General features: G+C 43.1%; 3 protein-coding genes across 6 annotated transcripts in view; all 3 read left to right on the forward strand.

Annotated features, from left to right (window-relative positions):
- The first annotated feature begins 5,781 nt into the window (after nt 1–5,781).
- Nucleotides 5,782–61,650, forward strand: CPEB4 (cytoplasmic polyadenylation element binding protein 4). Of its 4 annotated transcripts, XM_019741467.2 has the most exons (10): nt 5,782–7,108; nt 23,082–23,163; nt 41,421–41,471; nt 48,893–48,916; nt 50,653–50,826; nt 55,400–55,489; nt 55,860–55,978; nt 56,496–56,610; nt 57,762–57,943; nt 60,414–61,650. In XM_019741467.2, the coding sequence occupies exons 1-10, from the start codon at nt 5,984–5,986 to the stop codon at nt 60,639–60,641; spliced, it is 2,190 nt and encodes a 729-aa protein (XP_019597026.2). In that variant the 5' UTR covers nt 5,782–5,983; the 3' UTR covers nt 60,642–61,650. The 4 variants fall into 4 exon arrangements, with proteins under 4 accessions (XP_019597026.2, XP_019597035.2, XP_019597044.2 ...); XM_019741476.2 differs by lacking the exon at nt 48,893–48,916; XM_019741485.2 differs by lacking the exon at nt 41,421–41,471.
- Nucleotides 61,651–79,186: 17,536 nt separating this feature from the next.
- Nucleotides 79,187–92,702, forward strand: LG10H5orf47 (linkage group 10 C5orf47 homolog). The gene is given in 6 exon segments (XM_074313906.1): nt 79,187–79,527; nt 79,529–79,598; nt 86,146–86,231; nt 87,875–87,974; nt 89,444–89,482; nt 92,311–92,702. Coding segments are annotated over 5 exon segments (531 nt in total). The 5' UTR covers nt 79,187–79,272; the 3' UTR covers nt 89,464–89,482; nt 92,311–92,702.
- A 9,753-nt stretch (nt 92,703–102,455) lies between these two features.
- The window catches only part of NSG2 (neuronal vesicle trafficking associated 2), a 44,317-nt gene continuing 2,593 nt past the window's right edge, over nt 102,456–144,179 (forward strand). Inside the window, exons 1-4 of the mRNA XM_019741508.2 lie at nt 102,456–102,638; nt 103,528–103,681; nt 116,906–116,989; nt 143,057–143,167. Coding sequence (XP_019597067.1) covers nt 103,550–103,681; nt 116,906–116,989; nt 143,057–143,167 — 327 coding nt within the window. The 5' untranslated portion in view covers nt 102,456–102,638; nt 103,528–103,549. The remainder of the gene's footprint in view (nt 102,639–103,527; nt 103,682–116,905; nt 116,990–143,056; nt 143,168–144,179) is intronic.

Raw genomic sequence — 144,179 nt, forward strand, 5'->3', positions numbered from 1 at the left:
GTGTACTGTTGGGAAAAGGCTGACGATGTATGCTTCAAGGGCAGTGGTGGAGGACAGTATAGCTGGAGTGGGGCAGAGTTCACGCTGTGTGATTATGGGGTGAGATTTATATCACCTGCCAAGCTTTAAGACAGGCTAGTGAAGGAGATATTAGGGCTCTGCTTCCTGGGAGGCTCTGGGTTTGGGGTGTGGTTGACCTCAAAACCCAGCGGGGGCTGGGCAGTAGCCAGCAGGGTCCATGCATTCACCAACCTACAAGTTCTCTGAAGGTGTGTCAGCCCTTGCGAGATAGGGAAGGACATTTTTCTTTTTTTCCCTTTTGAAAAATCCGATAGTACCTTAATATTGGGGCAGAGATTGCTTTCTCTGTAACCCAAAAGCTTCCCAGTGAGCATGCTTCATGGGAGGGGCTCTCTTCTGCCTGCAGTGTTCAAGCCAGCACTCATCTGCAACTGTAGATGGGTTTGGAGATCCTAAATGGAGCTGCTGAATTGTTGTCATGGTTACCTGGGACAGTTTCTGAGGCCAGAATGTTTTCAAAGAGGGCAGCCCTGAGCTGGGTAAGATTTCTGAGTAGGCAACTGAGCCAAGAGAATTGCTTTCCTCTTCCTTCTCCCATGCTTCTAGTCCCTAACCAGAAGCCTGACAGCTACACTTGTCAGCCTAGCTTCAGCCCAGCCAAACCTACTGCTCATGCTTGGTACAGCCTTAAAAGATCAGGCTGACCTAGCAGCACCCTGACTATAGCTTAGGGGTGTCTCCTCCCTCTACAAACCAATACAGGTTCCTGGATTCACTCATGCCTGCAGCTGCTTCCAGGCAAAAGACATCCGTGAAGTAGTTCTCTGCACTTAATATATTAATAAGGAGCTGACACTTAAAAAAATCTCCTATGAGCCCAGCTCTTCTCATGTATCTCAGGTAATTTACCAACCTAGCGCGGGAGGAAATATCATTCACATTTTACCTATGAGGAAGCAGAGACTTGTAGAGGTGATGCCTGGGGCTGCACAACAGGAAGTGGCAGAGCTGGGATTCAAATTCAGGCTGGTAGATTCTAAAGGTAGTCCTCTTTCCTCCAACTTATCGCTGCCATTTTAGCCATTGAGAGTTGGTAGCTCCAAAAGGCTCTCAACTACCTACGGGGCCATGAACACTCATTTGTTCATTTAATAAACATGTCCTCACTCTGTTCAATGCCAGACCTTCTGCTGGCTACTGGAGACACAAAGATAAATCAGATACAACTTTTGCGCTCTAGAAACTAGCACTGACAACCAGCAGTAATTAAAAGAGAGTAATCTACAAGATGCTAGAGAGAGGGGCAGTCAGGGAAACCAATCTGGGACGAAGTGCCCAATCCCCCATACCCACCTCCCCTTTTCTTCTTGGGTAATAAAATATCAGCTTTTAACTGAGTACTTGAACGTGAAATAAAGACCATACTCCCAACCTCTTTGCCATTAGGTGTGGCCGCATGGCCAAGTTCTGGCCAATGGGAGGACAATGAAAGAGATGTGGACGTCAGCTGAAAACTTCTCAGAGAAGAGTTATGTCCTCCTCTGTCTTTTCCTCCTGCTTTCCATCTAGAACGCAGACGTGAGGGTTGGAGCTTGATCAGCTATCTTAGATCAAAAGGTAGAAGTTACATTCTGTGGTGGGAAAAAGAGGAGATAGAAGGAGCCTGGTTTCTGATGACGTTTGAAAGTAGCCTACCAGCCCTACTCGTATATTGACTCTCCCAACCTTCTTTTATGAGAGAAAGGAACTTTTTTTAGCTTCTTATTCTGGCTTTTCTGTGCTCTTTATTATTATCAGAAAATCTCTTGTATCGTATAACTTTATTCGAAAAGACTGTGAGAAAGCGAAATCAGGATTCTTGGGGGCAGGGCCTGGGAATCTGCATTTGTTGGGCTCCTGTGGGGACTAATGCACACGGAAGTCTGAGGTTGGATGCTTATGAATCAACTCTTACAGGTTTCCTTTAGTAATATATATACTCCAAGAATAAGGAGCAGGCAATTTGGACATGTAAAGAAAGGACCATCTTTAGTGTTGTTTGTTTTAATATAATGACTTTCTTTGAACATTTATTGCTTAAGGGTTAGTACTGAAATGACACTCTGGCCGAAAGGAAATTCAGACAAACTGGACCAGTGCCTGTGAGTTGGTGGCTATGTTGGGGCCACAGGTTTGGTCTCTGACTCCCAGCTCTCTGGCCTCTGGACCCTGCAGCTTCCCTGCAAGCTCTGAAAAGTTATTCTTTTTCCAGCATCGCAGGTGACAATCCTCCGGCCTAGCCACAGGGTGTGAGATGGCAGCTGTTTGGCAGCATGGCCAGGGTTTTGATACAGGGAAGTGAAGTGTGTCCAATCAAAACAGCAAGGGGTCATCTAGGACAGCAGCCCGTCCACGTAGGTGGCTGGCAGCACAAAAGAATCCAAGTCACACCCCGTGACACATGTCACAGGAAGGCCAACCCCCGTGTCAGCTCACCTGAATCTTTGCCAGGATACAGCGATTTCAAGTGAAGCATATTTGTGCCCTGGACCTTTCCAAAGCATTTATTTGGTAACACTGCATTGGAGGAACTGGCTTCACCACTCCCCACCACAGTGGCTTGTTAACTATGGACTTTATGTTAATGATAATATCTTAAATGGGAAAGGAGGTGGAAAACAGTGTTTAAAATGCACAGGGCTTGCGTGGGGTATGAAACAACTAACAAAAAGAGAAAATGTAACCCGGCAATTAACTGTTAAAAAAAACAATGGTGCTTTCTAAGTAAACACGCACACTTTCCAATACTGAAACAGAGGTGGGGTTTCATAAAACCTGCTTTCGGGACTTGGTTTTGTTTCTGTCTAGCTTGCCTTTTGGTAGTGAGCTTCTAGGCACTCTTGGAAAAGAGGGTATTCCAAAAGTAATTCTGCTCTTTTCCCCTATCTTCACAGAACCTGCCTTTGAATATCATTATTCTATTTCTTTAGTTTCAGTAAAATATATATTCCACAGCTTCATTAGAATGTTTATTAGTGCTGCTGGGCAAAGTCACTGCTGCGTGTTAATCTTAAAGATCTTTGACCTCTCTCTCTCTCTCTGTCCCTGCCCCCCCCAATCCTTCCATAGTCACTTCTGGCTCTACTGATGTTTTCCATTTCCTACTAAAGGAAAACACTTATTCAACGTCTTTAGAGCTTGAGCTGAGAGCAAGGCATTAACTATCCTAGACCTGATGGTGGTCATAGTGGGGTACAGAGATGAGCAAGACATGCCCTTGAGCAGCAAATAACCCAAATGATGAAAATTTGAGGTGTGAGCTCCAAACCAAGTGGCGGAAGGAATGAAATAATTCGGATTTGGAAAGGGAACTGTCATTCAGGAAAAACTTCAGTGAGGTAGGTTTGTTCATCCATTTCCTCAGCACTCATTCATTGATGCCTCCTACTTGCAAAGTCCCCTCCTCCAAGAGCCCACAGTTGAGCACAGGTCCTGCAGACATACACAACCATTACAATATATTGTGACAAACAAGCATGAGATGTACACAGGGCCATGGGTGCCCCTAAGAGAGAATTCAGAAGACAGCGTTAGTAGCTTCTGAACTGATTCCTAAAACTAACAGTTTTCCAAGTGGAGAGGAGAGGAAAGGGAGGTAAAAATGCACTGAGAGTATGTTTGAAGCAGCTTGGTGTGGGCCCTTTGGAGGGAGATGGGTGTTACGATACACTACGCACAGGGTGGAAACACGTGAACCCAGACTAAGGCGACGTAATAAGCAGCCATAGACGAGATCTAAGCAGGCGAGGACCACAATAAGATTTTCGTTTTGGAAATGTCCTTCTGGTACAGTGTGTATTGGGGACTAGACCAGGATAGAGATGAGGGCTCAGCCATGGGCGCCTGGCAGCTGTATGTTTGTGCCTTGGAAGCCGCACCAGATCGGAGCCTAAACCAAGCTGGGGGAGTAGGGGCTGGTGGAATGGAAGGTGAAGGGAGAGTCCCGCGCGAGGTCTACACTCAGGACAAGAACATACGCAGTTCTAAGCACTGCCCAGCTGCTGGGAAGACCCACCTCCCCTTCCAGAGCCCTCTAGGGCGGAGCTCGGCCGAAAGCACGTGACGCCTAGGGACCCACCTTTACTGTGGGCAGTCGTCCGCTTCATCCGCGGTTTCTCGGGTCGCCACTCCGTTACCCAACACCTAGACTCTTTTCCTTAGTGCTCGCGGAGTCCGTTCTCTATCGTGAGTCCCCATACGCTCCTCCTGCAAAGCCTAGTTTAGGGAGATAAACAGCCAAGGAGGCCTCTGCCCATACTAAAGATGGCGACGTGCCTCGCTCACGCTGGGTGGGGGAGCGGGTTCCAGGCGCCTGGCCTCACTGGGCGAGGCGCAGACGGAAGGGGCGTCTCTCGAGATAAGTTTTCGACCTTCCTAGGAGGGGACCTGAGCGGGGGGGCGTGGCCCAGCCTAAATACTAACAGCTGATTGGTCTTTCGTCAGGCGGGCGGGGTGTCCGCGATACCCCACCCCTCCCTCTTCGAACCGGAAGTATCTCTCGGTCTTTCCAGCTGGTTGTCATTTCACTCGGCTAGGTCCTGAGGAGAAGGACTCAGCCGCGGCTGCGGGACCCGGGCACCGGGAGGAGGCGGCGGCGGCGGCGGCGGCGACAGCGGCGACAGCAGAGGAGGAAGAGGAGGGAGAAGGAGAAAAGAAGAAGAGCCAGGCGGAGTTCGCCACAACAACAGCGGGGACTGTGGGACTAGGGGAAAGCGACGGCGGCGACGACGACGACGGCCCAGCAACCGTGAGGAGAAACAAAAGCCTTCTAAATTATAGTTTTTTAAAAACAAAATCTTGGGGAAAAAAGAGAGAGAGCGAACAGGGGGGAGGCCCTTCTCTTTCAGGATAACTACACTAGTGGGTGTTTCCTTTTTCCCCTCTTTTTCCCCCTCTGCGGAGAATCGAACTGAGAACTGAACCAACCGCCCCTGGGTCCCATGAGGGAAAAAAACCCCGGAGCCGCAGAGAGGGGAAGAGGCCGTAACCGCTGGACCTTCCAGGTCGCCCCCTTGGTCCCCGCGCCCCCAGGCCGCCGGCTCGCCCTCGTCGAGTCTCTCTAATCCCTCCTGGTCGCGACCCCCCTCAGAGGGAGACACGAGTGTTCCCAACCCATTTCATGGGGGAGAGGAGGCCGGGGGGAGCCCGAGAACAGCGACCGCGGCAAGATCTGCACCCAGAGCCTCAGGAGAAGCCCCAGAGGCCAAAACTGCGCCCCGGGAAGGAGCAGAAACAGGACCAGGCACAGCAGAGACCTCCCTGCCATCATCCTCCCATTAGTCAACGCTGATTTCCCCCCCGCAACCAGGAATTCACCGCCCACCCCAGATAACCTAATATAATCTATATATATAAATATATAATATATAATGTTCTTAAATTATTCCTGATTTTTTTTTTTAACCAAGCTGCCAAGAAGAGAACGTGTTCTCCCCTTAGCCCTATTCTAATTTTTATGTGAGTGAATCTAAACTGCTGAGGAAGACCATATGTGATTGTTAAATTATATATATATACATCTATATATATTTTTACTTCGCGCAATGCTTATTCTTCTACATCCATAGAGAAGCTGTGTTTTTGTCCTTCATGTACATTTTCTTTTGGAAAAAGAAAGCGCCTATTTTACTAACCAAAGACTTGATTTTTACCCTCTTTGTTTTTATTCCCTCCTAGAAATAAGCCCGGTTGGATTCATGTTCATGTTTTAAGAGATTTTTTTTTTTTTTCAGTTATTTTTTTCTTTCTTTCGGAGACCAGAATTCCAAATCAAAACTATTTAAAGTGATAAGCTGCGATCTTTGAGCTAGCTATACATAAGACATTTCAAACAAACAACTTAAATTTGGGGTAGAGGATACAAAGGCGTGAGACATCAAGTTGTCGTTTTTTATTGTTAAGATTCTGCTCGTAAAAATAATAAATGGGGGATTACGGGTTTGGAGTGCTAGTGCAAAGCAATACTGGGAATAAATCTGCTTTTCCAGTCCGATTCCATCCACATGTGCAGCCTCCACACCATCACCAAAATGCCACCCCCAGCCCTGCTGCTTTTATAAATAATAACACAGCTGCCAATGGCAGCAGTGCCGGGTCAGCTTGGCTCTTCCCTGCCCCAGCTACCCACAACATTCAGGATGAGATCTTGGGGTCAGAAAAAGCAAAAAGTCAGCAACAGGAACAGCAAGACCCTTTGGAAAAGCAGCAGCTCTCCCCCAGTCCAGGTCAGGAAGCTGGAATACTGCCTGAAACTGAGAAGGCAAAATCGGAAGAAAACCAAGGGGACAATTCTTCAGAAAATGGCAATGGGAAGGAGAAAATCAGAATCGAATCGCCAGTGTTGACAGGGTTTGATTATCAAGAAGCCACTGGGCTAGGTACTTCCACCCAACCCTTGACATCCAGTGCGTCATCTCTTACTGGTTTCAGTAACTGGTCAGCAGCGATCGCACCTTCTTCCTCTACAATCATCAACGAAGATGCCAGTTTCTTTCACCAGGGAGGGGTCCCGGCTGCTTCGGCTAATAACGGTGCTCTGTTGTTTCAAAATTTTCCCCATCATGTCAGCCCTGGCTTCGGAGGCAGCTTCTCCCCTCAAATCGGGCCTCTCTCACAGCACCACCCTCATCACCCTCATTTCCAGCATCATCACAGCCAGCATCAGCAGCAAAGGAGGTCTCCTGCCAGTCCCCACCCCCCACCTTTCACACATAGAAATGCTGCTTTTAACCAGCTGCCTCATTTGGCGAATAATCTGAACAAACCTCCTTCTCCTTGGAGCAGCTACCAGAGTCCCTCTCCTACACCCTCTTCTTCCTGGAGCCCTGGAGGTGGCGGATATGGTGGCTGGGGAGGTTCCCAAGGCCGGGATCACCGCAGAGGGCTAAATGGAGGAATAACACCCCTGAACTCCATCTCGCCTTTGAAGAAAAATTTTGCAAGCAATCATATTCAGCTGCAGAAGTACGCTCGCCCCAGCTCTGCCTTTGCTCCCAAACCCTGGATGGAAGATAGCTTGAACAGGGCTGACAACATTTTTCCTTTTCCGGTAAGATTATGTTCCACTAATAGATTGAGACGAATAAGGAAATGGTATGGTGTAATATCTATTTAACTAAGAGAGTTGGAATTGTCTATGTTCATATCAGAGCTCTTCTTAGAATTTAAGTTAATCACCAGACGTTATTCTGGCAGGAGAAGAGTGTAATTTGAAATAAAATATTCATCTGTTTCTTTGGCAAATTTCTAATTGTAATCTTCCCCTAGATAACTGTATAAACTGGCATAATTATGAGTACCAGGTAGCTAGTGATGTCATAATTATTAACTGTAGTACCTTTCTAGCCTGACAAGAGAATCGGTTGGTGTTTCCCTATTTATTTAGCTGAGAGTGAATAATATATAGAAGTAAATACCTTTCATTGTGGAAACTGATGAGCATTTTCTGCCCATATGCAGTAACTCTAACCAAAGAAATGGTACTGAGTCACTGAAAACCAACTCTTGGATTATAGTTTTCTCACTGGTTATGTTTAAACCTGGAACCTCTCTGAACCCTGGGTCTGAACAGTCTGAATTCATCAATTTCCTCTTAAACGTCTTGCAAATTCTGGCCTGCCCTGTGTCAGTAAGGACTGCTAAAGAAATGATCTAAATGTTGTCTTCATCCCCATTTCTTTTTGAATACTATGAAACTGTAGATCTCAGAGTGACTCTTTTATGATGTCTTTCACCCATTTGTTTATTTTCCAGTGTTAGCACTAGGGGTGTAGATAATTAAACCATGCCTAAAAATAGATCCAGGCGAAAATCACTTGTCTTTCTTGCCACTGGTGTATTCTTATTCTGCAAGTCACATTGTTTGATGTTTTTGAATTAATCAGCTGCCAGTCTAGTGGATAGATGCAAGATAAAGGGAAATTTCATAGTTAATTGGACTACAGATGCCCTACTAAATTTGTATACTTTTGGGGTATGATCATTTATATGTGTTTAGGAAATTTATGTGGATTAGTAAGCTAACATTGAATCAGTCCTCACAACAACCCCACCAGGTAAGTTCTGTTATCATCCCATTTTACAGAGGAGAACAATTGAGTATCAGAAAGCTATAATAACTTGTCCAAGAGCTACACAGCTGATAAGAGTAAACTCTAGGTTGAAAAAAACGAGGATTAAAAATATATCTGTATACATACATGTGTATACCTACACATGTGCTTTATTTTAGAGTTCTTTCTGCAAGGGCTAAAACAGATTATAAATAGTTGCAATGTCCCCAAATGTGATGTCAGCACAAGCAGAATTATCTGTTTTAATTAATGGTTTACTTACTGGTAGGGGAAGTTTGCCAAGAAAACACTGTGTCATTCCAAGGAATTTAATATCCTTCATCTAAGGATTCAGGTGCAATTTTTAGATGTATCTTAAAATGTTTGGTTAAATTAAGTTTTGGATCATACATACATATACATATATATATATGTATGTATGTATATATATATATGTATGTATGATATATATATATATGTATGTATGATATATATATAAAGGGATTTTACTCAAACTGAAGAGAGCAATTATTGTGTTTTATTGGTCAGGTAAAAGGATGTTTAAAACACTGACAATCCCATGAAATCTGTTTTTAAGAAGTACTTTTGATATTCCTTTGAACATAAATTTAAGGGAAATTTAATGCAAAGATGGTTTTTATGAGTTATTCTATATTGCTAATTTTAAAAATCTACAATGGCATTTTATACATTTTAACTAGATTAAGATTGGCTGAGAATTGAATACACTATTCTTTTTTATTTTCCTACTATACATTGATGGAATAAATTTATGTGACCTCATGGTTTATTCTTCCATTCTCAGTTACTTTTGCTAAAGGTTTGCTTTGGGAAAAATAAAAAATTCAGAAGATGAATAAACTATACATGTATGCACATGATTAATATTTTTATGGGGGCTAATGGATGTATTTAACCTGTGATATCTTTTCAATCAGATGGTTTCTTTAGAGATTAAGCTAGTTTATGACATAATAATAAAATAGACTAAAATTGATAGTAAAAGATGTTGTTAGAAACTAACTCTTCCCTTAGAATTGTTGTCTATTTTGCTAGGGATGGAAAACAGGATGAGTCAGTACACCTGGCTCACATATGGTCGGATTAGATTGGAAAGTGAGTGGTTGGTTTCTGCTCACTGTCCCCACCATTTCTTGGGGGGGTTGTGGGGGGGAGAGAGAGAGAGAGAGAGAGAGAGAGAGAGAGGAGAGATTGAGCGCTAGCATTAGGGTGATTTGAAAGTCAATAAAAATAAATGATTTGAAAAAATCTTTATGATGAGAAATTCCTAATTGGGTTTTGAAAATGTCATAAGAACTTAGTAAACTGCTGTGGTGCCTACTTAAATGAACGTAATTGTGTGTGTGTTTTAACAATTATTCTTTTAAATTAATTTTTTGGCACAAAAATTAAATAGTTCTGAGCTGATATGACTTGGTTAAATTTGATATGAAAAAAACCTAAACGAACATTCATTTGCCTGGGAGCCGGGAGAGCTGTCTGTGGTCTTGGCCCTGTCAGTATTACATTGGGGTAGGGAGTGGGGGGCTCAGTTTCTTCATAAAATGTAGGGGGTGACCTAGGTGATTCCTAAATTCCTTTTGATCCTAAAGCAAGCCACTGTGAAATTTAAACTACTATCACAGTCCACTCTTTCTTTTTTTCTTTTTAAAAACACTGCTATCTTATTTAAATGTATTACCTTGAGCACTGTTCATTTTAGGGAGGTGTATAGATATTAGTAATTCAATTTCAATTGCTATTAAAAAAAAATTCCTTAGTTATAAGAGATCTTGAAATTTACCACAGAAATTATAGGCTAGAGCTTACATAGCGACATTATAATATTAGTATCCAATCAAAGGGTAACATGGTATTGTTATATTAAAAGGAAACAATTTACCTGAAATATAACTAATACTGGGCAATGTTTATTTTAATTTGAAGTGAATCAGAATGCTTTTTACATTTGTTGAATGCAGGTGTGGGTACATACAGTGAATTAAAATGAGTGCTAACATTTTTAATTAGTTTTTTTTTTTTTTTTAGCAATCTTACCATTTTTTATTAATATTATGGAGCAGGAGCAAAGATTTCAAATATGTGAATAATCCTCTAAATAACTGATACAACAAGCCATTCATTATAGTTTGGATTTTTTTGTATTAAAATTTGTTTCTAAGTTATTTTGGTTAAGCTTGAAGTTTTCATTATGTGAATTCAGATAACAAGCCTAAAATTCAGTTTTCAGATACAAGTAAACTAATACATATTTAATGATAGCTAACATGCTTACGATATTCTAAGTGTTTTACATGTATATACTCATTTAATTCATTCAACTGTCATATAAGGTAGAAATTATTGTTATTATCATTATTATTATTAACAGATAAAATTTGGTTCTTAACCACTAATATGGCAGTGCCGCTTCACAAAGACATAATATAGATGAGAGGGATGGAGGGAACGCCTCCCAGAAGCATGTAAGATGAGAGGAAACATCTTACAGTGAATAACATACCTGATGATCAAAAGCTGATTATAGATAACATTTTATAGAAATGTTACCATGGAAAGTGGGAAATAATACAATATATTTATTTGTCAACATTGAAATGTTAAACTTAGTATTCAAGTCAATATTTTTTTGTTTTTAGCACATACTATATATCAGGCACTGAGCTAGTGCTTTCACATGTTCTCTCACTTCCTATGTGGGATTTCGCAGCCCTCTGAGGTTTAGTTTTATTGTCCCAATTTCAAAATGAAGAAACAAGGTCCACATTCATGTGACTAAAGGCATGATTTGACCTTTACATTAAGGAGGGAAGGGAGAAATCCGCCCCATCCTGACAAGCACATCCTGGAATCCTGATGTCCAAACCAAATAATACATTGGAGGCACCGGCCAGTAATTACATTGGACTATAGCACTTCTCTGGAGGGGTGCTTCCGTCTTCTGTCCTTACAGGAAAGTAAAGAAGACTAGTGTGGTATATATTCTGGTACTCTCCTGTCTTCAGCTCGGTTATGCTCACACCTCATTTAGCCAAGAACCAGGAAGTAGGCAGGAAAAGAAAGGGGCAAAAATCTGTCACAAAGATGATACTGAAATTTGGTTGATAGGGACACATTTTAGGACCTAGAGATCATGTGCTCTTACTTTAGACACAGTCACCATGGATTTGTTAAGTTGTCTTAACCAGGCAAATAATTCACGTCACTTCAGTAACTCTCCTTGTGTTGTCAGTTTATTGAGCCTTCAAATTATACGTCATATTTGAAAACAAAGTTTACTGCATTGCTTCAGTTCTGAAAGTCATGGTGAATTATTAAATTGCCTAAAGTACAACCTTATTACATTTTTTGTTTTTTAATATAGTCCCAAGAGGGATCTTTGCATAAGAAACATTGTCTTTGACTTTGTATTTATTTATATTAGAAGAGGGGAAACTAATTTTTTAACTGGAGAGTATGGGTTGGATGGTTCTGGCTCCAGCAGAATTTAAATACTGGAAGAACTTTGGGAAAAGCCAACCAGAAACAATTTTATGCCTTTTTGTAGAAAGCCTTTTAACTAGGTCTCATTGCTTTTCTCATGGAGTAGAATTTGGGTGGGGTAGAGTTTTTTGATTATTTTTGTTGTTGTTGTCTTCAGAGAAGCCGTGGAATATGATCAACACATTGTTCTGACATCTCTCAGGAAAAATCTGTTTATTGCAAGTCTAGTGAATGTGGTTGTTGCTAGTTGCAACTAGAAAGATGCTATTTACTTAGTTTATGAGTTTATGCTTTTGAGAACAATCCTTGTTGGTGTTCATGAGAAAGGGATGGAAAAGTAGTCTTAAAGTTAACATAAGCCTAGTTTGAATTTTACAGTATAAATTTATTTTTCTTATGACTTTTCTCTGTCTTGTTATAAAGAAAATAAGCTTGAAGATCCATTATCACATTTTTCAGCACTCTTTTGTACCTTGGTTTTGGTTCCCATCACAGACAAGATAATGTGTGTAATGTGTTTCTCTTAAAGTCAGGGAGGGAGCCCATAGCTTGAGCATTCATTTTAAGTTTTCCTGACAAAACTCATTTTATATTTAATTGTTCAAAGAAATTTGCTCTTGCAGAAATTAAGGTATATTTTATAGCAATATATAATTAAGGTATAATTAAGGTATGTTTTATAGCAATGTATAGTTTTTAACTTCAAATTTAGTGTAGATTCTCATCACATTTTAAGTTCTTGAAACAGAAGGAGTTCCACTTTCAGGTTTTCAGAAAATTCTTAGTAGATAGAAAGATAAATGTGTAGATCCTATTTTTAATCTGTTTCTGAAGATGAAACTTGAATAATTACTGAGAAAAGCTATTTTGTGTGTCCAAAAATGTAGTAGAGTGCAGCACAGACTCTGGATCCAGACTTAAGTTTGACTCTGAACTGTAATTAACTGTGTGACCTTGAGCAAATTGCTTAAATTCAGGAAGACTGTACTTCATCAAGATAATAATACCTAACAGTGAAGGATATTGTGAGGGACCTTAAGTATGTGGCCATATTAGGCAGCTTAAATTTTTTGTTTAATTTAAAATATGGATTTCTAATATTGAGTAAAATTATGAAACTGTGGTTTCATAATTACAAATATAGCTTGGGCATCTGTGAAAGGCTGGAACGGGTCCTTAGTATTGCTTGTCTTATTATATACGCTTTATTCCTCAGAGGACTTCGTTTGAGTAATCTAGATGCAACACAAGATAGATAAAACATTTAGCACAATTGTTAATTTTCTTGAAAAGAAATTTTATAGTTGTATGTATACCTAAACTTTCATTAGTATTGGTAGCCTGTATCTTCAGTATTTGAAAGATTTTGCTTACAATTGTTATTATAAGAAATGTAGAACGTGTGTGTGTGTGTGTGTGTGTGTGTGTGTGTGTCTATATTTTAATGGAGAATTTGTGATTTTTTTTTTGCTAAGAGGTAGAAAAAGGTACCATAGATTTGAATTGGGTATATATTAGCTTTTATGCTGGAATTGAGTTTTGTTTTTCATATTTTAATTAATTTAGCTCATATTCATTGAGCACCTGCTCTGTTAGTCTAGTCACAGGACTAGATAGCTCATAAAAATTGTTTTGATTTGGTTTATTTAATGTATTTCTGATCGGTGCTATCATCTTTGGACAATACCGAACATGTATTTTTTTTCTCATTACAAACAAATTAGCAACTAGCCCAAATATTTCATTTTATTTTAATCCATGAGCTATTTAAGGCAAACTAACAGATTCAAATTTAGGTATAACAAAAACAATGTGTAAATGGCATTTCTAAATATTTTATTAATGGTCACATTTATAAGTACACAGTTATACAAGCTTCCTTGTACACAGACGTTCTCGTTTTAAGTTTGGTGACAAAATGGTATCACAAAAGGCAAGCTTTAAATTATGGATAGCAGAATGCAGGTCCCATTATATGTCAAAGAAAAACTGCATCAGCCATTTACAGGTCCCCTGCCATGTTTACAAACTGAATTATTCAAGTTCAAAGCCTTAAGCTGTACAAGTACTTTTCCTATTGTATAGTAATTAGATTGAACAATTTCAATTTGATGAATATTTACCAGATATATCCCAATCATTATTATATCATAGGTCTAAACTAAGTTAGTTAATCCCTCAGTATTATACATTTCAGAGCCATATTTATATTTAAATATTATGTAACATACTTTTAATAATAGTTCTTCTAGTTGTTTTTGAGGAATGTATCTACTGCTAGTCAGTAAAATAGCTATCATCTTACTCTCTGTAGAACCTTAAAAAAAATAAAACGAAACCAAAAACCCTCAAAACAAAACTCAGGATAAGAACATTGCTATTCAGAAAAAAAATCTCCTAATTATACAATGGAAGTCAGATCTGGGCTCCAAATATGGCTCTTGCCACTTACTAGTTATGTGACCTAGGGAGCAAACTATTCAACTTTTCTGATCCTTCATTTTGTCACCTCTTTCGTCTGGTCTTTTTGAGGATGAAATGAAATATGTCTAGTATTTATCTTCCAAAAGATTCTGTTCTTATAAGAAAGCAAGTCACAAATAGAAGTATTCAAAATCTTGCAAATAGCACCACTTCTCCAAATGTGACAAACATTGTATATCTGGCGTGTAGTAATTGAGCTTGATTTTAAAGAACAATTTTATAAACTGAACTACTATTTTTTTTAAATAAAGTCACTGTAGTTAAATAATAGTGGAAATCAGCTTAGATGATGCTCTCATTTTCTTGAACACTGCTGAAAAATTTAGTGACCAACTGTTTTGGTATTTTTTCCCTCTTTTGGTAAGGTTCCCCCCACGTATTTAAAATTTCTTATTATGGAAAAATTTAAATATATTCAGTAGTAGATAGTACATATTCAGCAGACCCCGATGTACCTGTCACCAGGTTTCACCTGGAGTAGCTCTTGGACGATCCTCTTCTATATTCCTAACCCTCTCTCCCCTTTTCATGTTATTTTGAAGCAGTTTCCAGGTATTGTATCATTTCATCTATGGTTTAGTGTGTGTCTCTAAAAGATAAGGAGCCTTTTTTCCCCCTTAAAAACATGAAAATGTTTATTCTAGTTGTTTTTAGAAGAAAGATAGTAACTGAAGCAAGCCCCACATTTCTGTTGCACCCGCTCAGCCTGTTTCACCACTCAGGCTGGTGCTAGTCTGGAAGGAAACCACTGTTGGCCTTGTGTCCTCCCTCCTGGGCCGAGAAAGATGCTGGGGTCACGTGGCCATAAAAAAAAAAAAAAAAGAATAGAAAGGAAAAAAGAGAGAGATCTAGCAAAAGCACCAAAACATCAGCCCGTGACCCAAATCTGGGAGGAGATTGGCCAGTTTTCCTCTCCCAGTCTCAGCCTTCCCCCAGGTTCGGTCTTCTGTGGACTTGTGGGAAGGATCCTTGAAAGGAGATGGAACAGGACAAGACAGAGCATTTTGGTTTTATTTTTGTTTGTCTGTTTTTGTTTTTAAGAGGAATGTAGAGGTTTGGGGTCTTTTGCAGGCCTTTGGACTGCATCAAACTTTTTCATCTCTTTCTTTCAACCACAGATGTTCGATGCTTTCTTTCAGTGGCTCATGGCTGGGAGTTCATGGCCAAGGGGAGCATGTTCCTTCTCCTCATGAAGTGTGCCGTCCGGTGACCTCTTGCTTGGTGCCTGAGTATTGAAATGCCTTCTGCTCAGGAGACTCGGGAGAATTAAGGATTGGGGAGCGGGGTGGGGGGGGGAGCTGTGAGGGCTAAGGAAGCCTGGCGCTGGGCACAGGCTGCTTTTTGACAATTCCTGTCAAGGCTAAAGAGAAGAGATGTCATGGGTGACAGGACACAAGCCTCAGTTTAGGAACAGAGTGTGTGTGCATTTGGGTGACCATTCTGACACAAATGGCCAGAGGGTGCTCATTCCATCATTCCTTAGGGATGAACATGCGTAGTGTTTACCTACTTTATTTAATGACCTTTGCCCTGGATAGCTTATTAGGTACAAGAAATCATATACGGGTATTTTTGGGTTTATAGGTTTCGGTTCGTTTTGATGATCTATTAAAATGGGAAATATCACAGCACAGCCAAATTATTCAGATATAAACAACACCTAATTTAAAATGTTGGTTTCAGGTTCTTATACATCGCACCAGAGAGAAGGGGCAGATGGAATGTTTATTGAAAAGGTCTGCTAATAGCCAGGCGTCGTGCACAGGTTGTCACGTACCTTATCTCATTTCTCCTCACCACAGTTTTTAAATGGGGTGTTATCCTCTTTTTGCTGATGAAACCACGGTTCAGAGACGCTGCAGTGTCAAGATCGCTTGTCTAGTAAGTGGTGATTTAAATGCAGGTCTTGGAATCGATTTTAATTACTTGTCTGCTGGGCAAGGTGAGAATAACCAAATGGTCAACAAGAAGAAGGAGTCTATCGATCCAGGAACCGAGTCATCAAGTCTAGAACATGCCGGTTCGTGTTTTCAGTACAGTTAAGTGGTGACAAGAAATGTTTGCCACTTTAAGGATTTCTAATGCTCAAAACAAGTGAGGTTTATTTAGTGAAGGTGGAATGAAAGAAACTTTTCTCCAAGGCCTTCTGGAGAGAGCTGATGCGTCACTTCACCAGGGAGGTAATGGAGCTACTGATATAATCAGGGTGATACACCAGAGACATTCATTCATTCCGCTATAGTTTATTGTTCTATCAGGGAGCGCTTGGTAGTCTAAGATCTGTAAGACCCCTTGCCTTCATTATAAAATAGTCATCATGAGAAAGCACTGACCGAAGAGGGAACCTGCTGGGAAAGATGAGAAGCTACCAAATGTGCAGATACTTACCTCTTTGACTTCGTCCTCTGACAGTTCTCTGAATTCAGGCCCTGTGTACAATGAAAGATCCCATGCCTTGCAGGTGGTAATAGATTGACATGTGTAGGTCATGACAAGGTTCATTGAAATGGACCACTTTTCTGAGCTTCTGCTCTCAAGTCAGACTTCTCCACTTACTGTGACTTTGAGGGCAATTATTAATATTAACTTCTCATCACTTCATCTGCCTAAAATGGGGATGATAATAGTTCCCACTCCACATGATGGTTTTGAGGAACTAATTTATGTAAATGATACATGATTCATGTGAGACACACAACACAGAGCCAGGAGGAACATGTTAGCCACTTGCATATTGACGGTGATGATGATGGACTTACTGTGGGCTACACGTACGCCACAGTGTGTGACCATGGAGATGAGTGGCGTTTGTAGTCCAGTGGGGACACCGCTGTAAGAAGGCTTGTTACTGTCATGTGGGATGTCAGCGTGCTAGGGGGACACGGGGAAAGGGACTTGTGCCTGCACCAGGACGTGTGGGTCATCGGGAAGTGAGATCTTCCAAGTTGACTTACGTAGTCAACTTTTGATGGCCGTGGACTTAAATATTTAATCCAAGAAGAATATTTACACCTTGGAAAATCTTGGATTAAAACTCCCATAGTTACCTTTGATTAACTATGAGCTTTACTGTCATATATAACTTCTTGTTTATTTTGGCACATATTTGACACACTGGCATACACTTTACTTTCAAAACAAAATGTTTTCCTTTCCTTTCTTCACCGGGAAAATTTAAGCCAGAAAGAGAAACTTCCATAGGCTGATACAGGTCCACAGTGGTCTGACAAGTGGCAATCAGAGCAATGTCTGTCTTTATAGGAAGGGAATGGATAAAGGGAGGAGCTGAAGTTTGGCTTTGCTTCTTAATGTGGTTACATTCAATTAATTACATTTTGTGATTTAGTCCCAGTCTAGTAATGCTTAAACATATGAACTCAAGTATAAAAGGAAAGAAGCAATAATGTAGTGGTCAGGGGGGTTGATTGGTTGAAATTGAACTTGATTGTAATTTTTTTCCAAGTTACAACCTTAAAGCTTGGAACAGACGGCTTTGTTTCAGGTTTTGAGAACAAAGCCCTTCTCTTTATAAGGAAACCTTAAAACGGTTCGTGTAGAATATTCAAGCTGGGCTGTAGCATGACTGGCCAACCAGGATATAAGCCACACATCACAGCCCCAAGCACCTAATGAAGTTGACCTGTTGAATGGAACGGCTCCATTCAGTGATCCTCCAAGTGTGGTTCTTGGCTTAACTTGCAAATTTGTTGGACCTATGAATCCTTGGACCCTGCCCAGAGCTACTGAAAGAGAAGCTTTGGGGGTGGACCCAGTAATCCATGTTTTGGCAAGACCTCCTGAGGGCGCTGATGTCGTCTCAAGTATGAGAAACACTGGCTTAGATTATCCATCTGAATGTTAACAAAAAAAAAAAAACCCAAACCAAAAACCACGAATGATGATTTCGATTTGTGGCCTAATTGCAACCTAGTTCTTTCTGATCGTAATAGACCAAGAGGTTCATGCTTCTTGTGGCTGCTTCTGGAGTGTTATGAAAAGCCACGTCATGTCATCAGTTATATGCTGACGTAGGTCTCTCTGTATTGCCGTGACAGTCAGGACTGTTCAGGTGTGGAATAAAAGGATGGGTCCTGCTCTTGGAAATACTAATTTGTTCTTTCAGGAAGTTATTTTTTATGAACTTTGATGTTCATAGTAACTTCTATGATTTTTCCTTTAGAAATTGTCCTGTGAAGTAGAGATGACAGAAACTGAAACCAATTAGTTAATGACATGCAACTCAATATATTAAATATAACAATTAAAATTACAAAATAAAATGAGGTCTAAGCATTGTAATCGAGTTTGCTTTGCTGAGCGTTGGATATAATTGTTCAAGTTTCATTCATGATTAAGCTCACATGTTCTAGAGTCAGAAGGCCTGGTTCCTCCTTCAGATTCTTCCATCTCCACTTATCTGCTATTGATAAAGCTATTTATCACTCTGAGCTTCAGTTTGTTCATCTGTGAAATGGGATAATAACTGAACATCCCTAATTGTATAGGATTTTGTGAGTAATCAGTAAGATTAGACATGTAAAGCATTAGAGCTAGGTAAATGTTAGCTGCTGGTTTTATTATTACTATTACTGTTACTACCACTTCTACTCCTGCAGTTGGCAGTAGATAACCTAAAGATAACATTTGTGATAGGTCACTCATTTGTGCACCACATCTATCTGTCATCTCAACAGAGAAAAGGAAAATAAGGCTTCTCTTTCTCTTATATTTTAGTATCTCTGATATCATCCTATATTACTCTTATACATACATTTTGTTCTTTCTTTCATTTATTGAGTGACATTTGAGTGCGTACTGTTTTCTGGGCCCTAGTGAGCACATTCCTGCCCCTTGGACTCTTACAGCAGAGTGTTTCATTTATTCAAATGTGTGTCGTAATTAGTGTGGTCCTTTGACTGCCATGACCGTGACCCTACCCAGGGAAGCATCGCCGGATTTGGAGTGAAACTTGGGCTTGAATCCTGACTGAGCCACTGAACTATGCAGTGACCTGTCTGTGCAGTAAACTGACTCTTCCTCAGTCTTAGTTCTTGTCATTAAGTGGTGAATAATACAGTCTAACTGATGAGGAGGTTTGAGGATGAAATAAGACAGTATTAGTAAAGCATCTACTAAGTAGATGCCCAATAAAGGTAGTTCTGCTTTTCTACCTTTTCTCCCTGTCGGTTACCAAGAGGTTTATAGCTGTAAATCTAGTAATGGTGGGTTGAAGCAAATAGAGTTGTCAGAGTTTTTTGTTTTATAATAGATTCTCTGACCTTTTTTTCAGAGATCAGGACATCCCCCTTCAATGAATTGTTTGAAGTAGATTTTTTAAAAAGCTTTTTATTCATTAAGCTGTCATTGACAACCCCCCCCTTTTTGTGGGCAAAAAGTGATACACTTTGATTAGTCATTCTCATTCACATTTTTGGTTCCTGCCATAATAATCACCGTAAGTTAAACTGTAAATCTTGGAAGAGCAGAAACTAAGGATATTGGAAAGCTAGACTACAAACGTATTTTGGAGCTGAGAAGGGAACATTAGAGATCGAACCAAATTCTTTCCTTTTTCAGATCAGGAATGCGGTCAAGAGGATGAAAGTCCCAAGTTCACATGACATGCCAAGTGGCAGAGCTGGGGCTTCCGAATGTCTAATGCCCATTCCATTGATTTCTGCTAATGGTCATGTTTTGGTCATCAGCTCAAGTTCAAGCAAGAAGAACTGCCATTTAACAAGGCTTCTTACAGTTAGTTTACTTTCTGGGAAGTGGGTCCTAGAAAATACATCAGTGGTTATGATATTTGGCCCAAGAAGCAATCAAAAAAGGCCAAATTGAAAAATGAACTATGTAAATCACAGCACTCTTGAGTTGACACTTTGTTGGGTTAGAAAGCCAGCTTTGTGCTGTTCTGATTCCTTGGGTTTTTAAATTTGTATCTACTCCTCTACCTACTTCCTAATGGCACAGACACTTACATTTGATTTTTTTTTTTTTTAAATTAGAGGTTCCATACAAACAGAAAAGATCAGTGAGAGGGAGTAAATCAAGCAATGATCAACTTGAGACCCTCTCTGAGAGCAGAATATTTATTTGACAAAATGTGTGGTTGTTGAACTCTTTGAATTACCAAAGCATCATAAGAAATGGTGTTATACAAATGTAAAGTAGTTTATGATAATGTTAGTTGCTGATAAGGTCGGATTGTGGGGAGGAGTACATGTTAGGCCAGGACAGGCCCGGGTGGGCTACTGTGCCATTGGGTCCTGGACCTCGTTCTCAGTGAGCGTCAGCCATCTGTTAGACCGTTTGCTTCTGAGTCCTAGCGCCTGAAAATTCTCAACACATTGCAGCTGAGATCAAGACCAGTTTGTATATTGGTAATTTATGTGTCACCCTTGTATGAAATCATGACAAATGAAAGCAAAGTACCGACTTTCCTTGTAAATTAAATAAGTGTAAATAAAGAATAGAAGGGCTTTTTTTTTAAGTCCCATAAAGCATTACTGAAAATTTTAAATTTCTTTTAGGACTCTAGTTTTAATATACTCCACCAATTAGAAGTCAGTGGTTGTTATTTTAACAAAAATCTTCGTGTTCCAGGAAATATACTGGGGCGGGGGGAGGAGTATGACGTGGCTTCGCTAAACTTCAGTACCACAGTTAGCAACTTACAGGTAAACGGGAGACTTCTTTACATAGTGGAAACAGCTGTCATAAAACAAACCGAAAAACACTGTGTAATATTCTTTATCCACTGCTGCTTGTTGGTGCTGTTGTCCTTCAGTGATCGGCAAAATCCAAGTTCTGGAAATTCACAAGGTTGTGTTAAAAAAAAAAAAGGCTGAGTCTCCCCACCGCATTGCAGTTATTTTGGCACAAGAAAACCTACAACTCTATAGTGGGAAAGGGAAATGTAAAAACAAACCTAAGATAAGGAAGTAGGAGAGAAGAAATATTTTAAACATTTAAAAATTGCTTGAAGGAATTCATTCATTCATTGATTTAGCAAACATATGCCTGCGTTCCACCTGCCAGGTCCTGTGTGAGGCCCAGTGATGCAGAAACGTAGGTCAAGGCTTCTCAACCTGTTTCACATCGTGGCACAACATAGACAACAATAATATTGAAACAGAAATCATCTGCTAGCCAGTTCCTGCCACGTCAGGCCCTCTGGGCAGTGTTGTGGGCTGAGGAGATGAATATACGAGTGATCTTTGGAGTTATACACACAGGGAACATTTGATGTGAGACACTTCCTACCAGTGGGAAGCAAACAGCCCAAGAATTACTGCCCCCAAAACTGGTTTTGTACTGGAGGTGGAGATAGTGGACGGCCCGGTATGGGTGTGGTTCATAGATTGCTGAAAAAAGGCTAAGTCCAGCTACTGTAGGATGAGCTGGTGGAACTTTGTAGTAACTTCTTTCTCAAGTTATGCCTCAAGTCCACTTTGCTTCCAAAAGAATGCCTCTGATTCCGAAAGAATATGCAAAAAGAGATTTGATTTAATTCAGTGCTTGCAATGAGGAAGGATAAAAACAGGACAGTCTCTTTTGTGAACAGCAAGCCTTCAGAACTCTAAGGAGTCTTCCTGCCTCTCTGTGGACCATGTTGAGAAGATGAGGATGATGAGGAGAGAATTAGGAGGAAAATTGGGAAAGAAAGATGTGCTGGAGTGTGTTGTCCCAGCCTAGAGCAGAATAACATGATGTAACTAACACCTGTAATACTCTCTACTTTAAATACTAGGTTATATCCAAATGGAACTGTCCTTGGACTCCTCAAGTTGCAGGGGTTAAAAAAGGCTTGTATCATAAAAGAATTCATCCAGTGACCATCACTGACTACTGCGGGCGGGGGGTGAGGAGACGTCCCTGTTTCAGGGAAGTATAATAATAGTGCAGCGTGAGTTGTGTTATGGAAGGATGGAGGAGAAAAGTCAAGTTGATCAAAAAAATGCTCCCTGAATAAAGGACATGCTTAGAAGCAGTCTAAAATTTCTAAGATGATAGCTAAGAAAGTGGAAAAGGGAAGATCCGCCCCCCCATTTTTTTAAGGAATAAAATTAGGTGAATTTTTTTAAAAAGCCAAAGCTTTGAGTTAAATAATGCAAGAGAAAATACCACTGCAGAGAAGGCTGTGGACTACAGGTACCGCTTGTCAGATCCTCTGGGAGCCCCTTTTCTCCAATACTCAGGCGGTGGTCTCTGTGTGCTGCTTTACAGGGTGACTCAGAAGCATGCATTACTGCTTTCAGTTGAATCTGAAAATGTTTTCGTATCCTACTTTGCACTTAGCAAGCTAAACTTTCAATTTAGTTATCTCTAGTCCTTTTCATCCAGAAGAATGCCAGCGCAGTTGGGTCAGTGTGTATTTTAGGATTCCTCACCCACTCCAGCCAGGCTTGCGACCAGCAGTGTTCTCTACACACCCTTTCTTCCCCTTAATTGTAATGGCAGAAAAATCACGGCAGAAGAATACTTTGCCATCTAGAGGTCTTGCAAACATTTGATGACTGTTTGCAAACCATGTCCTGTAGGAAGATATAGCTGTTGTGAATAGCATGCGTAAATGCTATTTTAGTCAGTCACGGCTGGGACCAGTTTGGAAAGCTCTGGCAGATACTGCAACCGCAAGTGGCAGAGGATTATGAATTTTATATTTATTGAATGCCCTTAACTGTGTAAAATTATTTGTAATTGTTTCTCCTTTATTAGTAAAACTAATGTTTTTATTGAAATTATTATTAGAAATCACATCACTCTTTGCTGAGCCCGGGGCACTTACTTTTGTGGTTTTGGTGTTTTGTAAGTGCTAAAAATAAAATGTAGTAATAGTGTACCTTCCGCAGAGAGGGAAGGTTCCCTTTTGATCTGTGTCCCGTTCAGTGTAGCTTATTGTCCTCTTTTATAATTAAAAGCTATTTTAAAAGTGGTCTGTGGCTGTTTGTGTTACAGGATCGCCCCCGGACGTTTGACATGCACTCCCTGGAGAGTTCACTCATTGACATAATGAGAGCTGAAAACGATTCAATTAAAGGTAATTTTAAAAATGTAACTCTTTGATTTTAATCAGTTAAAATTATGTATTACTTGTGTAATCTGATGAACAATATGGCAAATATTATGGATTCATATTTTGTATCTACTTCCATCAATTTTATGCATGTACCTTTTTTTGTTAAAAAATCAAACATATTCGATAGGCATCCACTGTAGGCCCATCATAACATTAATTAAGAGAACTATAAGAGTACTTACTAATTGCTTACGGTGGGCAGGTAACGGGAAAGACCTGGATCATACATATCCTTTCCTTATATCTCAGGTAAGACCTGCTTAGTGACTAAAATCTTGTCTGTCCACTCATGACAGTGACTATACACTGGGAAGAGTTCAAATGTTGATAGTTTTTTGTCCTAGTTCACATTTTGTTAAATGGCCAAGTTTCAAAGTTAAAATGAAGTTTTGTGGTTTTTGAAATATTTCCTATGTATTATGTTAAGTAAAGAACAGTGCTATTCCTACCCGGATTCTGGCCCCAATTCTGTGACTGACTAGCTGTGTGATCATGAATAAGACATTTAAGTTCGAGTAGGCCTCAGTTTCTTCATCTTTCTAACAAGGGATTTAGAATCACTTTTACAATATGGAACTTACAATGGGGAGCTTTAAAAATAAAAGACAGATGCCTGGGCCCTGTCCCATGTGTGGGTGGGGCTTGACATGTTATTTTTTAATGTATCTATTGATGCTCATGTGTAGCCAGGGTTGAGAATGACCAGACTAGATATTTTCTAAGGGTTCTTCCAGCTCTGATTTTGTGAAAACTACCCCATAAAATACTTTTGCACAAGAATCATATTTTACTTGAAAGCACTTTTTAAAAAAAATTTGTGTTGTTTGGTATATTTAATCATTTCACTTAAGTTATTCGTGCTTCATTTATCTGTTCGTTCATTTCATGCATTCATTCATTCATGCATTCATTCATTCATTCATTCATTCAATGTTTATGAGCCTGCTTTGTGCCAGACACAGCTTGCACTGGGGTCAAAGGTGGCAAGGCAGCCGGCTGCTTCAAGTGGTGACCAGCCTGGTCCAGTTTTTCCTTGAGTTTGGTTTATCATATTACTGATATAGTAAAGCTAAATATTTTTCAACAAATGAATAGTGGTTAATTTTTTAATGAGGAAAGCTTTTTGGTGTCTGGAGTATATATGAAAAATATATGAAAAAATATGCATCCATCTGATGAGGTAACTTTGAAATAAGATTCTTTTGAAGGTTTTGACTGATGTCCTCACAGAATTCTGCTGGTTGACTAATTTGGATGCCGACTCTGTGTCTGAGAGGGGATCCCTCTCTCCCTCAGAGACCGTCTGGCTCTGCTTGTCCCACCTCTTAGCACTCGGACTTTGGATCGTGGGTCGTCCTTCAGCCTCTTTGACCCTTCTTCTCGTTTTCTCATCAGAAAAATGAGGAGAGTCTAAGGCCCTTTCTAGCACCAGAAAAAACTGCACACTCTTAAAAAGTAGCTAAAGGAGAAATCTGAATAAGGTCTGTGGATTGTACCAATGTCAATTTCCTGGCTTTGTACCATACGGAGTGCCCCAGAAAATGTGTACAGATTTTAAGAAAGGAAAAAACTGTATTAAAAGTGTAATACTCAATATATACTGATAACAAAAGATTAATACAAGTCATGTGTATACATTTTTTTGGCACCCCCAGTAGTTATGTAAGATGTTACCATTTAGGGACACCGGATAAAGGGTACATGGGACTATCTGTACCACTTTTTGCAACTTGCTGTAAATCTATAATTATTTCAAAATTAAACGTTAAGTACAGAAAAAGAAGTTAACGGACATTTGTTTATTCTTAATGTATTTGACTCCAGCAACTTTTTTTTTTGAGAGCATCTTATATACTAGATACTAGGGATAATAAATAATTAGAAATCATTTTTCTTGATATGTACTTGTTCTTGTATTAGAGAGAGCACAGTTTACAAACAGCAGCAGGTGAAAACAATTGATTATGTGATGCTCTAAGATGCAAGGCTCTGATTAGTCCTCAGTCAGGTATAAGAACTTGCACACGTTATCCTCAGGATAACAGTAGCATTTCCGTGGTTTCTCAGACATAGTAAGGACATCTCTCTCAGGTCTGTTTCTTCTCTCTTATTGTTGAATGTTTGTGTAACGTTCTGCCTTTATATTCCCTTTCTAATTTCCTCTTACCAATTTTTACCTAAATTATTAAGTTTCTTCAACCTGATTCTGCAGGGATAACCAAAAGTTAAGTCTGATGACCGAAAAAAATTAAATCTGATTGGCATAGTCTGGGAATATAAAGGTTTTATAAAATTGTGGTTTATAAGAGGAAATATGGCAGAATGGAAAGACCAAGGGTTTGGGAGTCAGATAGATCTGGATTTAAATTGCCACTCTGCCACCACAGTTTGTGAAGATTAAATGACATGATGTATCTATAAAACCCAGCATGCTGCCTCGTTCATAAATGACACTCAATAAATGATATGGATTATTACTAAACGTCTATTAAGTCTGTTCTCATGCTTATCAAATGAGAAAGCCAGTTTCAATTTAAGTTGAAGTGCCAAGGTGACAATATATTAATTGAACTTTGTATATATTTTCCTTCAAAGAGCAATAAAGAATTCACAGATGAGTTATGGTCCTAACATGCCAGATTATAGTTATGCTTGACATATATATTTTTTTAACCAAGATAATGAACTTTATATCACTGTAGTCTAGCACTGCCAAAATGTAGATTTGCTCGGGGGAATACTTTATTTCTCGGCAACTCTCTTCTGATTTAGACAGCTGTTAGGAAAACTAGGCCTGCTTTTAACAGTGGTTCTGCTTGTTTTGTGAGGTTTTGTTTAAAGTGATAATAAAAGTTGAATATCTTTTTTTAAAAAGTAACGTATTGTCCTTTTAAAATAAGTATATAAAACCTGACTGTCCACTTTGAAGAGAAATTGCCTCTCCACGTGCTCTGCATCTTTAGAAACGGAGAAAACAGAAAATGGGCATTAATTCTATGAGACTAATAGAGAATAATATGCCTCTCAGAAAAAAAGTGTAAAAATTTAATTAAAAGAACTAATTTGAGAGTTGTTTTAATAAGACTCCATCATATGAAGGCAAATTCTATATTTGGGTTCATTTTATCTTAAAAATAACTTCATAAAATATATTACGAATGGCCTCATTTATTTTTATCTTTCATTTGCGGTTCCTCATAGAAATGCTATTTGTATGTATGTATTTAAATAATAAAGCCTAAAATTGATACAAGAACTACAAGTTCAGTGAATTGATATGGCTATATTACTTGCTAAAATTTAAAAAAGAAAACAGAAAACTGAATTTACCTTTCCCTTTTGGGGAAAAAGAAATCTTCCTTAACATAATGGGGTTTAAAATTTTTATTTTTGCCATCAACAGATGGCAAAATGCTTAATATGCCTAGAAACATTCAAATATACTTTTTGAGTTTCTGTATAAATGTGTTATTGATTGCAACTGACTTTTGGAAACCTTTTATTTATTTTTTAAATATTTTAACAAAAGTGCAAAAGGAGTACCTAACCTTCATTTCATAATTTATATTAATTTTATTTTACAGTTTATTTAAATACAGTTCTTCTAAGAATTTTAAGGCTAATATTTTCTCCATGTGCAGAGGTTTAGCTTTTGGGAAGGAAGAGGGTCCCTCTACTTTATCCCTCTACTTTATCTCCATGTCCTTTCTCTGATCAGCTGGCGTGTCTGTATGTTATTTTCATCTGTGAAATTGTGTCGCCTTCTGTATAACCAAAGCCAGTGACAATCCACAGACGCTCCTCTCCAAAGACCAACTTTATTTTCTTTCCCACCCAGTCTTATAAGCCAAGAGCCCGAGCTATAAACCGAATTTGAATTTTGATCTTCCAGGTGTGCATTACTAAATATTATTAGGCTTATCAAGTGTTTTCTTCCCCTAGACAGGAAAGTCTTTTACTCTTGTAGATGCTCAGATGATTGTTTGGGGAATATTGTATCTTACTGTTATTTGTGTTTTCGCTTGTCTGTAAAATTGGGACTTACTGTTTAGTCATGGCAAGGCATGAACCAGGGGAAAGCCACATGTGCGTATGTCTGTTTTCAGGCTTCTGAAGCACAGGTTGGACACAAATAAATAGATTCATGAAGCGGCATTACATTCAGTAGATAGTAGGAAAGACCTTTGAAAATTAAGGAGCCTTTTTATCTTTCCTGTGTGTGAAGGGAATGAAGGAATATAGATACCAACCAAAAAGCAGTAGTTTGTGGACTGGAGGCAGAGGGAGAAAGCACTGGAATAAAGAAACAGAAAACAGCACTTGAAACTTAGCAGATGTCAAACGGAGTAGAACCATCCACAATTTCATAAAAGTGGTCGAGTATTTTATATGCTATATATGAAAATAGTTTAATATCCAATTTGCTTCATTTCTCTAGAAAGCTAAATGAGACAGCAAAATTATTGAGAATAAAGGCAATCTGTAAATTGTCAAAACATTGTAGTTGTCCTTCAGATATTAATTAACTAAATTACGAGTTAGAACATCATCTTCTTTTTCCCCAGAGCATTGTGAAATTGGAGTCTTTTTCTCTTCATATTGTTATAGAGTGTATCTTGCTTTCAGTTTTTGAAAGGGGGACCTCAACACATCCATCCCAACCCCTCGAGTGTCAGACATTTAAAATACTTAATTAGAATGTAAGCAGTAATGACTGCATTCAGAAAAGCAAGTTATTTAAAGTGACAATCTTTTACCCATCCCCAGAGTGCCCAAGAAACCTTTTGCGTATGTCGTCAGTAGTGGGAGTACATTATACAGTTAGACATTACTGCCTCACTTGCTTCATGCGTTCATTTAATAAGAATTTAAGGGCTGGATCGGCTTCAAAAATGCTCTGTATTTAATTCCTAACTGCCGAAGGTATCATGACCTTGCATTTTAAAATACTTTTGATATATTTTTCTTTATTTATTTACACATTAAATTGGGATGCCCTTTCCCCCTCTGTATTTCATTGCTGTGGGTTTGAAATAAATGCATCAGTGAGAGGGCAAGTGAAAATTCCATCTGTGCCTCTTTTCTTCGTTGCTTAGCAAAACAATTCATAATAATCTCTCTAGAAGATCATGAGGCTCATTTGAAAGTTTAGTGCACAAAGCCTGTTTAATTAATTTTATATAAGATTTTTTATGTCTCAGTAAGAGAGTGACTATTGGGATAATTATTTAAATTTTGTATCTTTACAGTAGGAGAATGATGTTAGTGCTACTTGAAAAAAGATGCCATAAATAATAACCAGGAAACCTTACATTTTCCTTTGATCCGCTATTAATATTCCTGTATTCCAAATTGCAGTCACATATTCCAATTGCAGTCACTATTTTAAAGAACACATGTTGTGTACTGACACAGATGTTTAAGAACGGAAAGTGCATACCAACTTTATGTAGACTGAGAGCTCTACAGTCTATGAGAGTTGCTGAAAATAGGACTAAATTTTATACCATTGAGTTCTGAATTTGAATTTCTGAGTAAATAAAATTTTTAAAAGCCAAAGGAACTCTTACTAAAATAGTTCTGTTGCTATACTATTAAAATGATTTATTTCAAGTGGATTGCCGGTATCATTTCTTACAATATTTAACCTTTTCCTACTTAAGTCAGTTTGCCTGTAGTGATTTGAGAAAAGACCACTACGCACTGCTCTGCACCCTACTCCCGTCACCTTTTCCGAGGACCAGGAGGACATTTTCCTTTAGGGGAAATTTATGGAGCCTGGTACAAAGTGCCATAGAAAAGAAATGGATAATGCAAACCAGCTCATTTTACTTGGACTCATAATCAAATATCTCCTTCCAAGTCAGTTACCGTTATTTGGTGTTCAGATGTCTTCCGGCAAATTGGGGCACCTTGAAGGCAACAAGTCTTAAGATTCAGTCAGCCAGGCAGCGGCCCGGGAGCCAGGCGGGAGCCTTCCTGAACTGGGCTGGTTCTTTCTTGCTCTGTGTGGATGATACCAAGTGATTCGAAGTCACATAGCAGGGGAGTGGCTGCGGTCTCTGGGGAGTAGAAACTAGCCCTAGTTCTAGAAGCCTTCCGAGTCGTGGAGTAATAAGGTACACAGCAAAAAATACAATTTAAACTCGGCGGCAATGAACTTTTTTGTGTGACTGTTTAGAAACTACACGCTTTCCTTCTCTTGTGCACTCTCCCTTTCCTGACTGCTGCCATGGAACATCCTAAAATAGCCTCTCTCTTCTGCTGGGCTTAGTTGTGCCAGAGGATGGGACCTGGGCTTCTGTGTTGAGGTAACTTCCTTTGTGAGGAAGAAGAGGGCGAAGTAGTGGGGCACGATTTTCTTTGTGTTACTGGTGCAGGATGTATTCTGAATTCCGAACCACTGGCCCTTTCTGGTTTACTGTTGATCAGGATTTGGTAGATTCCTCCCAGCACCGTGGAGGCAGAGTTTACGAAAGTATGGAGTTTGAACAGTGTGACTACACTTTTTCAGACGGGGGGTGGCTGTTGGTGTCGTTTTGTTTTTGTGTGTTGTTTGTTTTGTTTTTTTAAGAGGAGGAGGGGAAAGGGAAATGCCTGGGAGAACAAAATGTGATGTTTGTGAACACCCATGTGCTCACAGTATTGGGCTGAAGTCTTCTTTGCTCTGGCCTCTGAACTGAAACCAGCTGGGTTCATGCTAACCATTCCTGTCCCTGTGCAGCTCCTCGTCTGCCCAGTTTATTTACGTAACACGTTCTGGTAAGTAGGAAGTAGTGATCCTCCGCCCTCTACCCTCCACATGTGTGTGATAGAATAGTGACCCTGGGTTTTCCTTTGTTCTGAAAATCATATAAGCAGTTGTCTGTCGCAAAGAGGAATCTGTATTATGTCATCCATGACGTAGGTCCATATTACTTAAGCAGTCCTCTTAGCTTAATCCTGAACATTGAGCACAAAGAATCTTATTTTGGGTCCATGATAATTGAGTGGTCATCTTAAAACATTGTTGCAACTCTGAATTTTACCTGGGTGACAGGTGAGAGGAAAGGTAGGCAGAGGAGAGAGTGACAGGAAACATTTTATGTTATTAGAAGTTTTAAAGATCCTAAACTTTTCTTTTAAAGAGTCTTTTAACTCATTACCTTTTTTTTTTTTTTTTTAAATGTATTAAGGTTAACATATCTTATGGCTGTTGTGACTCAATTTTGATCGACACACATTCAAGGCAATAATGGGTAAAGAAATGAATTATATGTGACACTTAGAAATAATAAATCAGAAAACAAGCAGCAAGCAGGTAGCAAATTAACCACTGCTTTTCTGTAATGTTTTACATTTCACATTAAGTATTGTGTATAACTCAGTAAGTATAGGTATTACCATATGGACACACAGGAATAATATTGCTTCCCATTGAGAAATGAAATCTGAGCACTAACATTTAAGTAATAAGGTTTTCAGACTTTGCCACCAGTTCGTCAGTGTTTTTAGGAACCTCACTGCAGTACAAAAAGTAGGAGGTGGTCCTGCACATTTATAGAGATCCTTTTGTCCATGTGCCACGTCCAAATTAGTAATAGTATATTGTGTACCTTTTGATTGTGTCACTTGTTGTTTTTCTGTTTTTTCTGCTGTGTTATAAAATTCTGTAGAGAGGTGACTTGCTGTCTCATTTCCTGACAGCTACTGAAACAGCCCTACAGACTACTATCTCTGCTTAATGAAAGCCCTTTTGATTATGGAGAAATACAATAGGGGGTTGTCGTGATAGTCTTAAGACTTTCCTCGATCCTGTTACATAAGCCTGGAACATGTTATTTGCTGACTTTGAGGGAAGGGAAGCAGTGCCACCTAATTCATAGCTGTCATAAAATATCCAGGATTCTCTTTGCTTTCAATTTAGCAACAGGAAGGATGGGAAAAGTTGCACAGTTGTGCCACACAATTATTTCTTCCTGATGCCCGTGGAATTTCTGCCAGGATATTGTGTGCAGTTGATTGATTTATCAGCTGTACAGGCCTGATTTCTGAATTTCTCTGCTCACTGCTCTTTATTTTTTCCCCTTGCTATTGCCACTATCCTCACTACCATAGTTAAAAGAGAGAAAACTCAGTGAGTTTGTTGCTGTTCAGCAGTAAAAATTTGCAAAAGGAATACTTTTTAAACTAGTTACTACTTTTTGAATCAGATATTGAGATGGCCAGGCTGCCTGTGGGCTTTATTATTTTGTCTAATTGACTGATTCTGAATGTAGTCCCACACCAGTGCACTCCATTCTAAAACCAAGGCTTTGTTTTATTCCGGGTATTACCTGGTAACCAGTCAATTAAGAACATCAGTGGAACTCTGAAGGGAAAGCAGTTCCATAATCTCTTTGGAATCCAGTTGGGTCAGTGCTGGTTGCTGTACATAGGGAAAGAGAAGGAGGAATCGACCAATTAGAGGACCCTTTTGTAATTCTTGAGAAACCAACAATAAAGTGCAAATCTTAATTCTGAAGAGCAGCCATGATTAACTGAAGTATAATGAACCTAAAAAAATAGTATAAGTTTTTCTGGCTATAAGATTCCAAATAACAAATGCCTGGCATGGTTAATAAAATAGATTTAAATCAGCCACTTGATCTCTTTATTGTAAATGATTAGACGTTGTTAGCTTATAACAGACTTTCCCAAATCATAAGAAATAAAAAGAGAAGCATTTAGGATTGTGTTCATACCTGGCTCTGCCATTAGCAGTTATGTGGCCTTAGATCAGTCACTTCTCTCTAGATCTTGGTTTTCCTCACCTATGAACAGAGGGATTAAACTTCATGAGCTTTAAATTCCCATCAGCAATCCCATACAGTCTCTCTAGCGTGCTACTCCTAAGTGACAAAATTGAAGGTATTGGTAGTTTAATGACTGAAAGTAGTATATGAAGTTCATGTGAGTCTGGGTGTGGCAGGATTTCATATTGAGTAGCTTGTAAAAAGGATCTAACCAAAAATCGAGTTGAGTTGGCTGAGTGAGGGCTTTGCTTGCAGACTGCATCTTTTCTTTTTGAGTTAGGCCTAAAAATATTACGTTTAGGAAACAGGTGTTAAAACTTGGCCTCATGAAATGTTTCTGTTCTCAGTTTGTGCACCACGGGCCTCGTCACTGGTGGGAATTATTTGATGGGGCCTGTGAACCCATTAGGACCAAGCATTCCAGTTAGATCATAGATCTGCCCTTTGGGTAGGCATGATGCTCTTCCCAAAGCATGTGGATGCTGGTGTAATGCAATTAAAATACATTTAAAGGTGTTGCTGAATTCATAGTAGCCTTTTATTATTAAGGGGTTTTTGTTTGTTTTGTTTTTTGTAGTTGTCGTACATACAGTAGTCACTGGAGTGGGGGCTTCACTGCTTATCATGGTGGGCAGCCTCTCTGAAATATTTTGATCAAAGTAGGTCTTAATAATTATAGAAGGTTATGAAACACTGCTCTAGAGAACTTCTCTAATTGTTCTGCTGTCACCTCCTACCATTAGACTGGTCCCCATGACCAAAAGGAACACAACATAAAAAGTTTAAGAGAGGAAATGGTGAGGAGGACAGAGAGGAATGAGGAGGTCACTTACCCTAGCCTCCATTATTAGCTCCACCAAATAGCGTTTTGGAATTTTGTCTCTGACATCTGAAGCCATCTTTTTATCCTTTGAGGCAGGTCTAGGATTGCGGGCTCTGTAGGCAACATGGCAGGGTGCAGGGGCATCATATGACAAGGGGGGTACACCCTGGAGTTGGGTAATGTGGTAGCCCCGGTTAGGAGGGGAAGCCAGCCCTTTTTAAGCGACATGGTTTGTGGGAGTATCCTACATCTTAGCTTCTGCTTATATTCCAGTTCCACTGGCATTCGAGTATGTTCCATTACCAGGCAGTAGTACTTCAGAGGACACATTTGGTGCTGGTCTCCACTTTTCTTTCTTGAGGAAGACCTGGGTATTCTATATAGGAAGCAGTTCCCAGTGAAAGGGCTCTTGCTTTTGTCTCTTGTTCTGTGCCCCTTCTGAGAATTATCTCTAACCTAAGTCCTTTTATGTGAGTTGTGTGATCTCCGTTTTACAACTGAAGAAGCTGAAGTTCAGAGAGATGCTGCAGCGTCTGTAAAATCGATCAGCTAACTGGTACGTAGAGGATCAAGATCGGAACACACAGCCTCTGGCTCCTGATTCGATAGCTTAGGTATTTATTGTGTAGCATTTAAGAGGGAAACAAACATAAAAAAAAAAAGTATACATTTTTGTCTTAGTATGCTTTAGACAGAGAATAGGCATTCAAGTTTGTTAATTTCTATTTACGAGACGGTACAGAATTTAAGACCTGTATTTTATCATAATCTTCTGTAAAAGAGTCAGATCTCACACCTGTTGGTTTCTTATAGAAAGGTGCCTTATTGAGAGTAGAGGTCAAACTAGAATAGAATCACTGAGGAAACTTTTCCAAGCTGGCTCATTCTTTTCCCTGATTCACATGTGTATTCCTGAAGTGATTCAGATATACTTCTCTCCCTCCCCACCGCTCTTCACTTTGGACATATACTGGTTCCCTAAAAATAAGACCTAGCCGGACAATCAGCTCTAATGCGTCCTTTGGAGCAAAAATTAATATAAGGCCCAGTCTTATTTTACTATAATATAAGACCGGGTCATGATATGATATGATATGATATGATATGATATGATATGATATGATATGATATGATATGATATGATATGATATGATATGATATGATATGATATGATATGATATGATATGATATGATATGATATGATATGATATGATATGATATGATACTGGGTCTTATATTAATTTTTGCTCCAAAAGATGCATTAGAGCTGATTGTCCGGCTAGGTCTTATTTTCAGGGAAACATGGTATGTGAAGCCTAAAGCTGTGGGAGGCCATTCATACGACAAATGTGTATCAAGCTTCTACTCTGTGCCAGGCATTATTTTATGTATTTTATATATCAGGGAATAAAAACAAAGACTTCTGGCCTCATGCAGCATATCCTCCAAATAATTAGCCGATGTCTGAACAGCCCGCTAAGTATTTAGTTTTGAAGGCTGATAAATAAGAGGAAGACTCGGTGTCTTGAGTATCAGTAGGAAAAAATAGGAAGGGGGCCTTCTGAGAGAGAAATAATTAAAGGTGAAATTCGATCAGCTATGAAATTCAAGCACATTCTTGACTAAGGTTTCATAAAGTCATCAGAATTTATATGAAATAAGTGATTAGAGCCGATGACAGGTGTGCGTGGAAAGCCAACTAGTGACTTTGCAGATTGCCTGTTAGGGTTTGGACTTTAGAGACCAGTTTAAAGAGTGGCTTCTCTTCTCTCTGAAGTTCTAAATCACTCGCTTATGGTTCCTAGAGATTTCATAAGTGTGTCTTGATCTTTTATGCTCACGTCAGTGCAGAGAGCCATTGCTCAAAACCATTTTTACCTTGGGGCTGGTTCTACAATTCTTGATATTTATTCACTGATTCTTTTAAAATGGGTCTCTTGTTACACATGCTGTTTTTAATCAACTTTTTGCAAGGTAGGAGAATATTAATTTACTGCCTTGGCTTTTTTTAAGATTATTTCAAGCTTTTCTACTACCTGTTAGTCTCTTTTTTCCACTTTTCTTTCCATTGTATTATCCTTTTTTTGTTTTTGTTTTTTAAAACTGGATTTGGCTGGTTTAATTTAGACGAAAACTGTGCCATGTTTTTTTGAAAGTTTAAAAAACTGCCATTTATCACTGGTATCATAACATCCTCTTAAGGCAAGTTATCTTGTTGCTCTGTCCTCTAAATGTAGCATCGAGAGTCAGAAATCCTCTGGCAGGGATAAAAATAGCCTTCCTGCGTGCTGGTTTGTTGTTAGGTTTACTGGCAGTGGGAAATCTTTGGAATTCCTTAATTAGGTCAGCTCTTTGCTGGTCTCTCTCTAGACATTCCCTTCTGCCTGCCTGAAGTTCTTAGATGCTTTTAGATCTGGCAACTTTGTACCTGCCCTGAGTAGTCAAAGCAATCCCTTTTATATGAAACCTTCCGCAATCTGTAGGAACCTAGCCCATTGACCTTACTTTCAGATGAGTGTTATTTTTTTTGCCATTATTACAATCTGTTTTTCAACTATCATATCACAACTGAAAATTTAATTTGAGCTTTTGGTACAAAAAGAAGATCTTCCCAGGCCTTATTAAAAGGAAAATTTTTAAGTTGAATTTTCTAAGTTTCCATTTCCTACAAGACTTCTGCTGCTTTGCCAGTTTGGCTGTAATAAAAAAAGTAAGGAATTAGGTTTTTTTTCTTCCTCTCCCCCAGAGAAGAATTATATCTCTGTTTGCAACCAAGAACACTTAACAAACTCTCATTTCTCTGAAGCTGAAAAATCCCCCAGATGACCACTCCCTTCTCCAGCTTCCAGTTTGGGTCTTATTTGGCTGAAAGGAATCTTTCCTCTTTCTTTCTCTCACAAGTGGAAAATTGTTGGTTATCTCTGGCGTATAGTTGGGGAGGGGACAGGAATTAATATTAATTGAGTACCTACTCTGTATTGGGGATTTTTCTGGGCAGTCTGCAAAAATTGTCTCCTGAGTTTCTCATAACAGCCTTGTGAAGTAAATGGAAATTTCCCTGTTTTACTGAGGTTCAAAGAAGCTAAGTAATTTGACCTTGGTCACGAGATGGCACTGGTCTGACTCTCTACCCTTTTCACTGCATGTTCCATGGCAGAGAGCCCACCAATTGCTGGCTTTGCTTCATTCATTCATTCAACGGCTATCACTGAGCACCTTTCTCTGCTCCAAGCTCTGGGATGTAACACCTCAAAATCTGTCCTCAAAGATCTGGTTGCCCTAAAGGAAGAAATAGTTTAGGAATAGACAGTGTAAATACAGTGTAGTCAGTGTCAAGTGTATTGTATGGAGCACGCTGCTTGGGGTAGGGAAGACTTCCCAGAGGAGGTGAGACCTGAGAGAGAAGCTACCTGGGCAAAAGTGTGGGGGGCTTGGGTGGTAAGACATTGGGGCAGACAGGGAGGGGGGCATTCTAGGCAGAGCGGGGAACCCAGAAGGAAAAGTTAACGGGCCAGTCATTCTGAATGTCTGAAGTGCCTAATGTGGGAAGGCAAATGGCCGTGTAGAGAAATGAACCTGCAGAGCTAGGCAAGGAAACAGGTATGTTTATAAGCCCTGGTTTTTAAACCAAAAGCCAGTTCTATCTCCTAGCGGGGTTTCGTTTAGCCTGAACTCTCTGTGTGTTTATTAATTCAAAGGGCTCTTTCGGAGGGGGACAAGTTGTCCCAGCCAGTTCCCCCTTCGTGATATTGCATGCAGACACCTTTCCTGGAACTTGGTTGTATCACAGGTAGGTCAGGAGGTAGAATATGAATACAGATTTTGATTTGGGGCGTTATTTTGAGGTCAATGGAATAACTGATTACAGATAGTTACCTTTATATCATTTGGTGATAGAACATATGGAACACATTTTTATTAGTTCAGATTGATATGTGTTCTGCATTTGTATCAGCATAAAGTTGGTGTTCAAAAACTGAATTGATTTGCACATTTCTTGAGCTTTGCTCTGCACGGTCCAGGTCCCCACAGCGCCATCTTGCTGCAGATCTCAGGCAGTGTTGGTAAAAATAGGTGTGGAAAGGCAGGTGGAGCACCTTTAAAAAATGATTTATGGCATTCTAGCTTTGACATACTTAGTGAGCTACAGAAAAAGAGCAGGAGCAAAGGTGGTAGGAGCATCTCTAGTTAGACAACCACAACGTGTGTGTGTGTGTGTGTACGTGTGTGTTGTGTAAATCTTTGCTCTACCTCAGCAATGGGCCTAAGCCCTTACTTACCCTTTCCCTATCAGAAAATTTTAATAATGTTCACTGAAGACCCCTCCTTTTCTCTGGAGTATGGAAGATTTTATAGTGTGAGTCAATAAAGAAAACTGGCGTAGGATTTCATACTACTTGTCACTTTATAGGACTGCATGACTTTATTTTGGACAGCCTCGTAGAGTTATCCCCTGTTGTCATTCCTTGGCCTGCACCATATCACCAGCAAGCTGGCATGACTATGAAAAACAGAAGGTCATCGCGGAAATCTAATAGCACTGTAGAGCACTTGGTATTTTTCAGTGTTTGTTTGTTTGTAATAGCAGCATTTATTGTATCCTTTCCTGCCGAATCATCAGCAAGAATATCTGGGTTATTTTTTAGAAAATCACTTAGCTAATTTTGAAAGTAGTGTATACATATATTGCTAATATATTAGAGTATTTCCTTCTCGTCCTTTCTCCTTTCAGCTCATTGACTAGGGTTACTTTAGTTAGTGTGTTACAAGAGCACAATAGTACATACTGTTCCTTTGAGCACCTCCTCCTCCCAGCAGTTAATTCTTAGTCCGGTTGGTAAATACTGGTTCTGTCCAACTCGCAAATACCTAGCATAGAATCGCCTAGCTGGAGTGTGATGTTTTCTAGGCTGTAGATTTTGGTAGTGTAGTTCCCCAGAGTCGCACTGTATCAGTTGCCTATATTTGGCCAGGTTGAGTCATGTCACCAAATATAGTCTCTGCCTTCTGCATGATGTATGCCAGGCTTCTGACTCCAAATGCCAGCCTGGCCTCCCGAGACCATTACTTCCCTGTCATAGCGTCCCTTAAGACCAGGACTGCTGATCAGGCAGTATTTCTTTACATTTATAACGCAGTCAATACCAAGAGCCTTCAAAGATTGAATTTTTCTCCACCAAGTAGTTTCACTTGCCTGAAATCCTAATGCCCTCCTTCTTCCTTGAGGAATTCGATTCTAACTGTGCCAAAACCTGGATTATGTGTATAGATAGATATCAAAAAACCAACAAACCAAAACCACAAACACTGGGTGACAGTCATATTTAGATCCATCAGTTGTTTTTATTTTACTTCACTTTATTCATTTGTGAACCGCTGGTGTTTTAAGCTCAGTGGAATGAACTCACTGAATGCTTACCTGGTGCCCAAACAGGAAACTCAAGGTACTAGGTAAAAAAAACAACAACAAAAACTCTAGTTCCTAAAGGCAGCTATTATGTAAGCGAGCTCAGCAAGTTAGCCAGTAGCAGAAATGATTACCCAAGAAGGTCGGCTGGTGCAACACAGCTACAAGTAAAATTTGGCAAGTTAATCTGAAAAGGGGGGGGATTCCTTTTGGGGAACGGTACCCTAAAAAATGGTGGATCTGGGGGGAAAAACGTTTGAAAAATACCCTCCATTGGGACAAAGAAAGAGGGCCGCTGTCTCAGATGAAGGAGGGGCTTGTTGGTAATCCCGCCCTGGACTAGAAAAGGCAGAAATGCCGTGATAATTGCGATCCACACCCCAGCGAGCACATTAGGGCAGAAACGAGAGGCGGAGAACGTGAAAGTGCCGTGGCTTCCAGGAGAGTTCCAGGAAGGAAGTGACAGGTATTATCCATGATAGATGCCATGAATGGGCGACTCCAGATACTATAATTATAGAAAGAATTTACAGCAGGATAGGGCACACAGATTAGGGAAACATTAAGAAAGTTTTTCAAAAAGGGGGGGTTTTGTTTTTTGTTTTTTAAATGTCACCGCTTATATTTTAAAATTGAAGTAGAAAGCATTACTGATTAACAAAATGTCACAGATGCCTTTGCTACTCAGAGGCCAAAATTGATTCCAGCCTGGCAGGACTCATAAGACCAGGTCAGAAAATTAAAAACAAGTATCACTTTACGGAGTTAAACTATGAGCCCTGCCAGTGATTCTTCAGTGCCTTATTGTCTTAGCTGCAGGCTAGAATTACTGCATTCAGAAGTCTGAAAAGCAGAAGAAATACCAGAGTTCACCTGCCTACCTTGGGGGTGGAGGGTGGGGTCTCTTTAGGAGACGTGCTGTGAGGCAAACTCAGAACTGAATCACGGGACACTTTTGTGCCTGTCAACTTGAAATTCTCCTCTCTCTCTCTCCTTAAAAGATACCCAAAAGGTGAGTTTCTGATGAGGTAGAACTTGACTTGTTAAACTGGCCCGGCCTGTTTGGTGATTTGTCCTTGGATTCCCATTGTTAATCTTCTTGCACGGCACCAAAGAAGAGGCATCATAGTTCTTAGGAAACAGCCATGATTTCAGCTGGCATGTTGGCATTAAAAATATTAGAATTCATGTATATCCACTGAGAAATAACCAAACATGTCCTTTTAACTTCAGCTCGTTAAATATTTTTGTTTCTGTATTGACTTACATCATCTTTTAAAAAAATGTCTTATGATAAATAAAAATGGTATGTGTGACGGATGTTAGTTCATTTATTAGAGGGTTTTACAGTTATAAAATGGATGCTGTGTTCTATTATAGAAGATCAGCTGCTGCTTTGACTTCAGTGATTCATAAACAATACTCCCAGGTTTTTAACTGTTAAGGTCATGTTCTTATTCCATCATCTCAAGTCTGTGCTTTTTAAAAAATATACTTGTGACAGGTCATACAATCTGGGGTTGTCGTTAAAGCAATTCAGATGGAATTCACTGGACTTGGGTACTTTACATATTAGCATTAAATAATGAAGTCAATTTTTAGGAAGAAATTGAAATAACGAGATTAATTTTTACCTCCTCCTCGCCCATTTCCATCCCTACCTCCACTCCCTAAAGGGGAACAAGCTGAAATTTTAAGTAGAACACTTAACAGTAACGACAAAAACAATCCTTATATTTGATTTTAAATTGTAGGAAAATTATTAAGTTCAGATTTTGTTTCATACTAGACTCCCACGTTTTGGATATGGATTAATTAACGCTATATTAGCAGTAGAGAACAATTTTCTTTTTTCACAGCATGAGTTCATTTCTGTGGAGACTATTTAGAGTTGTAAGTATATGGCTATTGGATTGATAGGGCCACATTTTAGCTCTGGTTCCCGTAGTGCTCAGTGGAACTAGGAAGTGTCTTCCTGGAATCTTGGAAGGCTTGCTCCAGCCTCGAGGCCTTCGAGAACCTCTGCTTCCCCACTTTCCTTTAGCCTTGGAGAGCCTACTGTGGTTCTTTGGGGCAGAGGTTAGATTGCTGTTTCCTAATGGGATGTTTGTAATTCTGAGTCAATTTGAAATTGTCACACTACTGCTGATTTATACAATGCTGGACTGTGATAGATAATTAGCAGTCCCGTTCCCCTGTCCAGTCATTCCTTAGCTGAGCAAGAATTTGTTGAGGGTTCTCTACCATTCTTACGAAGGTGGGTGTCTGTGGAATATGGAGACTTCAACATGTTGCCAATAATGATTTTTATAATTTACAACCTAGAATTAGGTGTATGGTGTGCATTCAGGAAGGATTTATTGTCTGGATACCCCTCAACTTACATACAAAAATTCTTCCCAAACAGAAATGGTATTCCTCATAGATGGAGACATCCCAGGGCCATTTCCCCCCCTTTATTTGTGGTTGGTTACCAATTTGGAAGATGCCGCATCCTCCAAAAATTTTAGTACCTTCACAAATTCTTTTTTGATGGGCATTGTCGGTGTCCATTTTAGGTCCCAAACTAGATTTTGGACCACTTAAAAATTCAAAGGAAACTAACCGAGCATTTGTTGAGTGCCTGCTCTGCTCTGGCCACTGTGCTGTGTGCTTTGGTATTTTCTAGAATGTGTAAGTACAATGGTAGGTTGTTCTTTACCTTCTGTACTGATTTGCCCAATCGCAAATTTAAACCCATTAGCGTGTCTGTACATGTAGGCATAAGCCCGGCAATTTTCTTACAAATCATGTAGAAAAATATTACTGCTAATTACATACTTCTAAAAAGCAACAAAAACTATACACATGAAAATTTTTTTCACACTTATGGGGCAAAAAAAATGTGAAGGTTGTTATGAGTTGGTATTAGAACATACTGGTATAAAAAAAGTTACTTTGGATAGGGACTTAGAACCTGGAATGACCGAATAGTTAAACATGAGGGATATTTTATTTTCCTACTTTCAAACTTTTCCCATTTTGAATGTTTGTGAATATGCTGATTGATGTGTCCTCTGACTCATTGCATTTATTAGCACAACAAAATTGTATCCCATAATAGAACTTTTAAAATACCTTACGTATTAAAACAGTTCATTCAGTTTGGTTATTGAATACGCTGAAACCATCCATGAAAAAAATAAATTTAGTAACGGCCTTCTTTTACCTTCAGGTCGTCTAAACTATTCATATCCAGGATCCGATAGCTCTCTGCTTATTAATGGTAAGTGCTCATTGATTCACCCCAGGGAAGTTCACGGAACTGAAACAAGCTAGTTAGTACTAGGTGAGAAAACATAGTAGGTATGCTTCAACAAGTAGAGACACGACTTGAGTGTGTTGTGTAATGATAATTGCAAGTTGCTATTACTTTATCAGATATTTTATGAATAATTATTGTGGCAAGAACTTTTTTTAAACTTTGAGAGCCCTGATTCTCTGTCTTGAAATTGGTGACCCTGAGAATAAATGAGAATCCCACAATGATACATAAAGGATGGCTTAATCTAACTTAAGATTCTATAGAGTGACCTTTGAAATGTCAACATGAAAGCCATTTCCATGTAGTTGGAAAACTGTTCCAGGAGAAAGGGTGGGTAATCAGAAATCCGAAACCAGAAAAAGCAGCCTGAGACCACAGGGCTTGACATCGCACAGGACAAGGTCATTCACTGTTTGCTGTCTAATGAGAACAAGAAACACGGAGTTTTACTGGCTTCTACAGCGCCGCAGGAAAGTCTCCTCACCTGTTCTCAATATTCCCAGTGTGCTGTTGAGCTCGCTTTTTACTGTATGAGCTTCAGCTAAAACACTGAATTTCACAGGGAAGGAGGAAGCATCTATAGACAGAAGGAATTAAAGAATCAAAAAGTTTGATAATACTATAGTTTAAAATAATTGGGTGGAACACAGAGGTCTTGTGTACTTCTTTTCTACTCATTTACTATGAAGTGGATTTCAAATCTATGCGCTCATGGTGCCTTCCATTTGCCTAAATGCATCTTCAGTCCCACCGCTTCTAAGTGTTCTTGACTGAGTAGCTGTAGTCTCGTCATTCCAAAGACAAAGCAAAACAACAACAACAAAAAAAAATCTGCTCCTTGTCTATGGTATATTGTGAATGGGGAATTAAAAATTATCTCTATGACTGGACCTCTTTGGGGTTCGTGTTTGAAATCCGTGTTCTGTAGAACGTAGGTGAAGCCAGGAAAAGTGAGGAGATTTGATTTATGAGAGTGGCTGTGCGTGCAGCAGGTCCTCTGGAGACTATGTGGTTGATAAAAACCTCACTTGTCCATCAGACTTTGGTCTTTTCCTGCTACAGCTGCCAGAAATAAAGACAAAATATAATATTTCAGCATAAATGTGTGTAGATTGAAAACTAAACCCAGTGGTGACGGTGGCATCGGATAAGGGGGAATAACTTGTAAGGGTTGCCATTGTAGCGGGGCTTTAGCTTTTCCTGTGGAACAAGTTCCAGAGTCAGGTCTGGGTGTGTGGCAATTACAGTGAACCAGGCTTTCAGATACTGCTGTGTGATCTTAGGCAACGTGGTCAACTCTTCTTTGTCCCAATTTCCTCATGAAGTCACTAAATTAGATCAGTTGATCCATCTTTGTTGAGGTGAGAAAAATAAACACTAGTGGGTTTTCCTTAAAACTAAATTCACTCAATTTTCTAAAGAATCTGTTATGAGATTGTTTTTCCTTCTCCCCCTTCTCCCCTGTAAATATCCTTTTTTTTTTTTATGAATAGATTAGTTTTTAATGATCTTCACTTGGCAAAGAAAAATAAGTAACTTATCTCCCTAAAAATATATGTTTTGAAATTTTATTAGTCCATAGATTCTAGAAGGGGATTAGAAGGTTTTTACCATTGCATACATGGAAACTTTATTTATTATTAAAGGTGTACTTGGCTGAGGTTAACATTGTCTTAAGCCCAGTGATAGGAAGATAAAGAAAGAACAAAGAGTTGTCAAAGAGACGTGCTGGCTCCTCAAGTAAGACCCCAGAGTGTGGGGTTATGACGGCCTCAGTCTCAGATCTAGCATTTTTGATCCAGGGCACCAGAACTTGATTTTGTCAGATTTGATAAAGTGTTAGTTCCTCAAAACCAAGTAAGTAAGACCAGATGTCAATTTCTGCATTTACATAATGGGGACTAAAGCTTCTAGGTAGACCAGATGCTGGAGTTGACTGATAGACTTAGTGTTTTTCTAATAGTAAAGTCTAGATTATAACAGAAGATTGTTTAGAAATTATGAAATTAGAACAAGTTGGGGATGGAGAGGCGTTGAAATAATTTCTTAGTCACCTTAATTTAGGCACATACATAGCCCATTTTCTTCAGTCCAATTTATGAAACATCTATGGTGGATTGCTTCTGTAAATAAATTAATCTCATTCATGTATTGATTCTGAGTAGCTTTGCTCTCATTTTAGCTCAGGTTTTGGGAGTACTCATATTGCAAATCTAGTGTAATGCATTAATTGTGATTAATGAAGATAAATTCAGAAATCACCAAATACTACCCATCTCCTAGGACTGGGATGAAAACTAAATGCATGTAAATCATTTAGCTTTGCACCTAGCACATAATAAAATTAAAATAGAATGTCATTTTTGTTGTTGTTGTTAGGACTGTTAGTGCTAGAGTTTTACAAGAAAAAGACACAAAATAAGGGATTAAGATGAATTTGTAAAAATTGTCTGTGGTTGAACATGCTTTCTTTGTCTGTTATTAAGAGAGACAACCTAATACTTGATATATCCACTTTCAAATGCAGTCCCTTTGCATCTTAATCCAACTGAAAATAAAAGCCTAACACATTGTGTCGCTTTATATTCATTATTTAATTTTAAGACTTTAAGGAACCATAAGGAGCTGTTCTTCCCTGTCCAACATAAATAGTTTGTTCTGCTTTTTAAAGCCTTTAGAAAGGTGATTATATAGCTGCTCTACTTTGTTTCAACTGTAACTTTCAGAGCTTTTTCTTCCAAGCCCCTTTTGAGTTGAAAGCCATTTCTTGTTTTGTTTGGACAAAAAGATGAAAGAGCTGTTTATTCTCTTTCTCACATGAACATTTGAATTTCGACTATGATTTTTATTGTATAACGTGTTTTGAAAATTTCAAGCAATCTCAAAGCCTTTTGGAAAGAAGTGGGTTTAAATCCTGAATAAGTAAAAATAAAAAAGATTCACAGTAGTTCTATCCGCTTCATCAGTTTATGTTGGAATGGTGTTGGAATTTGCGTGTATGAAGATTAAAAGGGCTGACTCATCCAGTTGGTCAAATTACATTTTGGGGGTGGGGTGGCACTCTCAATTATCAGTTTTCGTATTATGCAGTGACCTTCATATATCATCATGTCTTTTAAATACATTGTCAGTATAATTCAACAAACAATAAACGATAACTATGCAAAGAATATTGTGCACATTCTAGGGAATTATTCAATTTATTGCCGGGTTATTAATGGTAGAGATTTTTTTGGGAGGGAATCCTTGGATCCTAAATGTATATATATAAAAAACAGTTTAGCTACTTTTTAGATACAGTGTCATTTTGCTAGGGCTGGCATAACAACTACCACAGACTGGGTGACTTAAACGGAAATTAATTTTTAGTCCTGGAGGCTGGAAGTCTGAGTTGATTTCTTCTCAGGCCTCTCTCCTTGGCTTAGTCATGGCTGTCTTCTCTTTGTGTCTTCACGTGGTCTTCTCTCAGTGCACGTCTCTATCCTAATCTCCTCTTATAAAGACACAGTCATAGTGGATTAGGGCCCACCCCACTGACCTCATGTAACCTTGAAGACCCCTCTCCAGATACAGCCACATTCTGAGGAATGGGGGGTGAGAACCTCAGCAAATGAACTTTGAGGAGAGGAAGCAGTTCATCCAATAACATACCTCTTTCTACATAATAAGATTTCTTAAATCTTATGTAACAGGAGTATAGTTATAATATCCATTTTATGGTTATGGAAACAAGCCTGAAATTTACTCCCGTTTCTCAGCTAAGTCAGAAAGGAGTGTCAAGCATACATTGGTTTACCTCAGCTTCCTCTGATGTTTTGATTTAGCTCAGAGATGGACATCATATTAAAACATTAATTTTCCCTTTATCCAGCTTGGAGCTTTATTTTGCCTAAGAAAACTAACATGCAGCCACTACCACCTCTTTATAAAAGTGCTTATGTGTTGTACTTTTTTCTCCAACCTCCCATTCCACTGCTTTAGCCCTCATGATTAGCTGCTTCAAAAAGGAACCTTGCAACAGGAAAAGTTACAGAACAACAACAAAATATATTAAGTTTTAACAGACTTGTGCGTATTTCCTTTCCTCTGTAGATGTCTTTCACTTAGAAGCATCATTTAAAATATTTGCTTGTCTCAGAGGAGATTAGTAAGAGATCTTTTAAAGGTTAGTGTAGGACAACATCTCTTAATTATAGTTCTTTGGAATGAACAGAGGAAGATTGTTCGTTCACTTAAGGGGTGAGGTAGAGGGGAGAAATTTATGAAAAGGGAGGGTATAATTTACCAAGGAGAAATGTAGATTATAGTCACTGAAAATGTATACAGTATGGTTCTAGTTGCCACATAAGGAGCACGTTGAAAGATCCCTTCATGAAAAAGATAATATGAAAACATATTGTAAATTCTAAAGTGCTTTACAATTGTTAGCCTTAGAATAATAATGAAAAGCTGAGAGTAACTGTTGAAGACCAACCTAAGAATATATACATACGAGTTTACTTTTGAGAAAAGGGAAAATTACTATTTACTGAGCATCTGACTGACCATCATATATACATGTGGTATCATTTATTCTCTCATCAGCTCTCCATTTTTATAAATAAGAAACTGAGGGTTAGCAGTTATGCAGAAACTAGTTATAGTCTCTGCCCTTCTCTATGATAGCTCTTTGCAAATAATAGTCTCATAGACTTACTATATCTCATCAACATTCTGTGACTGTTGTACTAACAAGCTAGTAGAAATGCAAGCCAATCTGACATAGGAAATTCTATTAAACATAAATCTAAAATAATTTTGTGACAGTAATTTCATTAAATTAGGGGTTGATGTATAAAATAATTTAAAATAATTCTTTGCATCTTTGTTGAATTGTATGCCCCGGTCTTTGTGATGATTGTCTGTGTTTTGGTTCTAACATCTTTATTCTTTTGTTTACAGATTCATTCCTTTTAGCTTCCTTCCAGCCTTTGATTTATGTGTTTTTAACCACTTTACTATTTTGACTAATTCCCCCACATACTTTTTTTTTTTTTAGTCCTACAAGAAGCATCAGTTACTTGATAACATCACCTAATCTGAGCGCTATCCCCTTGTTCTTCCAAACAGCCCTGCTGTCTGCCTTCTCAGCCCTGGAACAATGGGGGGGGCGGGGGGGGGCTGAGGTAGGCCGGGGCGCCCGAATAGGAGCAGTCTTTCGTGGCCTCTGAAAACCTAGGAAATTTTAACCCTCATGGCCTACAGTCCTGTTCTTTACAGAATTAGGAAAGGATACTTTTCTTTAGTACAGCATTTGTTTCTAATGTAAGTACCAAGAAAACCAAAAAGGGACCATTAAAAAAATATAGCAATAAAGTGTACACAATAATAATACATTTAAATAGTACAAAAAATAAAAGGATAAAACAAGAAGTGAAATCTTTTCTTTCCCTGTTCCAATTTCTCTCCCCAGAGATTCTTGTGGTTGTTTCTAGAAAAAAAGATTTGTGCGTATGCCCACATATCTATTTATATTTTCTTTATTTTCAAATTTACACGGTAAGAATAATACAGTAGACACTTAGGCACCTCATACAAACAACATCTTAGTACCAGCACATGTGCCATATTTTTTAAATGGCTGCAAACTATGTATTTCTTATGGATGTATCACTATTGTGGATAGTTTGTTTCTTTTTTGATTGTGACAAATGTTACAACAAATGAGAAAAGATACTTTTTAAGAGATAAATATTTTCATTTTTATAATGAAATCTATATATAGTATATCAAAATAACATGATAAGTCTTTCTGTACTTTCTTTGCAAGTCTAGCATCCCAGATTAGTGGAATATTTTACTGGAAGGAATTTAATGATGAATAGAGGGCATTTGTAAGCAGTCCTGTAAGGACATTTTGAAAATAAAGTATTTATTAATAGACCTAATAACAACATGCATTGAGAAGTTACAAAAATTTATAGCCATAATGTTTCCAGCCCAGTTAGCACATTCTTGAATCCTGTTAGTACTGAACATTAAATCATTGAGGACTTTATGAATCAAAACTAAGAAGTAAAAATAAAAGTAAATAAACATATAAATAGTATTCATTTTAATTCTGATGGGGACTAGAAAATTTTTACTCAGTAGCAGAGAGATACATTTTTGAAATCTCAAGTATACTCTGGTACTGCTTATAATTCAGATCTGAGATATGCTTATTTAGCATTTACCTAGTGGGCTAAGAATTAAAACCCTGACCAGTTTGTGTAATGACTTCTTAAATATGTCATTCTACCTTCTAATTCGAAAACCTATCTCAGCTTCCTGATTAGACCTAACCTCCGACCAAGACCCCACTTGTTCCATGTGCTTCTGTCCTGGGCACTGGTCACTGAACACCACAGGATCCCTGTTGGCGCCATTGTCACCCTGCGATGCCCTGTCTCTGTTTTCCTTTTAAGGTCCACCTCAAATGCCACACTCTCCTCTTACTGATTCTTTCATCAAACCCAGTTGCTCTCTGTTCCTGTTGCACCTATCGCATAACTATGGTAGCAAATAGGCCACATTGTCATCATTGGCTCATGTGGCCGTGGCATCAGGGCATGTGCTGTGTCCGCAGAGTGCCTAGCAAGATGAGGCGTTCAAGAAATGTTTGTTGGATAGAATTGAGGTATTGGAACAGCTAGGCTTAGAAGGGCCAATTTATTTCAGGGAAAACATTTTCTCAAGAGTTTTCTGATTTAAAGTTTATGCTGCCATTTCTTGAGTATTCAGTGAAGTACATAAAATTATATAAGTATATTGACATACTTGTCTTCTTGGCTACAGCCTACTTGGCCATACAGTACCAAGCCTTTTATTGTCAACATTTGGAGCATAGTGGAAGATTTGATTATTGACAAGAAACCTTTGGCGAAAAGGAAGTTTATAAGTTACCTAAAGATTTCATTTGTTGATATTCTTTATTATGGATTAATTGAGAAATGATTCCTATTTATCCTGTAGTGGTGAAAAAGCCAAGAATGAAACATTGTAATATTTACTGAACTGCAAGTTAGCAGGGAATTCTGAGAGAAAATAAGATTAATGTGGTGTAGTTGGTGTAGATCCTGTCACGTTCTCCCTTAGTTTCATACTAGTTAGGACCTGAGTGACAGTTACAGCAAAAGGCTTCCCTGAAAGCAAATAAGGTTCAATACAGCTTTACAGTGTCCTTGAAGAACTTGAAAAAGAAAGTATTAAATTGACCTCTCACCATCCAAATTCTTTGTTTTTGAGACAAAATTATATATAGCTGAATTTTTTCCGTTTCAAAAGCTGGTAGATGAAATCACAGTTGATTCTTTTACAATGTTTGAAAGGTTGTGTGTTTTTTTTTCTCATTTGACATGCAGCAAGGACATACGGGCGAAGGAGAGGTAACATTGTTGTTTTTAACCTTTGAATGTACAGTTATATTTGCAAAGGACACAAGTTTGCTCAGCTTCTAACCTGTGGGGAAGGGAGGAGGGGGAATGAAACCTAAGTTTGATCCATGCATATTTGACACGTTGTAATTGACATTATAGATGTTCTAATTTCAAGGGATCAGAATGATAGGATTTAGATTTGAATCAAAATACTTTCCCTACTGTATTATAACCTCAACTCGTTTATATCTAAAGACTTGCTTACTTTTATATTTCTGAAAGGAATTTTGTAGGAGAAAAAAATTAAGACTCTTTAAACAGGAAAATACAGTCTGACTCATCTCAAAATACCTAATTATATTAGAGGTTCAATTATGCTTGAATACTTTGTGTCTACTCTTTTTTTTTAACCAAGTCAGCATAATACATTTGGTTTAAAATGAGATTAGCTAAATAAATGATGAATCTATAAATTTCAAACATGGGGTCGGGTGGGAAGCTCTAGAAATTTTAGAAAAATTTAAAGTATCGTTTCCTAGAGGTGCCTAAGTAAACCTGATTTTTGCCGTGTGTGATAGTTTTGCCTTTTTACAAGAAAGTCAAGACAGTCAAATAGTTCAGCTTCAAAATGGAAATTATGTTTGAAGATCATTCAGGAAATAGCCTCCAATTTTATAGTCGTTTTTTTCATCTTCATTATATAACTTTTTTGAGCTGTGGTTTTACAGGATAAATTCATAACAAATATTCTGTTATTATTCGTGTGTAGTAATGAAAGTTGAAAGGAAGACAAGTGTGGCAGTGAAAAGACGTTGGAATGTTTCAATCATGGAAGAGCACTTAAGATACAGTTCTGGAGGATCCATTAACAAATTCCTTGTCTAGTACCTAGAAGGAAATTGGCTGCCTAAAAGGGACAAAAGAGTGCTTGAGAGATTCTGCAGTTATTTGTAGCTCTGGGTTTTGCTTCTGATTTAAAAGTTTGCATTTTGCTGTCAGGGCAATATGGGAAGACTAGTGGCTACGTTGGCATGTCTGGTCTTTTCTGCTCACGTATCCTACACGACATGATTTTCAAACAGCAAACTTTATGACTAATTTTGAGAATTAGCATCTATAGCAGCTTATTATTACTCAACTGAAAACAAATAGATCTTTAGCATGCCTAAAAATCTTAACTTCTAGGAGACGAGACAGTGAAGCTAGATAACAGCATGAAATGAGTTTTGATGATCTCCCATTAGTTAAGGTAAATTAAGATGAGTACTCACTTTAAAAATGGACACGTTCATTTTAAGGACATTCTTAGAGGAAATTGTACAGGCTATATTATTTGATGTTTTAAAAAAATGTTAAGTGATCTAGCATCTGACAATCAAACCCAATTCTTAGCATGCACGCCTAGATTGCCAGTGGCCATGGGGCCCTGCCCAGGCAGTGCAGTCTGCTGCCAGCTGCTTTCAGAAGAGTTCTCTCTGCTGTACTTCCATTTTACTCACAGAAGTTTCTGGATCCCAGTGGGAGAGCTGAACAGCCCTCTAGTTAACCCTGTACTTTCTCTCTGACTCAATGGGACTTTAAGGGGATAGGAATTCAAGAGCATATATGTAAGTAATCCTATTTGTTATTCAGTGGGAAATACAAAAGCAGCAGTTTTGTTGAATCAGCTGTCCTCGTTTGTTGTGCAAGATAATCAGTGGCCAGGAACATTTTCTGTTAGCTCTCTCTGCTGCTTTCTCTTCCAGGTCAGTCTTCACTGTTTCCAATGGAAGATGGATTCTTGGACGATGGCCGTGGGGAACAGCCTCTCCATAGTGGCCTGGGTTCCCCTCACTGCTTCACTCACCAGAATGGAGAACGAGTGGAACGATATTCTCGCAAGGTGTTTGTGGGTGGATTACCTCCTGACATCGATGAAGGTATATTAAAAACAAGTATTAATAGCACGGTACACAGACTGCGGCACACAGTAGGTGATTCGTAGATAGTGGTTACTGGTATAATGGCAGTCTGACCTGCTCCAGGTGCTCAGTTTTGATTGCATTGTGCTCTTTTCACGTCTCCCTAGCCTGGTGTATGAGATTAGTTCACAGGAGGAAGGGGAGCAGTGAACCAGCTGAAGCAAGTGGCTGGACTAAATGAAAAAGCGTAAACATTGTGAAACCTCCAGGATTCTGCGGTGGGCAGACGGAGGCGCTTAACTGCATTTTTGTCTGTGTGCCTCCTGGGCCAAATCAATGATGTGTTTTCCTATTCCCACCTTTTTAAGAGTGTCCCATAAATGTTTAAAAGTTTGCAATCTTAGATTAAGTATGAACTTTTGAAAAATATGGCCTACAGTTGTACTATGAGCATTATATTATTTTGTGTTTTTTTACTTGTCAAACCTTCCCTGCATCCTAACTGCCATGCCCGGCTCGTAGGCTGGAGGACAGTAGTGGGCAGGGCAGACAGTCCCTGCATGCAGAGAGTTTACGTTCTAGTGGGGGAAGCGGATAAAAAACATGGAAGCGTGCAAGAAAAGAGCAGAGAATCAGTTTCTAAAAGAAAATAGGGTGGTGTGATACAACATAGTAGGGAGTCTTCTTAGAGTAGGCGGTTAAGGAAATTCTCTTTGAGGAAATGATATTTGAGCTGAGACCTGAATAAGGAGCCAACCATGCAAAGATTTAGAGGACTAGTTGTCCCTAAGTATTTTATTCATCTGTGGTTGTAAGTGACCCTAATAAAAATCAAAGTAGCAGACTGTGTAGCAGCTATATGTCTTTGGTTGCTTTTTCCCTTAATCTCTTTTGTCTTGGTGTCCTGACTGGAAATGGAAGTAAACTAGTTAATGTTACAGAGAATAAAAGAGTTTTCTCTCAAAATCTATAAGGTCTAATAATAAGGTTTAATAATGTCCCATTTAGACTGAGATTAAATGTATTGAGCCACCTTATTTCCCTTAAGAAGATCATTCTTTTGGAAGGTTGAGACAAAAATCGTTTCAAAAAGCCAAAGATTGAAATAAACATAGGTTGTTGGGTTTTTTTTTAATGTACAATAAAATGTCTTGGTGGAAGCTGTGCTGAAATTTCCGGCTAGCCTGAATCAATCTCCTCCTTTCCTCAAAGGGCAGAGCGTGTGTTCATAGTCTTCGTCCTGGGCTGACGTCCCATCACAGTATTATCCACTCTAGTAAGCTCCTGGGGTGACCTTTTCTTTTCTTTGACTGGAATCCTCATGTTCCTTAGTATTTCGGATTCTAGGGTTTTTCTCCCTTTAAGGTCAACTCTTTAGCACTCCTGAAACCCACATGGTCTTTGATGAATAAATTATATGCCTGCATACAAAAAGAGGAGAGAAGACTGACTCTTCCCTGACCTTGCCTGGGATAAACTCCTCTGGCCTAGATAACCCACACCTTTTTGGAAAATTACTGAACAACCTTAAACAGACCGTTCCTAAGATTCTTAGAGGCACAGGTAAATCTGACAAATTTGGCAAAGGAGGTAGTTTAAACTGAGCAAAATTAATAGGAATTGTGCTAGTCATCTTGCTTTATCCTTAAGACCAAGTATGTTGATAAGTCAGTAGCAATTTAGGTTGGCAAGCCTTTCTACTATGATGTGAAGTATGTATTCCTAAAGAACATTGTGTTCTGCAGAATTATGCTCTAAAAATCACAGGGTTTATGGGGAAAATAGTGTTGGAGGAAGATCGTTTAAAACCCAATGAACTTTGTACCAGAAGCATTAACAAAAAGAGAATTATAGTTGACCCTTGGATAACGTGGTAGGTGCCGGTAGGGGGTGCCAACCCTCCCCCTGCCCCCACACTATCAAAAATTTGGGTATAACTCTTGATTCCCCCAAAACTTAACTACTAATAGCCTACTGTTGACTGGAAGCCTGACCGATAACAGTCAATTCACACATATTTTATATGCTGTATGTACTGTATTCTTACTAAAGTAAGCTAGAGAAAAGAAAATGTTACTAAGAAAATCATAAGGAAGGGAAAATACATTTATAGTATTTATTGAGAAAAAGCTGCATATAAGTGGACCCTGCAGTTCAATCCCGTGTTGTTCAAGGGTCAGCTGTGGTCCTTTGGAGATAGCTTGGACAATTCATGTAGCAGAGGTTAGAGGCTGTCTCAAGGAACATTGCAAATGCATCAAACCGGTAGAGCAGAAATACTCGCTTGCAAGCTTGGAGACAACACAGGTGGAAGTGGACCTGTGAGCACCTGAGAAGTACGGACTCTCAGGAGGTGGGAGCCCTGCTTGGTTGGGGTCCACCTGGTTGGCAGGAGAGCCCTGGATGCTGTGTTCAGTCTTCATTTTCTTATTAAGAGAACCGAGAGGGTGCCTGCCTACACATCAGACAACTCGGGACTTTTTCCTCACCTGATGAACCTTATAATTCTACCCCCACCATGCTAGCTCACGTAGCCTAGGAAAAATCCTTTGTGAACCAGTAACTTCCAGGTTACATTGAAGTCATTCCCCCATTTACCAGTCTCACACGAGCTAAATGGTTCTGTAGAGCAGGTCTCAGAGCACAATGGGCTATGCTTTCAAAATTGTTCCACCAACCTGGATTTTCAACATATTTCCCGTCTCTCTTTTCTGTCCCTCTGTACTGCCCTACTCCCAGGTCTTATCCAGATGTTCCTTGGACATTTTTTCCCTATAGTCTACTCGTTAGTTGTCCAAATATATAGTATAACATAAGTAGTACTTTTAAATTAATAGTCAAATGCGGTCAAGTCTTCCTTGCCTTCCTTTCCCTTCCTCGCAAGGCTCAGAAATACGGTGTCCAAGGAAGTCGATTGGTGAGGGTGTGTGAGGCTGGGTGGTGGGGGTGGGGAGTGGGGTGGGGGGCTGCCTGCTCAGAGGCTTTGGCAGCAGTGTGTGTGCTGTCCAGTGAATCAGGGCAGCGGGCGCTGAGGCAGAGGCAGAGGTAGCAGAAACTCCTGGGGTAGCTGAAAGATTGGTTACATTGAGCAAGGAGGTGGGTATATTGAGGCTCACGGGAGCTAGGCTTCTCACTGTGAGAAGGGAGCTTACAAACATGGAAAGGGGGATGACTAAAGAACCATGAACTGTTGGAGTGGAATTGGAAGTATCAATATGAGCTCATTTTTATAAACACACACAGATACAGAAATAGTCATAAACGAGTCTGTGTGTATATATTTATGTATTTCCTAGCTTTGTCCACTGAGAAGACTTAGAAATAATGAATATTCACTAGCAATGAGCACATGGAGTACCCAGACCTTAGTTTCTAATGATCTTTAGTCGCTGAAAGGACTTCTTGAAGAAAAACAAACAAAAAAAGCTGATTCTAGGGCTATGCAGACAAAGAACAAGGTGAGAGCCTGGAGTACCTTCTTGGGTGAGAAACCCTGGAATGGTGGGCTAGTGCAAAAGGACATAGAACTTCCACTGGCCAAATCAGGGACAATTTGGGAGACGAACTGAGCATCAAAATAAATAAGGAGAGAACTGGATTATACCTCATTGAATAAAACAAGTCTGTGTTGATACAAATACGTGACTGAATAAATGAGTGAGAAGAGAAAGCTCTTTCTTATTGTACACTCGTAATACTAACTGGTAAATACAGAGGGAATGATAAGATTAGATACTCACCATTTGGCAGCTATCACTGTGGTAGCTGGTGCAGGCAGGAGTCTTCAGTCCATGCCAAAGCAATGGGGAAATAGGATATTGGTGGTAACACAACACCAAGTTGGCAGATACCAACATGACCAGGTGACAAGATTCACATGCCCAGTTAGGACAGGATGACATAGCATCATTAGGTGGTAATCCTGTTTCAAATGCATAGCATGAGTCTGGTTGTAAGGAAGCAGAGTACACACCCAGGTTGAGAGCCATCCTACAGGATGAATGGTCTGTGAACTTGAAGACTGTCAAGGACGTCAAAGACAGGACAGAATGAGGAGCTGTTCCTGACTGAAGAAGACTGAAGCCCTAGGGACATGACATCTAAATGCAGCAGGTGTGCTGGATCAGAAAGGAGAAAAGAGATACTGTTTGGATAGGTTGGAATTTGGATGGTGTCTGTTCTGTGAATTGGGTAGTAGTAGTGTGTAAGAATTGACTTCCTGATTGGGAGGGTTATATCGTGGAATATAAGGAAGTGACTTTGTTTTGAGCAGGTTCCAACAGTTATGTTTTGGGTTATAAAGTGTCATGTCAGAAAACGATGACAGGAAGGTAGGTAGGTAGGTAGGTAGGTAGGTAGGTAGGTAGGTAGGTAGAATCGTGCATGAGTATAGCTAGAAGGAGGAAGGGAAAGAGGCAAGAGAGGGGAAGGCAAGTGTGCAAAATATTAGCAGTTGAGGGATCTAGATGAAGGGATGTAGGAGTTTTGGGTCCTGTTCTTGTAAATAGTAGGTTTGAAACTGCCTTTTCTAAACTACTTCCCCAAATGATCATTAAAATATTTAAATCTACTTTTTTGCTTTGTTCATCAGATGAGATCACAGCTAGTTTTCGTCGCTTTGGCCCTTTGATTGTGGATTGGCCTCACAAAGCAGAGAGCAAATCCTATTTTCCTCCTAAAGGTAATTCTCAAGATTCAGTATACACATACAGTTTATCCTTATATTGTTTAATGGTTAGCATTTTCATAAATGTCTATCTTCACTGGAAAATTTGCCATTGTTAAACTCATATTTTCCCAAATGCGTCTTTAAAATTTCTACCTAACATATAGTTTCAATTCAAATTTAATTTTACCCCAAAAGATGTTTCAAGATATCAAACTGAACTTAATGTTGATAATATCAGCCTTTGGATAGTAATATTAAGTTTTAATTCTTGTTTATCATTTTTTAACTCCTTTCCCTTCCCTAATTTTTGTTTATACTAACTTTCTCTTGAAGAATTAGAAAAAAATTAGGAAACCATATAAGCTTTTTTCCTTTTCATCAGGCTACGCATTTCTGCTATTTCAAGACGAAAGCTCTGTTCAGGCTCTCATTGATGCGTGTATTGAAGAAGATGGAAAACTCTACCTGTGTGTATCAAGTCCCACTATCAAAGATAAGCCAGTAAGTGCATCCCAGCATAGCTTCTTGTTTTGGCCTCCATCTCTACTCTGTTTGAAAAACCCACAGACAGCTTGATGTTTCTGTTAATTGACACGTTTGTGAGTAGAATAGAAATCAAGTTTTGTTACTGTTTTCAACTCTAGCATTGACCTTCTGTATATTTGTGCATATTATTTTGACATTGAAGTTTTGGTTAATTAAAACATTGGTAAATCTTTACTATTAAAAGACTTCACTTGATAATGCATTTGGTAAAGTAGCTGAATTGCTTCTGTAAAATAGATTTAGCTTATAATAGGCAATTAAATTTCCACTTTGGTTCAGCTTACTCTTAAAAATGAAATGAAGGGTTGGAACACATTCTTTTTAAGTCTTTTCTAGTTTTACAGCTTTATTGCTTTGATGTAATGATGTGGATTATTGCTTTTAAAAATATAAAATACTCTGCAACGTCTTTAAACTTTTTTCCGTATAAAGTGTTCTGAGAATGAGCTTTTTCGGTTTGCACACTTCCTAGGTACAGATTCGACCTTGGAATCTCAGCGACAGTGACTTTGTGATGGATGGTTCACAGCCCCTTGACCCACGAAAAACTATATTTGTTGGTGGTGTTCCTCGACCGTTACGAGCTGGTATGATTGAACAGACAAATGGAAACTCCTCTTTCTCCTTTAGCATAAGAAATATCTTATAAAGGCTTTTCAGGATAAATTCTCTAAGCATTTGAGTTAAGGTCTGCATGTGCGAGTTCTAAAATCAAAGTGTATGGGTTTGAATTCATGTGTTCTGCTCCCAGTTAATAGTTGAGTGACCTTGGACAAATTACTTAATTTCTCTAATTCTCAATTTCCTCATCAGTCAAATGGAGTAATAACTGGATGTACTTTATATAGAGCTTCTTGGAGGGTTAAATGAGGTAACCAATGCCAAGTGCTTTGTGTGATGTGTCAGAATGCCAGTAATCCTCTCTCATCATCTGAAAAGGAGACGCCACCCTTCAAGAACAGATTGTGTATGAGATGTTTAGTGCTTATGTCCTGATTTGCTTATCTGCTGTTTACTGAGCTCTGCAATATGATAGGGTTCTTAGCAGTGTATTGTGTTTTTAGAGTAGTACTTACAGAAGAATTTCATCCCCAACTAACTAACTTGAGGTTTAATAGTATAAGTGGTAAAGAACATAAAATGAACAAGAATGCAGTTTCAGAATTGTACCATTTCATGGAGAAATGATACATTCATTATTTCAAGTTTTCATATGAAAAACGTGAATAGCGAGACTATGGGGAAAGGTAACAAAATTTTGATGGAAATAAGCTAGGAGGACCTCCAAACAGAGAGCCTACCAATCAGCTTTCTAGTGTTCAAATTATTATTTATATTAAATAATACCTTGTTAACTGGTAAATATATGGCAGCAGCATGGTACGGAGCAGGCAGACCAGGGTGCCACGCCCAGCACTGTCACTTAACCACCTGTGACCTGGGACAGATTGATCATCCTCTGTGCCTCAGTTTCCTGAAGAAATCACTACCTACTTCATAGGGTTGCTGTGAAGATTAAAAGAGAACATATGTAAAACACCCAGCAGACCTTTGTCTTTAGTTAAAAGATAGAAAAAACTTAAAACAATGGACAACTGGTTATAATAACGTTTGATTTTAAATAATTGTTATAATGACGTGAGCTCAGAGTATAGAAGACCTGCTTTTGATGAAAGCTTTGGTGAGGCAGATAAGTTTTCCTGGTTTCAAATACCTTCTTTGCTTCTCTGTTATTTAGTGGAGCTCGCCATGATCATGGATCGGCTGTATGGTGGTGTGTGCTATGCTGGGATTGATACCGACCCTGAGCTGAAATACCCAAAAGGAGCCGGGCGAGTCGCATTCTCTAATCAACAAAGTTACATAGCTGCTATCAGTGCCCGCTTTGTTCAGCTGCAGCACGGAGAGATAGATAAACGGGTAAGTCCTAGACTACATTCTGGAAAGTTCTAGAAATGGCCCTCTAAATGTGCCATTAACAAGCCTGGAATGGGGGAATTTTATATGACAGTAAACTGACAGCTGACAGTTATGCCTGAAGGACCACTTAGATGTATGTTGTATCACGCATGTAGGAATTTCCTGTGATTTCTTCTATCTCTTAGTTTTTTGAGTAGCCTGACCAGAGCACTATATCAATTTACTTGAGTCAATTTAATTTTTCCTGCACTGTCACCTACATCCATTCATTTATTCAGTTAGTCATTCAGTAAATACTTACCAAATCCTTTGTGCTGCGTTACATCCCTATACCGGCATGAATGCCCTTGAGGTCTCCTGACCATTTTTTTCACCCTGGGACATCATGAGTACCTCAGTAAGCACTATTTTCCAACGCCCTGTGCAACAAATGGTTGAATAAATTCATGTCTAGGACTGCATGTCTTAGAATTCTCTCATTAGAGCACGTGAAGTAGAAGAAATCACAACCTCTTCACTTGTAATCTGTCCTGCTACTGGAAATGAGGTGATAACTAGTCAGCGCTCCTTCCAACACCTCAGATTCCTCTTCGTTCAGTTTATCCTCTGAATCAAACGATTGCAGAAAACCTCAAAGAGAATCCTTTCCTCTCTTTCCTAATGTATTTGAAACGCTGTGTTCCATTCTGTATCTTGGTTCTTTGCATTCGCAGATTTATTTCTTGTCTTTGTGTTCCATGCATTCAACAAACGTTTTTGTGCCTAGGACAAGAAGTCCCCATCCCCGTGAGTTTATGGCTGGTAGATGGGACTCTGTCTTACACTGGCGCTACTCAGAGTCGGTTTGTGAATCGACTGCCAGTAGGCAAACAGTTTGTTCCTAGTTTGTGATGAGATCGGAATTTTCACCAGAATGTGAATCAACTACCTTAGGAAGCTCAGTGTTTAATTCGGCTGACTTTTTCTTTCCTCATAGAAAGACCTTCTTGATATGAAGGACGGAATGCATTCATTTACATTCTGGTGTTAGCTCCTTATTTCATGGGAGACGGGCTCTTTCGTTAGGGCTGACTTAGCTGTCCATTGCTATGAAGCGTTGTGCTCAAAAGGATTGATTGTATTGTGCTGTTCTGTTTGTCATGTAGAAACTATCAGGTCAATAGTAGTTTACACGTGCTGCTTATTTTTCATTTCATGTATATTCTACTTCTGTGACAGTACAAAGTGTAAGGTCATAGTGGTCATCGAACCATACTGTGCATATACTGAAGAGAAAAGTGTAGATTCTAATATAAACATGGAGGGATAGGGCAGTATTAGCTGCAGTGTACATAAACATGCCTCCTTGTCTTTTATTCACACTAAAAAATATGTACATCTGACTAAACAGCCTCTCCTGCCTTATTGCCTCATTCCAGCATAGCCTTCAGAGTTGTAACGTTAGTCGTTAGAAATTCAGACTTACTCCTCTATGATCAAATTCTTCGACCAGCGTTCTTGCCACTCAGTAGATATTATGGAAGGCCCTCGGGGCCAGAGCCCAAAATGCCTTAGTCATGTTGCTCTTCCTATGTTCCATGTCACTCTTCTCCTCTTGTCATAGCTAACCTCTGTCAGGCCCGCTTGTCAGAACTGGATGGCACCAGTGATAATGATAGTCTGTGTAAGGGAGTTTCAGCCATGAGCCTCTCCAAAACTAAAAATAACCAGCACTTTTCTCACTGGTGAATTAATAGCCAGGTTATTTTTAATGCTCAAGAGGCTCAAATGACAGTTTGGCCTGTGAAACACCGGAACAGGCCCACTTTATAAATTCACCTTTGACTTTTAAACTCAAGTAAACCATTCCTACTGACAAAGAGCAGCGCAGGGTTTTAGATTGTATTATGGCTGCATCTTGTTTTCCCAGAGCTCCAGCTTTGTGATTATAACCCAAGATGTGTACACTGCAAATAGAAACCATGCCCCAGGCTTTATTACAGCTCAGAAGCTTGTGACGCTGAAACCAGGCCTCTGCCCTCTGATTGGAACATTGAAGTGCTGTTTTATGGAACTGGGAAGCTCTTAGTTGGTTTTGTTTAAATTATAATTCCACATATGGTGAACACAGAGGTCCACTAATTAAAATGACAGTTTGTGTCTATGAAGAAGCCTCTCCTGTGGGTTTGATTTCATAATGTACTAGTCTAAACAGTTGCCTTCACTTTTTTAAAATTTCTGGTGGAATCCTTTTGTCCTTTGAAAAGCGTTTATTTAATAAGACAAAAGTGTAGAGTGATGGGTATAGAAACCTCAGCAGGTTCCTAAAAGGTGGACTCTCTTCATTTCAGTAAGAGGATTATTGAGCCTTCCTAGTGGGCGTCTTGGCACAGAGTCATTCAGACAGGAGACGGAGGTGTGTACACACTGTAAGAGTTGCCTGGTCCAGTCACTGAAAATGTAAACCCCTTTTTTACATTTTTGATTGCAGGTGGAAGTGAAGCCATATGTCTTGGATGATCAGCTGTGTGATGAATGTCAGGGGGCCCGTTGTGGGGGGAAATTTGCTCCATTTTTCTGCGCTAATGTTACCTGTTTGCAGTATTACTGTGAATATTGCTGGGCTGCTATTCATTCTCGCGCTGGCAGGGAATTCCACAAGCCCCTGGTGAAGGAAGGCGGCGACCGTCCTCGACATATTTCATTCCGCTGGAACTAAAGGGCGTCTGCAGTGCTCGTTTCCAGGCCCCAGAATAAGTGCACTCTTCTGTTAATTCTCACCCCTTCCTCAACCTCTTCACGCTGGCATGCCCTTTTATAGCAGTCTGTAACTTAACAATAGTATAAGGAAAAGAATGGCCTATAGTATAGGGGTTTTGTAGGTTCTCGTGTCACTGAAAACAATACATATGAACTCCTTTGTTGTATTGCCATCATGTTGCCTGGAAGTTTTATTCTCTTGTTGGAGAGCAAGAGGATCCAAACTGCCTGCAACATTTTCTTAGAGGAGAGAGAAATATTAAAAGAGAAATGAAACAATAGAGTATTTTGGGTTTTTTAATTAAATTATTGTTAATAATATAACAGATAAGAATACTTTTATTAAAATAACCATGCACCAGTAACACTATCAGTCTGCCCTGACACTGTGCCCCAGGGAAGCTTTTGCCTTTTCCTTCCTTTTCTCTCCTGCCTCTCGTTTTCCATCCCCTTTCTATTCTTTTGACAGCAGCAGAGGAAGTTAACAATTATTAACAGGAAAGAGCATGAAAGCAAACACAAATGCATGAGCAAGATTGAAGCAGCATTATCACTCATTTTAAGGGTTTGGAGGCTGAATATAATTTCATTCTGCCTCAGAGTTACCACATCAGAACAGGAAAAAACAAAAAAAACAAAAAACAAAAAAACACAATAAAGTAGGCAGAGCTAGGTTTATTTTCTTTGAAACAATTTTAAAATTGTAGAATGTAAAAATTGGGGAAATTTACGGCTGAAGGAGTGCACTTATTTATTTTTAAACTCACTTATCTGGTCACAGCCCCAGGAAACCTACCAAAGCTAGAATTAACTACAACTGGTGGGAAAAGTAGCATTTCCTCTCCTGAAGAACAAATGTATAAATTTTATTTTTGATGTTATATATAAACTCTATATCCTAATTTACTAACACTCATCAGGTGTCAGCCTTTGCTCTCCATTTTGACGTTTAAAAAAAACAACAGAAACCCCATCTAGAGATACCTCAAGGATATCGTTTTTGATTTTGTGTTATAGTACACTCGTAGCCAAAACTGGAAGACAAAAATCGATATACAAATTGGCTGCTGATTGGCTTACTTTTAGATTTAAAGTTACTTTGGGTATCCTGTAATTTAGTTGTAACATAGAAAATGAAAAAAAAGTTTTTAAAAAAAGTTAAGTAGTTGCAAAGTGTTTTGCACTGTTGAACTAAGTAACTGTGTAAATCTGTGCAAAGGTACGTATGTTTATCTTACTCTTCCTATAAAATAAAATAACATTACAGTTTCAGAACTTAGCATGGGACATAGTCGGTGTTTGAAGTGCCAACTTCATCAAGTAATGCATGCTTTACTATAAATAAAATTCTAGCTTTGAAAGACGTTATTATTATGTGTTGAAAAGTATGCTTCAGGGGTAAATTTAAAATAGTCTCTTGAAGCCCTGGTCATGGAAGTAACTTTCATTTTAATTGACTTTCTCTTATTAAATGCCCTACCAACCATTAAAAGGATTATAATCAGTGTGCAAAACATTAAAAACAAAACAAAACAAAGCCTAATGGCAATCTTGCTAGTTGTGCTACCTAACAGAACCATCTTAGATCCTTCAAAACCAAAGACTTGCCCCAGCATTACGGTGGAACCACCTGGCTGATGACCCCTACTGATTATCTTTAGGAAAAGCAGTCCTTTATTTTTAATACAGGCTTTAATGAACTATATACCTGTTAAGTTCCAAAGGTCAAAATGGAAGCATTTGCTGTCTAATAGTCCAACATAGAAAGGGAGCTGCTTTTAAAGAATTCCCTGCAAACGTTGAAAGCAGTCATGCGAATGGAGGGTGCTCTTGTGTAGCTGGTCAGGGACTTTTTTCTTTTCTCCTGAACTACATAATTCTAATTGGAATGTCCATTTGCCTCTTTTTCTTCTTTTCAATGCTTGTAGGTGGCTTGGGGTGTGCTATTGTGCTGTTCCCACTCAGTAAACAGGTGTGATGAAGAAATAACACTGTTTGAGAACTAGCTTTGAATAATAATTTTTCCTTTTGTACATGACCTGCTGAATTTCGGTACCGTGTTTTTGTAGCTAACTTATTTTGTCATGCACATAATGTATATTTGTCATGCACTACTTTTGTATATCTTGTTTTTCCAACAGTGAACATTTTTAGGCACACTTTTCACTGACGGGATATCTCTTTATGCAATACCTCAATTTTTCATATTGCAAAGAGTAGCTTTTTGTACTTTTATTACTGAGAGATCTTCATATACTTCATTTTTTAATATAAATAATTTTAATAAATTTTATTTTCTTATATTCTGCTTTTTATACATTTCAGTGCTCTGCATACATTTTAAATTATGGATGTTGTGCACTGGCAATGCTATTTTAGAGTCTGCAGAAAAGAGAAAGCATGTTGCTTAAACAGCCTTCCCCAGCACCAGCTATTGGTGTTCCTATAATTTAAGAAAATAGTCTATGTAAAGTCACAAATTAATGAAAAAAAAATTCGCATGAAAGTGACAGATAACACTGTAGTTCCTAAAAAAAAAAAAAAAATTAAATGCATAAGCATAGGATAGAAATTTAAAATAACAAAATTGTCTACAGCTTCTTACTGAGTTTTAAAAATTATTCATAACGCAGACATTTTTGGTGAATGTTTAGCCATTTTTAATATTAATAAATTGATGTTAGGTGTTTGATTCAGAGATGTCTGCTCTTTTAAATTATATATAAAGAAAAAAAATAACCTGCCGTGGGACAGGTGTGTAATGTTAGTATGCATGACTAATGTAAGAAATCGTTATTCTACTAATATTTACTTGTGATTGTGTGACAAGCGTGTTTACAGATTATTTGGTTACACTTCAATTTACAGGGCATAACCAATTATTATGTATTACTCTGAGCTTTCTTGATTACATGTCCTTCAGATTACATGGGATTGTAGTTGGGAGTTACCATGTAACTCAAAACAGAATTAACATGTAATTAGTTTACAGATTTTAGGGTATCACTTCAATTTACCAAGCATGTAGCTTTAGCGCACCAGCATGGCACCAGCCATGTATTTACAATGTAGTTACAGAGTAATTACATGGTTATTTTTGCAATGTAAAATAAAGTGTTTCTGATTATTTTCTATGTAAAGGAACCCTCGCCCCTCCCCCCTTCTGGTCCCCACGCTTTGGTATAATATATATACTTCTCCATACACAGACCTCTACAGAATGCAAAATAAAACTTGCAGTGAATGAATTGAGCATTTTATGAGAGTGCTGTTGGAAAGACTTGATAATTCACCCCTTTTGTTTTGAAGAGTTGAATCTTCTGTTAAAAGGTGATTTAAAACTTGAATGTGATGAATTGTGGCAAGTTAACTTCAAGTTATGTGCAATACTTATTTCAAACTTTTGAAAGATCTTTGCAGTGTAATTCTTTGTTTTTAATTGCAGACATTTAAAAATGTCATTTTCTACTGTTAAGAGTAATCCTCTTTCTTGCTGGTGTTTCTAAAGAAAAGAATCAGAAATCAATCTTTCTACTAATGTAAATTTGAGATTATTTTTAAAAATGGAATAAAAGAGGTTTTGGTCATTTGCTTTATTTTATTATTTTAAAGCTACTGTGATTGATAGCATTGTAAGAATTGGGACAATATTGTATTCAACTGTTTTATTTTTTATATTTTTAAAATTTAAAGTATAATTAGTTTTTATAATTTTCATCAGATTTTTGTTATATTTTTTGGAAGTGAAACTTTTAGCAAGTGGGTGTCTAGTTTTTACTAATCCCTAATGTGTTTTTTTTTTCCAGTGTATTGCTCATATTATCAGAAGGAAAAGTTATTTAAGTATGTCAGTTAATTGTACTACTTGGCTGAATTTCCATATAGTTTTTACTGTGTATGGGGAGCTTGTAGTATTTATTATAGCATTTTAAATAAGGGTAATTCATTTTTTATTAAAGTCATTTTCACGTTAAGTTCCTATTTTTGTATGTTCTACTCTTAAGTTATATAACACAGTTCCTTTTTTAAAAGAGTTCATTTGTTGAAGTGCTAGTGGAAAATTAATGTTATTAAATAGTTTGCAAATGACTATTTATACCAGTATGCATATAATTTTTAAATATTTGTAATGTGAGATGTTGAATGAATAAAACTTTTAACTCAGATTTCTTTTAATATACTTATTTATTTTCAACATAAGTAGGTTATGCTTCCATGATTGAGGAAATAACATTTAAGCAATGTTAAGACTATATTGGTGGGCCCAGGCAGAACAAACGCATATGCAAAAATGTCCAGTCACATGAGTGCTAGTGGTGAAGTGTGCGTGGCTCACCTCAGCCCATGGATGCCGCTGGCTTATGTCTTCAGCCTGCACTGTGAGTTCACCTGCTGCCCTGCACAGGTCTTTTTATTTGTAGTCTTTAGTAGTACGCTGTCGATGCCTAAGCCCTGGACCCATGCATTCAGTCGTCTGCTGAAGGCCCAATGTCCTGTAAAAGTCAGGGAACGGGTATATGTTTAATAGGGAAGGTGGGGATCTGGGAGGGGTAGTTTGGGGTCTTTGTCAATGAAGCGTCTGGATTTCCGGCCACTCAACCCGAGGGTCTTGGTTAGCAAGCCTCTTTTGACTTCCAGCCCCCAGTCCCTGCCTAGATCCTAACCTCACAGGATGTGGCCTCAGGGAGCGTCCTCTCTATAGCATGTGAATTGAAAGTATTGTCTGTGCTTTGGTCCTTTAATCACGTGCACAACTGAGTATTGTAATGTGTTAGTATTTATAGTTTAAATTTTCTTTCCAGACTTTCAGCTTAAGGATTTCTCATAACAAAACATAACACTGAGAATATCTCATTTTGTCAAATTTAATTTCTGCTCTTTTTGTTACCTTGAATGTAGTATTCTTTTTTTTTTTTTTTTCATTTCAGGTGTACAAAACAATGTAATAGACATTTATACACTTCACAGAGTGATAACCCTCCTCCCCCATCTCCTACCCCTCTGACATCGTATGTAGCTGTTACAATTCCACTGACTCTATTCCTTATGCTGTACCCCACATCCTGTGACTATACACACATATATATATATATATATAATATAATATATAAAATTATAGTTGATGTTTAGTAGTAGTCATCTTCAGGTGTACAGCGCAGTGGTCAGGCATCTACACCTTGAATGTAGGATCCTTAAGACGAGAAGCAGTAGTTGTCCTGAGACCAATGGGCTTAAAGACCTTTTGCTTCTCAGTTTTCTTTCCCAGGATGCAATTCTGCCAACCACAGGGGTTCCTGAGGCTTGAACCCCCGGTGCTTAGGCTCCCCCAGGAGGACCAAGTCACAGAAGCTTTGGCTGGCAATAGGCAGAACTCACCTGGCAGTAGCAAAACTTCTGTTCAGAGTTCAGTGAAGGGCCCCTGGGGACGCCCCAGGGACACTGGAAATGGAGGTGGCATTTGGTTGCCACCTCTGTAGTATTCCTAGGCATTCGGAGATGGTTTCAGCAGAGAGAGAGAAAGAAGAGAGAAGGTTCTAGTAGATTTAGTCTTACTGCAGGAAATACTTATTTTAGGCAAGTGCTCTATCAGCTGCAAGTGATGTAACAACTATATCTTGAAATCACAGGATGGTGAATCTGGAAAGTCTATGAGATACTATCTGGGCTGCATTTCCTTATTCAACTGGTAGTTCACGTAAACCCACCTGACGAGGCAAGTTCTCTGCCCTATTCTTAACCATTCTTAAGTTATTTCATAACCTCTTCTGGTAATGGGTTTGTATCCACACCCAGTTCAGAAGAAAAATAAGTAATTTTTTTAGGGTTTTTTTCTTTTTTTTTCAAGTTTGAGAAATATTCCCTTAAAGTCTGATCAGAAGTCATGGAGAAACTAAATTCCTGATTTTAAAAATTAGGGAACATAGAAAATATCAATGCTAATGAGTTAGAAACATTTACAGGGCAATGTTTTTTCTGAAGTATGTAATGACAGAATAATAAACAGCAAGAAACTCTAATATTTACTTCTCAGATTATGATCTTTAGAGTACTAGGATAATCCTTACCATAAGAAAAGAACAAAAAATGAAAAGTTTTGTCAGTAAATAAACTTAGAAAATTAGGCACCCTGTTTCTTGGAAAGTCAAAATAGGCAATTAGGTTATTAAGGCTTTGAGAAGTTCTACAGTGCAGAAACCTATTTGTTTAAAATGTTTTGCCCCCTAAATTTCTGTGACTACAGAATCTCTACAGGTAACACAGGATCCCACAGTGTGTTTCCTGGAATCAGGAAGGCTTTTCTGCAAGGATTCCCTTTAGTCACATCAAGAGCTCTTGCCATTGTCCACGTTTAACTTTACTGGGGTTCTCCCTAGTTGCTTGGCTTCTAGCCCCTGTCCCATTTCCAATTCAGCTCCATAATTCCCTTCTTCGTCTTCTCCCATCTCAGAAGAACTAAAAGCAGTCGGCCTGCAGAATGAACCATCCCCTCGGTTCATCAAAGCTGTTTTGGTGACTGGCTCCATCAGCCCTCATTTCTCACAAGTGCTACACGCATGTCAGACAGGCAGCCTATGCTTTGACGCTGTCATTCCCTGATACGCTTTCTATCTTGCTGATAATTCATATCATTTTCCCCCTTTCAAAAATTTTCCTTTGTAAACGTCCCCCAGCGTTGCTCCCCATGCTCTGAGAATAGGGACCACAGGCTTTGAGTAAACTCTTAAGAATTCAGAAAATGAACATTTGTGCCCTACTGTAAGCACTTTATCTAGCAATACCCATTCTGTCTGTCTTACTGGAGAACATTTTATTGTGGTACACCCCCGTCCTGTCGGGATATTTTATGTTCGACCTTTTTCTAGTCCGATTGGGTGTCACTTGTTGGCTGGCTGGAAGGAAGTGTCTTATTGTGAGTCAGTGGGGTGACCCGAGTTGGAAAAGAACAGTTTGTCTGAAGGAAGTTAGAAAAGGAGCAGCAGCGTCCAGTTTCAGTGTGTGGGCAAACCAGCAGTGTTTTCTGTTTCCTCTCATCTGATTAAGCGTCAGTAGAAACTGCCTGTGGGTAGATGGAGGGCGCTGGGGGGTGAATCAGGGAGTAGGAATGCCAGCAGCTACGCTGGAGCTTTCTTTATCCTTTTCGTTGGAGTCCTAGTGCAGTAAGCAGGGCTTTGATACCATAAACATGTGATCAAACAACTGTCACCATTTTAAAGAGATTATTTCCAACTCTTCTGCCAGCAACTCCCAACACCAAAACAGAGAAGGACCAAACATACCCAGGAACGACCCCCCAGAACCCACTGAAAACATGAGGGCATGTAAAACTTGTTCTGAAATAAGTTGCTCAGGAAGAGAGCGGGTGGTGATCGAAATGGGTGAAACTGCATGAAAGGCAGGATCCAGTGAAGACCCAAGGCTCCTTATTTGAATGAATGGAGGCCTAATTCTCTGCTCTTATCTGATGGGAAAGTGAAGCATCCCCTTGTGTGTTTACCTGTTGGCCGAGGATGGCCTGCTGCGGGGGGTGTGGGGTGGACTCGTGTGTCCCGTGCTTCTCAACTCTCCTGGCTCTGGGATGAGGCAGTGGGTTGGTTCCGGGAGAGGAAACTAATCATTGCTGCTCAGTGGTGTGCCAGGCACTTCCATACAGACGCTGGCATGTTAACACCCCCACGAGGTACAGTAGGGCCTCAGTCAATGTCATCGATGGCTTCTGCGAAGTGAAACGACGTATAAGGAAACCAGTTTTACCACAGGCTCATTGAGGCAAACAAGTTAAGTTCCTGTGGCATCTCGTCAACGACACTAAGCGAAATGTCATAGTTCAAGGACCCACTGTGCTGAACAGAATAGAGAACTGGCCCTCGGAGTGGGTGACCGGGAAGGTAGGTACACAGCTAATGCGTGAGGAAGCCTGGATCCCACTTCCCGTCTACCAAATCCCAAATTCGTCCCCTAGCCGCCTCACTGCCCCTGGAATAGCGATGGGTTTGTGTTCCAAACAGAAGTTTCCTTCCTAAACCTGACCTGGGTGCAAGCTACCATATTTGAAAGGAGAGCGATAAGGGGATGAAGCAAAGTTTGCTGATGAGGATGAGTTTTGATTGTTGATTCCTCACATGAGGCCCCTTGCTCCCGAAGAACTGACTCCTGGGTAAGGGATTTGCTCAAGGTCATAGCTTCGGGGAGTGGAGACCAGCCCATTGGTCTGTGAAGACTGGGGGCTCAGGTCCACCGCTGCCAGCCTTGCTGGCCTCTCATAAACGTGTGCCTGTGGTTCGGTGACCAGACTTGGGGTTACATTTCCAGGAGTAGGAACAAGGGAGTCAATGTCATCTCCATTCACTGCGAGGAGCTACAGACTTCTCAGTGCATCTCCGTTCCCTTTACCCCCAAGGAAAGAAACAACATCGCTTTGGGGCAGGAAACGAGTACTGTGAAACCCAAAGTTCCAGAAACAAGTGCCAGCATTGGTGGGGTGCTCACCGAGCACAGGGCGTGGTGCTGTAGGCTCTTCTCCAGTGTCCCCACATCCATAGGAGACGGGCACCATGCATTTCAAAGTGGCCAAGATTCAGAGTGGTTAACCAACTGCAAAGCCAGGATTCAAACACGGGCACAAAGAAGCCAGACGGAAGGGACACAGCCCGTTTTACAAACCCAGTGAAAAATCATTTCCCATATAGTATTTTGTTTGGCAGGGATGTCTCTAACAATGTGTGACAGCTATTCCTTGTGGTCATTACATCGCCAACTAAATTGTCAGGGGATTGAGAAGTGGACCGATCAACCAAAATCACATGGGTGCCAGGAAAGGAAATCTAGCTCACTAGACAGATGGACAGATGAAGGGAGGGAGGGAAGGAGGGAAAGGGGGAAGGAGAGATTGAAGGAAGGATGGATGGATGGGTAGGTAGGTAGGTAGGTAGGTAGGCACATAGATTTAGATACATCTATACATGGGATTTTTAAAAAATTTTTTCTTAGATTCAAGGAAAATCCCACCAAGGAGAAAGGATTTTAGTTCTTTCTATAGGACACTAATTGGACAATACGTTCTATATAGAAATCAAGCCCCTTCCCACGCACCTTGTCCTTTGAGACTCTGCAGCTCTCTGATCTCACAAAGAAAGTCCTAAACTCCAAAGGGGCGAGAGAGGCTATCTTACTGGTGTGTCCTGGTGAATTGTAAAACCGCGCTTGAATATCTAGATTCTGGGCTGAGATGGCAGAATCACTAAAACAGATTTCTGCAGAGAATTTATATTCCTGATTATATATATATATATTATACATATAGGTGTATATATGTGTATATATATATATATATATATATATATATATATATATATATACACTTTTTTTTTTTAAAAGAGAAGTGCCACCGTTATTAGAGCACTGCAGCTCTGCATTGCACAGCTTGGACCATTGCTGCAGCCTAACAGCTGTGCCTGAACAGCTGTGATGCTGTGGAGCCTGGAAGGGCCACCTTACAATGTTTGAACATACATTTGCAGTAAAATGTCCTCCTGAGGGAGCTATGACGGCCACAGCCAAATACAGTCATCAGCAACTGCCTTTTTCTTTGCCACCCGGAGAATTCAAATCTAACAAAGCCCAAACACGAAATCCTAAAATTGGAAGGGGTGCATGCGATTGGGAACTTGGATTTTGTCCCCCAAAGTATCCTATTTAAGTCAGGATCCGAAGCCCTCCCCTAGGGGTGGTGGGAGGGGGAAGAACGGGGGGGTTGAGGGGGAGTAGGAAGAGAAAGGAAATAGAATTCAATTGCCAGAAGCAATTTTGTGTCCAGAAGCCCCCAGCTCCTTCCTACACACACACACCCCATAGCTAGGGACACAGCATCTGACACTTGTCTCAATCTCATCTCTCATAGAATGAGGCGATTTTGCCGTGACACAGTCGTCACCCATCATAGGAAAAATTGGGGTCTTTCTTGGCTTTCCTTATGCATATTTTGTAGTACAATATTGTTTCCTTTGAATTACACGTGGAGAGTGGAGCCCCATAAGCTTCAGAAATTGGCGTCTATACCATATTAATCTGTTCCTGATAGTTGCTAGCGCCGCGGGTGGCCCAGAGGAAGCCCACAATACTTATTAGTTATTATTAGGAGCGTCAACATGATGTTGTGTTTGCTACAATTAGCATCTAGGCCCTTACGAAGGGCCGGTCCCGGTGCTGGGTTGCGGGCTGGAGCAGGCAGCAGAGTTACTGAGCGGCAGGCAGGAGCCCTCTGCTGGTGGTATTTTCCTCCTGCACATTCTCAGGATTGCCACCCCATCCCTCCTGCAGGAGTTGCCATGGTGACAGAGAAAGCGGGAGACTCCAGGCCCAGTGCCCACCGCTCAGGTGCCCAGTTCTTCCTATGTTTCTTCCCATTTTAGGAAGTGCTCCTTGGTGGTGGGAACCATGCACTGCCGCTCGGGGTGACCAGCGTGTGCTGTCGACGTGAACACAAGCTCCAAGGGGCCGCCCCGGGCCTCTGGTTTGCAGGAGACTCAGAGGAGCCGAGTCTTTCCCTTTGGGGAAGAAGCAAGGAAAAGGCCTCGAGTCCCTCCGCTGACAGCTCGATTATACTGCCTTTGAGGAAGTAGATTATTAGTTCCTCAATTACTTCTTCTTTGCCCTTATAAACTGCAAATGGAAGTGAAGGCGGACCCTGGCAGGGTGTGCCTGGAAAGCAGAGGCGACTTGGGTTTGAAAGTCAAGCGAAGTGGGGCTCATACCCCAAACACGGGTCACTAGGGTTAGGGACATGGCACTGGAGTGAGACCTTCAGGATTTCTGTCCCTTTGCCACCTCTGGCTGAGTGGCTTTGGCCATATCGGGAAATCTCTGAGGATCAGTCGTCAGAAGGAGCAAATACTAATCTCTCCTTCCTCTGGTTTCGGGAAGGACTAAACGTGGCGATCAGGAGAAAAGCATTACACAACGCACATTAGACTCTCCCCTGGTACCATTGTTGTCCCGGACCGGCTGCAACGGCCTGAGGAAAGCCCCTTCCCCTCTCTGAGATATTACTATACCGTCCAGCCCCCACCCTGCCATCTCTGCACGGAGGGGACAGTGATCCTCAGGATCAGGTTAGGTGAATGCCTAGTGACCTGCCACCCTAGCGGGCTGCAGCCCAGCACCTCACCTTGGACCCCTCACCCTGCTGCAATCCCTCCCCCTGCACCCTCCCCCTGCTGCAATCCCTCCCCCTGCACCCTCACCCTGCTGCAATCCCTCCCCCTGCACCCTCACCCTGCTGCAATCCCTCCCCCTGCACCCTCACCCTGCTGCAATCCCTCCCCCCTGCACCCTCACCCTGCTGCAATCCCTCCCCCTGCACCCTCACCCTGCTGCAATCCATTCCTCTGTACCCTCCCACCCCATGGTCCCTCCCCCCACTGCACCTTCACCCTGCTGCTGTTCCTCCCCCCCTGCACGGAGGGTGTCGCAGAAATCTAGCTTTGCCATTGCCTGGCTAAAACCCTCTATCCACCTCCCATGTTCTCCCAGGCCCGTAGGCCCTGCGTGATCTGGCCCTGGACGCACCCCAACTTGTCTCCTATTCCTCTCCCTGTCCCATGCATTGCAGCCACTCAGGATGGGCCTCTCTCCTCCCTCTAATGCAAGCCCCCTTTCCTGGTGTGGTCTTCTCCCGTCATTTCCTAGGTGACAAATTATCAGCTGTCCTGTCCTGTTCCACCCTCTCCTCTCTCAGCTCAACTCAGAACAGATATGGCATCTCTGTCATCCTTTGGGCCTCAGCCTAGCTGGCACCTCCTGCCAGAGAACTTCCTGGGTCTCTTTCTGGAGCGCCCCCCCCCCCTCCACGTCGTACCATCATTACAGTTTACCTGTCATCAGAACCACTTCCTTCGTACTGGCATTGATTACAATGTGTCGTTATCACCATATGTAATTTTTTTACCAGGATTTTTTTGGGGGGTTGGTGGTGGACACCAAGATTGTCTTTCTCATAGTTCTGTCCTCGGGACCTGTCATGTGCCTTGCACATCACAAGTGTCTGATAAATGTTTGCTGGATGAGTGACTCAGAGGATCCAGATGTTAGTTCTTTTTCCTAGGCCCCGCCGCAAAACTGCCACCAAGAGGATGGCTGTTCTTCAGGAGAGCCTGACAGCTAATGGGGCCCCAAGGAGCAGGTGTTTCACAAGTGATGCCTGATAAAGTAGCCAGAGCCCTCAGATGCTAATATCCACTGAGTTCACCTGGGGAGATGGTTCAAATACAGGTGCTAATTCAGCACTGCTGGGAACCCAAGATTCTGCATTTCTGACAAACTCCCGTGAGCTCACGTGATGCTGCAGCTTCCTGGACCATGCACGCTGCAGAAGCAAGAACTTCGTCCCTGAGAAAGCCTCGGATTTTCAAACCTTGGACTCAAGGACAGGGTGAGCTTAAGAGCCTGGATGGGCTGTGGGTGCACCTCCCGGGGTCCCAGCTGCTGGGTCCCAGGAGGCAAGAGTGGGAGGGGAAGAGGAAAGAGCTGGCTCCTCCGGACACCCCCGCAGACCAGCCAGATGCCCGAGAGGCTGGAATCTACTATTTTTGTTTAGATTTTTCCCTGGGTCCCAGAGACAGAATTCTATCCAGGAGTTTGCTCATTCCTTTATCCATTCGTTTCTTCAACAAATATTTGCACATTATTAGGCCCAGAGAATGCTGTGGGGACAAGACAGGCAGAGTCTCTTGGCGTTAACATTTTGGACACAGACCTGGATTTGAGTCCTCAGGTGTGTGTGTGAGATTGGGGGAGTCATTTCAGCTCTCTGAGCCCTGGCGAAATGGGAGGCCACACCCAACACAGGCAGTTGTTGGGAAGAACTCAGGAGATAACGCCTTACAAAGACAAGGCGTTATGATTAGTCACAGACCCACTAGTCTGAATTGTGAACTTGCTGTCTCTGAGCCAAAGGAGGAAATCTGCAAGGGAGAAGCACATCAAGGCATTTCCTTATTCGTGTAATAATCATTTATCGACCTGCACTGTTCCAGGCTCTGGGGCTATTGGGGGGCAAAGCTATCACCGTCCCTGTCCTGTTGGCATGTGCACGTGGAGGGGAAATCAGTCGGCAAGTAAACACATGGAAACCATGAAATGTTAGTGCTAAGGGTTTTGTGGGAAGGAAACTGGGTAATTTGGTGAAGACTGGGAGTCAGGCAACTTGAAGTGGGAGCTTAGAGAAGGCGGCTCTGACAGGTGAGATGTATAGTGAGATCTGACTATCAAGAGAAGCAAACCATGCTGAAATCTGAGGGAAAGTATTCTGGGTAGAGGGAACAGCACATACAGAAGTCCTGAGGCAACCTGAGTTTGTTATTTTCAAGGAAGATCAGGGGCACTGGGCACAGCAAGTGACAAAGGGGAGAGGTCATAGCTGAGCTCAGAGAGGTCAAGGGGCCAGACAAGGCCTGGCCTTGGCAGCCAGGGTAGAGAGCTTGGCTTTTATTTTAAATTAGAAAGAGAGTCACTGAAGAGTAGCTGTGGGGGGTGGGGGGGATGTGCGCTAATTCACGGTCACCCAGGCAGTTGTGTGGAGAAGAGCTTGTGGGGGAAGCATGAGTGGGAGCAGAAGAGTCACTTAAGGGGATGGCAGTGGGCTTGGACAGCGATGACGGGAGATGACGGTGGCTTGGGCCAGGACGATGGCAGCAGAATGGAGAGAGGTGGGCACGTTCGGGCTGCATGTTGGAGGGAACGTGGGGAGTGAGGAAGATGCAGAGAATGACTTGGGCTTTGGCAAAATCCCACATGCTCTGCTGTTTTGGGAGGAAACGCAATTCACAGCAGTACTAATCCCACTTCCTGGGAACACCTCAGCAAAGGCAAAACCTTCATGAAACCCGGAGGAAACAAGGCCTGTCCTAATCCTGCCTAGATGCACGGGACCTTCAGAAGGAGGGTGTCGATTGATTACTGAGGGAGATTTTTACCTGGTCCCCTTGCTGTCCTCTGGAGCCTCATTTAAATGCTTTGCTTGTTTGAAATGGCATGAGCTGTCCTGCTTGAACAAGTAATGAGTGGTGCTTAGATGCGTTAAACAGGCTCTAATTCTGAGGAAGCGTTATTCTAACACAGAGGGGGCTTATGGGAGCAAGATGAGGTGGATGAATGACGCACACTATTTAATCTTAGAGATGGGGCTCAAAAACCAGGAGATGAGGTGTGTGTGTGTGGGGGGGGGGTTAGTGGCAGTGAGGCAGCAGGGCAGGGAGGGAATGGTCTAGAGACTTCTCAGTTCCCCACAAGGTGGGGTGGGGTCCTCCCCTCCATTCAGTCCCACCAAATCAGTGTTGGGGCTCGGTCCCCTCGAGCCCAAGGTCCTCTTGTTCACAGAAGGGCAGAAAACGGAGACAGTTGACATTATCTCCAGATGAAACAATGGCCACAGAGATCCCCTGGCAGGCGTGACAATAGAATCGAGCCATCCTACACCTTTATTCATGGTTATCACGATCAAACCTTCTACCTGCACGGCACAAAGACTCTAGTCTTAAAAAATAAGTCCCATTCTCATCACAAGGAAAGAAAAATTGTGCCTATGTTTGGTGGTGGATGTTAACTAGAATTACTGTGGTGATCATTTTGCAATACAAATATCGAGTCAGTATGCTGTACACCTGAAACTAATATAATGTTATGTCAATTATACCTCAATAAAGAAACACCCGAAAGTCCTGTCATTTCTTGAGAGAAGCATCATTCTGTTATGTTGTATTTTGTGGGTTATATTTGTTTAATGTGAGCATTTAAAATATATCACAATTTCTCCATTTAGAAAAATATGCCTTCCCTCCTGCACCCCAACCATGAACTTCGTCTGGGCCTCTCTCCTCTGGGCAAGTCCTGGGGTCAGCCCTTTGAAAGTTGGGGCTGGATTAGGAGCTAGGGCCAGTCCAGCTCCCCCATCCCTTTGGAATCAGTCCCCTTTCCACTGTCAGGAACATGTTGGAAGCTGCCAGAAGCATATGGCAGAAGCAGTGGAGGGTGAAGAAACAGCATTTCAGAGCAGATGAGGCAGGAAGGCCATTTTCTGACAGTTATCAGTGACTATCTCCTCGAGGGACCGTACATCCCCATCCATGCCTGCAGCTGGCCAACTGGAATTCATGACCAGGACGTGTATCCTTTGGTTTTCCTCTCAGCTGCTGCGGCTGTTTGATGAGGCCTGGGGGAGGGAGAAGGAAGGCATGTCTTTTGTGGACTGAGATGGCATCTTACTCACTCGCTCCTGGGTTCCGGTGCAGTGCACCAGCAAGCTTGGTCTGCACCTCTCCAGAAGCCCTGGGCGAGCAGCCGGGGCCACTCACCCAGGCGCATTTGGATTGGAAATGCATTTTCTCCAAGTGCTATTTTCAAAAAGTTCAACTGAAAGAGTCGTGGTTGGAATTCAGGCAACTCCCCGGTAAAAATAAAAATTGAGTTCTTTCTTAAAGGTGGAGGTTGGGTAGGGAAGAGAGACCATTTTATCTGGGAGCTGTGACTGCCCCCTGGTGGATGATGTTAGCTGAGCCACTAAAAAGGCTACTTAAGAGTCAACCGTTCATTCCTGTCTTCACTCTTCAGTTGGGTTGTTCTGGGGGGGAGAAGCTCCGTGGTGGGGAGGAGAGGAACAGCTACCCCACAGTGACAGATGTTGTGATAGGGACGGTCTTGAGTAGGGGTTAAGGGCGTGGATACAGGAACCGTACAGCCTGGGTTTGAATCCTTGCTCTAGGACCTCCCCGCTGGACTTTGGCTGAGCTGCTAAACCTCTCCTGTGCCCTCACTTCCTTATCTGTAAAATGGGGGTGACAACCATCCCTGTATCATAGGATGACTGTGAGAAATAAATACACACTCCATGTAAATGCTTAGCATAAATCTGGCTTGTAAAATTTATTAAGAGCCCACAGAGAATATAAAAAGGTAAGAAAAAAATGTGCAAACATATAATTAACAAATTGCTAATATACAGCAATTTGTTAATTATCTGGATGCACCTCTCAATGACAACACCACATATAAACAGACAAGAGATTAAAATACCAAAGATGGTATCCAAATGGCCAATGAACTCAACTTTACAAATCATCAGGGAAATGTCAATTACAAGAAAGAACTACTACATTGTGATGGTTAATTTTATGTGTTATCTTGGCTTGGCCACAGTACCCAGATATTTGGTCAAACATTATTCTAGATGTTTCTGTGAAGGTATTTTTTAGATGAGATTAGTATTTAAACCAGTAGTCTTTGAGTAAAGCAGATTACGCTCCATAATGTGGGTGGGCCTCATCTAATCAGCTGAAGACCTTAATATAAAAAGAATAACCTCCCTCAAGGTAAGGGGAATTCTGCCAGCAGATGGTCTTCAAACTTGAACTGCAGCATCAACTCCTTCCTGGGCCTCCAGCCTGCTGGCCTATCCTGAAGAGTTTGGACTTGACAGTCAGTATCCACAATTCCACAATTGCTTGAGCCAGTTCCTGAAAATCTCTCTCTCTCGCTCATAATATATCGAGGGTGCCAAAACAATGTATACACGTGGACACTTTGGTCAACGTTGCTCAAGCAGTAGTTCGCCGTCATCAGAAGTGTCTGGACTCTGATGCACCATTTTGAGCACCTCTTGTCATTGCAGAAGTCAAATGTGACTTGTATTCATCTTTTGTTATCAGTATATATTGAGTATTACAATTTTAATATAGTTTCTCTTTCTTAAAATGTGTATACATTTTTGGGCACCTTCTGTATATATGATTATATATATATTATATATATATATATATGAGATTCTATTCTATGTATACACATGTCCTGTTGGTTCAGTTTCCCTAGAGAACTGTAATACACAGATTCATTAAAATGGCTAAAATGAAAAAGACAGACCATGCCAAATGGTTGTGAATGTGTGGAGGAACTGGAAGTCTCACACTTTGCTGGTGGGAGTATCCATTGCTACAACCACTTTGGTACCTTTTTGTCAGTATCAACTGAAGCCGAACATATGAACACCCTAAGTGACTCTACCCGGTAACCGATGTTCAAAAAAAAGGTACATACACGAATGTTCCTAGCAACACTATCGACAATGGCCCCAAATCGGAAACAACCAAATGTCCACCAACAGTGAAACAGATGAATATTCCACGATGGAGGTATATTCCATGATGTACAACTCATGCAATAACATGTGTCTCACAAACATCACTTGAGTGAAAGAAGCCAAGCACAATGGGCAAACCTGACTGATGCTGTTTGAAACCAAGAAAGAGAAGGGGATTGGGACTGACCAGGGACACGAGGTGCTTCTGCCGTGTGCCATTTCTTCACGGGGGTGGATGTTACACGGGAATATTCACTGTGTGGAAATTCATCCATCTGTATATTGATCGTGGCACTTTTCTGCACATATTTATCACTCAAGTTTTTAAAATTTATTTTAAGAAAGTATGTCACTGCCTATTACTTTGGGGAAGTCACTCCACATTTTGGAGCCTCAGTTGTCTGTTGTCAGATGATGCGTGGGTTTAAAGCGATGGTCCATGGGAAAGCTATCTGTAAAGTATAAATGTAAAGATACTGCCATGTGCACTTCACAGGGTTGGTACTTAAGAAATGTGAAATTAAAATCAAGCCTAAGGGAACTACCTTTTATTATGTGTCAGGTGCTTAATATGCTTTATTTTGTTCTATCTTAACACCTCAATTATCCTGAGTTTGTATCTGAGGAAACTGGAGGCTCAGAGAGGGATAGTAGCTTGCCCAAATAGCCCAGCTGGTCAGGAGCTGAGCCAGGATGGGCGTCAGGCCCATGTTCTCTCTGTGCAGGCTCTCTTGAGGACCCTGGTTCAGCACTGACATATGCTAGGCAAAGGTCCCACTGGAACCCAATGGCAGCAAGTCAGCGCATTGCCCCCTCGGGTCTGCTCCCCTCCCCAGTGATCTGGTCTCTAAACTCTTAACACCACTTTCCAGATGCGTGGCCCACCATCCCCCCAACCAAGTGCCTTCCTGTGCCCCCCTCCCCCCTTTCCTCCAGTTTCGCTAGGCCTCCCTTCTCCCTGCAGATTGGTCCTTCCCAGACTCCCCTCTTCCCTTTGCCCACTGAGTGATCTGGCTCCCTAGCCTCTCTCACTGCCCTACTGCTTCCCCCCAGCCCTGAATTCTGCCCCCCCCCACTGGCAGCCACCCTCCCGCAAGTGATCTGGCTCCCCAGCTGGAATCCCCCACAGTAGTGCGCCCTCTAGCTCACCCCAACTGTGGTCCAGCTCCCCTTCCCACAGTGGTCTGTTCCCCCCGCCCGCACAGTGGTCCAGCCCGTCTCCTCAGCTACCCCCCCGACAGTGGTCCTTCCCGTCAGCCGCACGCCCCCCGCAGTGGTCCCGCCCCAGTCTTCCCCCCGCCCCCCCGCACAGTGGTCCGTCCTCTCAGCTCTCCGCCCCCTTCCCCGCCCCTTCCCCGCCCCCTTCCCCGCCCCCCACACTAAGGTCCGCTCCAGTCCCGCGCTCCGGTCGGTGGCGCCTCAGGTGGCTGGGCGCCGTCGGGGGCGTTTGGGAGCCACGGGCTCGATGGCGGCGGCAGGCGGCGAGCAGGAGCGGGAACCGGCGCGCTTCGTCTACGTGACCTGCTTCGGCTCGCACCAGTGTGGCAGCGTCTTACAGCTGGGCGGCCGCCGGGCGAAGGGCCGGTGGAGCCTCGGTCTCCGGGCGGGCTGCGGCCAGGAGGAGCCCCGGGGAGCGGCGGCGGGGGCCGCGGGCGGCGGGGAACGGCCCCCCAGCTCCGCCCCCGCGGCCCCCTCACCCGCGGCCCCCTCACCCGCGGCCCCTCACCCGCGGCCCCTCACCCGCGGCGGCGTCGAGCGCGCGGAGCGGCCCCCGGCCGGCGGCGCGTGCAGGTGGCGCGCAGGGGAGCGGCGGGCGGGGCGGGCGGGCTGCCGGCGGCTCAGCCCCGACGGTCCCCGGCGGGTGGGCTCTGCGGCCGGGGGCGGCCAGGCTCCGCCCTCCCGTGGGTCCACCAGCCCGCGCTGGGGGCAGACACGTCCTGTCATTGGCTTCAGGTGCGCCCGGAAAGGCGCTGGGGGCACGTGACTGTCACGTGCGACCAGGAGGGAGCTACGTCCGAGGGGAGGTCTCTGGGTGGCGCCCCCGAAGTCCCCAGAATGAGGGGGCTTCCGTTAGGAGTCACTGAACGCATACATTCACTTAAGGAGAACCGACATCTGTAAGACGTTGAGTCGCTGTCTTTGGAAAAACGAGGCAGACTTGCCGTTTGTTCGGTCTACTTTTGTGTCTCTTGGGAATGGTTTGCATTTTAAAAATTTCGCTCTGTAGGTTTTGCCTGTGTCTTGTTCAGCGTATTCCTGCGTGTTTGATCTTCTCTGCTAGGGTGAAGGCGTTTCCTTTTCCATCAGGTCCCCTAAGTGTTTATTGTGTTCTGCTTATGAAGCCTCTTGATCGTTAAAAAAGAATCAACCTTTTTTCGGATTGATTTGCATATATTTTGAGGAGGTTTGACAAGGTTACGCGTGCTAGTAACACACCACCCCACTCAAAACATAGGGCATTTCCATCACTTCAAAAAGCCCTGCCTCTCTTTTGAGGGCTCATCCCTCCACCTGTGCTTTTGAAAAAACTTTTGCATTATTAAGATCTCATTCACAGTGTATTCAACTCACCCATTTAAAGCGCACAGTTCAGTGTTTTCTTTACAGAGTTGTGTAACCATTACCACGATCAATCCTGTTACCCCCAAAAGATACCCTATACCCACTGTTCCCCCCATTATTCCCCCTCCCTGCCCTCCCCTATACCCAGTCCCAGCCCTAAGCAAGCCCTAAATTACTTTCTGTCTCCATAGATTTGCCTATTCCGGACATTTCATGTAAATCAAGTCATACAATATGTGAGCTTTCCTGACTGGCTTCTTTCATTTAGCCGAGTGATTTTTGAGTGTTATTTTTAGATCCTCATACTTCACTGAACTCTTTTATTATATAGAGTTAGCTTTATAGTTGATACTCATGATTTTCCAGGTACTATTTATGAGTAGAGATTATTTTTTAGTCATTCTTACATCTGCAGTAGGTTTGTTTGGTCTGGTTGCATTGGCTAATACAACGCAGTCAGTACAATGTTGAATCACAGTGGAACTTGCTGGCATCCTTGCCTTGCCCCTGATGTTAGCAGAAATGCCTCTCGTGTTCCCCATTAAATAGGTGCTGGCTTTCGGACTCAGGCATATATATTTAAAATATAGAAAAGTATCCCTCAATTTTTATTTTCTTCAGTGTTTTGATCATGGGTAGGCGTTGAATTTTGTCAAAGGCTTTCTCAGGTTTATGGAGATAAACATTTTCTTAGCTTTATTAATATGGCGTATGATGTAATGCATTTCCTAATATTGAACCAACCTTGCATTCCTGAAATAAATGCTGCTTGGTTTCTTACAGTAGTGTTGGCTCTGCTGATAAATTGTTTAGAATTTTTGCATGGGTATTCGTGAGAGACAGTGATGTGTAGTTTTTCTTTCTTTGTATTTCTTCATCAGGTTTAGGTGTCAGAGTTACACTTACTTCATAAAAGGAGTTAGGAACTTTGCCTCCCTTTCAAGTCTCTGGAATAATTTATAGAACATTGGGACTCTGATGTTTAAAGGTTCGGTACAACTCTTCTGTGAAACGATCTAGGCTTAGTGCTTTTTGTGGGATAATTCTGTGCTCTGATCTGCTGGTTATGTTTTACTGCTTTCAGATTTAGGGTGAATTTAATCTTTCTGTTGTTTGTTCCGGCTCTCCTGCAGACATGTTCTTTCTTCTGTCCCTCTGTTTCCTTCCCTACTGGCCACACAGCCCTGCTTGGGGTGAGGCTGGAGTATATGGAATTATAGCACCACAATTTGATGATTTTTCTTATTTTTACTTACAGTTATTTTGCACTTTCAGCATTTTCTATCAAGTATTGCTGAGAGTGTGGTTTTGTGTAGTATTTTTGTAATGTGAAGTTGTTTGGGGTGAAATTTTGGGAAGTTGATTCCTACACCTCTGCCCCCCCATTGTCTTCAGCTACCCAGAAATCCTGCACTGAAAGGTTTTGAACAGAAATGATAGGGCTAGGTTTACTTGGGTCGTGCTACGTAGGGGAGCTCGAATTGCAGGCAGGCAAGACTAAAGCCCATGCTGAAAAATACATGTTTTGTTTGGTATGCTTCCAGAACCAAATTTCCTTTGACAATTGAGACGTATACACCGGTACTCTGTATAACGTGATTGACCCCTGAGAATGAGCTGTGGGGGGAGGTCTTCAAAGATATTTAAGCAGGGGCATTATTTGGGACTTCATGCCCCTCTACAGTCTCCACTGGTAAAAGACACTCGCGTGTTTTGTTTTTGTTTTTTTCTGGCCCCTGTGCTGGTGATTTAAAAATCCAGGCGCAGTATAAGACACTTGAGCCCTGGGTTTCCAGCTTCTTTGAATAATAAAAACAGATAAAAGGTTTATTCTGGGAAAAAGAGAGAGGATGGTGATGGGTGAGGGGAGTGCAGCGTTCAGCCGTAGAAGGAGCGAGCAGGAAGCCAGGGAAGAAGAAAATGCATCCAGTGCACAGCTCGTGTTGCTCTAGCACCACTGTTCACAGACAGGAGTCTAGCTCTAAGATAGTGGGTTGGAAGTGGAGAGCACTGAAAACAGATGCAGAAATTCATGGGGGGAAGGGAAGGAATGCTTAAATCAGTGTGGGAGCTCCCCACATGCCAGGTAGAGAAAACTGGGTCGCAAAGAGCCCCCATGATGATGGCAGCTCTGCTTTTGTGACCTGGGCTGTGCTCCCCCAGCCTGGCTTTGCCCTAGCTGGCTGCTCTGGGGGTGGGAATGACAGAAATGCAGTTGGTTCTGAAGTTTGCTTTTGAAAGTTGGGACTTTTTGGTGTTCCTCTGTGGCAGGGGTGACATGATCAGATCTGAAGGGAGGAAAATGAGGTGGGATTCAGGGGCGGGGGAAGGGAGATTGGAGGCCAGAGACCCGTTGGAAAGATGGAAGGCCTGACCTAAGGCAGTGGCAGTGGAGGCGCAGGGACAGGATGTGTCTGGCTGAAGGAGGGCGAAGGAGGGGCCGAGGCCATGTCTGAAGTTCCTGTGCTGGGCAACGGGGCAGATGATGGAGCCATGACCCACAGTGGCCGCCCTGCTGTGCTTGTGAAACTAGGAATAGGGTCGGGAAGGCGGCCCTGGGCTAAGGCTAAGACGGAAAGTGCTTAGGTTTACTCACTTTGGGGTGTGTTTAGACATTCGTTAAATCCTCATGCCTGGCTTTCTGTGGGGAACAAAGCTGAATTATTTATCCATTCAACAATATTTATTTAATATCTACCACATTGTGGGCACTAGGTTGGGTGCTAGTGACACAGATATATCAGACAAAGATTCTGCTTTCAAGAGACTTATGTATGAATCATGGAAATGTAAGCTAGTAGGCATGCGTGCTGTGAGAGAGATGCCTTAGAAGGGCTTTGATAGTTCAGGGAAAGGAGAGGCACGGAGGCAGGAAATCGAGGGACGTGCATGGAGAAATGGCTAGTGGGACAGGAGATTATCAAGAGCATTGGCTCCGAAGTCAGAAGAACATAACCTCGGCTCTGCCATTTGTTCGCAGTGTGATAGTGGCCAGGTTAGTTCACCACTGAGTCTCAGTTTCCTTGTTGGTATCATGGGGGTAACAGTTCCCTTACCAAGGGGTTGTGAAGATAATGGAGCTATGCAGGCAGAGTGCCGCGCACAGGCTTCGCACAGAACAAATGCCAGGCAATGGGGGCACTCGGCACAGGGGGCTTGAAGGGAAGGTGGCCATCCCAGTGCCAGCACCTAGTGCGCGTGCACCAAACATTCATCGAATCAATGAAGAAGTTTTGGACCCGACTGTGGAAGGCCCCGGAGATTGTCATTGTATAGTCACTGAAGAGTTTTGAATGGTGGAGGGAGGCTATCGGAGACAGGTTCCCCTCTGGAAGATAAACTTGTATGCTGTTTGTAGGGTGGAGTAGTTTAGAAATCCAGGGGCAGCAGGCAAATCAGGTAACTTCTAATGTTTCAAACAAGACTAATAAATCAGGCTGGCTCCCTCTCCTCCCAGAACTTGGGAGATAGTTTCATATTTATATATAACAGAGGATGATGAGTCCTACTGAGGTACAAATAACTGCTTTGGAAGTGGTGAATAATTTGGGGATGAGGGTATCAGGGAAGGCCCCACGGTGGGGAAGCACCATGAGATTTGCACATGTTGCTGAGACAGGAGGGAATTACAGCTGGGAGAAACGTGTGAACCAAGCCCCAGGTATGGATCACTGATGGCAAGTGGTTAGGGAAGATCTGCAAGTATATTTTGACTGGATCAGAGTGTGTAGAATGAGGACTAGAGAAAGATTTGAAAGGTACGTAGGTCGGATCAAGGTCCGTGGCATACACGGGAGCAGCCTCAGTGAGAGCCACAAAGTAAATGGAAGACGTCCTTTTTCTTTGTCACATTGTCCGTACTCTACTTGACATATTTCAGATCCCCATCTAACTACCGGTAGACTTCACGGCTCCTATCCTGAGCTCAAGGACTCACAAACAGAAGACACCTGGGACCACTGCAAGTGTAGTGTCCCAACGATCATAGGCATTTAGAGGGAAGGGTAATCTGGGGCATGGAGGATGGGGTTTCCCAAACTTGAGTTATTTTCCTACTGTGTTTCCCCGAAAATAAGATGTAGCTGGACCATCAGCTCTAATGCATCTTTTGGAGCAAAAATTAATATAAGACCGGGTATAATATAATATAATAATATAACAAAATATCAGACCGGGTCTTATATTAATTTTTGCTCCAAAAGACGCATTAGAGCTGATAGTCCAGCTCGGTCTTATTTTCGGGGAACACGGTACATCATATACTGATCTCATTTGGACTGTCCCTTACTTAATATATTTATTTAAATAGGTGCATTTTTCTCTCTCAAATTTATTTTTAGAACACTTTACAGCATTACCTCAGTGGAAAATCTGAACCACTTGCCATAAATAGAAGTTAATTAAAAACAATCTAATAAAGGCAAACCAGTATTGAATTCTAGCCCAATAGGTTGTCTGCTGAAGGTTGTCTGTGGTCATGAAGAGATTAGCAAGGCTTAGATAAGTCTTAATGACGTACTAACTCCTTGATATGATAAGACTGGAGAAGAATTGGAAGGGGGCTGAGTTTCTTGCCATGTGAGTCAATGTCCTTTAGTGCTATGTCTGCCCCACCCAGAGTCAGTGACATGCTGTGCACAAATCGGGAAATGCCATTTTAGAACATACGCGAAGTCAGTCAACAAATGGAATAGTTATTGTGTATCTGATACCTACAGTATTAGATGCTGGATTTCTAATGAAGAATCAAGTACACTCCTCAGGTAAACAATGCGATAAATCCTATGCTAACTGAGCACAGGGCGCTTTGTGAGACCGGAGGAGGCCCCTGGGAAGCTAGATATAGAACGAGTAGAAGAAAGCCAGGTATAGAGTGATGGTAAGGCAGGAAAGAGGGGAGGAAGGGTTGGGCGTGTTCCAGACAAAAGGGGAACAAATAGAAAGGCTTTCAGGGAACCCATGCTCAATGGTTCGTGATTCTGTCTGTGGACACACAGGCCTTAGGCTTTCTTCTAACAGTTAGTAGTTGGGCGTGCAGCGTGGCTCAGTGAGTAGAGGCGGGGGCCTCTGTTAGTATCTCCTGTGTGACTGCTGGTGTGGGCAGAAAGATGAATGAGGCACACAGGCCATTGCTGGTGGAGGAAACAGTATAAACACACGCTGTGCAAGGGCGCTAAGTGCTGAGTAAGGTGTTCCTGGCCAGTCCTGTGTGCGGGGCTGGGCATGTGAGAGGGGAAGCTTTAGAGACGAGGGGACATGTGAGCTGTGTCTTGAAGTGCAGATAGAACTTTGCCTGGCGTGTGTGTGTGTGTGTGTGTGTGTGTGTGTACACACTTGCGTGTACAGTGTTCTAGCCAGATAGACCAGCATGTGCCAAGGCCGGGAGGGGTAAGAACAAGACATATTTGAGGATCCGCCAGGTGTTTTGTGTAGTTGTAAGCATAATGTACCTGAAATGGAATGGAGACAAAAGGAGACTGTGCGTTGGGTTTTGTTTCCTCTGTTGCTGACCTTTCAGGGACTCACTTTTCAAATCAGGAAAGGAAGATTTCCTAGGCACTTCCAAGGTTGTTTATCTCTGTTTTATTTGTTTCCCCCAGCGTAGTATTAGCTAATTGGTAAACTGGTATTACCTAGTGATCAGAAATATACTTATGATAAAACTCTCCAAAGAGAGCTCAAGAGACATTTATAATTGCCTCTGTTCTCAGGATAGTGAATCCTTTTAAATACATGTTGATATTTTACCTTCTCACACTCTTTTTTTTAAAATTAGGTTTAACCCAGAAGACTTTAGCGAAAAAATTTGATTTTCCCAGACCTTTGAATGAAACTTCCAGAATAATGAAGAAAAAGAAAAAGGTATATTATTGAAAAGGAGAATGAGCAATATTTGAATTTTATATTAACATCTCTAAATATAAAAGTGTGAAGATACGCAAGACAGTAAAAATCATTTCATCTTTTGAAAAATTTAATTTACTGAAATGAGAAAATAGAATTAATTTAACAGAAATGGAAGTTGGTTGGGAAATACTTATTAACCATAAAGAATAGTCCTTGCAGTGATTGAAGGTATAAAAACACAATTTAATCAAAGTGTAACCGCTGGGAGATTTTTCAAAGCATGAAAATGTATGTTGCACAGACTGTAACAAACTGATCAATAATATTAGAAAATCATGGATTTCACAGAAAAGCATAATGTATCTATATTGGTGTCATATTGCATTTAAAGACAAGGGATGTACATTAAGTGTCTAGCACAGGGGTGTCCAAACTGCGGCCCGTGGGCCAACTGCGGCCCGCAATCCATTTTTCATTGGCCCGCAGCAAATTCCAAAAATATATTTAGTTTTCTTAAATAAACCAGGTGAGGCAATACTTACTTCACCTCGAGTGAGTGGCCCAGCTGTTTGTGTATTTTACCGCATATGGCCCTTGGTGAAAAACGTTGAAAAAAGTTTGGACACCCCTGGTCTAGCAGAATAGCTGACAAGGATGAGCCTTTAGTCCTGGACCTTTTTTACCTCTGGTTGTCCAAATGTCGTGGTAACTTGAGTGTTTTAAACATATTCAAGATCAGTTACTCTACTAATCTTTGATTCCTACCATATATTTTATTTTTCATTTTTAAGAAATTCTCAGTTGATAAGTACACATAAAATTGTATTGTTTTTGAGCTTTGAATTTGTTTGATTTATAATCCACATATAGCATAAAAAAGCATTCCAGGTGACTAACCCTTGCAGCACGTGTATTTTGTGAGAGCACCTAATCTTCCCACTAAGAAACCTTTCTTCCAAGAACCAGTTTCTTTTGGGTGAGGAGAAAAGAGCAATAGCCAATATTTACTTATAATTACTGTGTGCCGGACACTGGGGTAAGTGCTTCACAGATATTTTTCATTAATTCTAATAATCCAGTGTCTAAAGTTATTTCTAGATGAGAGTCAAACACTTGCCTAGTGTCAAGCAACTGGTACGTGGAAAAGCCAGAATTTGAGCCTCGCCTGTTTGTTTCCATCATCCTCATTCTTTCTATTCTGGTATATTCATGCTCTCTAGTAATTCTGCTTTGGTATGTCCTAGGAGAAATGTTTACTTCTTAACTAGAATAAAATACATTAAGAATCAAATTATTGCCCAGTGGTTTAGATGTAAAAATAGAAATGCATTATTCTTATTATCTTTCAAAACAACATTGACTGTGTTGGAACCATTTAGGTAGGGCTTTATAGACATGAACTTTGAAAGGAAACTTCATTCAGAACAGTTACTGAAATACTACAGAGAGGAAATGCTAGGAAGTTGGAAAAAGAGATCAGAGAATTCAGGGATCGTGGCAAAACAATTACATTTAAGTTTTAGGTCTCTAAGTACTAATATTGCTTTGTCATGATATCAATTGACATGGAACACAATTGAATCACTTTCAGTTGCCTCCATCAAAATGTATCCCTGCTTCTGTGCTCAGTGTTCCTTAACTGTGCTTATCTTTTTAAGGTTTCAGTGTGGAATAGAGTACACAAAATCATTTCTAGAATGCTTGAAGAAAATGAAAAATATAGACTCAGGCTGAAATGCCAACGTTTATCTAGTGAAAGTAAGTTACAATTTTTATTGTATTAAAGGACTGTCTTCTATAACAGTTTAGTTACTCTTGGATCACGTTACACCAGTAGTTGACCAAACTATCACATGCAACGTACAGAACTGTAGAAATGAAGCTGCCACATGACCACTGTTCATCCTCATTAAAAGCACCACTTACATGAAAGCAGTGAGGTCGAGTAGACCACAGGTGTAGGTGTGAGTGGAAGACTGTGGAAGGCGAATGTCGACTGGAATTTACTGAGCAGAGGGAACGCACTTGTTTGTTAAAGCTGAATTGTAATGCCAACTCTTTAATAGAGATTACAAAACTCATCCATATTAACGAAGAAAAACATTTTAACAGCAATATAAAAATTATATATTCTGTCTCACTTCATATAGTCGCTTTCTTTAGTCACATGGACGCTGCTGTCCAAATGAATGCATTTAACAAAATCTGCCCATGAGTTATGGCCTTGATGTCATTATTTCATTCCTGGAAAACATCTCATAAATTAAATCATGTTCTAAAGCTGCTTTAATAATTGAGTTTGATATTTTGGTCAGAGCAAAATTAGATGTAATCTGGTATATTTATTAAAGTAATTGGAAGTTCTGGATTCTCAAGCAATTAAAGTGGATAAAAATCTGTGTAACCAATAATGCCATGTGAATTGATAAATCATAGTAGTTATTTTCTTTCCTTCACAAGCATTAATACACGCTACCATGCTGAATGCTTCAGTAGGTTCTTAGCACAGTCACTTGATGACAACTTCTATTTTGACAGTCAGTAAATCTGCAGAATTTAATTTTGAGAAGAATATTTTCAAACAATAATAATTAGAACAGAATGCCATTTTGTAAGCAGTGTGGCACTGGAAACTCATTACTGTTCATGGAATATTACATCAACAATAGCATAAATTATTTGCAATAATGGCATATAAACCAACGTTCAGCTTAGGGATACTCTATTTTACTTATCCAGTTAAAAAAAAGAATGAGGCAAGAGTGGGGATGAGGGGGAAAAAGGTAGTCAGTGATTCCTTAGGTGAAAAGGATGTTTGAATAGGCAGAGCAACGTGTAAAAATTCTAGACATTGTTCTGAGTGTTAATCCAGGTCCAGTTACTTTAATAAGCATGTTAGATTACATCTAATTTTGCTCTGGCCATAAAACCTTGAACTTGTTGCGTTCTCTTGTGCCTCAGCAAGAGGCCTTCTATTAACCATCAAACAATCTTGTAAGTATTATTTAATAATTTAAAATTCAGAAATAATAACCTCTTATAAACAAAAGGTATACTTGTAATTCATTATTTTGTATTACAATTTTAAAGTAGATAAAGTATTACAAAAACTAATAATTATGTTTTTAAAATGTATTATAACTTTTGTTCCTTAATATTCATTTATTAATGGGAAAACCAGTGCTAGAGGCCAACTTGAATTTCCTTATATTTTATGTTGTTCCTAGACTCAAATTATACAAGCTGAATCTTCTTATCATCTTCTGGTAAGAATCCGTTTTGATAACAATTATAAAGTATAGACTTCTTTTATTCCCCCTTTACACTCAACTTCCTCCAACCTTTAGTATGTACCCATTGCTAATTCTAGCCAGTTTCCTTCCTTAAGCCCAGTATTTGGCACATAGTCAGCACTCTTTAAATATTTGTTGAAATTTAATAAACTTCATTTGGGGTCCCATCTTCACAATACTATTGAAACTACTCTCTCCGTGGTCCATGGTTTTTTTCGTTTTGTTTTTTTGTTCACATATCTGCTTAGTTCTTTTTTCTCTTTGAACATGCTGTCACATTTAATATTATCTTACTATTACGCCTTCAAATTTTTCATCTTTCTTAATGTTCTGAATACTATGTCATGTTCTCTTTCTGCCTTTCTGACCATGTTTTCTGTGTATTTTTTATTTGTCCCTCTTGCTACCATCTAATAACAAATGCTGCCCGAGGTGTGATTGTTGGGCCTACTTTCTCTTTGCATATTTGTTCTGAGATAACTCACCCATCTTTGTAGCTTCAATTACTCTTTCTGGGTATAGACCCTTAAGTGTCTATTCTACCCCTGACCTCTGATTATGTACCTCCAAATTTCTTTAGGCTAGTCTGCAGTTACTTTTAAATTTCCCATGTTTTAAACAGCATATCATCTTTCCCCCTTTCTCTTGAATTGTGCTCTGGTTTACTAATCATCTGGACTCATTAAGTTCTGGGGAGAGATTACACCTAGTTTGGTGGGATTTGGAAAGTAATAGAAAAGGTAAGTTAGATGGGCCTTGGAAAAGAGAAAATAGACTCTTATAAGTGGAAATGAATGTGGGCGAGGGGAGTATATTTCAGACATGGACGTGAGCAAGTTCATGGAGTCCAAGAAAATGTTTAGGAAGTGTGATTTGATTAAACCTTGCTTAAGGCAGTCACAGAGAAGAAAGTAAACTGCAACTGTATTTGAAAGGGTCTTATGTGAATACTGGGCCAAGGATTTGTACTCAGTTCAGTAGGCAATGAAGAAACAGGAATCATTTTCTAAACCTTTTATTCTAAGTGATTTCAAGTACGCAGAAAAGTTGCAAAAATGGTGCAGAGAACTCCAGAATAAGCTTTACCTTGCTTCACCGATTTTAAACGTCCTGCTTCATTTGCTTTAGCATTCTCATACGCTCTCTCTTTCTCTGTATGTCTATGTGTAAGTGTATGAAGTATTACCCCTTAATACTTTTTTAGAGTGTATATCCTAAGAACAAGGATATCTTTTATGTATCCACACTACAGTTACCAAACGCAGGAAGTTTAACATTAATATAGTATATAAAGCTTTTATGTAATCTGTTGTCTATATTCCAGTTTTTTTTCAGTTGTCCCAATAATGTTTGTAATGGGATTTTTTTGCCGGTACCAGGTCCAGTACAGGATCACGTATTGCATTTAGTTGTTGTCTCTTTAGTTTTCTTTCATCTGTAAGAGTTCTTTAGCCTTTCTTTGTCTTTTATGGTATTGACATTTTTAAATAGTACAGGCCAGTTACTTTTCAGACTACCCTTCCGGACTTGCCAATAGCATCTTATGATTTAATTCATATTTTGTGTTTTTGGCTGAAAAATTGTATAAGTCATGTTGCTTCCTTCTCAGCGTGTCACGTTTTGAGTCATGTGATCTTCTTTTATCCCTTATTGATGGCGTGATGTTGATCTGTTGGTTCACTTGTCCATTTGTTCTTTATATATGTAGTTACTGTTTTTCCTTTTGTAATTAGTGTTTTATGGAAAGTTAATGAGATGCCATGCATTTATCTTTTACATCATCGGTATGGACCATTTTAAAGCAGTGGGTTGATCAGATCTATGTACATTTTAGAAATAACCTGGTGTCATTTTGTGGAAAGGGTTTGGAATAGAAACCTGGGCATTGTAAGCAGTCCAAGCGAAGAATAAAATGCTTTGAATGAGAGTGGCAGAGGGGCTGGAGAGGAGATAAAGGATCGGCTGTAGGGGATAAGCAAGGTGATGCTGAGTTTTGAGAATGAGTAGATACAAAATCAGGAGAAAGAATGGGTTTGTCAGGCTACTGAGTTTTATTTGGCATGTTGAATTTTAGGTTGATAGCAGGGTACTCAGGTGAAATTTCCAACTGGCAGTGTCGTATAGGAGCTGGTGTGATACCTACACTGCAGAATGGTCCTGTGTGTTCTGGCAGGAGGTGACGACCTCAGTGTGAGGAGGGAGGAGAAGAGGACCGAGAACACAGTGCTGGGCAATGTCTGAGATGAAGAGGAATTCTCAGTTTCAAAGAGGGTCCCAAGGGCTAAGTCAGGAGCCGTGAGGAGATTGTAGAACTCAGGCGGGACACAAATGAAGCTCGAAGGAGATCAGGGCTTGGCAGTGACCTCAATGAGGGTAGGGGACAGACAGTAGGAGGACAGACATATGGCAACTGGGAACATTTTAAGAGTTCCGGCACCTAGAAGCAAAGCCCAAGTTCCAAGCGATCCCAGTGTCCCAGCAATGACCTCATGAGTGGCTGAGGTGGCTTGGAGATAAAGGCGTGTGATGCAGTGCTTCTGTGACACAGTCTGTGTAAATGGGGCTGTTGAAGTCACCAATATTATTGGCAGGAGTTGGAGTGGAGAAGAAAAATAATGAATTACACATTGAGGCCATCAGAAACTTTTTATGGTCAACTAGAGAATGTACAAGTTATCAAAACAGTAAATTAGGGAGGGCTAACTGTTGCTTTACAGTCTTAGAAATGTTAAAATTTTTTAGTGACTGCTGATTATGACATTTTATATTAACAAGATTCAATTTTGTCATCTTTCATTTAGGATTAACCTATCTTTGGATCTATTTACCAAAGAAGATTATGAAGAGTTTAAAGATAGAACTTTAAATTGAATCATAATTATTTGTTCATTTTGGTGTTTTTTGTTGGAATAGGGACTTAAGTAGTTGAATAGAAAAATGACCTTTATAAATTAATACTATTTCTTTACAAGTTAGTAAAATTTTTGTTAAATATTGTTGTATGCATACAAGTGTTATTTTCAGAATTAATATTTATCCATATACTTTTAAGTTAAACTTATACATGAAATTTAAATTAGCATGCATTTAAATTGCCAGCGTTTCCCTTTTATTAATGAAGCTACAACTGCTACTTTATTCATCCTTTCATTTAGATGTAACCTTGAAATTAAACTTGAATTAATTTAAATTATTTTTGGCTTCCTCACTTTTTAAAAATTTCTCAATTATTTTATGATAAAGCCTACAGTTTACATACCAAAAATTATTGTGAGTGTTAAAACTAATGGTTATTTAAGCCATCTTTTCGTCCTAAGGAAAGGTAGTAAATTTATGCAAATTCTCTATGATAATATTTTAGGGAAATTTTTGTGCAAAGATTAAGGGAGACATTCTTATCTTTTCCAGGCTTCTAATTAATACATTTTTTTAAGTCAATGGATGAGAGATTTAGAACACTGAAAATAATTTAGAAGTGCTTTCCAGTGCAGTCTTTTTATTTTTGACTCAGTGTTCAGTGGTAATTACCTGTTACTTACACCTGTTTCTGTGCCTTTTGGTGATGCGGTCTCTCTTCCTAAATTGTATCAAAGGCTTAGGTGGAGCTGAAAAATTAGGAGGGAGAGACAAAAAGAGGTTTGCCCGTGATCAAACTCCATGCACACTCCTGCTGCTTCCCCTTGGCGTGTAAGGTCCCCTTTTCTATCCAGGGTGATGACAGCGATGACATCATTCTTTCTCGAGGGCATAGAAAGGGTGGGCTTCCTCATTTCTCTTACAATGGCATTACAAAGTGGCAGTAATACAGAATTCTCACAGAATAGTACAAGATGTAAGGACAGTAAAGTAATTCTAGTTTTGTTTCTTCCTCTGGTTATAACTTAATTACTGTGAGACTACAACAGCCTGGGATTTGTGACAACATGTTCTTCTAGTAACTCTAGTAAATCGGCATGTTCCAGCTGAAGGCCACATCGCCTGGACAAGAGACTTAGGCCTTGCCTGTCATGCATTGTCCAAAGGTCCCTGGCAGGGGGGTCATGCAGCTTACTAGGAATGTGCTGGGTCAGTGTCAAGGCTGCCAAAGTCTTGGGTAAAGTTTCAAATTTTAGCTTATACAACTTAAGTCATTGTAAAGGGAGACATTTACTTGTTTATACTGTAATGTATGCTGCATAAAATTTTGTGGTGAATGCGAATGAGGATTTTATGTTCACTTCATTGTAGGTTTATATTTATGTGACTTATACTGCTTAACATAGTAAAATAGTCTGTTTTAATTTATCAAGTATGCCAATGTTTATTCGATTTAAAATATGCATCTAATTCTGGCTACAAACTTAGTTTGTCTCACTGTTCTAGAATGTGAGGTGATGACGACTCCTACTGAAATGAGTGTTCTAGATAGGCACTCTGAATCTTCTTAACAATTCCTGGTGAAAATGTATTAAATCTCTGTTTTGTTATGTAGAATATAATAAACAGAATCTAACTTTTGTTTGACACATCACTGAGTATCAGTGCTGGGACTGTGATTTAGTTTTGGTTCTGTAATTCCAGAGGGTTAATGATCCACACAAGAATGGCCCTCAGACTATGTATGAGGTCCCGCCTCCTTTTGTCTGGTTCCCATGAGCAGGAGCTCTCACTTGCTAAATACATACCTGCCTCTTCCTCCCACGTAAAGTGGATGACAAGGCGTGCTGCTCGCACCTCTGCCCTTTGCCCTTTGCAGGGCCTTTCAGAGCCACAGTGGGATGTGGCTGTAGTGCCGCCACCATCCCTGTGGCTCGTCCATGATCATCCACCTCCATCCATCTCTAATCCAGAGTTCAGACTTCTCCTCTTTCATCTGGCTGTACAGGACCACCTGTATGGCCGTAGGTGCAGGCAGGGGCGGCAAACTAGTACAGCTCCAGGGGTGACACAAGTGTGGACCCCCTGCTTGGGCAGCTTGTCCTCTCTGATCCCACTTACTCCTCACTCCCACATGTGCTATCCCATTGAGTGGTGCATGGTCTGCTTTTATTCAGTTATTTTTAATAATGCAATAAGCAGCTGTGAGCCTACCGCCAAAACAATATCTTGAAAATAATTTACATTTAATCCTGTTGTCCCACCCTCCCTGATTTCCTACTCAAGATAACCATCATACTGAATTCATGTATATGATTTCTTTCCTTTTCATATAGTTTTATTGCAATTATATGTCTTCCTAAAACTTGCATTATAAATCTAGGTGTTTAATTTTCTAATGAAGACATTATGTTACATATATTGTTTTTGGACTCTTAATATTGCATTCCTAAAATTCACGCATGTTGTTGACTGTCCTTGTGGTTCATTGGTTTTATTCTGCTTTCTAAAAGTCAAGTGTGAGGCGATATCCACATTCCTGGGAATAATATAATTTGAGCCCAGATTATCCCACTTTTCCTCATGATAAATGCATTAACCACTTGCTTAATCTGGTTAATTTTATTGATGATAATCCTGAATGAGTCTTCTGACCTTTATGCTTTTAGAAATCTGATTGTGTGTACTACAGAAACATGTATTCCCAGAAAGGTTGCAGTAGGAAAGCAAGTTGGTCTGTAGACCCCTGAGTGAAGAGCCTGCCTCACAGCTTTGCAGAGCACCCTCACTTACCCTGTTCTACACTTTCTAAGAATCTGAGTATGAGGGACCTTTCTCATATTTCTGGAAGAGCGCTAATATCATCTCAAATGGCTCCATTTCATTGTCAGTTGCCATGCTGGTCTTTCTGAGACCCTAGCCTGTTCTCACTGGACTCTTATTTCAGGAATCTGGTGAAGTTTAGAGATATTTTTTTAACAACTGGAAATACCCTATGTGACAGTGGGTGACTCCCTTAGTCCCAGTGTTTCTGTATGTCATTTTAGTAGTGTATGTATTATGTAATTGCATATATGTCAGAAGCTAGACCTTTTATTTGAAAAAAAAATCACCATGAAATGAATCTACTGGACATCAAGAGACGCAGATCAACTGACAACTGAAATTATCCCAGCAAAAGGCAAAGCCAAGTACAGTAGTTACCAAACATGTATTGCCCAAGCCTTCCCGCAGGTGGCGCCTTCAGTCCCATCATGATCTGGGGCAGAGGTTGTGGAAGGGTGATGACGTCTAGGCACAAGTCTCCGACCTTTGTGATTCAGGTTCAAGTGGGACATTCATTAACTCACTTCTTCATGTAATATTTATTGAGTACATATTATGTTCCAGATCGTCTTCTAGGCACTGGGGGAACGTAAGTGAACAAAACATATAAAACTCCCTGTCTTCAGGGGAAGACAGATAGTAAAATAAATAACTAAAATATACAGTATGTTTAAAAAGTAAGTACTATGGAGAAAAGTAGAGATGAGGGTTATGAAGGGGCTCAGTGTGAAATAGGAGGATGAAGGGAAGGCGCCGCGGAGACGGTGACTTGAGAGAAAACCCTGAAGTAAGGCAGCCAGACATGCAGCTGTAGGAGGAACGAGCATGAGAACATTCTGAGGCCAGGATCCTGAGGCTGGAGGAAAGAAGAAAAGAAAGATATAGGAGGGGAGGGGAGAGGGTCACAAAACCAGATCCTGTTGCACTTTCCTTTTCTTCAGAGTTAGATGGAAACCTGTTGGAGGGTTCTGAGTAGAGTTTGGACGTGAACTGACTCTGACTGACTTTTAGCGGAACTGCTCTGGCAGTTGTTTTGAGAATGGATTGAAGGAAGGCAAAGGCCTTCTTACTTTATAGAGGAGTCAGTGAGGGATAATTTTTCTCCATGGTTTTTAATATAAACACAAAAAATCAAGCAAGTAAAACTTCTCTACAAAGAGGGACTTTTCATGAGGAATTTGCAAATACTAAAGTTCTCTTTCCTTGGCGAAGATAATGTAGTCCCTCTTCTGGGAGGCGACACTCACATCCATGATGCACTTTGTTTAAGAAGAACAGGAATACGAAAAAATATTAAACATCACTAATAATCAGGGAAATGCAAATCCGAACCACAGTGAGATCTCACCTCACATCTGTTAGAATGGCTGTTATCAAAAGGCAAAACGTAAGTGTTGGCGAGGATGTGGAGAGAAGGGAACCCTTGTTCATTATTGGTGGGAATGTAAACTGGTACAACCACTATAGAAAACAGTATAGAGGTTCCTAAGAAATAAATACAGAACTGTCATGTCATCCCGCAGTCCCACTTCTGGGTATACAGCCAAAGGAAATGAAATTTGTGTCTTGAAGCGGTACCTGAGCTCCCATGTTTACTGCAGCTAAGATGTGGAATCAACCTAAGTGTCCATCAGTGAATGAGAAGAAAATGTGACACACTAACTCACACACACAAACAGTGGAATATTCAGCCTTTAAAAAAGAAGGAAGTTCTCTCATTGATGACAATATGGATAAACTTGGAGGGCATTATGCTAAGTGAAATAAGCCAGGCACAGACGTACACATACTGAATGGTCTCACGTATCTGTGGAATTTAAGAAATGGTCTAACTTACAGAAGCAGGGAGTAGAATGGTGGTTGCCAAGAGTTGGGAGGGGGTGGGGGAAATGTGGAGATGTTGGTCAAAGGGAACAAAATTTCAGTTATGCAGGATGAATAGTTCTGGAGATCTAATGTACACAATGGTGACATTATCAATGGTAGTTGATATGCTGTATTATATACAGTAGTCCCCCCAATGCATAGTTTTGCTTTCAGTTACCCAGAGTTTTAAAAATAAATAACATGTTTGTGGAGAAGAGAAAAACAAGTATTAAGAAAAGATGAAAATTACCCATAAAACCATCCAGGAAATAACCTATAGACATTTTAATATCTTTAAGTCTTTATGTTTTCACATAGTTGAGATAATATCTATACAATTTGATTCCTCTTTTTACTCAACATTATAAACATTTCCCATGTTAATTCAATATTCTATGATATCTTTTTAATGACTGAATAATATTTCATCATATGGGATGAACCAAAATGTACCCATCCACCTTCTGGTGGTTGATATTTAGGTTGCAAGAGCTCAATCCCTATTCTCGTTAAACCACCACTACACATAATTGTGTAGTTTTTAAGAATGACAGCTACATAGAAGAACAGAACTAAGGGAGCATATACAAAGGAGTTGAATATAGTCTGGGCTCTCAGAGGAGACTTCTCTGAGGAAGTATAATTAAATGGTTCTGAAGAATCCTAAGAAATTAATTAAAGGAGCGGGAGGAGACCTCTCTGAAGGGGAAACCACAGAGGAAACACCGTGTTGGAAAGTCTCTGGGTTGGGAAGGCGTGTGTGTTCGGAGGCCAGGGAAGCTGGGAAAGTGGCTTTGTAAGGGGGAAAGTGGCTGGAGGTGAAGCTTGTAGGGTTGGCAGGGACAAATCATAAAGAGCTGTGTAAGCTAAGTTTAAGAGTTTGGTCCGACCTTTTTTAAAAAGCCTCTGAAGAGTTCTAAGTAAAGAAGTGGCATTACCAGAATTTCATTGTACAGACATTGCTTGGATTACAGCACAAAGAATAGATGGGGAGGAAAGCACAGTTGTCAGGAGACTTGTTAGGGACGGACATAGGGCAGATTAGGGGGAGTCATGGAGATAGAGACGGGCGGGCTGATTGGAGAGAGATTCGGGAGGGAGAAGTATCAGGAGTGGTGATGGGATGTTGAGTGAAGAAGTCAGGAATTCTCAGTGTTCTGACTGGAGCATTGCCTGGATGGTGGGGCACTTCACTGATGGAGGGGAGCAGGTTCCAGGGGAGACCAGGGCTTCAGTTTTGGACATGTTGATTCAAGTGCCTGTGAACCACCCAATGAAGGCGTGAAGGGAACAGTTGTGCCTGTGGGTCTGAGTCCACAAGAACTCTGCTGGAGAGAAACCCGAGGAGTAATTGAAGTCACAGTGTGTGCTTGTCAAGCGAGGGAGTATGGTATGAGGACATGTCTGGGACGGAGCCCCCGTGGAGACTGTGCGGCCCAGATAGAGCCCCCTGGGGACTGAAAGTCTTTGTCCCTCAGCCTTGGCCGACAGCCTTGGCCATTAGCCCTCTCCAAAAGTTGCCCTTGGTCGACGGGAGCCACCTTGCCCAAGGTCTTGCCCTGCTGGGGAAGGGCTCCCATCTGCAGCTCAAAACAGGACAAGTCTAAAGGGCCATCCTAGCTTCATAGGCACTTGTGAGATTGGCTGAGGGCTTTGTTAAGTGGACATAACCATTCAAGTTCTCCCTTTGATCAATTCTGTTTCCTTCCCTTCTTCACCCTGAGAGCTCTCCCTATTAACTTCCTGCATTCCAAACCCCCAGAGTTGGCTTTTTGGGGAACTGTCCTCCAACCCAAACTTTCCATTCAAGTGTGACTGAATTTACAACATAGACTGTCCCTTTTGTTAGAAAGGACAGATGAATGGATCATCTAACAGGAAAAGAGTCTCTTGGAATGCCTTGTAAGGACATACATTTCTAGGCAAAATTCACAAACTTTCTCAAAAAGCCTTTTTTCTTATCAACTTATTTCTTTCTAAGTGGGTCCTGTAATTGGAAGGGTTCTCTGTACTTATCCTGCTTGTATTAAGCTGATACCAGTTTTCACCCCCAGGGCTGCCTCCTTTATCAACTATTTCCAGCCAATCAGAGGAGAAATTTGGACTGGCCTTTCTGCCACTTGGCTTTCTGCCTTTCTATTGTCCTTTTCCCCATTAAATCAAAAGTAGGCAATGACCCACTTCCTTTTAAAGAGGAAACAGAATCTCATGCTTTTCATAGTTTTCTGACTGCTATTATTTGAAATTTAAATATAGAACTAGCAATAGAATGATCATAGCTTCCTTTTATACTTGCTTCTGGGAGATTCTTAGAACAGATTTCTAAAAAGCTTATATTCTTATCATACCATTAAATTTTGAATAACATTCTTAAACTGGCAGCTTAAGATTTATAATGAGACATTTAAAGTGCTTTTATGATCTCTTGCATTGGAGATATATCTATACATGGAAACAAAACAAAACACTTAATGCTAAGATATAATGAAACCAATCACAAAAGCATCACAGCATCTTTGAAACTTACGTATGTAAAATAATTATTTTCAGATAAAGCATCATTTGAGCCTTTGGAAAAAGACATTGTATTCACTTTTCTCCCACTTCCAGTTCTGACAAGAGTGTCTCAGAAAATGGAAATAAAATGAGAAAATGTGCATCAGTGAAAATAAAGACTAAGGTTTAACATCTGATAAATATGGGGAAAATGAGAAGCAGGAAGAGGAAGAGAAAGAAATGAGTGCCAATTATCTCATTTTACATTGGAGGAGAGCAACAGTATTTGTTTTATTCTGGAAGCTGGGAGATGAATGTCGAGTCATATATATTTCTGATGTATTAATAAATAACCAAAGACAACATTTTAAAACATTATGTGTCCCTCCCAATAACTGGAAGGAAAAAGTTTATGTAGAAAAAACAATGAAGGAAATAACAAGGAACCATAAAAATTATGACAAGTATTAGACAATACATGTCATTATAAGAGTTGATTGTAAAGAGTTAAATTCCCATATTAAAAAGGTTACTTAAAATGACCAAGAAATCAAATCCAATTATAAAAGGCAGGGAATAGAAACCATAGAAAGAAGGGTTTTCAATTGTATTTTAGATCTAGAATTCAAATCACAAAACACTAAATGGGACTAATAGATCATTTTACATCCTAAAAGGAAAAGTCATGAGAAGATGTGACATCACGTACCAAATATCTATGTGCCAAATAACATAGCTTTAATCAAGGAGAAATATCACAACAGTAATGGTAAGTAGCAACACCACTCTCTAATTTCTTGACAGATCAAGCAAGTAAAAAATAGTGAAGATGTAGAAGATTTAAATGACTTGAGTAACACACTTGATTTAATAGTTACGTGTAAAAATCTATATAGAATGTGACTTCTTTCTTTATGCTCTGAGAATTTTAACAGAAATAATTCATATCTTGGGTCACAAAGAAAATTTAATACATTCCCCAATGCAGGAAATACACAGAAAACGCCCTTGGACTACATGCAATAAAATTAGAAACTAGTTATAATATAACTAGTTAGATATAAATTAGCAACAATGAAAACCAGACATTTAGAAATTAAAATGAAACAAAACGATTTTACCAAATGACTCTCGAGTCAGAGAAGCAAACCTTTAGTTACAGTGGTACCTAGGTTTTCAAACGTAGTCCATTCCGGAAGACCATTCGGGTTCTGAAACGTTTGGAAACAGCCGACATCTAGGCCTCAGGATCTTGCACTCAGCGGACGCTGTGTGACATGTTCAACTTCCCAGACATGTTCGAAAACTGAAGCATTTACTTCCGGGTTTACGGCGTTCGTAAACCGAAATGTTCATCAACAGGGATGTTCGAAAACCGAGGTACGACTGTATATTAAATATGTGAGGAATGATGATGAAAGGGCAGCAGTATTTCAGAGGTCAGTTAAAGTCATAGCATTAATTTCTTTCATTATCAGACAGGGAGAAGGCACATCAATAAACTAGATATTTGTCCCAGGAAGTTCAAAAGAGAAAAATGAGATAAGGAAATGAGGAAGAAGAAAATGTTTAAAAAAGTATAAATTAATAAATTAGAAAACTGAAAAATGCCATCAATGTATGAGCTGGTTTTAAAAACTGCTTATCTAATAATCAAATAATAAGAGTAGATACTTGTTTTGCACTTGTAGCATTTTACATCTATTAACTAATCTAATCCTTATAACAATCCTGTGCAGTATTTGTACTACCCTCAAGTTCAATGAGGAAACTGAGGCACAGAGAGGTGAAGTAACTTACATAAGATCATAAATCTAGCAAGTGGCAGAGCTGGGATGTGATTCCAGATAGTCAGGCTCCAAAGGCTGTGCTTAATTCCCACACTACATGCACAGTTATTAAGGAAAATGGTTACAAACTCATAGAAAAAATAAAGAGCAATTCAATTTTTCTAGGTGAAAATGCGTATGTATTATGCTAAAAACATGGATAATTTTAAAATGTTCTTTATAAGTAATTGATAGTGAAAGCCACCTAGAATTATCAGAGGATGCTCAAAAGAAGAAGTATTTCTGTGTTTCATCCAGGTCAGTGCCAATCCACTGCCTGAAGGGTGTTTTATTAAGTTGGGAGGAGGAGAGATGATGCACTGGCGGCAGTCGCGTGTGGTCTTGTGGTTTACAGATGGACACCTGGTGTTTGCAGCGCTCGACAGCACTCCTTTCCATTTTGGGAAATGATCCCTTCCTGTCTTCCAAGAAATGCTTTTGTCCACTTCAACCAGGTGGCGATGGCCCAGGGCTCAGATGCCACTGACTGGTGCTCTGCCAGCCCTGACCTTATCTGACCTGTGTGATCCCAGGGGCGTTATGAGAATCGTGGTCTGTGTTTACGTTGGGCTTGCTCTGGGCTAACTGCTTTGCCCACCTTGTCTCCTTCACACCTCACACCAACCCCACCGTGTAAGTACTATTAGAAATCACATTTTGCAAACGAGGGAAATCGTCTGAAAGAGCCTGGAGGAGTGCCCGCTGCCTGGGAGATTCTCAAAAAATATTCGTTCCCTTTTTCCCTTCCCACAGGGCAGAGCGGTCCAGGTCCTGAACCATTCTGTATTCCACAGCTTTGTTCTGGAAGATCTTATGGGTGGTGCCTTCTCCTAATAAATGTGCTTTTCCAGTTTTTCTATATGTGCAAGGATTGCTTGCTTTATGGTGCATATTACATTTTACTGTTTTTTATTTTGTTTTGTGTTGTGGCCAGACTCCCTCCCACTTTCTTGAAACCATTTTGTCCCGTGCCGTGGTTGTGGCCATGCACAGAGACAGCAGGTGGTGCCAGATGACAGATGGTGTGGGAGCCCGTTTCCCGGTGGGAGGGGACGCGAGCGAGCGAGCAGGCAGGCAGCTGCCAGGAGCTCTTCCCCGCTCGCTCGCGCCTCGCTCTCAGAAGCTCCCAATCCAGACACACGCAAGGCGCTGTCCTTTCAGCACCACGAGCTCGGGCTCGGGAGGGAGGACTTTCTGGCTGTCCTCCGCCTCTGCAAATTGGCTGGAATCTGCTGGGACCCCAAGAGTGCAGCACAGTAAGTACGCATTTCACATCGATTGTCTTTTTGCTATAACTACTCCCCGATAGCCTCCAGCCCTCTCCCACCCTTTTCACCCCCCACCACAACCCTATTTTGTCTAATAACGTTCCATCAGCAGGACTGACAAGAGAAATTCAGTTGTGCTGGTCTACTGGGGTGGGGTGGGAGCAGCATTATTCGACGTCCAACAGAGCTGGAGAGGGATAAATGTGATTTGTTTATTTAGTTGGCAATTTTGCGATACAGGGGTTGTTAACTTTCCATGGAAGGAAAAAAAAATGGCCCTTCACTGTTGAGGAAATGCAGGCATTCCGTGGTGGAATAACCGGATTGAGGTTAAGCCAGTCGTTTTTTGTTCTAGGAAATTGTATCGCCTGTGCAACCTACATGTTATGTAAAAGGGTACACTACACATAGGGACATTGAATGTATTTATTGTGTTTTAGGGAGAGGGCTGCAGAAAAACCAGTATCATAAAACAGCAGCCAGGGTGGGAAGGTGAAATTTATCATACTGCAGGGTAATCCAAAATAGTAGGATTCGATTTTGTCGTAAGAATAAGCTTTTCACTGAGATTATATGCTTACATTAGCTCTAGTGTCTTGGATCTTTCTTTTTCAAGCTTGTATTTTTGTGTGTGTGAGTCTGGGATTCTCCTTGAGTTTCCCAAATTTGAGGGCTGTGGAGCCCTGTGGGCAGGTGGCATATTTTGATGATGAAAGTTTTCCTGGATCATGAGAAGCCTGTCAGGAAATGTAGGGGAAGTTCAGTGACCCTGGTCTGTACACTGAAAACCGCCCAGGTGGAGCCGTTGAGGATCGCGCTGTTTTCTCTTTCCTGGCCTCACCTCCCACTGTAACGAGCATCGCCCTGCTTGCCTTAGGTCTGGGAAGAAAAGCCTAAGGATGGTGGTGAAGCTGAGCAGTAACCCCAGCGAGAAGGGAACCAAGCCGCCTTCCGTTGAGGATGGCTTCCAGACTGTTCCTCTCATCACGCCCTTGGAGGTTAACCACTTGCAGCTGCCTGCTCCAGAAAAGGTAAAGCAGGTGCTCGTCTCATCACCCCCGTCCCCCTCCCCCCATCGCAGGAAATAAAGCAGCAAAAACGCCCGTCCCCAAACCCTTCATTTCCTCCTCAGCCTAATATGTGCCCTTTCTTGTAAACTGTGGTTGTTCCTTCCAGGGACATGCCATTTCTTGTGTGGTTTCAGGTTGGTGGTAAGTGTTTATTCATCTTGTTTTGGTTCAGGTATACATACATGAGCACGAAAAGTAACCTTTCCTTTTTAAAGTTTGATCATAGCAGATGAACACTGATAAGCTTCTAAATGGTGACAGAGAAAATGGGCTGGATTATTCGGGGGCGGTGTTTCAGAAACCGGCTGGTGTGGATTTGAGGGCAGGGAATTGGATGCAGCCCAAGCATGTAGTTTGCACCTGCTAAAGCCTGTGCCTGTGCTGGAAGGGGCTATAAAAAGATGGATTACAAACCCCCATCCAGGCCAACACTTAATATATGCACCATGGTAAACACACTTCCTGACCGAGCATCACAAAGATCGTGAAAGTACAGGGGTGGGAACAGCTAAATTCTCTTGTGGGGGGAGGGGACTGGAAGGACAGGTGAGGTAAGCTGCAGAGGAGAACATTTGAATTTGGCTAGTAAAGGTGAGTGAAGACCTTCCAGGTAGACGCCAGGAGCAAAGGTATTTAAGGCAAAGGGCACTCGTGTGCAAAGCATGGAGAGCTTTGGGGAAATAGCAGGAGTGAAGCCGAGTGTCTTTGGTGGGAGGCGTGGCTGGAGATGAGTGACTGGCTGATGGCACATCTCCTGACGTGGGAGTAGTCCATGAAGAATGGAGGTGGGCATTTATACAAAGGTGTGTGTGTGTGTGTGTGTGTGTGTGTGTGTGTGTGTGTGTATGGGGGGGTTATCCCATGGACACAGGGGAGAGAAACATTATTGTTTAAGATCCATCAGAGAATCCCTGGGGTTTTATAGTGTGAGCTCTTCACACTGTAAGAGATACATGTAGAGGCAAGTGAGGGAGTTCCCTGGCTGAAGAGTGAACAGTGGATCATTCCATCTGTTTGATTTTCTCATTGGCGTCTCCGGGCTTTGTGTGTCTTAACCAATTGGCTCTACCCAATGAACAGAAGAGGAGCCAAAGCTAGATAATAGGGCCCTGGCGATTGGCTGGGGGTTGAGTCATCTGTTTTGAAAGTGCAGAGGTTGTCAATATGAGAACGTGCGTGAGGGTGTCAGAAATAAAGAAGCCTTGAGCCATCCTGAGAAACAGATTCGATCTTTAAACATAAAATTTGAACAGGCAGTTAGCACTAGAGGAATGTAAAGGGACAATGTTAATTGGGTATCTGCTGCGTGGATAGCAGAAGTTCTCAGTTTTTGACTGCATGTTAGGATTACCTCGGGAGCTTTTGGAACTCCTGGAATCTAGGCCACACCCCAGAACAATTGTATCAGAATCTCTGGGGTGAGAGCCGGGCGTCAGTATTAATTAAATCTCTCCAGGTGACTCCTGTGTGCAGCCAACGTTGAGAACCACTGTGCTGGACGCGTATTACGCTGGGAGTCCGGATTTTGCCCTCATTTATGTGTGAAAAGAGGGCAGAGCAGAGAAATGTAGTTAGTTATAGTTATCCGAGCTCACAGAAGTAGTGCTGGAATTTGAGCCTAGATACAACGGAAATTGGGGAGGAGAAGGGGAGATATTCTCTTGAGGTTTTGTGAAGCTTCAGGAAAAATCTTTACCCTTGTAAAGATTTTGTCCCTGAGATGTGTGCAAGGAGAGGGATTGTGGTGAGGTCACCTCCCCCTCAACCCCCTACATGCAGCCACAGGTCATCCAGAGATACATGGCCTCTGTCGCCCCACATTCTCCCACGCCGCCCCATCCTCCTGCCTCCGGGGGCTTCCTTGTCTCCTTGAGAGGGGAAGCAGCCTCTGAGCACTCAGTCCAGATGGACCACGCAGCTGTCCCAAAGCCTAAAGGAGAAAGAAGCACTGTGGACCTGCAGAGAAAGGGAAGGCAGTGCATCCTGGAAGGTGCACATCCCGCAGGGACACGTCCCGCAGGGGCACGTCCCGCAGGGGCACGTCACGGGCTCCTCTGATGTTCATGACGAAGTCTTCCCACCTGGCGGGCCTCAGTCTCCTCCTCTGTGAGGCGGGGAGGATTCCACCCCCTTCGCAGCAGTCAGAACACAGTTAGACGTGGCCTCATGTGGAGAGTGCCTGGCATGAAACTATAAGAGAGTAGTAAGGACCGTTTTCAAGTGCTTCCTAAATGCTGGATGCTGTTTCAACTCACAGAGATGCACACACACACACACACACACACAATTTTACCTTTTCAGTAGTTAATAGGACCCAATCAGGAAGTTGCTACTTTAATCCAGTTCTCAAAGATGATGACACTCAGTCACCAAGTGGGAAAGTCACTGCCCAAAGCACACGGTTGGCAAGCATCCTGGCAATGTCTGGAGGACCTAGAACCCAGGCAGTGCTGCTCCAGAAGCTTCCACCTCTGCAGGAACAAGGAGCCAGCTGGCCCAGGCATCTAGACTTGGGCTCACGCTTGCGCTCACTTGCCAACCCAGTGCGACTTGTGCCTTGTGTCTCCTCACTCAGGCCTCTGTCTTCTCTTCTCTGAGGGGGACATGGCATTAGCAGCCTCCTGTGCTGGTATTTGGCTTTTATAATCTTTACAAGAGCGAACAAGCTTTCCCCCTGACATGAGAACAGATGTATTAAAAGTGAATTCCACTCCAAAAGCCAAATGGGCCCTCCATGTGCTCAATTACCAGCGTAGACGGCAGCGGCCTCCGCAGGTGGGTTTCCATGGGTTTCCATGCCGGCTCACCACTTCCTAGCCTCACTTGGCTGCTGGCAGGAAGTGATTTCCTCAAACTGCCTCTGCCTCGGCTTCCTCGTGTGGAAAGTGGAGGACAGTGTCGGACCCGACCTAGGGAGGGCGAAGTGAGTCCTGACACGGTGGTCAGCTCTTTGATTCGGTTCCAGTCAGATGGTGCGTGTTGGAAGCTAAAATGAAGTCAGAAGGAAGTCTCTTTAATTCCAGTGTTCAACCACAGGTTTTCTTTTTGAAAATGTAAACTACAGAGTGTGCTTGGTGTGGAATCCTGACAAGCCCTGGCTGAGATGGGTGGGTAAGGGGAGCGGGGGCAGATGTCACCGGAGCTGAGGTTCAGAAACCCTGCCTAGAGCTTGCCACACTCCCCAGGGTGCTGCGTGCTCCCTCCCCGTCACACAGGTCATCCCTTCTGCCCTCAGTGCCCGTCTCAGCCCTGTGCCTGTTCTATAAGCCAGTGCTTGTCTCCCTAAACCCAGCTCCGATGGCAGCTCTCCTGGACACCCCTGACCCCGTAATTATAGCTGTGCTTATACGTTCCCCACTGGAAGGTATTCATTCACTCACTCATTCGTCCAGCACGTCTTGTCGGGCGCCCTCCATGGGACAGGCCTGTGCTGGGCGATGCATATACAGCCACGGAAAGCCAGACATGGCCCCTGCCTTCATGGGGCTTCCAGTCCAGTGGGGAAGAGGGACTTCACACAAGCCGTCGCACAGCTAGAAGCCCAGAGACGTGGGTGTGAGAAGGGCTATTATGGAAAGAATACGGTGCTGTAATGTAAGAGAGGAGAAGACTTCAGGGGACCTCACTGTGATGGAGGACAGACGGTCAGGGGACGTCCTGGAGATGAGGGCCTGGCTGAGATGGGTCGGTTAGGGGAACGGGGGGCAAAGAGATGGGCACTGCAGGAGTTGAAGGGACAGTCAGGAGGCCAGGTTGGCCAGGCACACCAAGTGAGGGGGAGAGATTTGGAAGGTGAGCTGAGGTGGGTGCCAGCATATGTGGGCCTGGTGTGTTGTTTTGGAAGGGTTTTAAAGCAGAAGAGAAACAGGATTAGATTTGTATTTTAGGAAGCTTCCTCTGGCTGCCGTGGGCCACCCTAGAGACAGGGGGCTCAGGCTTAGTCTCTAGCCTCTTCCTCTTCCCTTCCAATCAGTCCTCCTTGAAGCACCAGAGTTGTTTCCCCAAAACAGAAGGGACTGGGTTTCCTGCAGCTCCCCAGCAGCAGTGGTAGGAGAGAGTGCATGGCAGGAGACCAGCCAGAAGGCCATTGCCATGTTCGTGGAGGAGATGGTGGGGGTGAGCCCTAGGGCGGTGGCATTGGAAAGGGGGAGGTGTGTGGATTTGTGTAGACTGGGTGCTGGGTTGGCACTAGGTGGTTCGCTCGCCAGGCCTGAGTGCCCTGACTCTGCCTCACCTGGAGCCGTAGTCCTGCATGGCGTGGGCAGTGGGACGTGCTGGCGGAGTGAGGCCCCCGTCCCTTGTCTCGTGAAAGCGGGACTTAATCTGGCCACTTGACAGGCGCGGGGATAGACTTGAATCTGAGCAGTTGCGTGGCCTTCTCCAGGCCATGGGGGCAAGCTCCTGAGAAGCTGAAACATCAGTCTGCAGACACCAAATTTCGGGACAGGCCTTTGGGGCCTCGCTGCCTTTGGTTTATCTAAGAGACCCCCACAAACCCTCTGTGAGGTCACTATCGTTATCCCCATTTCACAGATGTAGAAACAGGCTCAGAGAGAAACGCTGCCCTAGGACGCACCAAAAGAAAACGGTGCAGCCGAGGCAGGTATGCTGGGAGCCACCAGCAGCAGCGAGTGGATGGCAGGTGTGCAGAAAGCAAGCCACAGACGGGCACGGCCCTGCCTCAGAGAAGCCCCAGATGAATCGTGCATTTGGCCAGCCAGCTGCCAGGCTCGGGGCAAACGTGCCTTTCCTTTCTACTGATTACTCTTTACACATCCTGGCTCACCTGCGTGGGGGAGGAAAGGAATGCAGACGTTTAGAGGTCAGTTATTGATGCAGGGCACACGTCCTATTGGCACACGTGTGCTTTGAAGTCCTAGAGACTTGGGTTCCAGTCCCAGCTAAGCTCTTCACTTACTGTGTGTCTTTAGGCTGGTCACTTAGCATCACTTTGGGTTTTTTCCCAGCTCTAAAGTGAGCAGAATATCTACCTAACAGGGGTACTGTGAGGGAAAAACATAAAAATTGTCTAAAGGCACTCATTGATATAGTTTCTTTCCTTCCCTGGACATCAAGAAAATATCTCCTAAGTTGACAGTTTGGGAGGCCAGTTGTAAAAGTGAAAGGTGCTGAGAAGGATGGGGCTTCAAGCGCGGGGACCTAGAGGCTGGTCGGGGTGGCCCGGGAGGGGTGCTGGGCAAAGGAGTTGCCGCTCTTATACGTAGCTGAGTCCTGTGTCCCTTCTCGGCCCTTCCCATGGCTTCACGGGAGGATTTCTTTTTCTCCCTGGGACACAGGATGAGAGGACATCAGCCTTTCCCCAGGGAGCAACAGAAATACCGCTCTCTGCAGGTTCCAGGCTCATAGACCCCCCCCCCCATGTTCTGCTTTTCAGAGACCCTCAAGAGATGGATTATAAATCACCCTGAACTGGGGAAAAGGCTCTGACTAGGCAATTCCAGTAAATAGATATAAAATGACCATTAAGCATATGGAAAATTTGTTATAATTTAAAAACATAATTTAAAAATATAGCTTTCTACCTATCAAATTGGCAAAACAAAAAAAACCCCAAACCCCCAAACCAATTGATAACGCCTCGTGTTGCTAGCACTAGCAGGTAGCAGCTCTCCTCAGTGACCTCTTCTTGGTTATATAATTGGGTGCCATGTTTTCCAGAGGATGGTTTTCCATTGTTTATAAAATTTAAACTATACCATTTACCGGTATGCTTTCTACTGGTAGGAAGTTATCCTATGGGCACAGTTTCTCAAGTATGCAAAGGCCTATATGTAAAAAAAGAAACTGGGAACAACTCGAATGTTCCATGAGAAGGATGGCTAAATACACTGGTTCGTGGGTACCGCGTCCTAAGTGACTGTTAGAATGAAGCAGACTTGCTTGTGCTAATGCCGTCCCGTTAAAACTAAAGAGCGTGGCGTGGACTGATCCCGCTTGTGGAAACGTGTGTATGTTTTATGCTTATAATTCGTAAAACAATTTCAGAAAGACACATGAGAAAGCATTAAACACCTAAGGTGTAGGGATGGGGGTGGGTGGGGCCCTTTGAAGAATTTTATTCTATAATTTTTAATGTGTTTTTTTTACCATGAGCATGTGTCAAATTTTCTATTTAAAAAATGTCCCGCCAGTTTCATAGATGGTGAGATAGTCTCAGAGAGCTTAGTGACTTGCTCACGTTCACACACGACAGGCCTCTGTGGGGTGAGCCGGTGTCCCTGCAGAGGTAGGCGAACGGCAGTGCCGTCTGAGTTCAAACCTCGACTCCCCCACCTACTGGCTACGTGACCCGAGGGAAGTTTATTAACCACTCTGACCTCCCAGTGTTAAAATGGGGACAATAGTATCGTCCTCTGAGACTTGTTCAAAGGATGAAAAGAAAAGACACATGTCGAATGTTTATCACAGGGTCTGGCAGAGGGGAAATGCTTGACGCGAGGTCGTTACGATTATTGCTGCTGCTGCTGCTGCTGCTGTAGTTCTCATCCTCATCAGCTCAGTGCCAGGACCTTTGTTCCTGGAGAGCACAGCGCTGGCCCCAGGCCACATGGAGAGTTGAGCCGGGAAGCGGCCGGGCCTCCTGACCATAGACGGTGGAGTCCATCACTGTGGACTTCCGCTGCGGTGGTTCCAGCCCAGGGAGTGAGCTTTTACCCAGAGCAGAAGGAGCTGGAAGGCCCTATGGACACCTGCTCATCTTGCCCCATAGTTGGAGAGTCATAGACTCAGGGACTCGGTCATCCATTTGAGGCCATTTGAGGCCATACTGGCCAACCTTCCATTCTGCCTCTGGAGAAGCAAAGGCCGGGCAAGGCAAAGAGACCTGATCCCACAGAAGGAGCCTGGATTGGGAGTCAGCTTCTGCCCAGTCTGGCTGTGCGGCTATAGCCAATCCCTTCTCCGCTCTGGGCTCCCATCTCCCCATCTGTGAATTGATGGGGCTGAACAACATCCCACTAACGTCCTTTTGCACTGACACTTTACCCTGTGTCCGGGGTCCAATACCAAGCTTGAAGGACCCAGGGAAAGACTCAGACCCAAAGAGACAGAGTCGGGTGTGAGGAGTGAGGGCAGCAAATGGGAGAAGGTTCCCACCGAAGCCCTCAGGCCCCGTCTGGCAACCTCACTTTGTCCCTTTAGAGATAGGACACGTTCCTTTGTTCCTTCATTCAGCGGTGTTTATGGAGCCCCTGCTGTGTACCAGGTGCCACTGGGTCAGAGTGTGAGTGTAGTGATTCTTGAGTGGTGACCTTCCTAGTGGGTGGCACTCGGATCTGAGCCAGCAGCCCAGGTTCTCTGCCTCTTGGTGGCTGTGTGAGGTTGTGAAGTCATTTCTGTCCCTCATCTGTAGAAGGGGGGTAATCCCTCCACCTTCAGAGTGACTGATTGGGAGGATTTGCTGTGATACAGGAGTAAGGCTTTGGCGCAGTGCCACGCACGTAGTGGTGTCTCCCCTGTTAAACAACGTGATAGATAGGAAAGAGCCTGGTAACCCTGAGTGTGAATATCAGCTCAACTACTTACCAGCCATTTGGTCGTAGGCAAGTGACCGAACCCTCTCTGGCTAAATCTCCTCCCCTGAAAAATGGGAATAATAATGATTTTAAAGCAGAGATGTGAGGGTTGGAGAGAATGTTGTGAGGCGAGTTATGGAGATGAGCTGAGTGCACATCGGTAGGGCCCCTAGCACAGAGCGTGGCACCAGTCGGTCCTCAGCCGCCAGCCATTCACTGTCCTGCTCTGAGCTTCTCTTTCAGCTGTAGGGTTGAGCCAAAGGCTGCAGCTTCCATCTATTTTTGGCCCGTGCACGTCCAGCTCATCAAAGCACAATCTTGCTCCTTGTCAGCCCTTCCGCACTTTTATTTATTGATCCTGCCAATCCTTGGGCCTCTCCATGTGGGAACCTCTTCATTCCTGATAATCCTGGGAAGCAATATTTTAAATTTTCATGATCTGTACTTGGCGCCATCTGAACCACCTTGTAGTATCTGGCCTTGCCAGCGAAGGGCTATAGATCCAGATGAGGGGTCCTTTCAGGATGAATAATTTATCCCATTTTCACAATGCCAATTATGTTAAATGGTGTTCTTCGTATCAGTTGCCGACAGGACAATGGGGCTCATATATAAATATGAAAAGAAAACAAATTTACTTCTTTGCCCAAATCCACAATGATATTTGAAAATCTGGAAGTTCATTTTTCAAATATTTGTAAACCCCACTCTGAATAATAAAAAGAGCAGAAAGAATTTTTCCTCTGCTCTCTCCACTTCATCCCACCCCTCACCCATTTCTTTTATTCTGGAAGGCGCTCAGGGCTCTGCTGTGCTCTTTTTTTTTTTTCCCTAACTGCTGAGCATAGAGACTTTCTTTGCAAATTTATTTGCTCTTCTCTTTCTTTGCTTATGCAAGTTGATTCCTCCAAGGTCCAATTAATAATGATTGCTTAACATTTCTTATGCTTTCCTCTTCATAGTACTGAAAAAAAGTGGCTGTTACTATGTCTCCTTTTAAGAAGGAGATGTTTCTGGCTCCACTCCCTCCCTGGGAACAGAACACCCCGCCTCCTGCCACGCCTAACAGCTGGTTGACTCCAGTAACTGTAGGACTGGATTTTCCTGCTTTCTCCATCTCCATGGTGATCTCCGCTATGGCAGATCCACTGTACCTGTACCTGGAAAGCAGTTCTCTGGTTATAACCCTTCTTCCGCTCCTCGCTGCCCTATAGTTGTTGTTCAAGATGATCGGTGTAGCATTCAGAGCCTCAGTCAGACCCTCACATCACCTGCCCTGTCCTCTGGACACTCAAAACCACTTCTGTAGTTTGCTCAGGTGCCAGCCTCCTGCTGTCTTCTGAATGTCTGCCGGTAGACGCTGCTCTCTCAGTCTTCAAAGCATTTTCCTGAGTTTGGGGAGGGCACGGATGGAAACCAGGAAGCTGGCCAGAGCAAACCTTCATGGCGAGGTGATGATGCTCTGGGCCAGGTGGCAGCCGTGTGTCTGATCAAATGGGTCAACTCGAGAGACATTGTTGAGAAAGCAGGAACTGGTGATGGAATGGATTTGGGGAATAAAGGGAAGGGAGGGACCATGGGAGATTCTTCTGTATGATTTGACATAAACGGTGGTGGATAATGTTGCTATTTTCTGAGCTGGGGATGACATGGGGAAGAAAATGCCGAGGGGCAGGTGAGTCGGGGAACCCAAGAGCTTTGCCGTGGATACGGTACGGTTAGGATGCTGACCCAAAGGCAGAGGTCCAGTGGGGTGATCTGCGTGCTGGGGGAGGTCCCAACTGGAGATGTAACTGTGACATATGAGGATAAAGAGGGACTTGGAAGTGACGGGCATGGGGACACTCTGCGGGAGGTGGGGGGGGTCTTGTAGGAGGAGGGAGGAGTGCCCGTGACCTAGCCCTGACATTGAGAGGTCAAGCGGAAGGGGGATGGGAGCCTCAGAGGACACGGAGGCGGTCTGGTCAGCCAGTAGGGAGAGAAGCAAGGAGAGACTGCCAGGGACCCAGGGAGCCCAGGGAGGAGGGCGTTTCAAGGAGGAGCGAGTGAGTAAGCCTTTCAGAGGCCACTGAGCAGTCAGAGGATGAGGCCAGAGGACCAACCGTCCATTTGTTCCAGGCAGGTGGGCAAAGACGTGGAGGTGGGGTTCTGACAAGCTAGCACTTTCCTGGGGTAGAAGTAAAGTACTGTGTCGGAACCTGGGCTGATTTGGAGAAAACGTGGAACAGATGCCTGCGGACCAACACAGGGTCAGGTGCCCACCTGTCCCTTGGCCTGTGTGTGAACTTGGTGGTGTGAGGAGGGAGGCTGTGAAGCCAAAGGAACAGTTTTCATTAGAAAGTCACTCAGGACGTAAACAACAGCTTAGGGGGTACAGGACATGGGTTTGAAGGGGGCTAGGACCCCCAACTCTGCCTAGACTCTGCACCCCACCCCATTACTGTAAATGGCAAATGGGATACTTTCAAAAGAAATATCCTATATGTTATAAATATCATATATATTCTTTATATATTATAAACATATAAACAAATAATATATAAATATATTTTTTGAACTTGACATAAATGAAATCATACAGTATATAAGAAAAACCTTTTGTGGCAGATTTCTTTTGTTCAATGTGAAGTCTGTGAGATTGACCTGTGTGTGTGTGTGTGTGTGTGTGTGTGTGTGTGTGTGTAGTGTTGCTGGGTCACATTCCATTTTTATCAATAAACCACAGTTTATCCGTCTTCCTGTTAATGGATGCCTGGGTTCTCATTTTGGAACTATTATGAGAAAAGTGTCTGCATACGTTTTTGTATATATCTTTAGGTGGACTCGTTGCATTTTGAGGTATCTTTTTTGCTGGAGCTAAGGACATTTATTGATTTTTGTTATACTTATTTAGTACTTGGCCGTCGTAATGAATTCTAATAGCTTTTCAGTTCATTTTTCTTGGAACCCATTTGTATCAGATACAAAGTGTTTACCTCAAGTAACAGAAAACCTAACCCAAATTGGATCAAGGCGCAAACAGTGCATATTTACCCCCATGACTGCGGAGTCCAGTTGGATCTGCCTTCAGGCAAGATGTGACCCAGAGGGCAGGGCATCCTCTGGGCCCATGTCCATTTCCCGTGTCCCTCTAGGCTCTGACCTCCTTTGTGTGCTGCCTCTGTCCTCATCCTGGCTCCTCCTCATAGTGGCAATGATTACGTCAGCAATTCCAAAGCTCAACTCCTACTACAACAGCCAGAGGGAGAGGATGCTCTTTGAGGAACACCTTTAAAGAGCAAGAAGGCTTCTTTCCCCAAGTCTCTAGTCAGCACTGCCTTGTACCTCATTGGCCCAAATTGGGTAACATGCCCACCTCTGAGCCAATCAAAATTTTGTAATCAATAGGATAGTATGCTCTGATTGGCTTAACCTAATTAGGGACCATCCCAGTCATCAAGGGAGGGAGGGATCCCACATAACCACATGGCTGCCACACAGTGGGGCAGGGGTGAGCTCCTAAAAAGAATAGGGGGGAAGGCTTTTGATTGATGATGGAGGTGGATGCTAGAGGAACAACCACACAATGTTTATTATGACAATTAGAATGATATTGCTTATAATGATTATTCATTGCCTCATTCTGACAGTCCTATATTTTTAGTTCTGTCTCCTGTCTCAGCATGTCAGCTACAGCATAGGGCCGTTTAAATTTACATGGAATGATGAAAATGGTTTTGAGCTTTATGAGCAGCTTTGGGAAAGATATTTATAGAGATAGAGGGGCAGAGGGAAGGACTAGGAAGCAAATGCTGTGCAACATATGATGTGTGATATGTAGATGCTGAAGACCAGTGTGATGGTTAAGAATCTTGGAACAAAGAGATGAAGCCACGAGACAGCTGATGTGAACTTGGCAATGTGGGAAGCTGGGGTCGTTTTCTATTGCTGTGTAACAAATTACCAAAAATTAGTGTCTCAGAACAACACAAATGTATTATCTGACAGTTTTTGTAGGTCAGAGGTCCAGGCACAGATGCTGGGTTCTCTGCTTGGGGTCTCACAGGCCTGAAATCAAGGTGCTGACTGGGCTGCATTCTCCCCTGGCGGTGGGGGTCCTCTCCAAGCTTATTCAGGTTGTTGACAGAATTCAGTTACTTGGTTACTTGTGGTTGTAGAATTGAAGTCCCATTTCCTTGAGTGACCCGTTGTTGGCTGAGGACGCTTTCAGCTTCTAGAGGCTGCCCTAAGGTACTAGCTGCACGGCCCTCTCACAGTATCTCAGCGGGAGACTCTCTCTCCAGTCTGCTCTGATGGAGTTTTACACAGCGTAACGTAATCATGGGCGTGGCTGGGCCATCACATTCACAGACGCTGTGCACTCTTCTGAGGGATGAGATTATCCAGTACGGGCACGCAGGGTGGGGGCTGGGAGCGGAAAGCTAGGGGGCCGTCTTAGAATGCTGCCTGCTGTACAAGGCGGAGGCGCCCATTGCCCCAAGGCTATGGCTCACAGGGCGCACAGCCTTGGTAAGTGGGGGCTGTATTCTGATCACTCTCCATGTTTTGTAGGTGAGGCCCTGAGGCTCCCCCAGCTTCTGTGCTCCCCAGGACACTGTGGCACTCGCACTAGTAGTCACGGATCATCTGTCACTCTGCAGTTTTCTCCCCCTTTTCCTACACAGTGGGAGGGAGTTCCATAAATGCCTTGGCAGGTTGGCAGCGTTTCTTGATAAGGTATTAATCACCTCTGTAAAATATTCAGTCTTGGGAAAACTAAGAAGATACAATAGATTCGATAGACCTTTATGTTTTCCTTTGTGGAAGTCCCTAAATCAAATCGGGATTAAGTATATGTGCAAAGGTTCAGCTAGGATGTTCATCACAGCTTGTTTATATAACCCGAACCCTGGAAACAATGTAACTATTCAACAGGAGAGGCTAATTAGGTTAGTTGTAGTATTATGCTGCATCAAAAGGCAAAAATACAGGGGCCCGCCTGGTGGCTCAGGCCGTTAGAGCTCCATGCTCCTAACTCCGAAGGCTGCCAGTTCGATTCCCACATGGACCAGTGGGCTCTCAACCACAAGGCTGCTGGTTCAACTCCTTGAATCCCGCAAGGGATGGTGGGTTGCGCCCCCTGCAACTAGCAACGGCAACGGCAACTGGACCTGGAGCTGAGCTGCACCCTCCACAACTAAGACTGAAAGGACAACAACTTGACTTGGAAAAAAGTCCTGGAAGTACACACTGTTCCCCTTCCCCTAATAAAATCTTTAAAAAAGAAAAAGGCAAAATACAATCGTATATTTGTGAAAAAAATGTTGGTATAATGCTGTGCGATAAAGGCAGGTTATAATTCATAAAGTATAAACCCATCATAAAAAGAAAATATAGATCCTTATAAGTGGCAAATATACATATAAAAACATCTAGAAATGTGTGACCCAAATGGTCACCTATGGTTGTCTCTGTTGGAATGGGGAGGTATTATGGGTAATTTGAATTTTCGTGTGTGTGTGTGTGCGCGCGCGCGTGTGTGAGTGTGTGAGGGAGGTTCTTTCCTTCCTGATCTTTATGTGCTGTGTAATGAATTTGAGTTACTAGCAGTGGAAAAGGGAAGGGAAAGTATTTCAGCGCCATGCGTGCTAACACTGGTTGACCGTTTCAGGTGATTGTGAAGACACGAACAGAGTATCAGCCCGAACAGAAGAACAAAGGGACGTTCCGGGTGCCGAAAATCGCTGAATTTACGGTCAGTTTCTCGATGGTATAACAGGAAGAGTAAAGGTAAGGCTGGCTTCAGCCAGCGCAGACACCTGGTGCTATGGCGCAGGTGCCGTTGGAGTGCAAACCGATGTGGGCTATTTTGGGAGGAGACCATGAGGCCACTCTGTCTGGGTCACTGCGTCTAATCCAATAACAAGAGCTCTGCCTCTTGAGGATGACTCTCTCTCCTGCTCTGGCATGTTCAGATAATTTGATAAGAGATAAATGTGTCTCATTTCCTCTTCTTCCTCCTGTCCCCATCTCTCTGCCTTTCCATCGCAATTGCCAGGAAATGTGATGAAAATGTGTAAAGAAACTCAGGTGTTAGTCTCTGGAGGGTTGCAACAAAATACAATAAAAACAAAGGGAGAGAAAAGCTGACTTCTTAATGGTAAAGACCAGCTGGGTGACTTTCTGTTTCTTGGTGGAGGGGTCACCAGGACGGACAGCTATGTCCCTGGGATGAGTTGCTGGAGGAGCCGGGAGGCATTCACCTGAGGATGTACGAGGAACCTTGGCGGGGTCGCTTAGGACTTAGTGGCTGAGGAGAGCACAGCTTGTGCAAAGGCCCTGAGGCTGGAGGGAAGCTGGTCCAACACTGAATAGGACTCGGGGAGGGGAGGCTGGGCTGTAGGAGGGGTGTGGGGAGGAGGCAGAGATGAGGCAGGAGAAGCAGGCAGAGGTCAGACAATTCCAGGCCTTGTAGAGTGGGGGAGTTTGGGTTTTATGCTAGAAGCATAAAGGGAGCCCCTGAAAGACTTTAGAAAGGGGAGAGACACGATTGAATTTGGGTTTGGACCAAAGCACTGGCTTTTGCGTGGCTGCTGGACTGCAGCAGGTAAGAGGGAGCGTGGGAAGACTGTCAGCTGAGTGCAGGCATCCAAGTGAAAAAGCAGCAGCGACTCAGATAGGATGGTGAGCGGATAGAGAGATGCGGGCCGACCTAACAGATTTAGGAGGCAAAAGCAGCCCTGGAGACAGCAGAACAGTGGCTCTGTGGACGGATACTGGCGCAGTCTGGCGGGGTTTGAGCCCTTTTCCCCCCTATGGCAGCCAGGAGGCCACAGCAGGGCAGTAAACCTCACTTATCGCATGGTCGTCATAGGAAGATTGCTGGGAGGGTAACATACAGAATACATGCAAAGCACTTGTCTCTGTATATGGTGAGCACACAACTAATAGCAGCTATTTTGTGTCCACTGCGACTGGGGGCTTTGAAAGGGGAGCAGCCCTTGGTTGGTTATCTGGGAATTGGTGCGTGTACGTTGATAAGCACACTGGTCTGTTTCTGTCCCTCACTTTGTCCCTGCTAAATCAGTGGGCCTGAGGGAATGTGGCAGCTCTGTGGGCACCCCCAGAATGTGGGACTCCCCTGGACACTGATCCCCTCTGTGAGGGCAGGGGTGACTCTTATTTTTGGCTTCAGTGTCTGGAGCACAGTGTGGGCCCAGTGAAGGTGGACATGGCCTGGAGGGGCCGCAGGTACCTGCGAGAACCAGCAGGTAGCTGTGTGGGGAGGGCGGGGCGTATCCTGGGGCATCACGTGCCCCAGGCCGGGGAGTGAAGCTCACCTGTCCTGGCAGCAGAGACCTTCAGAAACATGCCCAGGTTCACATACAAGATTGTTTATTGCAGTATTATTTATAAAATCAAAGTATTGGAAACAACGCCAGGCTTTCAACTCTCATGATTCCGTAAATAGACCATAGCCATAGGATGGACTGTTTTTAACAGTTTCCTAAGAGACTGTTGTTGTTGTTTTGTTTTGTTTTTCCAGGGTATTTAGTTTACTCTGAATTAGGGGCTTATGAGAGTTCTCCATTTTCTTTTTATTTTCCTGTGCTTTCCAGAATTCATACGAGCATGTATCATTTCAATAATCAGGGGGGGAAATGAATTATTTTAAAAAATTGCTCTTTTTACCAAATAAAGTATTACAAGTTTATGATGAAATTATTCCTTATTTAGTAGTCATTTAAAATGATGGTTATGAAGACATGTGATAATTCAGAACAGAAGTGCGTCAGCTGGGAGGAACAGAGGGGCTGGCTCAGGGTCCAGTGCCTGCGGAAGGAAATCCCCACACAGCTGGACTCAGTTAGTCCTGGGGGCCAGAAGGGAAGGGCATTGGGTTTGGGGGCAGCCCTTTGTCAGCACTGACTGTCAGGTGTGGGCGGACGGCCCTGCCACTTGGAACAAAATGAGAGGAATGGAGCAATTCCTTTGCTTATATAAAGCTGTGAACATTCGTTAGCCTCTTCTGTGTTCTTAACGAGAGCGCCCTCTGGGTCCTGTGGAGGAGGCATCTGCTGGGGTGAGGGTAAACATTAGGAAGGAGACTGGTGGCAAGTAAGCAGAGCCCGGATTCTGAGCTATCAGCTGCAGCGGGGCTCGGTCCAGGTGGGCTGTTAAGGAGGTGGAATTGACAGGGCTTACTGGAGAGGGGGGAGTCAGGGGGCTTCTAGGTGTGTGGCTTGGCTGACTAGGCCAGGAGGATGCCATCCACTCAAGTGGGAGCTGGGGGGCCTGGGCTGGGGGTGATGCATTGGGTGGGAGGAGCCTGGGGGCTGTGGGGGCAGGTGGTGGTCCACCCGCCCTTGGACGTAACTGGTCTGGAGGCAGGATGGAGGTTTGGGCTGGAGACCCAGGGCTGGAAGTCAGAGCTTCCAGTTGGTCTTAGGGAGCGTGGCGCTGGGCCCCCCTCCAGCCTATTGCTCACGGCAGAGGTAACCATGGGAGCAGCCAGGATGCTGCATCCCACATCTTAGTACCTTCACAGAGGTGGGACGGCTCGTGACTGCACATTTCAAAACCGACCTGGAGAGAGCAGCTCACAGCAATTACGCTGAGAGAGAACAGGGTGGGGAGGGGTGAACTGCGCAAGACTGGCTGAAGGAATCGCCTGGAATTGTTGTCTTTTCTAAAACCAAGAGGGCTCTCGCAGTCATTGCAGAGGGCGACAGATGTGAAAGATTGTCCATGGGGCTTATATCTGAGAAGAGGGGTGCATGCAGAGAGAAGCACCTCCTTTCCGACTCCCAGGGGCTGGGGTGCTTCTAATGCTGACTTCTCTGTGGAGGGTGCTGGTGGCATGGAGGGGACTGGTGCATCTGGCCACGCTCAGACCTGGTTGTCCCCAGGCTGGTGTGGGAAGGAAGTGAGTGTTGCATTTGGAGGCTGTTTGTGTTAAGCTGATGAGAGGTGTTCTGGGGGCACTCGTGGGCTCTGGGGCTGGACTCCCCCGGGCAGCTGATTATGTCCCTGTTACCGCTTAGCGTCACGATCTTGGGCAAGTCCCGTCACCTCTCTGAGCACCTGGTTCCTCATCTATAAGCCAGGACACAATCCTGACATAACATAGTGTAAGGCCTTGAGGACCATTTCATTACCTTCCTGTCCGGATCCCTTTCTTCCTCCTGGGTTCTTAGCTTCTTGACTAATTAGCCAGATTTTGTCTGTTGGTTGAGACAGACCTCGGCCTCCCTTTCCTGGCTTTCCCCCAGGAATGTGGCTGGGAAACCTGGAATTGTTCAAAGAGCAGCCAGTTCACTGTTGGGCCTCTGGCTCTCAACAGAGACCTCTGAAACCATTTCTTTGATTCCTGGGGAGTAGGCAGTAATTTTGGGGTAGGCTATTTCTCCACACATCAGCTGTAACACGTATAATCTAGAATCTGTTAAAAATGCTTTTATAGCAATGTGGTACCCTTAATACTCTCCCCACTTTATAGGTAAAGAAACTGATGCTCAGAGAAGTGACGTGACTCCCAAAGCCACCAAGCCAGGACCTGTCAGAACAAAATAAGAATCAGCTCTGTGCTTCCCCCTCCCAGTGTCTCCGCCACACCTCAGCGCCACCCGGCGTGTCCTGGCCACACTGTGGCCTGCCTGCCTGTTTGCCTCCCCTTTCTTCCTCGTCTGTCCTGCTCCTTGGGCTTCCCACACCTGCTCCCCGGTCCTGCATACCAGCACCGCTTTCACAGTGTTGGCGTAACTGAGTTACCTGCGGTGTCTCCCCCCGATCTGAGGCCGGGTTAGTGTCTTCTTCATCTTTGCCGCCCCCCCAGGAGCCTTGCCAGTACCTGGCCACCAAAAGGTGTGTGTGATAACCGAGCAGAGGGGTGACTGAGCACACAGAAATGCCCCGCAGCTGACGGAGAAACTCGGCGGTCATAAACACCAGTGCTGTGGCTCCTCGTTTCAGTATCTCTGTTTAAAATTGGGGCCCTCGCTTTGCTTCTCCGCCTCTAGAAGATAACACATCCCCATAAGCAGCTTCTTCCCGGTGCCTCTTTCCTAGGGAGGTGAGAAACCCATTTGTAGCTTTGCCCTTTGCTTCTGCCTGCCTTGCATCGGTGGGATTCTCATATTTGCTGACGGCAGCACATGGAGATCAGACATTTTACTTTATTATGTCTTTTCTTGCTTTTATTGCTCTCCTATTTTTAAAAAAATTATTTGAGGAACATTTTTGGTAAGTTATTGAAAATAGTGCCCGCTGGGTTAGGAGCGGAGTCGTTACCTAGTGCAGAAAGGATTTGCACGTGAGTACCTGGCCCAGAAAGGCTGCTGTGGTGTTTGGTGTTTATTGTTGACGTCTGGCCAGGGTTTTCCTGAAAGTCAGAATAAAGATGCAGAATAAAGATGCTGCCTGTGACTGTGGCTGGGTGCTTTCTCCTGGCCCGATGGAATTATACTATTAGAGCGACCTTCCAGAATGTATATTGTGATTCATTGATCATCGAAAAGCAAATGTGGCTTAATATTTTTATTTTTTTTTTACAAAACCATTCATGGTGCTGTGTCAGGAGGGATGTGCTGGGGTTTTGGATGAGGGACTGGGTGATCCAGCAACTGCTCTACGGCCAAATGACTAGGCTGCTTCTATTGCCAGCTTCTGATTCTCATGGGATCAAACATTGGGAAATAAATGCTGCAGTAAAGACAGTCACTTGGTAATGACTTTAGTAGGAGCCTTGTAGAGTTTAGTGAATGTTCTTGGTTCCTAGGATCTCCTGCAGGGGTGGGCTACAGCTGGTGCACACCCGCTCCCCAGACAACGAGGAAAAGTTTGTAAACCAGCTGTTGAACTCTTGGAAGCTTGTAACCACCTGGTGGGAGTATTTACACCGTGGAAATGGGCAAACCCTACAAATCATGCTTCCCACCCCGCCCCCGCCCCCAAGAGCTGGTTGACCAGCACACAACTGTGTGAAAGGCAGTATTGAAGAAGGAAGATGCTGTGTTGGGGTTTGATACTGCAGGTCTGTGAGAACGAAGGCAAGTCCTCTCACCTCTCTGAAGCAGTGTTTCCCAGTCTGTAAAATGGGGTGGTGACAGCTGTGTCGTAGGCTTGGTGTGAGGTAACAAATCAACACTGTCACATGATAGCTCCTTCCGCGAGAGCTTCCTCTTGTCATTACATGGCAGTTTCGTTTCTGGGGAGCAGGTCGTCTGACTGGATGGGAGGCTTCCACCCGGGCTGGGTCTCCAGAGGACAGCTGTGCCTGGCTCTGCCTCCGTGGCTGTCTGTCTCAACTGACGCTGCCCCGGCCTCGCTCTTCCTCCTGGCTCAGCCTTTCCACGGTGCCTTTCCTGCTTCCTGGCTGGATGGCCGAAGGTAGTTCTGAAGGCAGAGCCTCATAAAGTTTTCTTAAATCCCACGTGGGGTCATAAAAGGAAGATGTTGATGGCAAGTAAAGCCGTACTTTAGAAATTACAATTTGTAATTAATAACAATAACTTCCATTTTATTGAGCTCCTATTATGTGCCAGGTAGTTGGCTAGTCATTTTCCATTTTATCTTTACTATAGCTCATGGAGGAGGCATTATTTTTGATGTGCAGATGGGGAAAGCGAGGATCAGCCAGGTTAGTTAAGATACTCAGGGACACACAGCCAATAAGGGCAGTTAGACCCGCAGGGTGTGTGTGTGTGTTCTTCTGTCTGTACCGTCTCCCACATCGGGAAACCCTGCTCATCTGGGGAACTGGCTAAATTATACTGAGAAGTGGTCTCTAGAATACTAAAATTTTGCTGTCTATCCCTGCTATTTGCCAAGTACTCGGCTAATTTTGCTTTGGCTTTCCTTTCTTCTTTCTTCTCTTTGAATACACTTTTGGCCAAGTCCTGAAAGGCATTGATCCAAAAGAGAAACAGAAGCAAACATTTCCCAAGGGAGAAATGCCATTTCTTCATGGCTTGTCATGTGGCCTGCCTCACAGGTCCCATCACACGGCAGGAGGTCTAATCTCCTGACTTTCTCATTCTCTGGGCCTCCGGTGGCTGCAATGCGTGATTATATTAAATGTGGGTTTTTTATTTTTTACTTTTTTTAACTTATGATGGTTAAGCTCCAGGAACTGTCAGAGGAAGACAGGTCCTAACAAAGTGACTGTATGTGCAGCTTGTCGTGTCACCGAAGTGTTCTATAATTATAAGAAAACTAGTTGTCATAGCAACTGCCATATAGCTCTAGCCTCCTCCTGGAGATGCTGACAAGCTCCTCAGCTCTGTGATCTGAGCAATTCGGAGGGAATTTGGTTCTCTGAGCAGGCTCTGCTCTCACCAGGGTGACCATCATGAACTCATCCTGATTCTCCACCACCTGAACTCAGCTGTGATCCAATAGACCTGGGTTCGAATGCTGGCTCACTGGCTGTGTGATCTTGGACAAGTCACCTCACCTCTGTGAGCCTCAGTTTCCTCTTTTGTAAAATGGGGATGCCAGTGACCCCTTCGGAGGGCCTTTGTAACAATTATGTTTGTAAGGGGCCTCGCAGAGGGCCTGGGATAGGACGGCCCCTATGTCAGATATCTTCCCCAGAGGTCTTCACTATGAACGAAGGAAAAAGGAAAAATGCTGAATGAGAGTGGGTGGATGTGTCCATCATCTTTTATATTATTATTATTACTTTTGATAGCATTTGTGGCTAGAAAACCAAGTTAGAAAATAGAAATTCTAAGATGAACCGTGCAGATCAGAGAGAGAGAAAGAATAAATGAATATTCGGCTAGATGAAACTGACTTGAATTAAAATGTCTCCAACTTTTTTTTCTTTTCTTGCATTTCTCTGAGGCTAAGAAAAGGATTTGTAATCTCTAAAAACAATTGTCTAAACGGAGTAAGGAAACGTGGTTTCTTGTCTCAGTCTCTGGGCCTGTTTTCCCGCATGTGAAATGAGGAAACTGGGTGGGCTGGTCCCCATGGCTCTTCTATCTTTGAGGTTCGAAGATAGTGGTTCTCAACCAGGGATGATTTTGCTTCCCAGGGGACATTTGTCAATGTCTGGAGACATTTCTGGTTGTCAGAAATGGCATGTGTGTGTGTGTGTGTGTGTGTGTGTGTGTGTGTGTGTGTTGTGTTGTGTTGTGTTGTGTTGCTCACTACTAGCATTTAATGGGCAGAGGCCAGAAATGCTGTTAAGCTTTTAAGGGACCAGATGTCCCCACAACAAAGAATGATCCTGCCCCAAATGTCAATCGTGCGGAGGCTAAGAAACCTTGGTCTAGGATTTACCACCATGTTTATTGACATAAAAAGAGAAATCATGCCACAGTCAACCTATGGGGACATGTATGATTTGTTGGGTATTCAGTTTCTTATCCTACTCATCTCCTGGAGATTTGAAGCCCTAGAAGAATTAGTAACGGTAAAGACACATGACTTCTCCAACTCCTCGGGGGCTTACTGAAAAATGAGATGGCTGTGGAAGGTGGGAATAACACGTTCCTTTGCCTTTTCTTTTCTCTGGGTCCTGCATAACTCTAAACAGACCAAATGTGATTGTTTCGTGGACAAAATAAAATGTATAGAATGCAATTTTGGATCCACAAATAGCCTTACTGTGATTTTTCCATAGAGGATAAAAATAAGTTTTGCATATATTTCAACTGCACCCTCATTTCCGGCTTCAGTCTTTGATTTTGACATTCCAAGTCACAGCCAGTGAGGGTCTTGTCTCAAAGCGTGATCACTTCTGCTTAAAACCATTCTGGGGCTTCCCCTGGCCTTCAGGGAGGACCCTGAGCCCCTTCGTCCATAGTACCTGGTCCTCAGAGCCCGTCTCTTGTTCATCTCTTCAACCCCCTCTCCTACCTGCCTCCACATCCTTCCTGCCAACCTAAATTACTCGTGGAATCCTGAACACACTGCCCTCTCTTGCCCCCACCCCTCAGCTTAGCTGTTCCCCTGCTCTGAATGCGTTTCTCCCCCTAACGTCCAGTGCACACCTATTCCTCTCATAGGTCTGGCGCAAACATCACCTGTCCAAACAGCTCCTCTCTCTCCCCTACTGTGGGATGTGGAGATGACTGGTTCCTCCTCTGGGACCTTCCTCCCTGGGGGGAGTTTGTCAACTTGACCTGCTTCATGCACGTATTTCCATATCTGCGTTTTTCCATGGCCCTGTGAAAGCCTGGATTCAATTCTGCATCCCCTCTGACTATGGACCCTGGGACCTTGAAAACAATAGGAGGTCAGGAACTTTTCTTTCTAAATAAGAGTGACACACGTACAGCCACAAAATTGCAACAGTATAGAAAGAAATAGTCTCTGTTTCTCTCCCTTCATAACCCTTCTCGCTGAAAATATCTATGTCTGTGCTGTCCACATGTGGCTACATACATGTAAAGTAATCAAAATGAAATAAAATAAAATTCAAAATTTCATTCCTCAGTCGCACAAGCCATATTTCAGTATGAGCCCAGCGGCTACCATATTGGACAGATTTATAGGGCATTTCCATCATTGCAGAAAGTTCTATTGGGCAGCCCAGGAATCATTTCTTACGTTCTCATCCAGAGGTATTTTCTGCATGTCTGTGTGTGTGTGTGTGTGTGTGTGTGTGTGTGTGTGTCTGTATACACGTTATATATATATATATATATATATATATATATATATGTATGTATGTGTGTGTGTATATATATATGTATATATGTATATATATATATCCCCATATATACGCATGTATACATTTGATATCCTTTTTCATTTTCTCCAATGGGAAAATGGGTCCATTTTGTACATGTCCTTCTGTACCTGGCGTTTCCCCTTAATAACACATCTCAGGTCATCGCGCTCAGCACACTGAGATCCCGTTTGCTCTCGTTAATCGCTGCACAGTGAGGAGACGCATAATCCTTCTGTTTCCTGTTGTTCTAGCTTCCAGTCTTTTGCTACAGGGAGCTTCCTAGCTTCCTGGTGTGTGTCTACACACACACACACATACGTGCATGCGTGCGCACTTGTGCACCCTTCATATGTTTCACAGGTGTACTTGGAGGGTATGAGAATCCTCATCTTAGATCCTTGCCAGAGGGTATGTGAGTCTTCCATTTTAATAGATTTTGCCAAATTATCTTCCCCAAGGTTCCCGTCAATCTCTACTTCCTCCCCCGTGCCTACCAATGTGTTCTGCCCACATTGAGAGCTGTACCAATCTTGAAAAGTTTCACCAATGTGACAGAAAATGACACCTCCGATTTGTGTAAATTTGTGTGTTTTTCGTTCGTGGTGAGATGGAGCCTCTTTCTCTGGCCTGATTGACCGTGGACCTTTGCTTCTTTCCTGGGAAACGTCCTGCGCGTTGGACCACTTGTTACTCCTTCATGCTGATTTGCACGGCCTCCTCCCAAAGCGAGGGGCACATTCATCCTCATTTATTGGTACTTTCTCAGTTGTTTTTTCTTTGCCTTTTGGTTTTGTTTATGGTATAACTTCTTTTTCAAGCCTGAGGGATTCCTTACTTTTGCTTTAACTCAAATTCATCACAAACTCCAGAAGTCATACAGGAAAATATTGACATACTCGACTCTACCAAAATGAAGGCTTTCTCCCACCCTCAATTCATGGTTTGTTCTGGCACTTTCATGGTTTTGTTTTTTATGTTAAAATTTGGATCAATCTGGAATCTGTAGAGTCTGATGGGGGAATCCAACCTTATTTCCTTGTGATTGGCCAGTTGCCAGTTAATTGGTCTATGCTCATTAGTTAATCCTTCCTCTCGGACTAGACAGCTCACCTTCTTTAGACACCACATTCCCATATGTATTTGAGTTTACTTCTGTGTTCCCTTTTCTTTCATCGATCTTACAATTATTTGGTATTGAAAACTGAGGCAATACCAAATTGTCTCAATTACATAGTTTTACGATACATCTTAAAACTTGTGTAAACTGTTTTTCCCTCATTCCTTTTACTTTTCAGAAACTCTTTACCCATTCTTGCATGTTTATTTCTTCAGAAAAAATATTAATGTATTGTTTAGGTTCCAAAAAACTCATGCTAGTTTTTAATTTGGGTTCTGTGAATTTATAGATTAACTTGAGGAGAAGTTACATCCCTTAAAATATTGAGTCTATCTAGAGACAAGATTTAACTGCATCTATTGAAGTCTTCTTTCAAGGTTCTCAACTGAGTTTTAAAATCACTTTTACAGTTCTTGTTAAATTTATTTCAAAGTATTTTATCTATTTGTTGTTGACATTGTAAAGGGGACCTTTTCTTCCATTGTATTTTTTAACTGGTTGTATTTATATTTAATAGAAATGCTTTTGAATCTTGTACATTTGCCACCAGGCAGGTACTAACTTTTCTTATTGTTTCGAAAAATTTGTTTAAAATTTAATTATTTGGATTTTCTACATATAAAATTGTATCATCTGTCTATAATGCTAATATTGCTTCCCTTTCTGGTGTTTAGTGTTCTTATGTTATTTTTTCTTTCAACCTTTAGACTCTTAATATCATTTTCTTGTCTGGTTGCATTGGTCAGAACTCTCAGATCTGTTTCTAGTGTTTTACCATTTACATTTTGATGGCTCTTGCCCCCGCCCCAGGGCCCTTTCTGCATTTGTGGACATGATCAGACTGTTTGGCTTCTTTGACCTAATACTACGGTACATTTTGCCAATCGATTTTTAAATATTAAGCCATTGTTACATGTCCTCATTTGGTCATGGTGTATCACTGAATTCTGTTTGCTAATACATCATTTAAAATTTTTGCGTTATTAATATCGTGAGGTTCTGTTGAGTTTTCTTTTTTGTGCTGTCTTTGTCAGGTATGGTACTAGTATTTTCCTGCCTTTGTAAAGAGAATGTACTTGCCTTTTCCTTTCTCTGTGCTCTAGAAAATTTGAAAGAGTAGAGAAATAATCTGTTTCTCTAGGTGTTCTTGTTTTTTTGTGTTTTTTTTTAAATAAATAAATAAAACAGGATTCGTAAAATCATCTGGCTTAGTGATATTTGGAAGAACGTGAGTAGTTTTCAGTAAATATGTGAAGAATAAACAAATGAATTCCATTTGTACCCAGCTACGCCTCTAAAGCTTTGAAAGATGACGTTTTGAAGCGAAGCCATTGTCATTCTCTTAATTCTAACTCCCTTCAGATATCATTCTCAAAGTGGCCCCATTCAGTCAATAAGTTTTTGCAGAGTAGCCACTGTGTCCCAGGCCTTGGGGTAGGTAGTGTGGTAATTCATGGAAGTACCAGGCATGGCCCACAGTCGATGTTCCCAGAATGCTGCCCTGTAGCTGAAACCTCCATTTCTGTGAAATTGATTTTAAAGCAGCGTCATTTATCATGGAATATTCCTAGAGCTCGGGGCTCTGTATTCACAGTTGCCCTTTAGGCTTCCATCAGTCATTCTTGGATCTAGAGCAAAACGTCTCACTGCAGACAGTACATACTGATGCAACACATTGTCTTTCCTTTTTGTGCTGGAGCCGCTGCTGTTTCTGACCCTGGTGTGCAGAGTAGGTCCACGTGGGTCTACAGGAGGTGGAGCCCGTTAGACCTGCCTACTCACTAGCTCCCTCTGTGACTCATTTCTCTCTACCTCCCTGAGCTTTAGGTTTTTCAACTAAATATGGGGATACTAATTTTGTTTTGTGATGCTTAGGTGAGATACCACATATAAAGCATCAGAGCACAGTTGGCACCCAGTAAACCTGTTTCTCTCCTCAGTTTGGTATCTCCCCAGATACCTAGCTCGGTACTGGGCTAGGAAGAAGACGATCATGGAATATTTGTTCAGGTCTGATTATTTTTAGAGCCCCTGACTACCTCATAGTTTCACCCCCTTCAACAGAATTTCCATCCAAACTGCCAAAGTAATTTTTGAAACTCAAATGCAGCCACTTCAGTGAACTCCAAATGTCAAACATCTGTTAGCTCCCTAGGACTCCCAATAAACTGTTCAGTCTGACACCCGTGCCCCTTCTTCAGCCCCTTTTACCTTACAAGCTTCCTCTTTCATTGTCATGTACATCATGTGCCACCCACACCTCCATTCCTTCCCACAGGCTGTTGTCTCTGTCTGGGCCACCCTCTCCCCTCCCCTTCCTGCTTAGGAGCCCCCTTCCCTGGCACTGTCTTTATCACAGTGCTTCTCACCTTGCCTTCTGAAGGTCTGTGCTGAGGGCAGAGGCTGCACGTATGTCACCTGTGCATCCCGTGTGCCTGGCCCTGGGCCAGCTATAGACTAGCTGTGCCTCCACTGCCTGTTGTCAGGTACACAATAAGTCTTTGGGTTACATGGTAAAATATGAATGAGATTTTCTCCATTTCAGTTCTCAGAGGAGCCCTGGGGAAATGGTTCTTTAAAACACAAAAAAGGAGGCCAGGAAAATCCATTGCATTTCTCAGCTGCAGGAGATGAAGGAAACGCGTGGCTCTCCGAAGCCTCCCAGGGTATAAGGGGGCGTTGGAGGCACTTCTCAGGTGAATGTGGATTTCACGCGGGGCCCAGGCGGAGTCACCAAACCATTCAGCCTCCCGCTCGCTCGTGAAATTCAGAGCAGGCGCTGACAAGCCCCGAGCCACGTTGCATGGCCTCTTTCTTCTTTTTAAGTAACAGTGAGCTGACTGGGCAGCCTTGCCAATGATTTTACAGTTACACACCCACACGCCAAGAAGCCTCGTTCCATACGTGGAGGGGCAACGTCCAGAAATAACAGGAGGGTGAACATCGATGGGACACCTTCCGGGGTCCCAGCCCTGCGCTTGCTGCAGTCAGCCTTTCCTGCGACCTGCATGACTGCCCGGTCATGGGGACAGTGCTGTCCCCGCTCCCTTTGCACAGAAGAAAACTCCAAGGGTGAGACAGAAGCGACTCCCCCAGGGCCCCACACGTCAGATAGGAGCCATCCGTGCATCTTCTGAGCAGTGTGTTTGTAGCTCCCAGACTCTGTGCACGTTTTAATGGGTCGCGTGCCTGTTTACTGTCCTGTCAGGCTTATAACGTGGGCACTGCTGTAAGTCCTGTCTCCGGTTCATGCCCATCCTTGATCCGTCCATTTACTTCACTGCTGTTTTCCTCATGTGTAGAATGGAGGTACAGTAAAAATCCCTACCGCAGAGGATTGCTGTGGGGACACAGTGGGGACCCCATGTCACGTGCTCAGGGCAGCACTCGGCACAGTGTGAGCATGCCGTGAGTGTCGGTGATTACTAAATCGTGGAGCCTGGAAGTTGCCTTAAATCACTTCTGGAAAGAGAGAGAGGGTGTAATAAAAAGATGAATGAAACCAGTTGGGTGGCATTGATTGACTTAGCACAGATTTAGTGAGCACCTCCGCAGCCAAGCCCTGGCCAGACGCACGGGCTAGGAGGCATGCTCCAGGCGGGGCCCCCAAGGAACAAAGAGCTCAGTCGGAATTCAGGACTTGCCCAGGCCAGTGTCAAACGGGCTTTCTCATCCAGCTTGTTATGGTTTCCGTCCCTGGATGCCGGAGCTTAGAACTTCCATGCTCTCTGCTGTATTTTCCGTGTAAAGGAAGCGGCCCTGACCTGAACCTCCTGCTCTCCACCCCCTACCCCCACCCCATGGTTTTCTGCAACCCTGCAAAGAGTAGCTGACTCTTTACTCTCCATTGCAATGCCCAGTGCATCCTGCTGGGGCTGCTGGGAGGGCACGGCCGGAGGTCACAGTTAAATAAGCACACAAACTGGGGCCCAGATTGCAGGCGCTGTGGGAACTCGGTGGAGGGGAGGTGATTTCATTAGGTTGCAAGCCCTTGCCTTAGTGCTCTGTGGACAGGTTTCTGTGGCCTCGCAGGCTGGCTGTGTGTGCAGCCCTGTGTCTGCTGGGTGATTTGCTTGTCTTTGTAGAGTCAGAACTGTTCATAAAGGACAGGCACTCCCATTATTTGGAGCCAAGTATCGTGGACGAAAGGTGAGGGTGGGATTCCTGCTCCAGGAAAGCCAGGGGAAAGTCCATCAAGGCTGTGACTCAACAGATCATTTTGATGAAATTAAGAGGTCCTGCTGGGCATCCTGCTATTTTAGTGACAGGAAGTCAGCAGTTGGCTCTATAGGCAACAGCTTACAGAATGTGTTTCAATGACAATGACAGTAACTATATCCTGTGCTGCTGGGAGCTTACTTCCAGTGTCTCTGCATCCTCCAGTGTGCTTGCTAGGTGGGTGTTATGAGTAATCCCATTTTTGCAGATAAGGAGACCGAGGCTCAGAGAGGTGGTGCCACTTACTTAAGGTCACACAGCCAGTAAAAGGTAAAGCAGACTGGATCTCAGGCCAGTCTGGTGCGAGAGCCCGGCTCCTTCTTCCACATTACACTGCTTCCGTTTTAAACCCCTGCATCCCAGAATAGCCAAAAGTGAACTGCCACACCACCTGTACCCCCAACCCTTGGAAGCCTTTTATTTTCTTAATAATAAATTAATATCATAGCCAAGGCAGCAATAAATAAACTTCATGACCTCTTTGCTCAAAGTCTGCGTGTTGGGCCAGATTTGTACCTACAGTCACTCCCTGTGGACACAGCAAGGCTTGTGTCACATCTGAACTTACCAAGTTTCACTTTGTGCAAAATCCTTGGTGAAATTTGTGAGGGCCTTCCTGTCTGGACCATTTTTTACAAAATGCTGGTGATTGACAAGCTTGCAGTGGAAGCTCCAAGGCGTCTCCTTGCCCAGCAGCTCAGACAGGAGGAAGGCCCAGGTGTGCTGAGCAGACGAGAAAATAGAGGCTCAACCTGGCCTGCCTGTGTGACCCTGGGAAGTCCTTGCAGTAAGACGGGATAAGCACGTGTTCACCAGATGGCTGTGTGTGGGTTCAGGAAGGCAGTGCCTGGCTTGTAGCAGAAGCTCAGTCAACCCCTCCTCGTCCGGGGAGGGCGCCCGGCCTCTGTGGCGCTGTTTCATGGACACCTGCCCCTGACCCCCGTAATCCCCACCCTGCCCTGTACTGTAATCAGTCACAGGTGCTCATGGTGCCACCTGGGAGCTGCCTGCCCAGCCCCAGACCAGTCACACGCCCTGATCTACCCTGGACCTCGTCACCTTCCTTCTGCCAGACAGGGGACAAGTCCTGCTTTCAGCCTTTGCTGCTGTCTCATCTTGAACCACCTGCTTTTTGGAACCTTATTTCCTATGAAACAGGATTGAACAGCTCATCTTTACAGGGTTGTTGAAAGGTTTAAAATAGAAGCACAGTTTGGTATCTGCTGCTCCCATTTAAAAATTGGAAAGTTTCACTTATATTTTAGGATCTCCGTCTCTCCTTGAAAAAGCACATCAGCCATGTTGGGGCCTCATTCCCATTCTTGACCAGAATCATCTGGGGCCCGGCAGCTGCTGTCCCTGTAGACGGGGCGTGTTCCCTCCAGTCCCCAGTGCACCCTGTTTATCACACCTGGCCTTTTCACTGGCTTCTGCTGTCCATCTGCTCTGTGTTCGCACACCCTGGGTGACCCGGAAAGGTTGGTGCCTTCCCGCCTGACAGCTTGTTTAGACGTCGCTGCACATGTTCAGGTCTCCGCTTTGCTTTCGCCTTTGATTTATCTGCTTATAATGACACCACCTTGTGAAGTAAGGCCTCGGCTTCTCCATCCTGTAAGAGGTTCACTGTCAAAGGTCTTAATATCCTCTGGTTCAAGTTGACCGATGGTTTGAATTTTCTAAATGAAAAATACTTCAGGAGGCCAGAAATTTGTCTCCTTCAGAAGCCAGGCCCCCCTACCCTCATTTCTTCTTTCTAATGCTTATGCCAATAGCAAAGTAAACCGGGCAGTGAATTATTGCTTTGAAATGTTCCAGTTTAAACTGCGCTTTCTCTTTCAGGGGTTCCACACATATTAATGCATCGTGGACTTGGGCTGGAGTCACGCGTACTTCTCACTGCTCCTCCTTCCTGTGGGGAGTTTCCCCTCTGGGTTCTGAGAGAGACACTTACGTTATTGCTCATAGAAAGTCTGAGGCCACAGATGTTTCTTTTTCCGTTTCCTTTTAAAAGGCAATTTACTTAGCGGGCCCCAGAGAATGGGCTTCTTTAATGGGTTTTTAGGGTCTTCCATGGGGAGCTGACCCAACAGCGTAATAATGCAATCTTTCTGGTTTGGGGACGGAGGGCATCTCTGTATTCCAAACAGCCGCTCCAGGGGCAGCCATTCCAGAGGAAGTGGAGTGAGGAGAAAGTGCACACAGCCTTTGGGATCACACCTGAGTTCAAATCCTGCTTCTCCATTCTGCCTTATTTGAGTTTCCTCAGGCAAGTGACTCAATGTCTTTGGGTCTTAGGTTCTTCATTTATAAAATGGGGAAAATGATACCTTATGGGGCTGGTTTTAAAAAGGATTAGTGGGAAATAGTGTTCAAATAACCACACCATGCCTGCTAATTCCTACTGTCCATTGTAAACCTTTCCCAGGAAGTCATCTTGGATGTGGGAATGTGGCCCACACGCCAAGCCAACTTCCTCTGCAGGGAATGACCCCACCTGAGGAATTAAACAGTGCATGGGACTGAACACAATAGACGCTCACGCTCCAGATCTACCCTGCCGTTTCAGTGTCGGCTTTTCTACCCAAGAGATAATACCATGGCAGAAATTGTGCTGGTACATTCCCTCACCAGACATGCTTCAGACCAAAGCCAGACAGGTGGTCTGTGTGTTCTGACGTCACCTTTTAGTGCTTCTGGGAGCCAGGAATCATCGTAACTCCCATGTGATAGATGAAGACACCGAAGCTTGGAGGTGTCACAGAGCTTGTCCAAAGTCAGCAGAAAGTGGGGGGAGAGCTGTCTGTACTCAGGTTTGGCACTGGCTCCAGACCAGCTCTGGCCAGTAGTGATGGCCGCTTCAGCCTCGTCCCAAGATTTCACAAGACCCCAAGGAAACTGTTTCTTTTCTTCTGAGTAGGCCAAACAGACCAACAAAAGCCTCCCAGGTCCTTGTTTTTGTCCCTCTGGTTAACTCCCATGGGTAGGTATGCCCATGAGTCTGCAGAATCCAAAATAAGAGAATGAATTTGCTAGTATTTAATGAATCAAATTATTCCAAACATGGAGCCATGGGACACGCAGAGGGAGTAGGATTTTAGATCTTGCGGCGTGTTTGCTCTTCCCAAGTGCTTGGTGAGAATGAAAACTAGGTGACCATCTCAGCACCAGCTGTGTGCCAGGTGCTGTGCTCTGTGTCGCCACACAGTGACCCCATTTCCAGATGAGAAAGCTGAGGCCCAGAAAACGGTGTAAGCGACCCAGGAGGTGGTGGGGCTGGAATCCAAACAAGGCTCTCTGGTCCCCACTCTGTTTTTCTCCCTTTATTGGGACAGAACAGACTGACAGAAAGTGTTCCACCCGAGTCCACACTGAAACATACATGTGTAGCTGAGACCACTGCGGCTTGGCAGCCAAACTCGGCCCCTAGGTGTTACTTAGAGGTGAAAAGTGCCTTCACTGGACCCAGTGGCTGTGGAATCAGCCCACTCACCCACGCCTGTGGGTTGGCCAGGGCTCGGAAAGGGGTGGGCTGCCAGAATCCTCCTGCGGCCCCCTGCCACGGAGGTCTGTACGTAAGGACAGGTCCCACCTGGCAGACGAAGCACTGGCAAGCACCCATAAGAGCCACCCTCTCCCAGGAGCAAAGCTGGGCACGAGGCTCGGGGTGGGAGGCCTAAGTGGGTGTCTAGCTTCTCGTCCTGGTTTGCCCTCCCTCACCCCGGGGAGGCGTCTTCTACTACAGGCCAAGAAACGAGCCGTCCGACGAGCACTCATCATCAGCGGAGGGCGAGACATGTGGCAGAAGGTGGGAGAGTTTGTTCTCGGTGCCTCGTGCAGGCCCGCCCAGCAATGACGTCGGGGTCACGATGCCGCCAGGGTGCAGAGGGTTGGACCAGAAAAGAGATGGCCCACGCTCCTCCTGTGTGGGGACAGTGACACCCCTACCCTCGCCCTGACCCAAGAGGCAAGAAGACAGTGAAGAGCTGCTCATGGGCCCTGGGCTCTGGGCGGCCGGAAGGGAGACGTCAGAGGCTGGAAGCCGGTGCCAGGGCCTGGGTGAGAGAGAAGAAGGCCTGGCACTGCATGCCAGGCTCTGTAAAAGAAGATCCACAATGCCTGCCCTCCAGGGGAACCAGGAAGGGGGACAAGGGGAGCGGCGTCGGATGTCGCCCAGGAGGAGGACCCGCGGACTCAGCAGATAGCTGTACTCAGGGCTGTGACTTATTACAGCAGAAGGACACCAGGTACAGTCAGCAAAGGAGGAGTGGGAGGTGACGTCCAGAGGCAGCCAGGCCCAAGCTTCCCATCCTCTCCCAGTGCAGTCACACAGCACACGTTTAACTCCCCCCGTGATGAGTTGTGACAACACGTGTGAAATGTCCACCAGGGAATCAGGAGCGCCTCAGGGCCAGGGCTTTTACTGGGGGCTGGTCGTGTAGGCTCTCCCGCCCGCTGCCCGACTTTGTGCCCAAGTGCCAGACTCCCAGAAGGAGGGCAGCTGCTCTTACTATTCTGGGAATGGTGGGGACACCCCTGGGCGCCCAGCTCCGGACGGCTGCCAGGGGCCACGCTGGCAGCAGACCTTTGCAAGCGTGGCAACGTCAGGCCAGCTCCTTTTTCCCTGTTCTGTGAAAATGCCTCCAAGACTCCTCCCAGGCGGGGAGTGTATGTGTGTCTGTGTTTCTGTGTGTGTGTGAGACTGTGTATGTGTCTGTATGTCTGTGTCTGTGTGTGACTGTGTGTCTGTGTATCTGTGTGACTGTGTGTGTGTATGTGTGTGTGTGTGTGTCTGTGTGACTCTGTGTGTGTGTCTGTGTGTGTGTGTGTGTGTGTCTGTGTGTAGGGTTGGAGGGGTGAGGAGGTAGCTGGCTGTTGGAGGAAGAGGTCCCCTCCTCCTGGACAAAGGGAGACATTGACAGAGGGGCGCATATGCTGCCTCCCCAGCATGGCTGTGTGTGTAGAGGGCCGCGCTGCGCGTGCTGTCGTGGAGCTGACAGGCGCTATTTCTCACCCTTGCATGAATTACGGGAAAGTGTGGAGCAGCTTCTCTGGCTCAGAAACCCCCACTGGCATGCCTAGCAGTGCCACACATTGGAACTGGGAGAAGATGATTTCTAATTTTCCAAACCAATTTTGCTGACCTGATTTTTTTTTTTTTTTATCAGCTGTTCTGCCAAGAAAGGGGATTGAGGAATGAAAGTAGCTTAATGGGACAGGCTATTTGGGCTGCAGGGCTGGTGTCTCCATGGAGACGGAGAGGCAGGCTACATGTAGACATGGGTGGGCTGGGATGCCGGGAGACGGCTGTGAGCCTGTGACTAGGCTGGGATGTGTATGGACAGCGACAGCCCTGCTCTGGGGCCTGGCTCTGGGCTTGGGGAAGCAATGGATGTGACTCCGCCAGAGCTCACGCAGATGCTCTTTGTGGCAGAGGTGGGCAGGGGGTCAGCAGGCCCCATCCCTGCCCTCGGGAAGTGAAGTCTGGTGGGGCAGGTTCGTGGGTGAAGAAGTCATGGTAACACAGAGTGACACGTGACCGTGACCAGGACAATTGCTTGGGAGCCACAGAGAGGCCTTGCTCGTGAGGCAAAGGTCTGGGAAGGCTTCCTGGTGTGTGTGTGTGTGTTCCTAGGGCAGTAGCAATTGGTGACATGGGACAGATAAGCAGAGGCCACATGGTGAAGACAGTGTAGTGCCAAGGAAAAACATGTGTTTTGGATCCAGCCAGACCTGGCTTCTAGGTTGTGCTCCACTACTGACGGGCTAGAAAATCCCACCACTTTCCTCTGCAGTCCTCAGGTTCATCACTGGGAAAGCAGGACTATCAACGGTCTCCACTGTGTGGGTAGGTCCAGGGTAGGGCTGAGAAGATCCTGTGTGTGCAGTGCTGACAGCCAAGGGAGGTGAGTTTCTTGCCCTCCTCGCTCCGGAAGCCAGACAAAGGATTGAGACCTTGTCTTGATCTAACCACAGGCTCCAGCTCATGTGCATGCAAATTTCCTGGACTTGCGTGGAAATGCTGGTTTCTGGCTGTGGTGGCCAACGAGGGGGTCAGATCTCTGGGTGTGGGGCCCGGGACTGCATCTGCTCTGTCTCCTGACATGTTCCGAGGCTCAGTGAAGTCGTAGACCCACTGCGTCAGGGCAGGAAGTCAGCCCCACCTTGAAATGGTCAGAGAAATAATTTCGGAAGATCCTTCAGGAGCAGCAGGGACGGTGGATTGGGACGGGGAGGAGGGCAGACCATGTCAGAAGTGCTTTGCTGCGCCATCAACACAAATCACCAGCAAACCCTTTAAATAGTAGGACCCGCAGGCCCTCAGAAGCCCAGAGACAGAGCACAGCCTGTGTGTGTGTGTGCGGGGGGTGGCTGTCGGTCCGGGAGGACAGGTCACAGCTGGTGGCAACACAGTATAACATCCAATGATTCTCTGCTGAGGTAACACCTGAACCAAATTCAGCTCTCAGGATGCACAACGGTAACGGTCCCCGTGAGGCCGCAGGAAGCAGGAGTTTGTCGCTTTGGCATTTGCACAGCGCTGCTATTTGCATTGTTCCTCTTGGTTGTAGCTCATGACAGTTTTGTGTAAATTAGTGTAATGACGTGGAGCCGCTTTGCAGATGGTAAAGCTGGGGTGGTCCAGACCAGGTGTGTGAGAATATTCTATATGATCCGGAGCGGATGGGCCGCAGTGTGTAAAATGGGAAGAAGCAGAAGGAGTGGCGCTTCCCGCAGGGCTGCACATGGGCAGGAACCAATAGCAAGCGCATGAAAGCGGACTTGAGATGATGGCAAGATCATAGTGGGTGTTTTTCCTCTTAGATTTCCAATATTGTTCTTATAATAATGGTGCAGTGCATTTTTAATAAAACAATGAACTCTAACATAGTTTTAGATTCATCAGCCGTGTAAGATGGGGTTAGGCAGCTGGACTGTAGACCTGAGTTCAAATCCTCACTCCGCCCTCAGATGCATAAAGCCTCTCCGTCTGCCTCTGAAAGACCATCTGTCAAGTGGGCACATTGATAGTACCTCCCTGCAGGGTTTTGAGGACGTGTGTCTATGCTGCATGGATGCTAACTGAGGTCGTTACCATGGCGAGGCCTATCCTGGGGCTCCATGCACTACCACGTTCTGCCTTACAGCAGCCAGTGTGAGGCAGCCATCGGTGTCACCCCCATTCTAGACAGAAGCAAGTTGAGGATTCCCAAGGGCAAGCAACTTGCCCAGGGTCACATACAAGTAAGTGGCAAAACCGGGCTTTCAGTGTAGACAGCCTGGCTCCGAAGTCTCTCCTCCATTCAGTGGCGGGTGCCAGGCAGCGGGCCAGGAAACCAGGGTGTCACTGGGGCAGAATTTATGGAGGCTGTGATCCCCTCACACTTTCCACTCAAACCCTGTTGTCAGGATCTTTGAGGCCGAGCCAGGAGCAAGGCGCTGGGTGGCCTGATTCTGTCTCTGGAGGTTCCTGCTCTCACATACACGATATGAATGTCTGTGGGGCCGCTCTGTTTTTATCTCCCCACAAAGTTTAATTTCCCTGAAGTGAGTAGTTCTATTGCTTTGAGGTTTTCAGGGTTTGCATTCTTCATAAAAGAAAGGGGGGGGGGCTTTCGGGTATTGTGGTGCCAAGGTTTTGCGGGACGTGAAAGACAGTGAAGTCCACGCCTCCTGCCGCCAGGATGGGCCTGGATCTGCACCCTGGCCTGGCCGACAGCGGGAGGGCTTGGTTTTGCTCCTCTCCCTTCCTGACTCCTGGGATTTCCACATCTGTGGTGACATATCCTCTAAGAAGAAGTGTGCAGTACACCGTGTCTTGCTTCATTGCACGATTGTGGCAAATGCAGCTGTGGAACCAGGAGACATGGATCAAAAGGATGGTTAGAAGTGGTTAGGACCGAGGGCCTCGGAATCAGACATTCCGGAATCCCGGTCAGGCCTGCGGCTTCAGGCCTCAGACAAGTGCCTCTGCACCTCTATTTGCACAGCCGTAAAATACGGGTAATACTTGGATGCAGAGGACCTGAGCTCCGGGATCGTGGCATACGCTGCACGAGTGGTTCTGGCCACTCTTACATAGTGAGTGGTGGTCCTCACCGCTGGCTGCACGTTGTCCCCACCCAGAAAGCTGACAAAAACACGCGCGCTCTGGACCCACTGCGTCAGCCCCGAGGGTGCTAGGCCTCTGGGCATCAGTGTTGACCTCTTTAGGGTCCTCGCTCCCTCCATCCATCCCTCCCTGTCTTTTCTTTTTCCAAGACCATCATCTGCTATGCTCCCCGGTGGAGCTCTGGGGGTACTGTGGTGATCAGACCCTGCCCCTCCCAAGTGGAGCTTTCATCAATGAAAGATGGAGTAAGGGAACCTGTCCCGTCGCCAGGCCTGCTGGGCCCTGCTCCATCTCCCAGCCAGCTGATGACCAGGGGGAGGGGAGTGTCCAGCCCGGCCTGGGGATGCCAGTGCTGGGAGGTCTTGTCCTGCTCCTGAGTCTGCCGAGAGCCGGGGCCTCTGCTCAGTCAGCGGTTGCCCTTGCACACAACCATGCGGTTGGGAGGCTTTCTGGGGTTACCCCAGCCCAGCATCAGGCTGGTGGCAGGTGGTGGCAGGTGGGCTGCCGCTCTCACTCGCTCTGTTGCACGTGCGGGGTCTGCGGCCACACCTTTGCCCAGTAGGCACGTCTGTGTCCCAGCCTGGCGGCAGCTCTGGTGAGGCGATGCTAGCAGGAGCTTAAGGTCCCTTTGACAGAAAGAACCTACCTGGGCTCTGAGCATTTATTTTTTTTAATTGCGGTAAAACTCACATCACACAAATTTACTTTAGAGTGAACAATTAGGTGGCATTCAACACATTCACCGTGTTGTGAAACCATCACCTCCATGTGGTGCCCCAACATTTCCATCCCCCCAGATGGAAACCATTCACATGGGCAGTGCCACCCCCACCCCACCCTCCAGCCCCCGGCAACCACCGGTCTGCATTCCGTCCCTGGGGGATTTCGTGGAAGTGCAGCCGTGCAACGTGTGGCCGTCTGTGTCTGGCTTCCGCCACGGAGCGTGGTGTGTTCGAGGTCCGTCCACATTTGTGACATCTCCCCGTCCTTCACCCCTTTGTGTGGCTGAGCCACATTCTGTCACCTGACGAGATCACAGTTTACTTATCTGATCCGTCAGTTGACGGACATTTGGGCTGTTTCCACCTCTTGACCATTGGGAAGTCTGGGCATTGAAAATTCTTTACATCTACTCCAAACATCTGTTTCTCCGTCCTCAGCATTGCGTCCTAGTCTTGGGAGTCCCCCTTCCCTGTACTAATCAAATCCTATCTTCGGGGACCCTCAGGGGGTACAGGTTCCAGCCTCACTGACCTCTCTGTCTCTTTCTCGATCTCTCTCCACATCTTGCGGGTGACTCCAGCCTGATCTCTGTACCATGTCACCTCACACTGTGACCACCCCACGCCCAAGCAGGAGGCCGATGAGAGTGCAACAGGCTGCGTCTGAGGGTTCAGGGGACAAATGGAAGGGTGGCCAGTGCACAGTGTCAACAGTAGCTTAGAACTGGACTTGACACGTCACCATCTAAAAGGAAAAAAAGCACTTTTCTCTGTACTCTCACAACACTTGACACCACATGTAGGGGGGTGGGGTTTCCACACTACGCAATTGTCTACTTCTCGGTGGACGTTGGCTGGAAGTCCTACAATTTAACTCAGCTCTGACCCTAACTGCCCGGGTTCGCCCAGACCCCATAGGAGAAGGGCTCAGTCCCACAAGGCGGACGCGAGTCAAGTCCCAGGCTGTCGGCCTGTGCTTCTGACTGGCTATAAACCTCTTCTCAGGTTCAGTGATTTCCTAGAATGGCTAACAGGGCTCAGGAAAGTGCTTCATTTATTGCAAAGGCTATTACGGGACAGACAGATGAGGAGATGCACGGGGAGGTCCGGAAGGGTCCCGAGCACAGGAGCTGCTATCCCGGTTGCCGGTTGGGGCTACACCACCCTCGCGTGCACGCTCTCCTACCTCTTCAGCCAGCGAGTCTGGCAGCTTCATCACATAGGCGTGATTGATTAAACCATCGGCCACTGAACTCAGTCTCCCTGAGGTCGGGGGCGAGGCTGACATGTCCAACCCTCTCATCACGTGGTTGGTTCCCTGGCAACCTGCCCCCCTGCTTCAGGGCTTTCCAAAAATCACCTCATTAACATAAACTCAGCTGTGGTTGAATAATAAAATACACTCTTTTCACCTGTAGGGATCTGAGCTATTTCAGGAACTGGGGACAAAAACCAAATACTATAACAAATATTCCTGGTGCTCTTTAGGAGCTCTGTGCTGGGAAATGGGAACTAGGACCAAATGTATACATTTCTTATTAGATCACAACGGCACACTGTCCTAAGACCTCATGCTCACAGACAGTGCCTGCCTGTGGGATTTGGACAGACGCCCTCCCTGCATCCTCCTTCTTTTCCTTTCAGAATCCCCCCCCCCCACCCCTTATTTAAAGCTGGCAACAAACCACTCTGTGTTCGGACCAACGTAGCCTCCCGTACCCTTCTGTCTGTATATACCGCACCCTGGGTGGGGAGGACCTGGGGTGGGGACCCCCAAAGTTGGGTTTTGTTTTGTTTTCTGAATCAAAAGAAACCTTGTCTCCATAAGAGGAATTCTGCCATATTTCTAGGCCAATGGACTCAAAAGGCACCAGTTTTCTAAAATAACATGAATAAAAACAATACTGGTTATATAACAATAGATACCCAATGTCGTGGGAGTTAGTTCCCCACCACTTTGTACACAGGCGATGGATGGGCCAGAGCAAGCCTCGGGGTACGGACGGAATCAGCCATTTACTCCTTTCTGACAAATCCTCATGGTTGCCCCAGGTTTGTTTGGTGCTATATTATTATTATTATTTTTGAAAGCTTGTGTGTAGGTCATGGTTAGCAGCTGGGTTTTCACTGAGCAATTTGAAGACCATTCGATGCTTTGGAGCAGAGGTGTGACATGCCTTGACTTAGGTTTTGAAAGGGCCTCTCTGGCCGCTGTGTGAATACACTGTAGGGGTCAGGCAGGCCACAGTTGGAAGGCTGTGGCGAAAGTGCAGGTGAGGTGATGATTGCGTGGGCCAGGGTGGGGGTGACTGAGGTGGCAAGAAGCGGTCAGATCGTGGATGTATTTGAAGGCAGAGATGATAGCTGCTGCTGGTCGATGGCATGTAGGATGTGAGAGAGAGAGAGTCAAGGATGACTTCAAGATCTGGGCCCTGCGTGACTGCAAAGGTGGAATTGACATTTCCTGAGATGTGGATCAATGCAGGGGTCCAGGTCTGGGGGGGAGCAGAGCGGTTTGGGTTGGGAATGTGTCTAAGGTGCCAATGGGACGGCCAAGTGGAGGGGAAATGAGCAGTTGATATCTGAGATTGGAATTTGGTGCTGGCATCGTGGTGGTGATGGAAGGCAGGAGTTCCGGAAGTGCCGTTCTGATGGGCTTACTGATGGGCTTACTGATCACCTCCCCCCCCCCCCCAACACACACACACAGTTAACAGGAAAAGTAAACGAGGGGAAAATCACACATTGGGCCAAAAAGGCGCCTCAGAAAGTAACCGGCCAAAAGAGTACAGGTGGTTTGCTCAAGGTCACAGTGCACGTTATGACAGAGCTGAGACAGGTCCGTTTTTGGGCCCCCGGTACCCCCACTCTCTCTGACACGCCAGACTGCCTGCTGGCTCCGATTCGCGGCTGCGCGTGTGGACCAAGGCGGGTAGCTGAGGCTGGTGACTCTCAGTTCTGTTTTCCTCCAGGTCACCATCCTCGTCAGCCTGGCCCTGGCTTTCCTCGCCTGCATCGTGTTCCTGGTGGTTTACAAAGCCTTCACCTACGACCACAGCTGCCCAGAGGGGTTTGTCTATAAGGTAAGGGCCTTCTGGCAGGTGAGTGGCCCCAGGTAGCTGTCACCTTCAATTAGAGTTTATCAATGTGTTCTTCTCATTGGCGTTCAAATTCTGGGTATGGCATTCTCCCTGCAGACTGTTTAAAATGTAATTTGTGCCTGGCACAGGGTTTCCAAGATTTCATGAAGGACTCAGTCTCCAGGGTGGCACTCACCAGAGGGACTGCACGTCCGCAGTGAGGGACAGTCACCCTCTTTCGAGACATGCTGCTGCATCTTCAGAAAGCTCTGCCCCACATGGTGGTGAAGACAGGGAACAGATGCTTCTGAGCTGGTCTCCCCCAGTCCTGACTCTCACTCTGACTGCTCCATCCTTTGAAGAACTGAAATGTCTGCATGTCTCTCCCCTCCAAGCCTCTTGTTTTCTCACCTGCAAATTGAGTGCTGAGAATGCCCACCCCACAGGCTTTTGTGGGACCTTCCGGAGAGAATTTAAGTAGAATCAGTCAGCAAAGGACCTTTTAGAGAATGGGCTCTCAGCAGATGTTAGAATTTGCTTCAGAGCTAAAGCGGGTGACATTAATATGTATAAATCACCCTTTACTGAGAACCTATCAGATGCCATAACCCTCTGTTAGACATTTTCATAGCCATTCCCTCAAGGGAGCTGCGTGCCCATTCTGAAAACTCCATTTCCTCGCTCCCACTTTACAGCTGAGGAAATGGAGATGGGAAGTGTTTGGTTAAGACATCAAGTAACGTCCCAAAGGGAGGGTATCAAATGTAGAATACCCCCACTGAAAATACATGACCTTCCGTTCTGCTGTGTGACTTCCTGAGACGCCATTCTTAGTATGAAGCTGAGGGTCTGAAAGGTTGCTGACAACTACCATGGAGGACAGTTGACTGAACAGTGACGTATCCACACACTGGACTCCAGGCAACAGTGAAAATAAGGGAGGAAGGTGTCCAGACACGGACGTGCAATATCTACCGTCAGGATAAAATGGAGGGAAACAGGCACTGCCTGTGTG

This window comes from Rhinolophus sinicus, linkage group LG10, assembly GCF_036562045.2.
Source record: "Rhinolophus sinicus isolate RSC01 linkage group LG10, ASM3656204v1, whole genome shotgun sequence".
NCBI lineage: Eukaryota > Metazoa > Chordata > Mammalia > Chiroptera > Rhinolophidae > Rhinolophus > Rhinolophus sinicus.

Excerpts from the sequence above, each read along its gene's own strand:
- CPEB4 (XM_019741467.2), top strand. The coding sequence starts at position 5,984 with ATGGGGGATTACGGGTTTGGAGTGCTAGTGCAAAGCAATACTGGGAAT. Across the intron at positions 23,164-41,420 it reads TGAAAACGATTCAATTAAAG|GTCGTCTAAACTATTCATAT; the intron begins GTAATTTTAAAA and ends TTTTACCTTCAG. Across the intron at positions 56,611-57,761 it reads TCCTCGACCGTTACGAGCTG|TGGAGCTCGCCATGATCATG; the intron begins GTATGATTGAAC and ends TCTGTTATTTAG.